This window comes from Boleophthalmus pectinirostris, unplaced genomic scaffold, assembly GCF_026225935.1.
Source record: "Boleophthalmus pectinirostris isolate CB_2022bp ecotype Guang Dong unplaced genomic scaffold, ASM2622593v1 HiC_scaffold_17, whole genome shotgun sequence".
Taxonomy (NCBI): domain Eukaryota; kingdom Metazoa; phylum Chordata; class Actinopteri; order Gobiiformes; family Gobiidae; genus Boleophthalmus; species Boleophthalmus pectinirostris.
In genome coordinates, this window is record NW_026571115.1 from 8,632,658 (window position 1) to 8,776,836 (window position 144,179).

General features: G+C 38.4%; 5 protein-coding genes and 1 pseudogene across 5 annotated transcripts; 2 read left to right on the top strand and 4 right to left on the bottom strand.

Moving 5' to 3' along the window:
* The first annotated feature begins 28,835 nt into the window (after positions 1–28,835).
* mylk5 (myosin, light chain kinase 5) lies at positions 28,836–86,271 on the top strand. The gene is made up of 18 exons (XM_020933180.2): positions 28,836–29,057; positions 51,220–51,360; positions 52,973–53,125; positions 57,650–57,826; positions 61,603–61,638; positions 69,120–69,247; positions 70,790–70,943; positions 72,392–72,513; positions 75,562–75,742; positions 76,708–76,813; positions 78,231–78,434; positions 79,156–79,373; positions 79,865–79,988; positions 80,743–80,895; positions 81,766–81,895; positions 82,620–82,704; positions 83,828–83,968; positions 85,217–86,271. Exons 1-18 carry the CDS (start codon positions 28,919–28,921, stop codon positions 85,423–85,425), a joined length of 2,601 nt encoding a protein of 866 aa, XP_020788839.1. The 5' UTR covers positions 28,836–28,918; the 3' UTR covers positions 85,426–86,271.
* Positions 86,272–88,112: 1,841 nt separating this feature from the next.
* On the bottom strand, positions 88,113–90,785 carry LOC129408685 (complement C1q-like protein 2). Its single transcript, XM_055152914.1, has 3 exons — positions 90,429–90,785; positions 90,121–90,255; positions 88,113–89,471 (listed from the first exon to the last, which is right to left on the bottom strand). The coding sequence occupies exons 1-3, from the start codon at positions 90,652–90,654 to the stop codon at positions 89,185–89,187; spliced, it is 648 nt and encodes a 215-aa protein (XP_055008889.1). The 5' UTR covers positions 90,655–90,785; the 3' UTR covers positions 88,113–89,184.
* Positions 90,786–92,288: 1,503 nt separating this feature from the next.
* On the bottom strand, positions 92,289–94,406 carry LOC129408684 (complement C1q-like protein 2; annotated as a pseudogene).
* An 8,998-nt stretch (positions 94,407–103,404) lies between these two features.
* Positions 103,405–104,568, top strand: LOC110159502 (complement C1q-like protein 2). The gene is made up of 3 exons (XM_020924060.2): positions 103,405–103,693; positions 103,770–103,904; positions 104,078–104,568. The coding sequence occupies exons 1-3, from the start codon at positions 103,468–103,470 to the stop codon at positions 104,365–104,367; spliced, it is 651 nt and encodes a 216-aa protein (XP_020779719.1). The 5' UTR covers positions 103,405–103,467; the 3' UTR covers positions 104,368–104,568.
* A 539-nt stretch (positions 104,569–105,107) lies between these two features.
* On the bottom strand, positions 105,108–114,201 carry LOC110159503 (coenzyme Q-binding protein COQ10 homolog, mitochondrial-like). Its single transcript, XM_020924061.2, has 5 exons — positions 113,981–114,201; positions 110,906–111,058; positions 109,416–109,608; positions 107,865–107,960; positions 105,108–105,517 (listed from the first exon to the last, which is right to left on the bottom strand). Exons 1-5 carry the CDS (start codon positions 114,082–114,084, stop codon positions 105,368–105,370), a joined length of 696 nt encoding a protein of 231 aa, XP_020779720.1. The 5' UTR covers positions 114,085–114,201; the 3' UTR covers positions 105,108–105,367.
* A 10,297-nt stretch (positions 114,202–124,498) lies between these two features.
* Positions 124,499–130,520, bottom strand: hsd17b1 (hydroxysteroid (17-beta) dehydrogenase 1). The gene is made up of 6 exons (XM_020924045.2): positions 130,418–130,520; positions 129,125–129,286; positions 127,471–127,650; positions 125,968–126,061; positions 124,807–124,990; positions 124,499–124,675 (listed from the first exon to the last, which is right to left on the bottom strand). The coding sequence occupies exons 1-6, from the start codon at positions 130,518–130,520 to the stop codon at positions 124,499–124,501; spliced, it is 900 nt and encodes a 299-aa protein (XP_020779704.2).
* Between the last annotated feature and the right edge of the window lie 13,659 nt (positions 130,521–144,179).

Consider the following 144,179-nt stretch of genomic DNA (forward strand, 5'->3'; position numbering starts at 1 on the left):
AATCTTCCACAGTCTGGCTTTAAACATATCCATCTTGTTGCTAAGAAGTACCTCAAAAAACATGCTTTCTTACTGTGATTGGTGTTGCCTTTCCATAGATCTGACCTGTAATTCAGCCTTGTGGCTCTGCTTGCTTGTCGACTATTGTCAAAGCAATAACATCTCCATGGAGACAAGACTCTACCAGAAAAGTTACTTGGTGCAGTCCTGGTTTAAGTTTGACTTTGTTTAGTCATCATTTAGTCCTGGTTAAAGATGTACTGTGTAGCCACCTTTTGCCACCTGCTAGTTTCCATGGGGATGTAATTACCTGGAATGTTCCAAACTCTGGCATTAAAGTATAAATCCTGCATATATTAAATTACTAGTGTTTAACTGCTAACAAATTCCTGGAAAAACATGCTTTCTTGCTGTGAATGGCGTCACCTTTCCACAGATCTGACCTATAAACCGACTTTGTGGCTTTACCTTCTCTTGGGCTATTGTTAAAGCAATAACATCTCCATGGAGACAATGCTCTCCTCCAGAAAAATTACATAATACACTTTGAAGTCAGGGGTTGGAGTGGAGTTGTTTTTTGTTTCGTTCACATGTTTAACACATAAACCCTGCATATTTAGGCTAGGTTAGGAGTATTTCTCTCGAACACTCTGTTCCACCTTGTGATGTCATGTCTCTGCTGTGTTTTTAAAGGTTTAAAGCATCTTCACTAGAATCATTTGGAAGATTTCAGACCTGGAATCGCCAGTCTCTACTGAACTAAAGGTAAAAGGAGCTGTAAACTTGCTGGTGAGGTACACATGGATTAAAGGTGTACTAGGTTGTGTACTCTATTTTTTTTGGTTGGGGGTCCTTCACCTGCTTGTTTTTATGTTTCTATATGTCATTGCTCTGCCTGGAATGTTCCAAAGTATGACATTAAGCAGCTGTACTTTACATTTATGCAATTACAGGTGGTTTTATAGCTCAAAAATACCTAGAAAAACAGGCACTCTGACTGTGAGCGGGGTTGCCTCTCCACAGATCTCACCTGTAGCTTGGTCTGGTTTGGTTCCCATAATGATAGAAAGTTACACAATGCACCTTTAAAGCTTACAGGATTCAGTTTTGTTTAATATAGGACCTTTAATCAAGTAACCAGTGGAGTAGAGTGGAGTTTTTACTTTATGGACTAGTCGGGAAAGGCCCGTTTGTGCATATAACTAAAACATAAACATCAACCTGTATTTGTGTCTATATTTTGCCTTCGTTAAGATGACAATTTAAGCCCCTGTGCCGCTGTAAATGGATCTAAACGTGTAGTGTGCTCTCTTTGTGTGTGAGACAAGTCTGAGTTTGTCTTTGAGGATCTGTATCTGGGGTTAAATAAAGAAGACGTAATAACAGACAACTCACTGTGATTAAAGGTGGAACCACATCCTCCCAGGCAAAAAACACATAAATCTGCTATAGCCCCATGCTCTCCGCCTTAACTGCAGAGCTGGAGGGACACTGGATACTTTTACTTGTACTGTAAGTAGTAGAAGTAGCATAGAAGTAGTGATAGTAGTAGTAGTACCTTTAAAGTTGTGATAGTAAAATTAGCAGAAGTGGTAATATGGTATTAAAGGGCCCATATTACACTATTTTATGATATATGTTATAATGTTTGTACCTGGAGTTGTGTTTTGTTTTACTCACACATGTTTAACACACAAACCCCGCATATTTAGGCTGTTCTTTTCACAGACAGAAAACTCTCAGTTCCACCTTGTGATGTCATGTGGTAATACAGGAAGTTATCCGCTGTGTTTTTAAACTCCATACGCTTAACCTAAAATCATTTGGATAATTTCAGGCCTGAAACTGCCAATCTCTACTGAACAAAAGCTAAAAGGTCGCTGTTAAATGACATCACAAGGTGGAACAGAGCATTCTGAGCTTTGGAGATGCAGACAAACTAATAATAAAGAGTTACTCAAACATGTGTAAATGAAACAACTTCAGTTTTTTGTGGAGGTAACAACATTATAACATGGATTAAAGCTCAGTTTTGCATAACATAGGACCTTTAAGTTTAAAAGTAGCTGCCTGTAGTCAAATATTGTCAAATACTTGCCGTCTGTAGTAGTGTCATAGTAATAGAGTAGTGTAATGTAAGTAGTATGAGCATATTACTTACACTATCACACACTTGTCTCCATGGAAATTTTATTGCCATTCCTGTAGCATTCTATCCTGATTCATCAGCCGGTTTCACTTTGTGAAAACCGTCTGACCTCACAGCATTAGGATTCATTCACTCGACGGTAGGCAGGTACTTTTTTTATTTAACCAGTCTCTGTTATTTGGTTGTGATGTATGTAATGCACCAAATCCTGTAGGAAGAAGGGCAATAATGTCTTTCCCCTTGATAAAATTCAACGAACATTCTCTTTGTTCTGGCTTCCTCGATCTCAGGAATTGTTGCAACACAGAATGCCTGTCTTCGTCTACATCCATCTCGACCGCTTTGTTTACTGTTGTGTTGTACCAGAAAAGGGACACAGACAGGCGCTTGAGTTTGACGTCATGGCTTCACAGCTCTTGTCTGATTGGCCGGTGCACGGTCTACAACTTCCGATGTTATTGCAAACCGTCTAGTGTATTCTGATTCCTGACCTAGTCACTGGAGTGAAATGAAATTGAGTGGAGGCACTAGGTGGAGCCAGCCTGGCTAGTAGGGTGCCACAGTATGGCATTAAAAGTATCTTTCTTGCATTCATTTAGTTACATGTGTTTTTTAGTGCATTATTTACTTACATTTAACATTTAATTCCATAATGTGGAATATTCTTGGCACAACATTTACATCTCCCTTTAGACGAGCAGGTGACAGACCCTCCATTAGAAAAGTTGCACCTTTAAGCTTGCGTTTTTTTCTGTATTTTGAAACAATAGATTATGTAGTTTTTGTTGAGCTATTTGTTTATGTTTTGGAGAAGTTTTCTGGCTAGAATGTGCATGTTTATTGTTTTGGTTTGAGAATATATTTGCGTTCAAGTTTAGTCAGTTTTAATTTTGTCTGAAGTATCGAAAATCAAATACTAATCAATGCTAAAACTCATAATCGATTCTAACAAAGTCGTGTTCACAGGACTGAAATGAACCTCAAAATTAACTTTATTTTGAAGTGAAGTGGTCCCTGAGTCTTGTTCAGTGAACAGGAGCATGAGTACACAGGAGCGTGAGTACACAGAGAGTACACAGGAGAGTACACAGGAGAGTACACAGGAGAGTACACAGGAGAGTACACAGTGACAGTCAGTCAGTCTACACTCTTCAAAGAGACCCCCCCCCCCTCCATGTAAACAGTCCCGCCCCAGGCCCTAAGCGCTGCTTCCTGCTCTCATGCTCCTCTTAAACTAAGGCCTGTTTAACTCTGCACCGGAGCAGACAGGAGAAAGAGGGAGGAGAGGGAGAGGAGAAGAGGCATAGGAGGGGAGAGAAAGAGTTTGGGGAGGAGGGGAGAGACGCAGAGAAGAGAGAGAGAGTAGGGGGAGATAGAAGGGAAGGAGGAGAGAAGAGAGAGAGGAGGGGGAGCAGAAAGGAGAGAGAGGAAAGAGGGAGATAGAAGTGAAGGAGGAGAGAGGGAGAGAAGCGACAGAAGGACAGAGAGGAAGAGAAGAGAGAGGAATGGTAGAAAAAAGGGAAGCAGGAGAGAGGGAGAGAAGCGAGAGGGGAGGGAGAGCAGAGAGAAGAGAGAGATATAGAAGGGAAGGAAGCGAGAGTTAGAGAGGAGAGAGGGAGAGAAGAGAAAGAGGAGGGGGAGATAGAAGGAAAGGAGAAGAGAAAGATGAGCGGGAGCAGAGAGAGCAAGCGAGAGAGAGAAGAAGGGGCGGTAGAAGGAGGTAGTAAGGGGAGAGACGAGGCAGAGGAGGGACAGAAGAGAAGGAGGAGAGAGAGACGAGGGTGAGAGAAAGAGAGAGAGAAGGGGAGAGCGGAGGGGGTAGAGTAGGAGGTATTAAGGAGAGAGAGAAGAGAGGTGGAGAAAGAAGAGATTGAAAGGAGTGGGGGGAGAAGGAGAAGAAGAGGGAGAGGAGGGGATAAGCTGGGTGGGGTCCACACTGGTGCAGGCTTCAAAGAGGAGGGATCTGGAGGGTCTTATGGAGCAGTCAGGTTTATTTGAATCCTTTGTCTGTGAAATCGGAGAGAATCCAAACAGGAAAGAACTCGACAAAGAAAAGCTGTTAATTGGATGACAGCTAATGGCTGGCTAAATAAATAAATACTACTACTACTACTACTACTACTACTACTACTACTACTACTACTACTACTACTACTACTACTACTACTACTACTACTACTACTACTACTACTACTACTACTACTACTACTACTACTACTACTACTACTACTACTACTACTACTACTACTACTACTACTACTACTACTACTACTACTACTACTACTACTACTACTACTACTACTACTACTACCACTACGACTACTATTACTACTACTATGACTGCTACTATTGCTATTACTGCTACTACTATTACTACTACTACTACTATTTCCACTACTACTATTATTACTACTACTACTACTATTACCACCACTACTACTACCACTACTACTACTATTACCAATACTACTACTACTATTACTACTACTCTTACTACCACCACCACTACTACCACTACTACTACTTCTACTACTTCAACTACTACCACTACTACCACGTCTACAACTTTTACTACTTCTATTACTTCTATTACTACTTCAACTACTACTGCTACCACAACCACTACTACCTCTACTACTACTATTACCACTACTACTACTACTACTACTACTGCTACTATTACTAATACTACTACCACTACTACTACTACTACTACTACTACTACTACTACTACTACTACTACTTGAACTACTACTACTATTACTAACACTACTACCACTACTACTACTACTACTACTACTACTTCAACTACTACTACTATTACCACTACCACTACTACTACTACTACTACTACTACTACTACTACTACTACTACTACTACTACTACTACTACTACTACTACTACTACCACTACTACTACTACTACTACTACTACTACTACTACTACTACTACTACTACTACTACTACTACTACTACTACTACTACCACTACGACTACTATTACTACTACTATGACTGCTACTATTGCTATTACTGCTACTACTACTATTTCCACTACTATTACCACTACTACTACTACTATTACCACCACTACTACTACCACTACTACTACTATTACCAATACTACTACTACTACTTACTACCACCACCACTACTACCACTACTACTACTTCTACTACTTCTACTACTACTTCTATTACTTCAACTACTACTTCTACTACTTCAACTACTTCAACTACTACCACTACTACCAGGACTACAACTTTTACTACTTCTATTACTTCTATTACTACTTCAACTACTACTGCTACCACAACCACTACTACCTCTACTACTACTATTACCACTACTACTACTACTACTACTACTGCTACTATTACTACCACTACTACCACTACTACTACTACTACTACTACTTCAACTACTACTACTATTACTAACACTACTACCACTACTACTACTACTACTACTACTACTACTTCAACTACTACTACTATTACCACCACCACCACTACTACTACTATTACAGATACAACTGCATTTAAGTAAAGTTGTTCTCGTTTTCTCTTAAAGTACAAATAGTAAAGTACTGTACTTAAATGTTACGCAAAGTGATGTTAAAACATTGTTACCTCATCAAAAACATAACTGGAGTTGTGTTTTGTTTCATTCAAACATGTTTGAGCAACTCTGCGTTATCAGTCTGTCTACATCTCCAAAACACAAAATGCCATGCCGTGTTCCACCTTGTGATGTCATGAAGTGTTTTTTTGTGTGTTTTTTTTTTTCAAGTGAACAGCTCCTTTTACCTCTTGTTTAATAGAGATCGATAACTCCAGGGCTGAAATTATCCAAATGATTCTAGTGAAAGTGTATGGAGTTATAAACACAGTGGAGCACTTCCTGTATTACCATGTGACATCACAAGGTGGAACAGAGTGTTTTCTTTTTGAGAAAAGAACTCAGTCTAAATACGCACGGTTTGTGTTCAACATGTGTGAATGAAACAAAACACAACTCCAGGTCTGTTTGTGATGAGTAAACAACATTATAACATAGATCAGGCCTTTTAAGTATCTGTACTTTACTTAAGTACTTTTTACAGTGGGTCGTTTTTTGTTTTACTTCACTACATTTGAGACCAAGCGTCTTTACTTTCCACTCCACTACATTTTAGTTGTTTACATGGACTGAAAAGTAAAAGCATTTTTTATTATAGTTTGAAACATGCTGAAAAGGCTGGGGGCTTATTTTTCGCATATTCATAATTTGAGCAAACAAAAATACAAAGACACAAAGAAAATTCAATTCAGTTGTTTCTGTTAAACAAATTCAGCTCAAATCTTTATCAAAATTACAACATTTTAGTCTTCATTAGATCTCAAACTCCACACAATACTTTTACTTTTGACTCTTTATGTACATATTTAAACAGGGACTTTAATACTTTTACTTCAGCAGATTTTTTCATGTGATACTTTTAATGTTACTTGAGTATTTTTTGTACTTCTTCCACCAACTTTACTGACATACGAATACAAGATTTAATACCTGTAGCTTTCTTTTTTCAACCAAAACTATCTGAATGTTTAATAGAATGTGATTTTCAACATTAACTCATAGTACTTTCTTTGATATTCGCATGTACTCTTATCCTTGTACTGATACAGCTCAAGATCATTCTAAAGTTATTCAGGAAAGGTTCATTTATATCTGAGTATCTAGTTTCAGGTCTAGTTTTAGTATGGATTAGTGTCTGAATATGAAAAGAAATATTAATTGTTAAGTAAATAAATAAATCAATCAGTTAAGTACATTTAAATCTTTGCTTTTGTCCCGTTAAAACACAGAGCTGTTGGATCGTCTGATGTTAAACCTGGTACATCTGTTTGTGGCTCGTATCTCACTGCTCTTAAATGTTGATGTTGTCATTTTCTGTTGGCCAAGGGGCAAGAACAGACAAGCTCAGGGCCGAAGCCGGACTGAACCAGATCTGAACCAGGATTAAACCAGATCTGAAACAGGATTGAATCTTGACTGAACTCGGACTGAACTTGGACTGAACTTGGACTGAACCAGGACTGAACCTGGACTAAATGTAGAATGAACCATAAAAGAGATGCAGTAGAAAAAAAACAAACAACAAACAAACAAAAAAACTTTATATTTCTGTGTGTGACTCAAACTAGGTCTAAATAATAATGCTTGGTCTCTATTGTCTGGTCCAGGACCGAACCAGGACTAAAACAGACAAAAACTCGGACTGAACTATGACTAAACGAAGACTAGATCAAGACTAAACCAAGACTAGATCAGGACTAAATCAGGACTAAAACAGAACTGAACCAGAACTGAACCAGAACTGAACCAGGGCTAGACCAAGACTAGACCAAGACTAAAACAGAACTAAACCAGGATTTAAATGGGACTACACCAAGACTAGACCAGAAATAAAACTAGGACTAAATCCAGGCTGAACCAAGATTAAACCAGGACTAAATCAGGACTGAACCAGTACTGAACCAGGACTGAACCGGGACTAGACTAGGACTAGACCATAACTAAACTGGGAGTAGACCAGGAGTAGACCAGGACTAAACAGGACTAGACTAGGATTAAAACTAACTAGACTAAAACAGGACTAAACCAGGATTTAAACAGAACTAAACCAAGACTAAACCAGAAGTAAAACAGGACTAGACCAAGACTAAAACAGGACTAAATCCAGACTAAACCAGGACTAAACAAGGACTAAACAAGGACTAAACCAGGACTAAACCAGGACTAAAACAGGACTGAACCAGGACTGAACCAGGACTAGACTGTAACAAGATGGGATTAGACCAGAAGTAGACCAGGACTAAACAAGACTAGACCAGGTCTAAAACAAGACTAAAACAAGACTGAAAAGAGCCAGGACTAAAACAAGACTAAACCAGAAGTTTACCAGGCCTAGACCAAGACTAAAATAGAACTAAACCAGGATTTAAACAGGATTAAACCAACTCTAAACCAAAACTAGAACAGGATTAAAACAGAACTAAAACCAGGATTTAAACATGACTAGACTAAGACTAAACCAAAACTAGACCAGGACTAAAACAGAACTAACCTAAGTCTTAAACAGGACTAAACCAGGATTCAAACCGGACTAAAGCAGGTCTTATAAACAGAAGTAAACCCGGCCTTAAACAGGACTAAACCAGGACAAGAAGGGACTAGCCCTGGGGCAGAGACAGCAGGAATGTCTGATATTATGATGCACATACAAAGACGACTGCGGTCTCTCTTACTAATGCTGTTTCTGGAAAGTGTTTAAAGCTACATGATGTAACATTTCAGGAATTTAAACAGCACATTTAGACACAGTGTTATTAGTGGTGAATGCTTTTAAATAAACTACTTTACTAATAATACACAAAGCCTACTAATGAGTTTTCAGTCAGATTTAAAGGGCCCATGTGACACTATTTTCTGTTGTTTCCTCAGCTTTGTTTTGTTTCATTCACACAGGATTAACACACAAACCAAAATTTAGGCTGAGTTCTTCTCTCAAACTGAAAACTCTCTTCCACCTTGTGATGTCATATTTAATACAGGAAGTGCTCCACTATGTTTTCAAACTCGATACACCTACACTAGAATCTTTTGGAAGATTTCAGCCCTGGAATCGCCGATCTTTACTGAACTAAAGGTAAAAGGGGAGCTGTTAACTTGAAAATGACCACTTCATGACATCACAAGGTGGAACAGAGCATTTTGAGCTTTGGAGATGTAGACAGTGTAAGAGTATTTAAGTAATTTCTCTTCCACATACATCTCAGTTTAACATTGATTCACAAAATCTATATTTACACCATGATCTTCCCTTGGCATACCATTGGCATATCATCATCGAAATTGTGACATATTGTTGTCTAACCGGTGTCTCCTGGCTTTAAGAGTCTCACTAAATGCTGACTAACTGGTGCAAACCATTGTGCTAAAATGTTATGTGAAGTTGCAGATTTCCCTGCATGTGAAGGTCCGTGAGCTACATGAACCAACACATGGAGGAATGAACGAGACAGACGAGCCGGCTGTTCAGATGGAGCCACAAGCCTGACTCTTGATCAGTTTTACAACCACTCCATATCCAAATCCTTTTCTCCTTTTTATCAGCGTGGTTTTGTAAATTTGTGACATCATTAATGGAAGGCAAAGCAATTAGTTGGGGGAAGAAGAAATGGCTGCTTGTTTATCTGCATTGTCAGCTAGTGCATTTCCACGTGCAACAGACAGACAAGAATAAAGAAGTATTCAAACATGTGAGAAAGAAACAAAACACAACTCACCTATGTTTTTGATGAGGAAACGGCATTAGAACATGATTAAATGCTCCCAAATCATTTTGTTTAATAAAGGACCTTTAAAATTGGTCCTTGTCGGATTGGTTTTTCAATATCAGCTCCAATCAGAGCATTCTTCTATTGTATTCACTCACTCACACTATTTAACTTTTCTGAAGGCTCTAGAACAAACCTGGGCTCCTGGTCCACATTCAGCCCTTTGGTTGACTCAGATCGGCCTGTTTTGCTAATTTGGAATTCCAAAATAAACATATTTTACCTTTTTTTTCATGCATGGACTAAAGCTGCATTGCTTTTATTTTAAAGGTGTTTTTTAAATATATTTTTTGTATGGCAACCTCACTTTTTCATTGCTTAGGCATAAACTCTTCTCAGTCTTACCAGCTTGTCAAAACAATGATATTTAATGCTTTTTATAAAGCAATACAATTCATATTATATAGAATTTAGTTAATTTTGGCCCTCCACAATTTTGTCTGTTTCTCATGTGGCCCCATGCAAAAAAAAAAGCCCACTCCTGATCTTGAATGTTCCACAGTATGGCATTAAACATATTTACCTTGCACGTGGATAAATGTGCATTCTCACTGTGAGCGGGGCCGCCTCTCCACAGATCTGACTTGTTATACGCAGCCTAGTGGCATCAGCTGCTTGTCGACACGAAAATAGATACGTTTCATCTCATACTGTGGGACATTTAAGCAAAGCAATAACATCTCCATGGAAACGAGCACTGATGCTAACTGTGGGCACTGCTCTGTCTGAACCCCTGTTACTCAGTTAGACTTAATCATAACGAATGCAGACTCCAGAAAATGTGCTCTTTAAACCCATTTTGTATTTTTTCTTGAGTTTTCTTACTTGGATCTTAAAACCTTTTGGCTGTGTTTGCGAATATGTACATTGTGTCGCCATGGTAACTGCTAATCAAGGATGGCAATATTTTCTAATTAGTTGTATAGAAGTTTTCAGTCTTGTGTAACTTAAACAGGGCTTTGAGTGTTTTTGGAGGTTTTCGTTTTCCTTTTTTTTTTTATGTGAAACATGAGCCAAGATTTGATCAGGAACAGCCGCTCTGCTTCTCTCCACTTTAACTACATCCAACCTTCATTTCCTTTGTCTCCAGCTGTTTACAGACCTGCATTCTTTTGTACACTGCAACAACAAAAAAGTTTCAGCTTCGTAGTATTTGTAAAACATTAGAAAAAAGAGAATTATCCAGATCAAATGGATAATAAATCCAGTATCAAAACTCGGGAGCCTGCTAATTTGAAGTGAATTTGAGTATTGATACGTACTGAAGAAACATCAGAGAAACGGCTAAGGGGCAAGAAGAGGACTAAAGCAGGACTAAATTAAGACTAAACCAAGACTAAACCAGGACTCAACCAAGACTAAAACAGGTCTTAAACAGGATTTAAGCACGACTAAGTCCAGACTGATCCAGGACTAAACCAAGACTAAATCACGACTAAACAAGAACTAAATCAGGACTGAACCAGGACTAAAACAGGACTAAATTAATCTTGAACTAGGACTTAAACAAGACTAAACCAAGACTGAACCAGGCTTAACCCAAGACTAGAACAGGATTTAAACAAGAGTAAACCAGGACTAAATCCAGATTGAACCAGGACCAAACCAAGACAAAATCCAGACTGAACCAGGACTAAATCCAGATTGAACCAGGACTAAACCAGGACCAAACCAAGACTAAGTCTTAAACAGGATTTAAGCACGACTAAACCATGACTTAAGTCCAGACTGATCCAGAGCTAAACCAAAACTAAATCAAGACTAAACAAGGACTAAATCCAGACTGAACCAGGACTAAAACAGGACTAAATTCATCTTGAACCAGGACTTAAACCAAACTAAACCAGACTGAACCAGGTCTAAACCAAGACTAAACCAAGACTAGAACAGGACTAAACCAAGACTAAATCCAGACTGAACCAAAACTAAACCAGGACTAAATTAAGACTAAACCAAGACTAAACCAGGACTTAAACAAGACTTGAACATATTTTAAACTGTCTGGACTAAACTGTCAGTCTGGACTAAATCCAGACTGATCCAGGACTAAAACAGGAATAAATTCATCTTGAACCAGGACTTAAACCAAACTAAACCAGACTGAACCAGGTCTAAACAAAGACTAAACCAAGACTAAAGCAAGACTAAACCAGGACTAAACCATGACTAAACCAGGACTAAACCATGACTAAACCAAGACTAAACCAGGACTAAACCAAGACTAAGTCCAGACTGACTTAAATAGCATGAATACATAATTAAAAAGTGCATTTGACCAGCATTTAAAGCCTCTAGTTCTTTAGACTCATTTTAAACCAAGGTCTTGGTCTGGGGTTGCACCTGCGGCCTAATGTGCATGTTTTTGCTGTCTTTACTAGCCTTGACCTTTGAGTTTTGACCCTCTTGGGCTCCTGTTCATGTTTCAGGGTTTTCATGTTGCTATGGTTTCAATGTTGATCCCTTAGGCTGAGGCAGGTTCAATTCTGACCTCACACAATATGATGATTTTTAACTGTAGCATGTTGGGAAAATGGTTCAGACCTACTCGAATGTTCCACAGTATGGCATTCAAAGCTCTATGGAAACAAGAAGGTGACGCCATGAGGCCAAGTTACGGGTCAGATCTCTGGAGAGGCAGCACTGCGCACAGTAAAAATGCATACATGTTTTTAGACACTTTATAAAGCAAACATTTAAAGAACATTTACCCAATTTCTGCCTTTGAAAATGCACCATGACAGAGAATCAAGTGTCTGGGATAGTGTTGTGCAGTTGTTTTCCCATAATTCATAGTAACACAGATTGGCTGATTGGACGAAAAAATGTGACCCTGTAAACTTGAGGAGCGTCTGTATTAGTTATTACCTGAAAAAGTGCTATGTAAAATGAAAGAACGACATTTTTAGTTTTTCTTTTACTACATAATCCATGTTGTAAAGAGCAGAATACATTAAAACCAGGTGAGACCCTTTAATGCTGTACTATTGAACATTCTAGGCAAACGAATACTTCTGGAGACAAGTAGGTGGTGGACTTCCTGTGTAGAAAAGTTACGTAGTGCACCTTTAAATTAACAGGACCTACATTATGTTATTTTGTGATCTATGTTATAATGTTGTTTCCTTGTCACAAACAGACCTGGAGTTGTGTTTTGTTCCATTCACACATTTTTAACACACAGGCCCTGCATATTTAGGTTGAGTTTTTCCCTCCAGCTGAAAACACTGTGCTCCACCTTGTGATGTCATGGGGTAATACAGGAAGTGCTCTACTGTGTTTTTGAACTCCACACATGTTCACTAGAATCATTTGGGTAATTTCAGCTCTAGAAGTGCCAATCACTGAACAAAAAGGTAAAAGGTAGCTGTTAACTTGAAAACTACTGCTTCATGACATCACAAGGTGGATTTTGAGTTTTGGAGATGTAGACAGACTAATAATAAATAACTCAAGCATGTATGAATAAAACAAAACACAACTCCAGGTATATTTCTGAGGAGGTAACAGTTAGGGGTGTGCAAAAATATTGCAATATTGATATATCGTATCGTTTAATGTGGTGATACAGTATCAATATCATGGACTGCTGTATCGATATATATCGCCAAGAGAATTTTTTTGGTATATTTTACAAAATTATTTAGTTACAGTGCTACCGTTTTGTAGCCTAATTCATCAACCAGTTTCACTTTAACCATCTGACCTCGTAGTATTAGAATTCGTTCGCTCGATGGTAGACGGGCATTTTTTAAATGTAACCAATCGCTGCTATTTGGTCGTGACGTATGTAATGCGTCGCTAACGGGGCTAACTGATATATTAAGCTTTCCCCAAGTCCCGTAGGAAGAAAGGCAATAACATCTTCCCCCTTGATAAAATTCACCAGACATTCTCTTTGTTCCAACTTTAAATCCTTGATATCGGGAATTGTTGCCAACACAGAACTATATGTCTTCGTCTACATCCATCTCGTAGCTCTTTGCTGATTGGCTGGTCCACAGTCTACAACTTCCAGGGTTCTTGCAAACCATCTAGTGTATTCCGATTCCTGATTTAGTCGCTGGAGAGAAATGAAATTAAGCGGAGGCACTAGGTTGCACCAGCCTGGCTAACAGTTTTGCTCAGAGAAAGGAAACTTGTTTATGTCACACGTTAAACATTTTCACTGTTTTGATGATTAAAATTGTCATGTTTCACATTCACTTTGCACAAGAAGTGGTTTAACAAAGACTTTTAGAATCACAGCCATGATTTAGCCTTTATTTTTTATTGAACTGTATTGAATTGATTTGAAATATATTGTATCGAACTGAAAGTGCACTGTATCGAGATATGTATCGTGGCCTATGTATGAGGTACGTGTCATACTGGCAACGTCTTAATGATACCCAGCTCTAGTAACAGCATTATAACATGGCTAGAAGCTCACAAGAGTAGATTTTGCACAATATAAGACCTTTAATTTGTGAAGTTATGGTCGGAATATTTAGGTTTCCTTGACACCAGTTGGATACTTGTTGCTACGGACTTGGGCATCGCTATCTCCTTACATACCTACAGTGATGTCTTTCTTTCAGACATGGTAGTGACAGAAGTTGTATTGTGAACGTAACCCAAGCTTAGTTTCAATGGTCTTGGCTCTTTTGTGTGTTCCGTAGACTTACACGGTGGATACAAGGATAGCCCTGAGCAGCGCCGTGTCCCCTTTCAGCTCGCGCCTGTCTCCAGAGAGGAATCCGAACTATGCCGTGTGCTACAAAAGAGGACATCGCGTTTGTCTGGTAAAATATACAGTGTGCCTTTAAGTGAAAGAGTCTCGCTTCTATTTGATACTGTTTATAAAATGATATGTGATAGGCTAACAGTGCACTGGGGTTTTTTATATGGGTACTTTTCAAATTCTAGGATGTGTTGATGTCATAGGCCTCCTCTCACATAGACTCAGACTTAGACTAACTGTATTGATCCACAAGGGAAATTATTTGGTCACAGAAGCTCACACATCACAATAAACTGTTGTAGGGAGTATTATTTGTTACATAAAGGTGAGTTGTACTATTGTAGGGTGAGTACCTGTTACATAAGGGTGAGTTGTTGTACAGTTGTAGGGAGTATTATCTGTTACATAAGGGTGAGTTCTTGTACAGTTGTAGGGAGTATTATCTGTTACATAAGGGTGAGTTGTTGTACAGTTGTAGGGAGTATTATCTGTTACATAAGGGTGAGTTGCTGTACAGTTGTAGGGAGTATTATCTGTTACATAAGGGTGAGTTGTTGTACAGTTGTAGGGAGTATTATCTGTTACATAAGGTGAGTTGTTGTACAGTTGTAGGGAGTATTATCTGTTACATAAGGGTGAGTTGTTGTACAGTTGTAGGGAGTATTATCTGTTACATAAGGGTGAGTTGCTTGTACAGTTGTAGGGAGTATTATCTGTTACATAAGGGTGAGTTGCTGTACAGTTGTAGGGAGTATTATCTGTTACATAAGGGTGAGTTGCTGTACAGTTGTAGGGAGTATTATCTGTTACATAAGGGTGAGTTGCTGTACAGTTGTAGGGAGTATTATCTGTTACATAAGGGTGAGTTGTTGTACAGTTGTAGGGAGTATTATCTGTTACATAAGGGTGAGTTGCTTGTACAGTTGTAGGGAGTATTATCTGTTACATAAGGGTGAGTTGCTTGTACAGTTGTAGGGAGTATTATCTGTTACATAAGGGTGAGTTGCTGTACAGTTGTAGGGAGTATTATCTGTTACAGAAGGGTGAGTTGCTGTACAGTTGTAGGGAGTATTATCTGTTACAGAAGGGTGAGTTGCTGTACAGTTGTAGGGAGTATTATCTGTTACAGAAGGGTGAGTTGCTGTACAGTTGTAGGGAGTATTATCTGTTACATAAGGGTGAGTTGCTGTACAGTTGTAGGGAGTATTATCTGTTACATAAGGGTGAGTTGCTGTACAGTTGTAGGGAGTATGGTATGACTGTATCTGTATCCTATATCTCTCACTGTATGAGTGGAGCAACTTGCATGCTAATAGTGCTCTTCCTGATTAGTCTCTGCTCCTGTCTCTGCTCCTCTCCCCGCTCCTGTCTGCTCCAGTCTCTGCTAGCATACTAACAGTAGACTTCCTGATAATCAGGCATTAAAACACTTCATAATCATATGCAAACAGTACACAACTGATTTATTTTTACTTCTAAAGCTGCTTATATAATATTTATATATGTACTGGGGCAATACACATTTGTAATGTGAAAAATCTGGCACAGTTGTATTCCCGTTTATTGTTATACACAACTGAATTTTCTTCACCAAAATGGAGTTTCCATTCATGGTTTTTATTAGTTCTGATGCGAGTGACTCTTGTAAAATTGCATATTACAATACCCCAGTGTAGTGAATAGTCCAGTGTCCATTTCTTTTGTGTTTAAACTTATTCCAAGGAAAATTTTGTGTATGAACTATTCTTCGAGGTAACTGAGGCTGTAAGAAAATATACTCTACCAGATATTCAGATAGTTTAGTGGTTAAAATACATATTAGGATTATATATAAAAACAAGCTTGCAGAAGTAAGTGTCCAGACATGAGCGAGCAGGTTACACACAATGTGAGTCAGTACTGCTACATGTGTCTCTGTTGCCACCAGAGGGCGCAGACACTGATCGAGGTGCACATTTGAATCCACATATTAAAGAACAGTGATCTTTCTATTGTACTTTTCATGATCTTGTAGAAAAGTCAATGCGAAGATCCACATGAGCATTATAAAGAAAAGGATATGACCTTTCAGAGTTTGGCTGAATCCCTCCTCAATGCAGGGAGGCCCCTTCACATGGAAATAATTACACATACATACTCGCACACACACACACGCACATACATGCACACACATACACGCATGCTGGGTTTCCATGCATTTGGGGAATTTACATTGACTTGCATTCATTTCCTGGAGCCTGATCCTAACCTTAACCACTGTCACTGCTCCCCTAACCTTAACCCAAACTTTAACCTGTTTTAATTCATATCTTCATTTTAAATCACAGGAACTTGATTTCTGAAGTCATAAAAGAGGCAAATCGCCAAAACGTACAGATTTGAGTCCCCACGCTGTGATGTAAACGCGTCTACACACGCATATACGTCTCACAGGGGGAAATTACAGAGCAGGGCGCAGTCTGGAGCCGCTCTAACCGCTCTGTCATTCACTCGACCTGTGCACGCTGCGCCGTTTGGACCATCGTCAGACAGTCTCTGCTCCTGTCTGCTCCTGAGTCTGCTTCTGTCTGCTCCTGTCTGCTCCTGAGTCTGCTTCTGTCTGCTTCTGTCTGCTTCTGTCTACTCTTGTCTCTGCTCCTGTCTTGTCCTCTGTCTTGTCCTGAGTCTGCTCCTCTCTCTGCCCCTGTCTCTGCTCCTGTCTTTGCTTCAGTCTCTGCTCCTGTCTCTGCTCCTGTCTTTGCTTCAGTCTCTGCTCCTGTCTCTGCTTCACTCTCTGCTCCTGTTCCTGTCTCTGCCGTTCTCCCTGCTCCTGTCTCTTATCCTGTCTCTGCTCCAGTCTCTGCCCCTCTCCCTGCTCCTGTCTATGCTCCTGTTTGCTCTCACTCTCTCTGCTCGTGTTTCTGCTCATGTCTCTGCTCGTGTCTCTACTCCTGTCTTTGCTCTTGTCTCTGCTCTTGTCTCTGATCCTGTCTCTATATCCTGTCTCAGCTCCTGTTTGCTCTCACTGTCTCTGCCCTGTCTCTTATCCTGTCTCTGCTCCTGTCTCTGCTCCTGTTTCTGCTTCACTCTCTGCCCCTCTCCCTGCTCCTGTCTCTGCTCCTGTTTGCTCTCACTGTCTCTGCCCCTGTCTCTTATCCTGTCTCTGCCCCGTCTCTGCTCCTGTCTCTGATCCTGTTTCTGCTTCAGTCTCTGCTGATGTCTCTGCTGATGTCTCTGCTCGTCTCTACTCCTGTCTTTGCTCCTGTCTCTGCTCTTGTCTCTGATCCTCTCTCCCTGCTCCTCTTCTCTATTCCTCTCTCCCTGCTCATGTCTCTGCTCTACAGGTATAGAGACAGGAGCAGAGACAGGAGCAGAGACAGGAGCAGAGACAGGAACATACTGTCAGATTCTGCTCCTGTCTCTGCTCCTGTCTCTGCTCCTGTCCTGTCTCTGCTTTACAGGTTTATACTTATATCATATCATGTCATATTCAGTTTCTTTGCTGTTTTTTGTAGCTCACATTTGTTGTAATTTCCTTCACTGAAGTTGGAGTTTATGGGACGTCCAGTAAAAGGAGGGAGGGGCTGGACACAGAGGAGCCAGTAGACAGTCACTCTGCACCCCGAGGCTTACAACGTAAACAAGGAGAGGATTTATGGGGGAAAAAAACATAAAACATAGTATTAATAGTTCTGTATAAAATCTATTGAATACAGGGAAGATACTGCATTAACCACATAAGACCACCAGATGGAGCCATTGGAACATCTGTCCTTAGATGCACACCTTGACTTAAAAAAGCTTTATTTTTATTTACTGTCCAAAATTTGGTGCAGGGACGACCTTGCAGGAATAGACTTTTGTGCATATTAAAGGAAGAAGGTCCATGTAGATACTATTGCTTGGCCTTGAATGTTCCACAAAATGGCATTAAACAGCTCTATCACCATGGAGACAAGAAGACACGGCTCACTGTAATAATGCATGCTTTTCCAAGGTATTTTAGAGCAATAAAACGGTATAAATGCTGTAAATGGATCACTGCAATTAGTACAAAAACATCTCCGTAGAGACAAGCAGATAATGGACTCTACACCAAGAAGTTCCACAGTGCACCTTTAAGTACAGATGTACTTTTACTTGAGTTTGTAATTGCTGTGCTATGTTGAATCATACTGTATGTGCAGGAATTCAGTTTGTTTTTGGTTGTAGTAGGTGACTCAGTCCATTAGGGGGAAGCAACGTACAATTCAAACATCGCTCCATATAACACAGGTATTCTCAAACTTTTCAGGCTCAGACCCCAAAGTTTGCAACCAACCCATGCAAAATGAAAATTCCATATAATTTAAAGTGGCATGAGATAAAAACTGTGGTTTAATTATATATATTTCAATAGTTAATTGTGCCGTGTGACCTAATTTCACCATAATATTCTGTTTTCTATATAAATGCAGATTAAATACAGTATTGATACTTTGCAGTGACATCATGCTGGGGGGTGTTAAGAAAAAAATACAAAACAGATTTAAACTGCACATTTTCAGGAGCTTGTGATCCAGACGAGCATTTATGGTCCTGTTAAGTTGTCAACAAAAAGGTGAGCGTGACAAAAGAGAGACAAATTAGGGATGTCACAATATATTCAGTTACAAGGTCCTTTGCTTAAACCTATGAAAAAATCCCTGGATCCCTTGCTTCATTTCAACACAGACTACATGATAACATAGCTGTTATGCTCTTTAACATTTTTTTTGATAGTGAGTCTTTTCAATGGCATTTTAAAAGAGAAAACTATTGTGTTTTTTGGAGTATAAGTTGCACTTTTTTCATGGTTTGGGTGGTCCTGTGACTTATACTCCGCTGTGACTTATTAAAATGTTCACACTGACAGCCATGAGAGGGCGCTCAAGGCTTGTGTGCCAGTATCTGCTACTCCTATTACTCCTGTACCACTGTCACTTGGCTCTACTGCGCATGTCTCTTGCAGAAAGAGCTGCTGCTCAGTCTGGTATCATGTCAGTCGATCGCACCATTACTTCTGTATCAATATCAACAAACTTATAAAGACAACTGAGAAGACTGAACACAAATGCCCCCAAAAAGAAAATCATATTTTGGAGATTACAAGCTGCAAGTAGCAAAATATGCAGCCGAAACCAGTACTCAAGCAGTAGAAAGAACGTTTAACGACCGAAAGGATGTGCCATGTAACTTTCCTGGAAGTCATTGGATGAATCGACAAAGCCTGGACTGCAATGACAACCAAACCCATCCTGTCAGGATTCAGAAAGGCTGGAACTGATGCTGAGTCTGACGACAGCTACACAGAAGAGGAAGCGTTTACCGTTTACCTCTAGAGGTCACAGAGTTGCTCAGAAGTGACACCAAGGATGAAGAATTCAGTGGATTTAGTGATTTGGAGTGAGATGGAGAGTTTGGTAAACTTGTTCTGTTCTGTTGTTTATGTTATAGTTTATCTGAAGAACTGTTCATATGTGACGTTAACAACCTGTTGTTCTCTGTTCTATTGTTATATACTATAACTTGACTTTCAACATGAAGAGTCGGTTCTTGGTCTCTGATTTTATAAAATCAATTTCCCACAAAAAGTATGACTTATATATGTTTTTTTCTTCTTCATTACGCATTTTTTGGCTGTTGCGACTTATATTCGGGAGTGCCTTATAGTCTGGAAAATACGGTATTCACAATTCTGTTAGCTTCTCCAAAATACTGCAGTAAATATGGTACTGTGAGATTTGGATATCGTTACATCCCTATTACAAATATTGTGTTGATTTTTTTCACATAAAAAAAGAGGTTATTTTAATTCAAGGTAGTGGAGAAGCCAACATGTCTGCTTCCTCCGAGTCTCTTTGTGTTTGGTCCTTGAGACTTTTCACGTTTCACTGCTTCTTAGTTGAATCATGGGAACTTGTTAAAGGTTAAATATTGATGTACTGATATTACATTTTATTTTCTGATCTATGTTATAATGTTGTTTCCTCATCACAGACATAGTTTCACAGTTTCATTCACACAAGTTTAACAAAGTAATAAAGGATTACTGAATGAAAGAAAACACAAATCTGGACATGTTTTTGAGGAGGTAACATGGCTTAAAGCTCACAAGAGTCCATTTTTTGTGAAGAACAGTTTGAATGTTTTTGAAATGCAACATTTCCTGTTGACATATATGACCTCATTATGATCTCTTAAACCCAACACTTCACCTGTGGCAAAGTGGCACCAGAAGAAAAGACAGCCTTAAGAACAAGAAACCTGATCTATGTACAAAACTCTGCCTGTTTGTATCAGGTTTTGTTTACTCATGTTTACAGCCTGAAGACTATGTCCTACTGACTGCGGGCTGCTTCACCCAGATCTGTCCTTCTTCTACTGTGAAAAAGTCATCAACTCTTTGCCCTGTGTAAACAAATAAATGAACAAATCAAGAATAAATAAACAGAATTCAAGCCTAATGAAAAAGGTGCAATATAGGTCTGTCATAATTACTATACTGACTTCTCATACAGTATATAAAAGCTGGAACTGTATATTTTGATGCTCAGTATTTATCGTGTGTATAATTTCTTTTGTAAAAGTGGAGATATGAAGTATTTTTTTTTGTAGTACTATAACATTTGAGCACTTTCACTTTTGTTGTCCTTGTATGAAACCTATCTAGTTCTTTGTTTTTGGTCCAGATGAGCTCAGATTTGGCAGGCCACATGTTGAGACATAGATTTACAAAGGTTATCAGTTTTTCTGGGATACTCTGTACAGTTTCCATGTTGCACGTCAATGAAATACACTTTCATTTCCTGTTTCTTTGAGCCGCAGGCACTGGTATTAGAGAGCTCAAATTTGAATCCCTAAAGTGTGATGTCAGACTGAATATAATGGACTATGGAACATATAAAAAGTGAACACTATAGCGCCCCCTACCATAGAAATGAAAAATCAACATGATTCAATTCGTACAAAACTTTGGGATTCTAATCTATGCATGAGAAGACGCAAAAAAATATATTACGGATATGGGGCATTTTTCACAGTTGGGAAGCAGAGTGCAATGGCTCTTAAAGAAAACATTTTAAAAGTCTTATTATTCTGAAACCCATGCATAAAATGAATCCAATGCAGTCAAAAGTTTTAGAACACTCAAATTTTTCTAGTTATTTATTGCAATTCAAGTCGTACAAGTGCAATGAAGAGCTTAAAATGGACAGAAGAGTGAAAACCAAGAAACCTACAAGTGCCACACATTTATGGGAACTTCTGCAACAGACTTGAGAAGAACTTTCTGAAGAATATTTGATTTCTGTTGTAAAAAGAACGAGCCACGAGTGTGTTCAGCTGTTATATCTGCCAAAGGTGGACACTTTCTAGAATCTAAAGTTTAGAATATGTTTTGGTCAACAGTAAACAGTAAAAAAAACAGGAAAAAGTGTGGTGTCCTAAAATGTCTGACCAGTAGTGTATATCAACTCCAGTTCACTTAAAATGTTTGTATTAACCCGCTCTACATGAACCTGGTGTTTTTATTTTACTATTTTGTATGTAAATAAATTCCTGTTCCTAATATGGAAATTGCAACAGCATCAGTGAGCTTCATTTGACTGGAGCTGAACTATGGATGAGATCCACTTCTTTCTTCTTGAACAACATGTGCAGAGAGCCCTCTCTGTTTGTGGATATCCAAAATGGGCCTTCAACAAAACCAAGAGAACTAAAAAACAGGACAACAGAGAATCAGAACCCAGGAAAAGGGGGCAACTATTCTGTACATGGCTGGTGTTTCTGAAAAACTACAGAGGATTTTCAAACAACATGAGATCCCGGTCTGTTTCAAACCTACGAACACTTTAAGACAGAAACTGGTCCACCCAAAAGGACAAAATACCGAGCCACAAACAAAGCAATGTGGTCTACTCCATTCAGTGCAGTGAAGACTGCAGTGAACGCTACACTGGAGAAACTAAACAGCCACTTCACAAGAGGCTGAACCAACACAGACGAGAGAGCAGCAGTGGACTTCAGTCTGCCGTACATCTCCACTTGAAAGCCACGGGCCACTCATTTGAGGACAGCGAGGTACAGATTTTAGCCAGAGAAAAGAACTGGTTTGAGAGGGGAGTGAATGGAGGCCTTAGACACCATCTATCTCCTATTTACAACTCCATCCTCAAACCTAAATCAAAACAAACAAGAGAACAATAGGTGTAGCCAGGTCAGGTCCAAACGTGTGGAAGCTCCATTATGGACATGAATTGTTCTGCTAATCAGACCCCACATCCTGTACAGGTCAATAGGCCGAACTAACAAACAGAAACTGTAAACATGTGTGTGTTAGTTTCAGTTAGTTAGCTTCTCCCTGCAGACTGATATAAGGAAGTGTTCACCAGCGTCTGACCAGAACTGAAGAAGCAGCTTAAATGAGCTGCGAAACGTCTTCAACCAAACTAACTTTTGTCCAGTAGACAAACTGTATCTCTCTTCGCCATCCACTTCTTTAATCACATATATGGCTAAATTGACTATCAGACAGATATGTGACCCAAACAACAAAAATTACAAATGTGGAATTTGTTTTTGGAATTTCTTTGATTTGTTTTACTGTGTACAAAAGAAAATTTGTTGAAGAGAAACACAATATTTCTGAGCTCACAGACGCACAACAGAACAAACTGTGCGTCCCGTTTGTGCAGCTTTGGCTCTAAGTTTGACGAGTTAATTTGGTTAAAACAAGACCCCAGATCTGTTCCACAGAGGAGAGAGACAGAGGAGAGAGGGAGAGGAGGATGAGGATAAACAGAGAAGGAAAGAGAGGAGAGGAGGAGAGAACATGAAGCAGAATGAGGCAGAGGAAGGAGAGAGGTGAGGAAGAAGACAGTCAGAGAGAGACGGGAAGGAAAGATACAGAGAACGGGACAGGAAGAAATGGGAGAGGTAGAGGAGGAAGAGAGCAAATGAGGAGGTTTGGAGGGAGTGGGGGACAAAGGTAGGAGAGGTAGAGGTGGGAAGAGAGGATCGGAGAAAGGAAGGGAAGAGAGAGAGAGGGGACAGGGAGATGAGGGAGGAGTGGAGGGAGTGAGAGAGAAAGAAGTGAAGGAGAGGGGGGAGGCCAAAAAGCAGAGATGCAGAGGGAATGGGAGAATGGAAGAGAAATGAGAGAGAAAGAGAGAAAGGCCAAAGGAGGGGAGAGAGAGAAGGGAGAGAAGGGGGAGAGTGGAGTGGAGAGAGAGAGAGGAGGGAGGATGAGGAGAGTGTGCTGACGTCAGTGTCTTTGTGTCTCATTGGTTTCTACATGACTGCCTCGAGCTGGATTCCTGACGTCCACTACAGTGTGAGACTGATGAGCATTTGGGCTCAGTCAATAGAAAGTCTCTGCATTCAGAGTCTGGTTCAGTGGGTGCAGAGCTGGAATAGCGGGAAAGTGTCTGAATGACCAAAAATATTCTCATAACAAAATTCTACCAAAAAACTAATAAACTACCAAAGTAACAAAAAAATAAAAAATCTCAAAATATTCTGGTTGAGTTCAAAGCTGAAATACTGGGAAAGGGTCTGAATTTACCAAAAATATTCTCATTAAAAATTTAACCAAAAAATATATCAAAACTGGGGATGTAACGGTACATGTATTTGTGCTGAACTGTTTTGCTACAGGATGTATGTTTCGGTGCAGGGTTGTGCACGAGTGATTTCACACAATTTGTGTGTGTTTCCATTCCACCACTACATGTGCAGTATCATGGAAGTCTTGGCTAATATTCATGAGGGAACTCGTCCGTGATTGGGGTGCCTGTGTTTCCTGCAGCGCTTTATAGTTAGGGCGGGCGCCTTGACTACATCCCTCCAAACCATGTGAATCCTCGCAAAAGTATGGTTGTCGCAACCTAGTCCTCACTTTCCCCAGCACGGAATCTCCGCTTCCACCATGACCTCTGCCCCTAGTGAAAGTGTATTTTCAACCGCTGGGCACATTGTAACTGCCAGCAGATCTGCACTTACTGCAGACAATGTGGACAAGTTTTTCTGGCCAAAAATATGAAGAGTGAGTAAAACTTTGTGCTGGAACTGTTAGTGCTGCGCTTCACTTTTTGAAAAACCTTTGTTTACCATTTACAAGGAATTTATTTTTTATAATCTTTCATACATTTGTTGCTTATTTGAGAATATTTTATTTAACTCATTAGTAAATAAAATAGCACTTTGCATTTATTTTATTTTCCCGTTTATATAATGTTAAAACTAATTGTTGGTTTAATAAACACACAAATGAACAACAAGCAAATGGTTTTGTATTTTGTTCCCATACTGTACCGAAAAATGAACTGAACCGTGACCTCAAAACCGAGGTACGTACAGAACCGTGATTTTTGTGTACTATTACACCCCTAACCAAAACTACAAAAAAATTACAAAAAATATTCTCATAAATTCGCCCTATAACTGCCTCTGTGAGCTTCATTTGACTGGAGCTGAACGCTGTGGCTGACGTCACACTCAGTCCACTTCTTTATACAGTCTTTGCATCCTTCCGATACTGGTATATTTTGCGGGATCAAATATCAGCTCCCAAATGTCAATTCTGCTGACACATGTAAATCAGTGTAACAAGACTATTTACTGTTGGTAGTTTGCCAAGAACTTTTATTTATACTCTGCTTATCTCTCAGATCAGTAATGTATAAATGTGTAATCTGCAGTGTGTTTACAGTCACACCTTTATAAAACTTTGCCTTGATTTAGTAGTTGGCTCCTCTGGTAGAAACTGTCATCGTGTCCTTAAGCAAGACACTTCAGACCACATTGCCTGGTATGAATGTGGTGAGTGTGCCCCAGGGCAGCTGTGGCTCAGATGGTTAGTGTGGAGTGAATGAATAATGCATTGTAAAGCTTTTTGTATGTCCAGTGTATTATCAGTATCACTGTTTGCTCTCTTAAGGACGACCTACTGTGCTTGTTTCTGCTGTATATCTACTGTGCTGTATAATCTATGACACCCATGGATCTTTATGTTGTAATTAACAGATTTCTAAATTGCAATATTTACCGAAAACAACTTAATAAAAAATAAATAAATAAAGTCAGCTGACGTCGATGTAAACGTCATAACAACAAAGAGTGAGCACCTCGGATGGACAGTTACACATCACGCTACGTGACGCTGCTGAATCCTACATGTATCAACAAAAATAAAAATGGAGAACGAAGTATGTATAGAGCAGTGGCAGTGAAAACAGTGAAAACGTGGGTTGATCGACAAAATGGCGTCTTGAAAATAAGCGATTAAAGATTGCTCAAACATGCACCAATCACATCATACAACTTCGAGAGGGTCAATGAGAAGAGAAGCAACTATAACATGGTGAAAAACTCTGAAAACTCTATTCTGCATAACAGTTCTGCTTTAATTTAGCTATAAACTTTTTGTGTGTGTGTAGATACAAGGATATAGCCAGGCTGACGCCACTTACTGTCTCCGCCCAATTTCATTTCTCTTCAGCGACTAGGTCAGGAATCAGAATACACTAGACGGTTTGGAAGAACCGCGCGCCGGCCAATCAGCGAAGAGCTGTGAAGCCGGGACGTCAAACTCAAGCGACTGTCTGGGTCCCTTTTGTGGAACAGCACAACAGTAAACAAAGCATTGAGATGGATGTTGACAAAGACATACATTCTGTGTTGGCAACAATTCCTGAGATGGAGGATTTAAAGCTGGAACAAAGAGAATGTTTGGTGAATTTTATCAAGAGGAAAGATGTTATTGTCCCTCTTCCCACAGGATTTGGTGCATTACATACGTTATATAGCAGCGATTGGTTAAATAAAAAAAGTACCTGCCTAGTGAAGGAATCGTAATTCTGTGAGATCAGACCAGCTGATGAATCAGGCTAACAAAGATAATCATCCATTTGAAATAGTCTTGAATTATAAACCATTTGTCCAGGAATAAATCTGTCTTCATTTGTAACCTTGCACTTATTTGCTCCATATGATACATATCCTTTATTTAACTTTTCCACTGGGTAATTGTGGGGGGCAGCGTCCTGAGCCAGGAGGTCATTATAATTTCTTTGGCAATTTAAAGTAAAATTTTCAACAAGTGAAAATTACTATTTAATGTAATGTCATTTGGAAAAATTCCCAACAGCACAAAGGATGGCTCTAATACAATTTTGATACATAAACAGTTTTCAGTTTCACATTGCACATCTTTCCAAAATGTTGCCAGTTTAGGGCAGTCCCAGAATATTTGGGAATGACACCCTTCCAACATTTACCTGAGGTCCTGCCAAATTTACATGTAATAAAAGGAGCTTTAAATAATCTAATATTAGTTTTCTGTTGAAACTCTCTCAGTACTGGGCTGTTTGTAATAATTTGGCTATAAACTGTCGAGTTTATGAGCTTATGAATTGAAATAATGAGTTAAAGCTTAAATAAATATTGGGACAGACGTGTACTGTAGAACTCAGTCTGCTGAATCGTGCCTAAAGTTCAAGTGTAGCATTGATAAGAAGTGAGTAAACACAGTGATCGATACAGCTGCTGTCCGACCTTTGCCTGGAGCCACAGATAACAGCCCCTTCACTCCTCTGTGGGCTGTTTCTCTTTCTTTATGTTCTTTATGGGAGTTTATGGTGGTCTCTGTGGGAGGACTGGTGCAATAAAAGCTTGTGTGGTTTGTGCAGTGGGCGAGGTCAGGCACGAGTATGAGTGAGATAAGAAGAGGTTTGCTCTGTCCCAAATTGTCTGAGTTTTGAGTAAACCAGGATTGTAGCTTGAATCTCATTAACTTAAAGGTGCATTGTGTAACTTTTCTGGTGGAGGGTCCTTCACCTGCTTGTTTCTATGGATATGTCGTTGCTTTGCCTGGAATGTTTGCCTGAATGTGAAATGTATATTAAATAGCTCTACCTATACTTTTATTAAGTTACAGAAAAAAACAGGCTTTTTTTTTTTTTTTTTTTTTTTTTTTTTTAAGAACAGCAGTAGAAATAAACATTTAGAACATCCCTTGACAAAGGGTTATTATTTATACTAGTTATTATTCAGGTACATAGTCACCAGAGTCCATCGTTCTGCGAATAAGCTTTCATCTGAAGTTTGGCTGTCAGCTGTTCCATGATATACACTTATGTTTTAGTCTCTGTGTCCATTCTGTCCTTGTCGGAGGGGAGGGTTTTCTCCATTTAACAGTTATAATTTTTTGTGCAATCATCAAAAGAATAAGAAGACCATCCTGTTTTTCTTTTACACATACATTATCTGACAATGCTCCTAATACATACTGTATATCATTGGATCCATAGACAGTATATTTTCTATATCTATTTTTATTTTATTTTATTTATTTATTTAATAGGGACAGTGCATATTAATGAACATCTACGACATTGCAGTGTAAATATGCCAGATTATAGCAAGACTGCTCATTTCCATCTGTAGTCCCTTGGCAGGTAACACCACAAATTTAAACAAAGCAAAAACAAGTAACAAATCTATACTAAAAGTGTCCACAAGTCTGGTTTTTCTTTAGCCACTCTTTTAAGGAGGACTTGAAGGTGGCAAGAGTTGAAGTTTCTCTTACTGATAGTGGCAGACTGTTCCAAAGTTTTGTGCCTCTGACTGTGACACACCTTGTCCGAATGTTGTGCGTCTGTGTGGGACGTCACAGTTCCCCCGGGCTGTGGCCCTAGTTCCCATCCCACTCACAGTCTTTACTTTAATAAAATCCTGTAATGGAGGAGGGGCAAGTCCATGCAAAACTTTATAGACCATATTTAAAACCAATAAAATTATTAAAATTAAGCAAATTATACTTGTCTAAAATAGTGCAGTGGTGAAATGAGAATGGTTTCTTGTCCAATATTTTTATGGCTTTTTAAAAAAGTGATTCGATGGGTTTGAGTGTTGTGCCAGCATTTTAATGTCCTGCCAATAATGACAAAGGACTGGGCAATCCCAGATGTGTGAGTGATCCGCCACCATGCCACAAATTCTCCAACAAAATGGGGACATGTTTTTGTAGAAACATGAGATGATTAAAGGGGTTCTAAAAGATCACATTTTTGTTTTCCAATCAAATAAAAAATAGGCATTTTGACTGTGAGTGGGGTAACCTCTCCACAGATCTTACCTGTAAATTGGTCTGGTTTGGTCTCCTTGGTTTATTTCCATACTGTGAAACATTCTAGATGAAGCACTAACATCTCCATTGACCTTGTGATGTCACGTAATAGATTCTATATGAGAGAAGAACTCTTAAATATACAGGGTTTGTGTGTTAAATATTTGTGAGTGAAACAAAAGTCTGTTTTTGACCAGTAAACAACATTATAACAGATCAGAAAATAGCGTAATATTGTGCCAAATCTGTTTGTTCATATATACTGTGAATCTCAGATCTAATCTCTATTGTAATGCTTGTCAGTGAAATCGCAATTACATACTTTCCACGAATAGTGCAGCCCTATTGTGACGTGGGCGGGGCTTGGTGGTTCAGACAGGGGAGGGGAGGGGTGAGAAACGAGAGGCTGAGAAGTGTGAGAGCCATGCACTATTTCAGCTGTGCACAGATCAGAAGAGGAAGTCCGATACACAGGCTGCATGTGAAATGTCTCCTTAACTTTTCAATAGAGCTGGACGACTGCAAGGTCTCCTGTAGAAATGAATGGGGACATGACCAGCCAAGCCAGATATGTGTCAACCTACAAGATGCACTTTAAGACACCGGGTGCAACTCCTGGAAAAAACTACAAAAGTGGGATTAAAACAACTGTGAAGTCCAGCAATGCCACAAATTCAGGTTGGTGAATTTTATGAATAAATAAATAAAAATAGCTAAAATATTTGTGCAACGTTTAAAAGCTATTTTCTGATTTATGTTATAATGTTTCCTCATCAAAAACAAACTTGGAGTTGTGTTTTGTTTCATTCACACATCTCAAATCATCTGAAAAACACTCCACCTTGTGATGTCATGTGGTAATACAGGAAGTGCTCCATTGTGTTTTTAAACTACATCTTCACTAAAATAATGTGGTTAATTTCTGATGTCTGATTTAAAATTTTTGATCTCTGCTGAACTAAAGGTAAAAGCAGCTGTTAACTTGAAAATTACCACTTTGTGACATCATAGGATTTTCTGTTTTAGAGATGTAGACAGGCTAATAATGCAGGATTACCCAAACATGTCTGAATGAAACAAAACAAAACACAACTCCAGGTATGTTTTTGATGCGATAACAACATTATAACATGGCTTAAAGCTCACAAGAGTCAACTTTGCGTATTATAGGACCTTTAATAAACACATGCAAAAGAAGTAGTAGAGGAAATTACTTTAGTGCATGGCTGAATCAGTATACCTCAATCAAATATTGACGTGAACTAGATGTCTATTTCGAGCTATGTCCAAGGAAACAGAAAATGGTAAAGAGGAATGCAGTCTGTACAGTTAAAGTCTAAGTTTGTCTCATATGCAAACTGATGCTATAAATGTAGAGAAGGAAGAGGTATTTTAATCACTCCAATAAAATAACTGACAACACTTTAATCACTACAGGTTTAACAGCCTCAAAGGTGCACGGTGCAACTTTTTTGTTTCTACGGATATGCCATTGCTGTGCCTGGAATCTTCCACAGTATGACATTAAACAGCTCTACCTTACGTTTACTCAATTACATGTGGTTTAAGAGCTCAAAAATACCTAGAAAAACAGACATTCTGACTGTGAGCGGGGTCGCCTCTCCACAGATCTGACCTGAGAAAAGCATTTGAAGGACTCTCCACCAGAAAAGCTACACAATGCACCTTTAAGAATGATTCAGGCTTAGTTGATCTTAATTAATACTGTAATCCTCACTCACTTAGGTGTACTTAAGGTGTACTATAAGTGTGTACCAAATCGTTTTATGTCACTTTTAAAAGTACTTATTGGATATACTTTCGGTTAACAAAATGTTCAGATGGGAAAAGAGTCAATAATAGGCCACAGTGATTTAAACTTAACATTTTAGCAGTTTTTGTTTTACTGTTTAAAGGTCCTATATTACACAAAATTGATTGGTGTGAGCTTTAAACAAAAGAAACACGAAACGCACACCAAAATTCTCGAGGTGCAAATGCAAGAAGCAGCAAGACAAAAGTGAAAAAATGCATAGCACACTCAGATGGAGCGATGTCCAAAAGCTTTTTTTTTATTTTTAAATAACGCTTCAGTAAAAAAAAAAAAGCTTTCGTCAGATATTTTTCTTGCTTAGGACCACAGTACCTACAGTAGTATGTGGTCCAAAGCAAGAAAAATGTCTGACGAACGCTTTTGTTGCTGAAACGTTATTTAAAAATTTTAAAAAAGCTTTTGGACATCGGCCATATGAGTGTGCTATGCATTTTTTCACTTTTGTCTTGTGAGCTTTAAACCATGTTAGAATTTAGTGCTGTCGTCATAAACAGACCTGGAGTTGTCTTTTGTTTCATTCACACATGTTTGAGTAGCTCTTTATTATTAGTTTGTCTATGTGTCCAGCTGTCCAAACGCTCTGTTCCAACTTGTGATGTAACGTAAGGGTAGTTTACAAGTTAACACCTACCTTTTACCTTTAGTTCGGTAAAGATTAGCAATTCCAGAGCTGAAATCCTCCAAATGATTCTCTTGAAGGTGTATGGAGTTTGAAAACACAGTAGAGCACTTTCTGTATTATCACTTGACATCACAAGGTGGAACAAAGTGTTTTCTATTTGGTAGAAAAACTCTAAAGTCTAAATATGCAAGGTTTGTTTGTGATGAGGAAACAATTTTATCACAAAGATCATAAAATAGCGTCATATGAGCCCTTTAAGGTTTAGATACCATTGAGTAGCACCAAAGTTTATTCAAAGCCCAATTTTGTTACAAATGTTTGTCCTAAAATCGTTAAAGTATCATTCGGGTGAAGTTTTTCCAGCACCCCTCCCCTTTGTTTGCAGTTAGCCCTTTCACCTCTGTGTGTGTCGTCCAGCATTGAATAGGGCCTGTAACAACAAAGGTGAGAGGTGAGAATTCTTGCCTTGTTCTGAACCCTTTACTTAACATTAGAAAACTGTGAAAGCTTCAATTTTCTGTGTTTAGCTTAAAGGGCTCATATTACGCTATTTTCCGATCTGTGTTATAATGTTTACTCGTCAAAAACAGACCTGGACTTGCTTTTTTTTTTCCATTCACGGATCTTTAACACACAAACCCTGCATATTTAGGCTTAGTTTTTCTCTCAAACTGAAAACACTCTGTTCCACCTTGCGATGTCATATGGTAATGTGTGAAAAGCTCCACTGCATTTTTAAACTCCACACACCTTCACTAGAATAATTTTCCAGACAACACAATGGGTCATGGCCTGCACACCCTATGCCCATAATGACACACAAGTGATTAGTAAAGCAGTTCATTCGTCAGTCTGCTTCTAGTGTTTAATGAACAGAACTGAAAACATATATTTTTCTCAAATCGCTAATGGCTGCTGTATGTAAGTGGATGTGTGAAGCTTGTTGTACATCAGGGGTCATCAATCTAAGGCTGGCAGGCTGACCCTGGACCTCCATGCCCTTTTGACCTGACCCCAGCCCCTCTGCCCCTCACCACTTGAACTGGCCCTATGAGGCATTTCTCAAAAGTTGTCACGGCCTGTCTTTTTTAAATACTTTGTGGCAAATAATAACACCACGTCTGCATCTTGTGTTTTGTTTGTTTTTCAATTAAAACGCTGTATTATATGAAGTATTTATATTTAATATTTAAATTATGATATGATATATTTACATTTTCCGCTGAAATTTTCGTCACCTGACAAGCTCGAGATCAAACAGTGACAGTCAACGCACGTGCAGAGTTCTGTAGTGCAGTTAAGGACAGCAACATGGTGAGTGTTAAAGTACGAAAAGTTAAAAGAGCGTGCCGAGTTTTCAAAGAACAGTGGACAACTGATTATTGTTTTGTTCAGTGCAAGGAGCATGCAGTTTGTCTGATATGTAAAGAAAGTGTGGCGGTTTTCAAAGAATATAATCTGCGTTGTCAGGGTTACCGTATTTTCCGGGCTATTAGACGCGCTCTTATGTCTCCAACCACATCAGAAAAAGAGTGCCCTATACACGAATCCACTCAGGTGTCCCAGCGCGACTTCAGTAAACCATAAAGCCGCACCACCCGCAGAACACACAAACACACATGGAGCAGACAGCGACCGACCAGCGAAAAACACCCACAGACACACTCATCACTCCATGCCGATGAGGAACGGAGGAACTAACCGAAAAAGCGAGTGCAATGTGCCTTTCTGAGCCACAACCGAACAAAGCCCAGAGTCACCAAACAAAGTCCCACTGAGCCATCGAGCTGTTGTGTTTCGTTTACAGTCCGGTGTGGTTTATTTGTGAAAAAATTTCGAAAATAGACCATTTAATCACAGTGCATCTTATAATCCAGAATGCTTAATACTCCTTAAAATACGGTATTCTGTTCTGTTATACCGCTGACCCGACCCCGGCCCCCATCACAGTCAGGAGGGATAATGTGGACCCCAGACAACAAAGATCCCTGTTGTACATATTACTGGTCCTATATGATGCAAAATTGACTCTTGTGAGCTTTAAGTCATGTTATAATGTTGTTTCCTCCTCAAAAACATACCTCAAGTTGTGTTTTGTTTTATTTTGTTTTATTATTTTGTTTAAATCTCCAAAGCTCAAAATGCTCTGTTCCACCTTGTGATGTCATGAAGCGGTAGTTTTCAAGTGAACAGCTACTTTTTACCTTTAGGTCAGTAGAGATCGGCAATTCCAGGTCTGAAATCATCCACATGATTATAGTGAAGATATATGGAGTTTAAAAACATAGTGGAGCGCTTCCTGTAAAAACCACATGGCATCACAGGGTATGTTTGTGATGAGGAAACAACATTAAAACGCGGATCAGAAAATAGTATAATATGCAGAGAAGTCTTCACTGAGATTGTGCCTGGAATGTTTCACAGTATGGCATTAAATCTACCTATCTAACATTTATTCAAATTCAGGTGATTTTCTTGCTACAATAATACCTTGAAAAATTGTGCAGGGTAGCCTCTCCACAGATCTGAACTCTAATTTGGCCTAGGGGTATCTGCTTGTTTTCATAAAGATAGAAGTTTATTGTTAAGCTGTTAAAGACACTCAACAACACAATAACATCTCCATGGAAACAATTACAGATGGTGAACCCTTCACCAGAAAAGTTAGACAGTGCACCTTTAACACAGCTGCTGTGTCTGTAAATACAAGATGAACATGCTCAAATCAAACTAAAGTTTTACCGTTTACAGTTGTAATGCTGATTTATTACTTACTTAATTACAAACACTTTGGATATGACACGTGTTTTGTTTTTAAGCAAATTATCCAGTCAAAAGCAGAATGAGCCTCAAGTGACTATGAGTTGGTTGCCAGGTTCAGTGTTCCAATCCAGTTGGAAGAAACTCTCTGTGATCAGAAAGGTCACTGTCTAAACCTCAGGCAAGGCAAGTCAAGACAAGGTTATTTGTATATTACAATTTGTACACAAAGTATTTGAAAGTGCTTTACAGAATGAGAAAGGCATTTAAAATATGTCAATACAAACAAATCAAAACATTCATAATCATTATAAAAATTTGCATTAAAAGAGAAGCATCCGCAGCCAGTCATTACTCAGTGCTAGTGCAACCTCTGCAGTGAATTCTGGAGCTTCTCTGCTTTGACATGCAAGTCTGCCCTATTTTTCGGACTATAAGTCACTCCGGCGTGTAAGTCACGCCAGCCAAAAAATGTGTAATGAAGAAGAAAAAAACATATACATGTTGCACTGGACTATAAGTCTCACTTTTTGGGGGAAATTTATTGTATAAAATCAGAGCCCAAGAACCGACATTTCATCTTGAAAGGCAAGTTATAGTAATAACAATAGACAACAGAGAACAACAGACTGTTAACGTCACATATGAACAGTTCTTCAGATAACTATAGCATAAACAACAGAACAGAACAAGTTTACCAAACTCTCCATCTCACTCCAAATCACTAAATCCATTGAATTTTTCATTCTCAGTGTCACTTCTGAGCAACTCTGCGACCTTTGGAGGTAAACGGAGCTCCGCTTCCTCTTCTGTGCAGCTGTCGTCAGACGCAGCATCAGTTCCAGTTAGAATTATTCTGGCCTTTTTGAATCCCGACACGATGGTTTCAATTGTCACTGAAGTCACTTAAATTAAAAATTTTTAGTGGTACAGAAGTAATGGTGAGATCAATTGACATGATACAGACAGGACAGCGACTCTTTCTACAGGAGACATGCGCAGTAGAGCGCCCTCTCGCAACTGTCAGTGTGAAAATTTTCATGAATAAGTCACACCAGAGTATAAGTTGCAGGACCAAGCCATGAAAAAAACATAATTTCCCTTGTGGATCCATAAAGTCTGTCTAAGTCTAAGTCCTCTATCTACAGGTTAAGGCATTGGCAGCCCAGGTTCAGTTGCGATTATGATTTAATTTTTAAAACACACTTGTATTCTTGATTACATTTTTGGTTACTTTACCCAACTCAAAAAAGCTGTCTGAAACGATATATACACTATATCTACTTATTGTTCAATACATGACACATGGAACGATAATTTTTGGGTGTCAGTATTTATTATAGTACTTTTTTGTATTAACGAGGAACGTTTTGTTATTTTTCTGTACTACAATGAGAATTATGGACTTCTTCTATGACTCATTACAGACATAAACTAACTACTCAAAGGTGCATTGTGTACCTGTGTACTTTTCTCCGTGGAGATGTTATTGCTTTGTCTGGAATGTTTCACAGTATGGCATTAAACCTTTCTATCTTCACGGAGATCAAAACTGGACCAAGTTACAGGTCAGATCTGTGGAGATGCAGCCCCGCTCACAGTCAGAATGCTTGTTTTTGTAGGTATTTTTGAGCTATAAAACCACCTGTAATTGAAGAAACATAAGGTAGATCTGTTTAATGTCATACTGTGGAACATTCCAGACATATCCATAGAAACAAGCAACTGACAGACCCCGAAAAAAAAAGTCACACAGTGCACATTTAAGTGTTGCATTCTTTATTTTTAAGAATATTGTGGAATTAGAATGCTCTTTTAGGAAAAATTTAGCTTTTCTGGTTTGGTTTCAAGATGATTGTACTTAATAGAGAAATATATCGTACGTAAAAATTTCCTGACTGTTGTATGTTTTGATTTTTTCTCCAAAACCGCCCACACAAAAGCTGTTGTCGCAAACCTAGCCCAGCGTGACTTATAGCTGATGTTTTGCTTGGTGAGTATTGGAGTGATCTTATCAGACAGGCCTGGACACGATGCAGCTGACGTCTGACATATGAATTCATTAGAAACGAGGGGTTAACTAGTGTCATGGATCTATTGCTTTTTCAGTTGTGATTTCCTTTTTCCTGCGGTCTGTTTGTACAAATCTTAATGGAACTTGGAATTTTCTGCGTAACAAAAACGGTGCATTGTGTAACTTTTCGGGCGGAGGGTGGAGGGTCAGTCAAATGTTTTTGTCCCCGGACATGTTATGGCTTCGTCTGGAATGTTTCACAGTGTGCCGTTAAAACTTCTATCATCTTGGACACCAAACCAGACCAAGTTACAGGTCAGATCTGTGGAGAGGCGACCCCGAAAATGCCTTTTTTCTAGGTATTTTGAGCTATAAAACCACCTGTAATTGGAGTAAATGTAAGTTAGATCTGTTTAAAGGTGCATTGTGTAACTTTTCTGGTGGAGGTGGAGGGTCATTCAACTGCTTGTTTCTATGGATATGTCATTGCTCTGTCTGGAATGTTCCACAGTATGACATTAAACAGCTCTACCTTACATTTATTCAATTACAGGTGGTTTTATAGCTCAAAAATACCTATAAAAACAGGCATTCTGACTGTGAGCGGGGTCGCCTCTCCACAGATCTGACTTGTAACTTCGTCTGGTTTGGCCTCCATGACGATAGAAATGTTTAATACCATATTGTGAAACATCTCAGACCAAGCAATAACATCTCCATAGAGAAAAGCATTTGACGGACCTTGACTGAAATTTGCTCAATGCACCTTTAATGTCATACTGTGGAACATTTCCAGAAGAGCAATGACATACAGTATCCATAGAAACAAGGTGACAGATCCCGAACCGAAAAGTTACATAGTGCACCTTTTAAGACACAAAGTTTTATGGATGTTGTAGAGAAAATAAAACATTTACCCTTGGCGTGGGCAGGTTGCATGTGTCTATGGGGTTCAGCAGTTCAGCAGTTACCATGGTGACACTATGCACACATTAGTAAACAATGCCACGCATTTGTTTTTAGATTAGCTGAAAACTCAAGAAAAAAAATTTAAATCGATATAAAAAAGATATTTTCAGGAGACTGTGATGAATCTGTCCTGTTTAGGTGTTTGATTTTCAGCAAGAAAGTTGAGAGTGAAAATAATTGAAAAACAGTAACTGGCTTATACTACCAACATGACGGTAATGCTGTTTGAGAGTGACTTCTCAAATTCTAACAAAAATTTATGGCCAAAATGTGTTAAAACAAAGCTCAGATTAAATATTACTCTATTTCTGATCTATGTTATAATGTAGTTTCCTCATCACAAACAGACCTGGAGTTGTGTTTTGTTTCATTCACACATGTTTAACACACACACTTTGCATATTTAGGCTGTGTTCTTCTCTCAAACAGAAAATACCCCCACCCTGTTCCACCCTGTGATGTAGTGTAAGTAGTGTAATGGTAAACGGTAAACAAAAATCACAGTTCGGTATCTACATCGGTTTTGAGGTCACAGTTCAATTCATTTTTGGTACAATATGGGAACAAAATGCAAAACCGTTTTCTTGTTGTTTATTTGTGTGTTTATTAAACCAACAATTTGGTTTAACATTATACAAACGGGAAAATAAAATAAAGTGCATGTTGCTACTTAGTAATACTAATACGTTAAATAAAATATTCTTAAATAAGCAACAAATGTATGAAATATTATAAAAATGTAATTCCTTGGAAACAGTAAATGAAACTTTCACAGGTCACAGGAAACACTGCCACCCCAATCATGGATGAGTTCCCTTGTGAATATTAAAGAGCAGAGTTTTTTTTTTTTATCTACTTTTTACATTTATATTGATTTTATGTGTGGGGGGAAAAAAGAAATATGGCATGTATACTGTGACTTATGTGGACGGAAAAAAAAGCACTGAATAAATTGTAAATAAAAAAAATAAAAAAATAGAGCAGAGTCTTCCGTGTAGCTGCACATGTAGTGGCGGAATGTAAACACACACAAATTCACTCGAATCCACTCCTGCACAGTTGCGCACTGAACCGAACATCCCGTACCGAAATGGTTCAGCACGAATACATGCACCGTTACATCCCTAACAAGTGCTCCACTGTGTTTTTAAACCCCACACACATTCAGCAGAATCATTTGGATCATTTCAGCCCTGGAATTTCCAATCTCTATCAAACAAAAGGTAAAATGCAGCTGTTAACTTGAAAACTACAGAGCGTTTATGAACTTTGGAGATGTAGACAGACTAATAATAAAGGAATACTCATACATGCGTGAATGAAACAAAACACAACTCTTTTTGATGAGATAACAACATTATAACATGGCTTTAAGCTCACAAGAGTCAATTTTGCGTTATATGGGTTCTTTAAATTCTAACTTGCGTAACAGAGCTTCAGACAGAGCAGTGCTTCCAGTTAGATTCACCCACCCAGGGAATGTTGGTGATCAGCTGCAGAAGAGCACACTCCCATTTGAACATGTCAAGTATCATTAAGCACAGTGTCAGCATGTTGTTTTGAATTGTTTGGTTGCATGAGCTGAACTGAAGTTGCGTGAAATGTTGTGACAAAATGAAACAGCTTCACATCGTATGCTGCATTCCTGCTTTGGGCATGTCTCTTTTGGCTTGTGTGTTTATTTACCACAACTTCTGCTTTATTTGATATTATAAGGTCACATGTTACACAAGTTGGCATCTATCTAGGAATATGATTTGATCCCCACCAACAGTCATGATTGGAATATATTGTCATTTGTTTAGCTAAAATACAGAAAACTGAGCTTGAAAATGACCATAAGAGAAAATAAAAGCACCGTCAGAAGTCCCTCAGCTCAAGATTGACCCAAAGAGTAAGTTAAGAATGGACAATGTTGCACGTTCTTTTCACAATTTTACTTACACCAACTTTCCCAACCCGGGTGTGTCCCAGTTTTGAATTTTGAAAATCTGGTCACCCTAAGCAAACACCATCAGAAAAGTGTTAAGCTGGTCTGAAATCTCAAGAAAAAATACAAAATGGATTTAAACAGGGTATTTTCAGGAGCTTGTGTTCAATACGAGCATTTATGGTTCCGTTTAGGGGTTGGATTTTCAACAAAAAGGTAACTGAAAACTTGTTATTTTAAAAGTGCTGTACCTCATTTTTACTATCTTCAAAATGTGAAAAACTGAACTTTCCAATTCTTCTTGTCCAAAGTTATTCCTCATTTACCTTATGCTAGGGTGACCAGATTTTCAAAATAAAAAACTGGGACATCCCTGGTTTGGGGTGGTCAATAATAATAAAATTGTGAAATGAGTGCGTAATTAAAGAAAATTGTTATGCACTTGGCACTATTTGAGTCAGTATAGTCACATTTTCTTTATGTTTTTGTCACGTTTTTGAATTTTACCTAAACAAATGACAATGTATGCCTGTCTTTCCTGTTGGGAGGTACCAGAGTAGTCAAAAATGGGGAGACCTTTGACATTTCTTGTAGCCTGATTCTTCAGCGAGTTTCACTTTGTGGAAACCGTCTGACCTCGCAGCATTAGGATTCATTTGCGCAACGGCAGGCGGGTACTTTTTTTTATTTAACCAGCCGTTGCTGTTTGGTCGTGACATATGTAATGCGCCAAATCGCGTAGGAAGAAGGGCAATATCGTCTTTCCTCTTGATAAAATTCACCAAACATTCTCTTTGTTCCGGCTTTAAATCCTCGATGTGAAATGGATGATTATCTTTTAGCCTGATTCATCAGCCGGTCTGATCTCACAGAATTAGGATTCCTTCACTAGACGGTAGGCAGGTACTTTTTTTATTTAACCAATCGCTGCTATATAACGTATGTAATGCACTAAATCCTGTAGGAAGAGGGACAATAACGTCTTTCCTCTTGATAAAATTCACTAAACATTCTCTTTGTTCCGGCTTTAAATCTTCGATCTCAGGAATCATTGCCAGTACAGAATATATGTCTTCGTCTACATCCATCTCGACCGCTTTGTTTACTGTTGTGCTGTATCACAAAAGGGACCCAGACAGGCGCTTGAGTTTGACTTCATGGATTCACAGCTCTTCGCTGATTGGCCGGTGCGCAGTTTACAACTTCCGGGGTTCTTGCAAACCGTCTAGTGTATTCTGATTCCTGACCTAGTCGCTGGAGAGAAATTAAATTGAGCTGAGGCACTGGGTGGCATGAGCCTGGCTACATTTCTTGTATAAAACTGGGACAAATCAGCGGTTTTGGATAAATCTGCTGGGACAGAGGACACAAAAGTCAAAACTGGGGCTGTCCTGTGTAAATAGGAACATCTGGTCACTCTAGTTTATGCATTCCAAACATCCTAATGATTCACCACAATGAGTTTATAAGCCCTTTTCACAGCCCTCAGAGACCAATCGGAGTTGACAGCAACTAGTCAGTTAAAGCATACTTCCTGATTCTCTGACAATGAAATCCTAGAGGCAGACAGCACACCAAAAGACTTCATTTGACCTCAGGAGCTGCATATATAGGCTAATATATACATATGCGAGACCCATTTTGCTCAAATACATGGAAAAATCAGTTACAGAGCCTTTCACATTGTATAGTCTGCACTTATAAATGCCTCTTTGACCAATTTAATTTGAAATATCACATATGAGGAAGTACAGTACCTAAGTCACTTAACCTCGTTTCCTGATTGCAACATGTTTTATTGCTTTATTTATAATTCATTTATTTTTTCCTGTCAGTGGTGGAAGTAGTACTCGATGTTGATACTTGAATGTGCATGATGTAACTTTTCTTTTCTTTTGGAGGGCCTATCAAATGTTTTTCTCTGTTGAGATGTTCTTGCTTGGTCTGAAATGTTTCACAGTATGGCATTAAACCTTCCTATCATCACGGAAACCAAACCAGACCAAGTTGCAGGTTAGATCTGCGGAAAGGCGACCCCGTTCTCAGTCAGAATGCCTGTTGTTGTTTTTTTTGTTTGTTTGTTTGTTTGTTTTACATTTTTTTGGAGTTATAAAACCACTTGTAATTGAATAAATGTAAAGTAGAGCTGTTTAAAGTCATACTGTGGAACATTCAGGTGATGGACCCCCAAACAAAAAGTTACATAGTGCACCTTTAAGTAAAAATACAGATACTGGCGCGCAAAAAAAATATTTAAGTAAACGTATTACATAAAAATATCTACCAGTACTTAAGTAAAACTATTAAAGTACCTGATTAAAAATATACTGAAAGAGTAAAAAATAAAAGTATTCATTCAGATTCTGAGATCTTTTTACAGCTTCATGATGTAGTGGTGATTTTGATACTGATTTTTGTGGTAAATTTTGTTCAGTATAAACAATTTTATAGATTTTTTTGGTAGATGTTTTTCCCTTTATATTTTAGTTTGCTCAAAGTATGACCAGCCTTTTCAGCAGGTCTCACACAATAATAATAAAAAATAACAATAATTGTATTTTTCACTGTAGTTCAAAAAAGTAGTAGAGTAGAAAGTACAGATACCTGCTCTCAGATGTAGTGAAGTAAAAGTAAAAAGTATCCACTGTAAAAGTTAAGATACCTTTTTACAGATACCTTTTTTTTTCTTTAAAGGTGCATTGTGTAATTTTTCTGTTACTTCACCTGCTTGTTTCTATGTTTCTATGGAGATGTCATTGCCCTGCCTGGAATGTTCCACAGTATAACATTAAACAGTACTACCTTAAATTTATTAACACTTAGAAAAACAGGTAATCTGACTGTGAGTGGGGTCGCCTCTCCGCAGATCTGACCTGTAACTTGGTCTGGTTGGTCTCTATGAGGATAGAAAGGTTTAATGCCATACTGTGAAACATTCCAGACAAAGCAATAACATCTCTATAGAGAGTAGAGAAAGTATTTGACAAATGCTTAAGTTAAACAATACCTTTAAATGCAGTACTTTACCACTTTCACTTCTTTACATTCTACTACTTTTTCCCATGGAGGTGTGCGATATTTAGACACAAGATAGTTCTGCAATAAAAACTGTAAAAATGGTCAATAATTATAATAATACTCCTAATTACAGGCATATTTGTGTATTTTCATATGTTACTTTTGCTGTAGTTTTAGTTGTGAAGTGTATACGGTAGATTCTGATTCTGCTGTGCGTTTGAAAACAGAAGTGCGATGTTGTGAAAGAAGTGTGAAGTCGCCTATGGGAGGTACAACCCGTTGCTATGCTTTAATGTCAACTCAAAGTGTGTGTGTGTGTGTGTGTGTGTCATAAACGTAGAGGCAAAGGTTAAATGTGGGCAGAACTAAACTTTGCAACTGCCGATTTTTCTTGCAATGAAATTCTGAATGGTAAAGCCACATTATGTAACGTTTAGCCAAAAAATAAACTAACTAAACTTTTTTTTTTTTTTTTTTTTTTTAATCTCAGATTGGCTGTTGATACTTTGCAGCTGATGTCATCAACATTCGCTGGGGCTGTGATGCTAACTTTGGGCACTGCTCTGTCTGAGGCTTTATTAGACTTTAATCTGAACTTTATTATTATTTTTAATTTATAATTTTTGCAATTTTGAGGCAGTGAATACCCAGCACATTAATAACAAAATAGACATAAAACATAACAAAATATAAGACTAACACACATACAAAAAAAAACAACAATAAACAAACAACAAAAGAAAAATAAATAAAGAAAAAGGCGTTGTGTGTAGTACAGAGTTTCTCAATATATGTTTGCAGGTGAATTTACAATTAGGGCTGTCAAAACAAATTTGCATTTACATATTTTCTGAGCTTTATTTTAACACAATCTGACCAGAAAGAAGTGATTTAGTTGGAATTACAACAGGTGAGCAGATTTGTGCTGTAAAACGCAAATTCCACAGTAACTGTTAGTTCAGAAACAGGGGTCCTTGGGAGACGCTGTTACATGTGGTGTAGCCTCAGATCTTTATCTTTAACTTATCTAAGTCTGCATCTATGACAGAGATACCAGACGAAAGGATAGTTAGATAGATAGAAATCAAACATACAACTAGAGAGATTGATGATATGACATTAAAGCCCCAAAATACATTAATGCGTACTCTCTACTGTCTGACAGGAGTATTGTTTGGATGAAGTGGCCCAGTACATTTATACAGTCCTCCTAGAAATCTCCTATAATAGACAACAGGTTTTTACTTAGTCACTCTCACCGTTTTATTGAAAATCAAACACTTAAACAGGACCCTGAATGTTCGTATTGATCACAGGCTCCCAAAAATGTGCTGTTTAAATCAATTTTGTGTTTATTTCTTCAGTTTTCAGACAATCTTAAAACTTTTTTGACAGTGTTTGCTGTTTGCCCTGTTCTCATCTAGTCTCTAGTCTTCCTGGGGTCCATTAAAAAACATAAAATTACACTATAATATTAACAACAACACTTAACGCTAATGTGTGCATTGTATCGCTCTGTTAGCTCCGAAACATTCCATCATTAGAAATACATGTTAAAACACCCCCATGTTACTGCAAAGTATCAATAGTATTTCACAGTATGGCATAAAATGTTAGTGAGGCTGGTGCCACTTAGTGCCTCCTCTCAATTTCATTTCTCTCCCGCGACTAGGTCAGGAATCAGAATACACTAGACAGTTCACAAAAACCTCGGAAGTGCAAGTTCAGGCACCAGCCAATCAGCAAAGAGACATACATTCTGTGTTGGCAACGATTCCCGAGATTGAGGATTTAAAGCCGGAACAAAAAGAATGTTTGATGAATTTTATCAAGAGGAAAGATGTTATTGCCCTTCTTCCTATGGGATATTGGGAAAAGCTTAATATACCAGTTAGCCCTGTTAGCGGCGCATTACATACATCACAACCAAATAGCAGCGACTGATTAAAGAAAAAAGTATCCGCCTACCATCGAACAAACAAATCCTAATGCTGCAAGGTCAGATGGTTTCTACGAAGTGAAACCGACTGTTGCATCAGGCTAATAAAATGTATCTTTCTTCATAGAAAATGTTCCAGAGTATTGTTTTAACTTTCTTTCATCTCCAGAAAACTGCAAACTGCTGTACCTTTCAGAAGTAACATTTCAAATAACATATGTTTGGACTAAAACAGTGACATATAATGCATGTGTTTACAGTTATTATTAGACGCGTAAGTGTGGATAGAAGCGGAAATACACACTTGACTGAATTTGACAAAATGCGATTCTGAAACTTCTGGATAAGAGCATCTCCAAAACTGTAACCCACCGAGTGCTGGCATACATTTAGTCCTAGATTAGTCCTGGTTTTGTTCTGATTTAGTCCTGGTTTAGTCCATGGTTAGACTATTTTTAGTCGTGGTCAGTCCTGATTTAGTCTTGGTTTAGTCCATGGTTAGACTATTTTTAGCCCTTGGTCAGCCCTGGTTTAGTCCTGGTTAAGTCCATGGTTAGACTATTTTTAGTCTTGGTCAGCCCTGGTTTAGTCCTGGTTAAGTCCATGGTTAGACTATTTTTAGTCTTGGTCAGCCCTGGTTTAGTCCTGGTTAAGTCCATGGTTAGACTATTTTTAGTCTTGGTCAGCCCTGGTTTAGTCCCGGTTTAGTCCAGGTTTAGTCCTTGATTAGACTATTTTTTGCCCTTGGTTAGCCCTGGTTTAGTCCTGGTATAGTCCTGGTTTAGTCCTCATTTAGTCCTGGTTTAGTCGTGGTTTAGTCCTCATTTAGTCCATGGTTAGATTATTTTTAGCCCTAGGTCAGTGTTGGTTTGTGACGTGTGAATGAGGACTCTGGTGTGTGTGGTCTAATCAGACAAAGAGTTTATTAGTTTGACATTTGATAAGTAGTCATTATAGTGTCACCGTACAACCATGATGTAATACAGGAATGTTGTTTTGAAAAAAGCTGCAGGCGTTTCCTGAGAATTTCCATGTCCTCATTTGATATACCTCAAGTTAAACAAAAGTGCAGTTATTCCGTGTTATTTAAAGGTGCACTATGTAACTTTCCTGACTCACCATCCTTTTGTTTCCATGGAGGTACCGTTGCTTTGCCTGCAATGTTTCACAGTGTGGCATTAAACTCATCTGTCTCCACGAACGCAAGCAGGTGACGTTACATTCATGCCACCAAGGTAAAGGTCAGATTAGTGATCGTGCATAACCGTGAACAGCGAGATGGATTCCCACGATATTTGTCAGTTCGCAAACTCACGAGAATCCATCTTGGCGTCCACTGTTGCCATAGAGCCCGACAGGTGGTGGGCGACCAATCACAGAGCATGACTGAGGATGTAAAGAATCCAAAGACGAAGCGCCCAGACAAACCAAAACAAACATGGAGACGCCCACAGACGTACTTTAGCCTATTTTAGCATTAATACAGACTATTTTGTTTGTGAAAACGTGTAGGTGAGGTGAGCGCTTTGTGCATTTGTGGACAGGGGAGATGTCTGTGCTTTTCTCTCATCTGGATGTAACAAATTCACTTTCAGAGACTTATCTCAGACTGATAATGTGTAACTCAATTCACAGTGACTGCTGCTCCAAGGAATACTTAAGCTATAAAAACATCTGCAATTAGTAGCATTTCCATGGAAAGGAAAGGAGGCAGGACCCCACTTCCAGAAAGTTACATAGTTCCTTCTCCCTAGACAGTTCTTTCATATGCCTCTTTATGTTGGTTTTCCCTCATATATGTTACAAGAAGCAGTGGCTTAAAAGAGTAGACTTGATAGAAATGTAAGCCTATCCATGGTTGCAACATTAGCCCTGTTCTCATAGCATTTAACAATTCAAAATTAAATACTGTATGTTTTGAGTGGTGCCATGTTCTCAGAAACAATATGCTGAAACCCATGATTAGTCACTGAATTTTACCTGTCAATGGGCTACCACAAAGCAGTGCCTTCAAACTAGGCAATGTTCCCCAGTAACTGTTAGTTCAGTAACATTTATAGTTCTGTTTATTTAGATCAGGCATTCATATTCAGCTCAGGGGTCCTTGGGAGGCGTTGTTGCTTGTGACCTAACTGCTGTAGCTTCAGATCTTTACCTTTAACCTTAGTCTGTGTCTATGACAGAGATACCAGATGAAAGGATAGTTCAGACGAAATCAAACAAACAGCTAAAAGATTGAAGACAGGACATTTAAGCTCCAAAATACATTCCTGCGTCTGTTTTACTCTCTGACTGGAGTATTGTTTGGATGAAGTGTTCCAATACACATATGTAGTCTATCTCCAATACATGCATCACGAATTTTGGACCTTTTGCAGTTATGGAGTTTGCAAACTTCCGAAGCCCGTTTCTCGAGCTGTTTTCCGCTGTTAGGATCCAACAACCACACAATTACGATGTCCGAATCCCAAAACTAAAATATGACAATATCAGAGCCAGAAACAAAAGCGATATGGTTCAAAAGACTTGAAAAGACTGGCTTTGTCAATAGACGCGTCCCACTGGGAAATCAAACATGGAGGTTTGATGCTCACTTTTTGGGAAAATCCTTCCCAGTATGCATTACGTGATGACCGGAAGTTCGAAATTCATGATGCATGTATAGTGGGTGATGTCCCTTAGACTGTATATCTATAAATGGACATAGCTAACCAGCTCGCCACTAATAGGAAGTGAGTATGGGAGCACTTCCAGCTCCAGTTCACTTTATATTGAAAAAACGTCCCCTCTCTCTGTAACGGCTTCTGTCATGCTTGTTAACCCGCTCTATTTGATCCTGGTGTTTATATTTCGGTATTTTGTGTGTTAACCAGTTCCTATTCCTAATTTGCCCCTATAACTGTCTAACTCAGTGAGCTTCATTTGACTGGAGCCAACTGCTATGTGTGACGTGACATTCCCTTAGTCCACTTCTTTATACAGTCTATGCTAAGAACACAAGAACAGTTTTTCCAGATAATCCCAGCGGTCTCCCATCAAAGCACTAACCAGGCCCAGCCCTGCTTAGCTTCAGAGATCTGATGAGATTAGGCTTTGACAAGGAGGTTGGGCCTCTAATCTTGAAGCAACATCTTGATTATCTAGGTGGAAAATTAACCTATGTCAAGCTGAGGTAAACCAGTGTGCCCTGAGGAGACCCATCCAGACACAGCGAGAACATGCAAAATGTAAAAAGAAACCAATGCGTCACAGAATTAAACAGCATTCCTGTGGTGAAGCATGCCATCCACCCTCTTTGCAATAGATTTGTCCATCTATTGTACTCTGCATAATTCACATATTTCTGTAATAGACTTTAAAGGGCCTATGACCTATGTTGTAATGTAGTTTCCTCATCACAAACATACTCGGCACTGTGTTTTCTTTTATTCACACACGTTTAACACACAGACCCTGCATATTTAGGCTGAGTTCTTCTCTCAAACAGAAAATGCATTGTTACACCTTGTGATGTCATATACAGGAAGGGAAATGCTCCAGTTTGTTTTTAAACTCTATGCAGCTTCATTACAATCATTTGGATAATTTCAGCCCTGGAATTGCCAATCTCTGCTGAACTTAAGCTAAAACGAGCTGTTAACTTGAAAACTACCACTACATGACATCACAAGTTGGAACAGAGCATTGAGCTTTGGAGATGTAGACAGACATTCAATAAATGATTAGTCAAACATGTGAGAATGAAACAAAACACAACTCCGGGTCTATGTTTTTGAGGAGGTAACGAGTTATAAAAGTAACAAATTACTGTAATGCATTGCTTTTTGCAGTAAAGCAGTAATGTAAGGCATTACAGGGGAACTTTTTTTTTTTTATATTTTACTTGGTACAAATGTCAGTAACCTGTGTTACAATGCATTTTTAACCTGAGTGAAGTGGTGGGTTTTTCGTTTTTCTTCATACAAATTTGCAAAAATCACCGCAATACCAGCAGTGGTGAAACGCCATCATTACAGTTCCGAATGTCGGGACGGGTCCAGAGGTGTGCCCGCGAACACCATTGGCTAACCGCGGGTGAAAGGACCAGTGCAGAGCTCCACGGCCCACAGTGCTGATCGCAGCTGACGCCCGATCGCACTTTGAGGACACCCTGCTAAGGGATGGTACTAGATTCCAAATCCTAGTCCAAGATTAGTCCTGGTTTGGTCCTGGTTTAGTCCTGGTTTAGACCCAGTTCAGTCCTCCTGGTTCAGTCCTCGGTTTAGACATGCTTTAGTCCTGGTTTAGTCCTGGTTTAATCCTGGTTCAGTCCTCGGTTTAGACATGCTTTAGTCCTGGTTTAGTCCTGGTTTAATCCTGGTTTAGTCCTGGTTTAGTCCTGGTTCAGTCCATATACAGCGCAAAAGTTCAGCATCTCCACACAGTTATTTTTGTGAGAGTAACTTAAAAGTAATGCAATAGTAACGTAATCCCTTACATTTTAAATACAGTCAAATTGTAATGTAACAAATTACTTACGCATTACAGTTTTGAAGTAACTTGCCCAACAGTGAATTTAGGATTCAACTACCTCAACATAAACAGACCAAAGAGAGTCTGAAACCTTCTTCTCTCCAGGAAGATGTTATTGCTTTGCCTTGAATCTTCCACATTATGACATTAAACTCACCTACCTCCATTGAGACAAGCCCACATGGTCAAGTTACAGCTCAGATCTGTTCACAGTAAGAATACGTATTTGCCAAGGCATTTTTTCAACATCAAAAACCCCGCAATGTAATCAGTGACAGATAAGTTTAATGCCATGCTGTGGAATATTCTAGGGAAAGCAATAACATTTGCATGAATAGAGACAGTTGGCCTTTAATCCGTAGTATTTTCTTATGATTTAGTGTGGGCTTGCGGAACCATTGTGCAATACGTTCTGTACAACTCCCTTTGTGCTTTTATAATCTGATCCACCCACACTGTACTTGATAGATGTTGGTTGTTTTGGCTGCACTCATCATCAAAACTGGAACTAAACTTGGACTAAACCAGGACTAAACCAGGGTCCCACAGCTCTGCTCAAACAGTGAGAGATACAGGACTACATTCATACCAACAGCTCACCTTTATGTGACCGATAATACTCCCTACAACTGTACAACAACTCAGCAAAGTAACTTCCCTTGTGGATCAACAAAGTTTTTCTAAGTGTACATCAGATCAAAACATTACCTGGCTTGTCAAAACCACATGCTAGGACAGAACTTTTCAAAGATGAGTGGATCTGGAGCTGTATCCTGTCAATTTCAAAGGGCGTGATTGGCAGGTGGATTAACCAATCAGAAAGAAGCCATGCTCCGCTCGCGTCAAAAACAAACATGGCTGCTTAGATGTAAAAAAGAAACGCCTTGGAATTTCTCAGAATCAACAATCAAAGCACCAACTGTTACTTATCTCAGGTAAAATAAGTGATATATTTTGTTCTGAATGTTACGAGAATTTTGGTGATACAAATTATGTGTGGTTGGATCATTTCAAGTTTGGATGGAGGATTTTCACGCTCTATTGTCAGGTGGCAGTCTCTTCTGGATTCAAACAGAATGTAGAAGGGACCTGGAAGTACAAAAGTAAAAGTACAATACTAGTAGTAGTATTAGGGGTGTCAAATTATCGCGTTAATTGCGATTAATTAATTACAGTCATATTTAGCGCGTTATGTTTTTTAATCGCGTTAATCTCATTTTTAATCTCTAACTTTAGTGTTTCTGTATGTGAGTTTTTTATTTATAAAACCTGTTTTTATGTGTTGTTGGGACAACAACACACACACACACACACACAAAACACATTTATACATTTTTTTATTTCGGTAATTCCACTCATTGCCGGAAACCCACACAAAAACACGCGCAGTAAGAGCGATGTAAACGTCATGTTCACGTTGGCGGCGTCAGTCACACAGTGGACGAGGTCGAAGAGCCAGTAGAACAGAGGCAGCAGTGCACAGGTAAAAACACATTCGTGTCTTGGAAATTATTCTCCCGACGTGAAATATAAAAGAAAATAACAAATATAATATCGCCTGAAAACAACCTGCATAGGCTCATGATGTCTGCACTACTGTCCTATAGTGACCTGCCACATGAGGGGACACGCACACAAACACACACAAACACACACCTTCATCATCGTCATTAACCTGAGAACGCGCGGACCACGTTTCCTTCCGTAGTTACTGCGCGGACACCGACGTGCTCCCGTGAGCCGCGTGTGGATCGTGTTTTCTCGCGTACGCGGCGTAAACCGCGCTTCCTCCTGTGCGCCTCTAAACCAGAACTAACACCAAGACTAAAACCAGGACTAAACCAGGTCTAAACCAGAACTAAAACCAGGTCTAAACCCAGGTCTAAACCAGGTCTAAACCAGGACTAAACCAGAAACTAAAACCAGAACTAAACCAGGTCTAAACCAGGTCTAAACCAGGACTAAACCAGGACTAAACCAGGACTAAACCAGGACTAAACCAGGTCTAAACCAGTAAACCAGGACTAAAACCAGGACTAAACCAGGACTAAAACCAGTGATCTCATATATAAAGCATTTCTCTATCAATAATATTTTTAATATGGTTAAGGAAAGACTGGACTTTTTATTGTCTTTAAGTAGACAAAAGTTATTATGTTCAGATTTCCTCGTCTTTGCTACTTTACAGCAAACAGTTTCTTATTCATGGAGACTTGGGCTCAACAGCCAATTTGGAGAGATTTGTTAAACAATAAATGACTTTATAAAGTCACTTTTTAAATCTATATTAGTCTTTTGATCTGCCACAATAATGTAATAATGAATTTAAATGAAAATACCTCTAATTGAAGGCTTTTCTCAGCAATTTTTAGGTGAGATTAAAATGAGATTAATTAGATTAATTAATTACAGATCATAATTAATTAATCTCTCAATTTTTTTAATCGCATGACAGCACTAAGTAGTATGTTTAGATATCTGTACTTTCCTTTTTACTTTTACTTCACCGCAGTTGAGAGCATGTATCTGTACTTTCTACTCCACTACATTTTAGATCTGGACTGAAAAGTAGAAAGTACTTTTTACTTATTTTAACACATTTAATATGAGTTAATGTCCCAGCTTTGAGCAAACCAAACACACATGTGCACAAAAACAGCTAGAAAAATAAATAAATCAATTTAATGACTTAAAATCTGTAAAATTCTTTATCAAAATCACAGATACATACATGTGACACTTTAACTGTTCTAAAACTCTTTGCAAAATACTTTTACTTTTTACTTTTAAAGTACATTTTTAATCAGGTACTTTGATAGGTTTACTTAAAGGAGCATTTTCTAACTTTTCTGGTCCGTCAAATACTTTTCTTAATGGAGATGCTATTGCTTTGTCTGGAATGTTTCACAGTATTAAAGCTTTCTAACTTCATGGAGACCAAACCAGACTAAGTTACAGGTCAGATCTGTGGAGATGCGACCCCACTCTTGAACTTTCCAGGCAGAGCAATAACATATCCATATTAAAACAACAAACAGATGACGAACCCCCAACAAGAAAATGACATAGTACACCATTACGTAGATTTTTTCATGTGATACTTTTACTTTTACTTGAGTAAACTTTTGCTCCTGTATCTGTACTTTTACTTAAGTAACAACATTGAGTACTTCCGGTCAGGCAAGACTAAACCAGGACCAAACCGGGGTACATGAGTGAATGACCTATTTCTGTGTTTTCAGGGAGCTCTGGTGTGGGATGTCCAGAGGCTCCGGTGTTTGTGCGCCCCCTACAGGACGTATGTGTGGACGAGGGCACAGACTTCACCCTGAGGGGGACCATCCGAGGGAGCCAGCCAGTCACAGTGTCATGGATGCACAACGGTGAGGGGGGAAAAAGCTTAGCAATAGGCTCTATTCACACTTATGTTCACAAACCCGGAAGACGTTTGGAAACATGTGATGACAACTTCCGACGGGCTCTGTTTGTGGTAGAAAGAAAAATGAAAAAATGCCCCAGTTTTCGTCATCTACGTGTCGTTGTATTGTTTCATTATATTCGGCTAATCAACAATTACAACCATACCTAAGTTTTCATCATTTCCCCAAAGATGCACAACTCTGAGCACATTAGGTACATGCGATTAGAAGAGATAAGGAGCCAAATTCCAGATGATTCCAAACAGCACAAACATATGCAGTCTTCATTTTACCGCTGATCACATTTACTTCAGTGGGTTTTATCACAGTTGGTCAGTGAGCCCAATGTCAGGAACTACACTGAAAGTTGTCATTGCATGTTTCCAAACGTCTTCCTGGTTTGTGACCTAAGGGTGAATAGAGCCTGTATTAGCACTGTGTAACTTTTTGGTTGGGGCCATAGACTGTATAAAAGAAGTGGACTAAGCGTGACATCACCCATAGCGTTCAGCGCCACTCAAATGAGGCTCACGTTGCTAACAGTTACAGGAGCGAATCTGGAGCCAGGCTCTATGTTATGAGCAGAATTTTTTGGACGGACAAAATAGCAGAAAAAAAATTCAGGATCATGTGTTGCGAGTTAACACGAACATTTTAAGATAAAAATGATGACACTCACTGCAGCAGTTACAGAGAGAGGGGTGACAAGATTCTAATGTAAATCAATTGGACCAGAGTCAGAAGGAGCCGAAAGAGCCTCCTGGAGAACTTCCTATTTGGCAGACTAGCACGTTAGCTGTGTCCACTCATATATACAGTCTATGGTTGGGGCTCCATCACCTGCTTGTTTCTTTGGATATGTCATTGCTCTGCCTGGAATGTTCCACAGTATGACATTAAACGGCTCTACTCTAAATGTATTCAATTACAGGTGGTTTTCTAGAAAAACAGGCATTCTCACTGTGAGCGGGGTCGCCTCTCCACAGATCTGACCTGTAACTTGGTCTGGTTTGGTCTCTATGAAGACAGAAAAGTTTAATACCGTTCTGTGAAACATTCCAGACAAATCAATCAATCAATCAAACTTTTTTTGTATAGCACAAATGAATGACATCTCAATGGAGAAAAGCATCTGATGGACCTTGCACCGGAAAAGTTACACAATGCATCTTTAGAGGTTACACTGTTGATCCATGTTACAGTGTAGTTTCCTCATTACAAACAGATCCGGTGTTGTGTTTTATTTCATTCACACATGATTAACACCCAAATCCTGCATATTTACACTGAGTTCTTAAACTGAAAACACTCTCTTCCACCTTATGATACTATGAGGTAATACAGAAAGTGCTCCACTGTGTTTTTAAACTCTACACACCTTCATTAGAATCATTTGGATCATTTCAGTCCAGGAAAAAGGTAAAAAAAAACAGCTGAAAACTACCATGTGTGTTTTGTGTACATTCCACCATTGCAGATACATGTAGAACACCCCCAGCATGATGTCACTGGAAAGTATCAATACACTGTAGTTATAATTGTCTATAAAAATGTGTCTTTGGTTTGCTGTGTCCAGGGAACGTGGCTCGGTTCGGTCAGTCTTCGGTGGAGGGAGGGGAGGTGATGTTCGTGGTGAGGGAGAGTTTACCTGAAGATGCCGGAGCCTACACCTGTTTAGTGGAGAACAGCTCGGGGAAGACCTCCTCGTCCGCCGCTGTGTTCATCAGAGGTACAACATTTGCTTCATTCACACATGTTTATCACACAAACCCTGCATATTTAGGCAGAGTTCTTCTCTCAAACTGAAAACGCCCTGTTCCACCGCGTGATGTCATGTGGTGATACAGGAAGTTAGGCTCCACTGTGTTTTTAAACTCCACACATCTTCACTAGAATCATCTGGATCATTTCACTTCAGGAATTTACAGTCTATACTAAGCTAAAGATAAAAGCTGTTAACTTGAAAACTACCGCGACATGACATTACACGGTTGGACGGCACATTTTGAGCTTTGGAGATGTCGACAGAGTAATAATAAAAGATTACTCAAACATGTGTGAAAGAAAGACAGCAATTCAAGGTATGTTTTTGATGAGGTGACAACACTGTGCCACAGGGCAAATGTGGGCATGGACAATTAAATAATTAAAAGTAAAACCATTCTTAGAACCTAGATTTTTATTCTTAGTCACACTTGCTCATTCGCCACATCAAACCTGGCACTAAACCAGAACTAAACCGAAAACTAAGCCTGGACTAGATCAGGACTTAAAGGCGCTGTACCTGATTTTACTGCCTTAAAAATGTGTAAAAACTGGTGCATATTAAAGGGCCCATCTCATGCTAAATCAACTTTTCACAGCTTTCTCCTTCTAAGAGTGATGTGTGAGCCTTGTATATGTAGCCAAAGTGTTTTTTAGATTGATTCCATCCATTTTTTAAACAAATTGCAGCATATTTCTGCCACCTTCACACGTGACACGAACTAAAGCTGCTACAACGATGACACGGCAGCTACACCTATGATGCGTTTGACGTAGCAGAAGATGCTTCACACCCGTACCCCTGCCCCGCTCCACCGCCTCCACCCCGCATCCACTGCCTCCGCCCCACCTCCACCCCGCATTGGCTGACAATTCCCACATGAACACTTAAACAAAAGCGACAGCATAAGCTTTTTGTTCTACACTGCAGTGTACACGATATAATATGTTTATCTACTAGCGTTTATTAATACTTTAACAATCAGTAATGTTCAGCTGTAGTCGACGTGGTGCTTGAGCTTTGTGCACCTCCAAGTCCTCATCCCACTCCGGGTCCAACACATGTGGCTGAACGCGCTGTATCACCATGATGAATAAGTTTATTCCTACCACTATCAGACCGCTAAACGCCTGTCTCCCCCTCCCTCCCTGAGATGGGCGGAGGAAGGACGGCTCACTCAGAGCCTACGGCTCACTCAGAGCCTACGTCCCTTTTGGAGGGCGGAGCCTGTGCTTTCTCAGGATGGGCGGGGGGATGAGCAATAGTTGGCCTTTCATAGTTCCTGGTCTGTAACTGCCTTCAAGAAATCAGTAATATTTCATAACTATTGTGTAATGGATGTTCCAAAATCCAAATTGTGCTTGTTTATGTGCAGAAGATACAATGTGAAAAGAGTTATTTTGCATGAGATGGGCCCTTTAAAAGGGTTTCCAGTGGCCCAAAGTTATTCCTCACTTACGTTATGCATTCTGACTTTACAAGCATTTGTCGCCACACTCAGAAGCCAGAGCTGAGTTTTGCTATCACTCCTGATTCTTTGACTTAACAAAATGTATTGATCCACAAGGGAAATTACTTGAACACAGTAGCTGACGTATCACAATACACTGTAATAACAAAGACAAAAATATAAATGGTAATAATAAATTCTAAATAAGTAACAAGAAAGATAGCAAGAGACAGGTGTCAATAAGCCCAATTCGCACGGGATAAGTACAACCTGAGGAGGTCTGGTAATTTGAAAACTACTAACTGACACTGACTGAGATGGAAAGAGAGAAGAACATGGAAAGAACACAAAAAATTCCCCGGTAATTATTATTTTATCCCATGTCACCCCATAAAAAAAGAATCCTGTGTGAATAGGGCTATAGAGCAAGAAAAGCTCAATTACACCAACAAACACTGAGATGCAGATTCGCACGGAATAGTATTCTCACCGGACGCCTGTGTTTGTTGAAATATAGTAGGTAATTTGCTGCAGAATTTTTACTTTACAAATTGCAGACACGGCGCATTCACACGGTATTAAATTTTCAGGCATCCTCCGCAATTATTACAAGTCACCTAAGGTCCACAGGTAATACTAATCCTGTGTGAATAAGGTTTATGGCATAATTATATAAATGTACATGCACAAGTCCAAATAAAGTAGAAAATAAGTAATAAAAATATCTCAGCTATATACAAGAGGGCATAGGAAAAACAATGCAAAGATGATATGATGATTGACAGGACGTAGGGTCATCTTTTACATAAGGGTGAGTTGTTATACAGTTGTAGGGAGTATTATCAGTTACATAAGGGTGAGTTATTGTACAGTTGTAGGGAGTATTATCTGTTACATAAGGTTGAGTTGTTGCACAATTTTAGGGAGTAGTATCTGTGACATAAGGGTGAGTTGTTGTATAGTTGTAGGGAGTATTATATTACATAAAGGGTGAGTTGTTGTACAGTTGTAGGGAGTATTATCTGTTATATAAGGGTGAGTTGTTGTAGTTGTAGGGAGTATTATCTGTTACATAAGGGTGAGTTGTTGTACAGTTGTAGGGGAGTATTATCTGTTACATAAGGGTGAGTTGTTGTACAGTTGTAGGGAGTATTATCTGTTACATAAGGGTGAGTTGTTGTACAGTTGTAGGGAGTATTATCTGTTACATAAGGGTGAGTTGTTGTACAGTTGTAGGGAGTATTATCTGTTACATAAGGGTGAGTTGTTGTACAGTTGTAGGGAGTATTATCTGTTACATAAGGGTGAGTTGTTGTACAGTTGTAGGGAGTATTATCTGTTACATAAGGGTGAGTTGTTGTACAGTTGTAGGGAGTATTATCTGTTACATAAGGGTGAGTTGTTGTACAGTTGTAGGGAGTATTATCTGTTACATAAGGTGAGTTGTTGTACAGTTGTAGGGAGTATTATCTGTTACATAAGGGTGAGTTTGTTGTACAGTTGTAGGGAGTATTATCTGTTACATAAGGGTGAGTTGTTGTACAGTTGTAGGGAGTATTATCTGTTACATAAGGGTGAGTTGTTGTACAGTTGTAGGGAGTATTATCTGTTACATAAGGGTGAGTTGTTGTACAGTTGTAGGGAGTATTATCTGTTACATAAGGGTGAGTTGTTGTACAGTTGTAGGGAGTATTATCTGTTACATAAGGGTGAGTTGTTGTACAGTTGTAGGGAGTATTATCTGTTACATAAGGGTGAGTTGTTGTACAGTTGTAGGGAGTATTATCTGTTACATAAGGGTGAGTTGTTGTACAGTTGTAGGGAGTATTATCTGATTTACATAAGGGTGAGTTGTATAGTTGTAGGGAGTATTATCTGTTACATAAGGGTGAGTTGTTGTACAGTTGTAGGGAGTATTATCTGTTACATAAGGGTGAGTTGTTGTACAGTTGTAGGGAGTATTATCTGTTACATAAGGGTGAGTTGTATAGTTTGTAGGGAGTATTTATCTGTTACATAAGGGTGAGTTGTACAGTTGTAGGGAGTATTATCTGTTACATAAGGGTGAGTTGTTGTACAGTTGTAGGGAGTATTATCTGTTAGATAAGGGTGAGTTGTATAGTTGTAGGGAGTATTATCTTTTACATAAGGGTGAGTTGTTGATTCTCGGACTATAACACAGTGGATTTATTTGGACTTCTAGGGCTTATTATACAATATATCTGTACTGGGGCAAGACATTTTTTGCTCCAATACAAATACTGTTACAAATAGTCAAATACTTTTCCGGGCCATTTAGCAACGGTCCGGATCAGGATTGAAACAAGTTGGGGCTAAACTGGGTTCAAGTGTGAACAGATCCATAATTATGGATACATAATACATTTTAATTTCCTTAAAGAGGTAACTAGAGACCTAATTTCATGGACAAAACACGGACTTATCTGTATATATCTGGAAAATATTTGGATAAGAAAACTGGTATTTATTAGAGAATACAGCCAAACTTACAGTAGAGGTAGTACTTTCTCTCCAAGATCTAAGTGACTGAATTTTTAAAAGCATATTGTGTAGCTTTTCTAGTAGATGGTAGTCTGCTGTTTTCCCATTGGAGATGCTTTGCCTGTAATGTTCCACAGCATAGCATTACATTTATCTATCTCCATGGAGACAAACGGGTGGAACTACCAGGATAGGGATAGGATTACAAGCCAGATCTATGGATATAGGAAGACCATGCACTCACAGAAAGAATCCAAGTTTTTTATTTTTATTTTCTGAGATAGTAAAACATCTGCAGTAATGGAGACAACCAGAAAAGTTACACAGTGCACCTTTAAAATAATTCTGTAGCGCCGACTTGGAGACATCAGGGCCTCCATCCAATCACCGGAAAAGTTACACAGTGTACCTTTAATAGAACATATAACCAGAACTAACTCAGACTCAAAAAGTGATGTGAATATTTTGACATAACAATGAATTCTTTCTCTCTTCTTCTTTTTTCTTCTCTTTTCCGTTGTTGACGCCAAACCCAGACTTTGAAACCATCTGCAGCATCAAAAAACAAGCCTCGATCTCTCTCACTTCTCCGACCAATTGCATCATGGGAAATGGAGTCTCCCCGTTTTCTCCTACAGATGAGGTCTTTAAGTCGAGTTCCTCCGTCTCTTCCAGCGGGTCTCACACACCAAGTCCAGTCACATCTCCGAGAGGTAAGACAACTGATACTGGAGTTCACAATATTAATCCATTTTCTGGTCTATGTTATAATTGTGGATAATTGTTCATATTTTGTATTTTTCATCACAAACATACCTGGAGTTGTGTTTTGTTTTATTCACATGTTTTACACACAAATCCTGCGTATTTAGGCTGAGTTCTTCTCTTAAACAGAAAACAAACAAAACAAAACAAAAAACTGACAGCACGCCCATGTTACTTCCTGGTTTTCTGATGATAAAATGTTTTATAATTAGATGCACACCATATATTGTATATATAAAGGGACATATCTAACCCACTGGCCACCACATTCTGAATAGGAAGTGAGTATGTATGCACTATGATACTCACTGTCGGAATTCCAAATAAGGAACTCTGCTCCAAATTTGCCTCAGTGACAGCAGGCTTTAATGAGCTTCATTTGACTGGGGCTGAACGCGGTGGGTGACGTGACACTCCCTTAGCCCACTTCTTTGTACAGACTATGATGCAGACAGAATACAGTGATCTCACCTTGACCTTAAAAGTGCACTATGGTCCTGTTTACACGAGAACGCTTGTGGGTAAAAAAGACAAAATATTTGATCTAAAGTGCCTTTTTTTTTAGACAGTGACAGCTGTCTGTTTTTTGCTTAAAAACGCAAAAATCTGAAACCATCGTCCAGACTGGAAAAGTTGAATACGCTCCGCTGTAGCGTTTCCGTCTACACTGCCCAAGACTCAAGCAAAACTCTGGTCAGATCTGCTCACGTCGCATACATGTTTACGTCACACACATACTTTACACAGAAACAAACATGTCAGATCATTCCCATGCGTCGGACCTTCAAGCAGCTCTGACAGTTCTAATAAACTTACAGGAGGCTCTCAACAAATGTACAGAATATGCAGAGATACTGTTAGTGAACAGAAAAGGATCTGCAGTTACCTCTGTTAAATTCTGGATGCACTAGTTCGTCGCAGGCGAGCCAGATGACTATGGACGAGACCTAGAAGAAGAAGTCGATGGGACAACTTTGTGGAAGGAGTAGCTGATGAAAATGTGTGTCGTAAAAACTTCCATATGTCCAAAGATGCCCTTGTTGCTTTAAGTACAAGCATATGCAATCGACACACGGTATGCACGCAGATTTCCTCCCGAAAACGCTTGTCTAAACATGGAATAAAAAGTGAAAACACAACACCACTTTTGCATCTTCTGCTCAGACTGTCATCATATAAACGTAGCCTATGAGACTTTTTGTTTAGGGGGTCCATCACCTGCTTGTTTCTGTAGATATGTCATTGCTCTGTCTGGACTGTTCCACAGTATGACATTAAACAGCTCTACCTTAAATGAAATAAATTACAGGTGGTTTTATAGCTCAAAGATACCTAGAAAAACAAGCATTCTCACTGTGAGCGGGGTCGCCTCTCCACAGATCTGACCTGTAACTCGGTCTGGTTTGGTTTCCATGAACATAGAAAGGTTTAATATGACATTGTGAAACATTCCAGACAAAGCAATAACATCTGCACAGAGAAAATAATTTGACTGACCCTCCAACAGAAAAGTTACACAATGCACCTTTAAGAGCTGATTCATTAATGTAAAAAAGCAAAACTTACTTTTTCAACAAAACTTCTAAACAGCACTTTGTGTAATATCCCCATGGGCAGTAACACAAGCAGCATGACGATTATTCTCAAAGGCACTGGAATCTTTGTGTAACTTTTCTAGTGGAGGGTCCATCAAATGCTTTTCTCCATGGAGATGTTATTGCTTTGTCTGGAATGTTTCACAGTGTGGTATTAAACCTTTATAAACCAAGTTACAGGTCAGATCTGTGGAGAGGCGACAGTCAGACTGTCTGTTTTTCTAGGTATTTTTGAGCTATAAAACCACCTGTAATTGAATAAATATAAGAAGAGCTGTTTGATGTCCAGCCAGAAAGTTACATAGTGCACCTTCGTCGGTATTTCTGGAATATCCAGCCACTTAACCATACATTGTTGTCCTTCCTGTAAATGTTTCTGAACACAAGGAAACGCATCACTTCCAGTTTGTTCGGATTGGCCTCTTTAAAACTGCACTGTAATATAAGACTTTACAGCTCAGTTTGTTCTCAGGTCCCAGGCGACTTGAAAAAACTATAGTGATAGCAGGACTAAACAAGGACTGAACCAGGACTGAACCAGGACCAAAGCAGGACTGAACCAGGACCAAAGCAGGACTGAACCAGTACCAAACCAGGATTGAACCAGGACTGAACCAAGACTAAACCAGGATTGAATCAGGACTACACCAGGACTGAGCCAGGACCAGACCAGGTCTACACCAGCTAAGAAGGTAGGGTTGAACATTTAAACCAGGACCAAGGACAAGAACCAAACCAGGACTATCTTAAAACCAAAAGGGAGTAAACCTGGTACAAACACCATCAATTACCAAAAGATAAACCAGGACTAAAGAAAGACCAAATAGGTACCAGAATTATAACAGGACTACACCATAACTAAACCAGGACTTAGGAACAGGAATTCCATATAGGGAAGCAGGACTAAACCAGCACTAAAACGGAACTACACCAGGGCTCAGCTATGACTACACGAGGACTAGACAAGGACTAGACCAGAACAAAACCAGAGCTAAACCATGACTAAACTAGGACTAAACCAGGACTTCCATGTAAGGAAATAACAGTTTGTATGTGATATCTTCATGAGTGCACACCGGGACTATAACTGGACTAAACAGGAGTAGACCATAGAACTAAACCAGGACTAAACTGGTACTAAATTGGGATTAAGCCGAGACTAAACCAGGACTAAACCAGGACTTTTTGGAAGACAACAGTTTGTGTTATTGCTATGAATCTTTCTATGAATGTGCACCATACCTAAGACAGGACTAAACCAGGACTAAACTAAGACTAAACCAGGACTAGGACTACACCAAGACCAAAACTGGACTAAACCAGGACTAAACAGGGGTAGACCATATAATTAAACCAGGACTAAACCAGGACCAAACCAGGAATAAACAATGATTTCCATTTAGGGAGACAGCAGTTTGTATGTGTTCCTGTGCGTGTACACTAGGAACTGGACTAAAGCAGGACTAGACCAGGACTAAACCAGGACTAGGACTAAACCAAGGCCAAACCAGGACTAGACCAGGACTAAACCAAGACCGAACCAGGACTAAACAAGGATTTCCATCTAGTGAGACAGCAGTTTATATGTGTTTCTGTGTGTGTACACTAGGAACTGGACTAAAGTAGGACTAAAGCCGGACTAAACCAGGACTAGGATTAAACCAAGGCCAAGACCAAACCAGGACTAAACCAGGACTAAACCAGGACTAAACCAGGACTAAACCAGGACTAAACCAGGACTAAACCAGGACTAAACCAGAACTTCCATGTAGTGAGACAGCAGTTTATATGTGTTTCTGTGCGTGTACATTAGGAACTGGACTAAAGTAGGAATAAACCAGGACTAGGACTAAACCAAGGCCAAACCAGGACTAGACCAGGACCAATCCAGGACTAAACCAGGATTAAACTAGGACCAAACCAGGACCAAACCAGGACTAAACCAGGACTTCCATGTAGGGAGACATCATATTGTGTTATTTTTATGATGGCACAGTAGGGTTGTCACAGGACTAAACCAGAACTAAACCAGGACTTCCATGTAGGGAGACATGAGTTTGTGTTATGTTTATGAGTGCACAATGCCACACCTCTGCAGACTTTCACCTGCCTTTTATCTCTGTCCACAGGAGTCATCCCAAAGAAGAGAGCCAACTCCGGCACAGGTAGGAACCACAAATACTTTACATTTAAACATTTTAGATACAATTTTATGCATTAAAACATATTGACATTATAGGGCAGAGGTAGGAAATAATACTTGACTACAGTTATATTATTATGTTTCAAAGTTCATTTTAAACTGTGCAATAACAGAAGTAGTACTAGTAGTAAAAGTAGTAGTAGCAGCAGAAGCATTAAAGGGCCCATATTACGCAATTTTCTGACCTGTTACAAGTTTGTTTGCTCATCACAAACTTACCTGGTGTTGTCTTTTGTTTCATTCACACATGTTTAACACAAAAACTCTGCATATTTAGACTTTGTTATTCTCTTAAACAGAAAACACTCTGGTCCACTTTGTGATGTCATGTGGTAATACAGGGTTTTAAACTCCATACACCTTCAGTAGAATCATGTGGATAATTTCAGCTCTGGAATTGCCAATATCTACTGAACAAAAGGTAAAAGGAGCTGTTAACTTGAAAACTACCACCACATGACATCACAAGGTGGAACAGAGCATTTTGAGCTTTGGAGATGTAAACAAACTAATAATGCAGGATTAGTCAAACATGTGTAAATGAAACAAAACACAACTCCAGATATGTTTTTACATTATAACATGACTTAAAGCTCACAAGAGTCAATTTTGTGTAATATAGGACCTTTAATGTAACAATATACAGCCCTGTCTGGGATTAATTTCATTTAAAAGTATTACAAGTAACCTAGATTAGATATTTTACTGAATGATACTGAATCGTAAACATGCAAACTAGTGTATAAAAAGAAATATATAAATATATCTTAAGATGCAAAGATTTGACATACTTTTTTTTTTTTTTTAATAAAAGTAGTACTAGTCATGAAGTGCACAAAGATCACATCAAAATTAAGACTACCTTCAGAACTGAACGATGACTACACAATGACTAGATCAAGACTAAACCAGAAATAGACCTGGACTAGACCTGGACTAGACCTGGACTAGACCTGGACTAGACCTGGACTAGACCAGGACTAGACCTGGACTAGACCAGGACTAGACCAGGACTAGACCAGGGGTTGATCAGGATGAGACTGAGACTAAACCAGGACTGAATCAGAACTAGACCAGGACTATACCAGGAGATGACGTGCACTAAACGAGGACTAAACGAGGACTGGACCAGGAGTAGACCGGGAGTAGACCAGGACTAGATCAGGACTAAACCAGAACTAGATCAGGACTAAACCAGAACTAGACCTGGACTAGACCTGGACTAGACCAGGACTAGACCTGTATTAGATCAGGGGTAGTTCAAGACCAGATCAGGACTAAATCAGGACAATACCGGAGTTTACTCAGCCTAGTCTAGGAGTTGACCGGGACTAGAACAGAACTAGATCAGGACTAGACCAGTGGTAGATCAGGACTAGACCAGGACAAGACCAGAACTAGACCAAGACTATACCAGGAGATGACCTGCACTAAACCAGGACCAGACCAGGACTAAACCAGGACTAAACCAGGACTAGACTGGGACTAGACTTGGACTAGACCAGGAGATGACATGCACTAAACCAGGACCAGACCAGGACTAAACCAGGACTAGACAGGACTAGACCGGGACTACACCAGGACTAAACCGGGACTAGACCGGGACTAGACCAGGACTACACCAGGATTAAATCTGCACTACCATCAGGACTAGACTAGGACCAAACCAAGTCTACCCTTTGGACTACAACAGGACCAAATCAGGACTCAACAGAGACAACTGTGAACGCACCCATAGCTGCAGCAATGTAGAAAAAAAAAAAAAAAACACATATTATTTTTGGTTACGACAAGGTTTTATTTTTACCACATCTTTTCTTCTACCTGCCATGATCTAAGAGTTTGAATGGATTGTGTACTTAAAGCTGAGCAACATTTTGCTTGATGTGGTTGACTGCACCTATTTTTATCATGAAAGGCCAAGTCTATTGACGATAGTGTCACAAAGAAAACAGCAGTCTTTGATATGAAATTCAACTTGTATGTTAAATTTATGTCTTCTGCATATATTACTTATATGCTTTAAAGGTCCTATATTACGCAAAAATGAATATTGTGAGCGTTTATTCATGTTATAAAGCTGTTCCCTGCTCAAAAACATACCCGGAGATGTGTTTTGTTTCATTCACGCATGTTTGTTATGTTAATCCTGCATTATTAGTCTGTCTACATCTCTAAAAATCTAATGCTCTGAAGCAGTAGTTTTCATGTTAGCAGCTTACTCCATTAAATATCATTCCAGGCCTGAAATGATACCGTTTCGCAATATATGGCCGCTTTAATACACGGCGACAAGTTAAAATCTAAAACGAAATGAACTGATTAACATTTATAGCTGCACCGTGAATCATGTTTAGTTGTGGTTGTGGTTTCACTTTGTAGTTAAAGGTCTGGCTCAGATCTAAAGATATATTTCTATTACAAAGAAATGAGGTCAGTCATATTAGTCACAACCATGCAGGTAGAGTTACACATGGGCTGCTGATTTATTTTCAATTGAAACGGAGGGTGGTAAAAGGTCAAACATTGCGCAAAAGTGACTCTTGTGAGCTTTAAGTCATGTTATAATGTTGTTACCTCATCAAAAACCTACCTGAAGTTGTGTTTTGTTTCAGTCATTCATTGTGTTTTGTTTGAGTAAGCCTCCGTTATTAGTCTGTCTGCATCTTCAAAGCTTATAAAGCGCCGTTCCACCTTGTGATGTCATGAAGCAGTAGTTTTCAAGTTAACAGCTACCTTTTTACCTTTTGTTCAGTCGAGATTGGCAATTCCAGGGTTGAAATTATCCTAATGATTCTTATGCAGGTGTATAGAGTTTATAAACAGAATGGAGCACTTCCTGTATTACAACATGACATCATAAGGTGGAACAAAGTGTTTTCTGTTTGGGATAAAAACTCAGCCTAAATATGCAGAGTTTGTGTGTTAAACATGAATGAAACAAAGCACAACTCCAGGTATGTTTGCGATGAGGAAACAACATTGAAACATAAATTAAAAATGTGCGTAATATGGGACCTTTAATCGGAATGTTTTATAATGGCCCATTTGGTGATGAACAAGCCAAACAGTCATCTCTACCTTTCAACCAAATGAGAGTTTTATCAGACTTACTCAGGCAAATTCAACTCACCTTTTACAGTAATGAGATACAGTTTATGTTATTCCTGATTACTGCAATAAAAAAGACATAGATGGAGCCTTTAGCTATAGGTGTGAGCTTCCTAATTATTTACGGGTTTCAGAATGACGAGCAATTTGGACGATTACCATAGTGATTCAATAAAATATTATATCTTTTGAATGGTGTAAAAAGTCCTCAAAATGTCTGCCCATTGATATATTAACACAATTTTGAGCACTTTTAACTATAGGGGTTTAAGAAAAATATAAACATATCGATATATCGTGATACTAAATTTGGTCATAGGACTGTTGCCATAGCGATTAAAGAAAATATTATATCTTTTGAATGGGTAAATAGTCCTCAGAATGTCTGCCTGTTGATATACTAACATAATTTTTAGCACTTTTAATTACAGAGGTGTGGAAAAAAATATGAAAATATTGATATATCATGTTACAAAATTTGGTGATAGGACTGTTGCTGTAGCGATTAAAGAAAGTGTTATATCTTTTAAATGGGTAAAAATTCCTCAAAATTCATTCATATACTAACAGGTGTAAAAAAAAAAATCTAAATATGGATTTATCGTGATACTAAATTTGGTGATAGGGCCATTGCCATAGCGATTAAAGAAAGTATTATATCTTTTGAATGGTGTAAAAAGTCCTCAAAATGTCAACCTATTGATATACTAACACAATTTTGAGCACTTTTAACTACAGAAGTGTGAAAAAATATCAAAAATATCAATATATCTTGATATTTGGTGATAGGACCATTGCCATAGTGGTTAAAGAAAATATGTCTCTTGAATGGGTAAAAAGCTTATTTGATTTACTAACACAATTTTTAGCACTTTTAACTATAGCGGTTTAAGAAAAATATAAAAATATTGATATATTGTGATAGTAAATTTGGTGATAGAACCGTTGCCATAGCGATTAAGGAATGGGTAAAAATGGGTTTTAAATAGGTAAAAAGTCCTCAAAATATCCACCGATTGATATACTAACACAAGTTTTATATTTTAGCATTATATTTTTAGCAGTATATATATATATATGTATTTTTATATTTTTTGTGACCTCAATACAATTTTGTTGCTTATTTAGTAGAAACAAACTTTCACTGTTTTGATGATTAAAATAGAAAAATGAATATAGTTTCTGAAGTATAATGTGATAATGAATCGCCATATTTTGAGAATATTGTATCGTGAGTCATGTATTGAGAATCGTATCGAATCCTGAGAGGCCCTGTGATTCCCAATTCAACTTTGAACTATTCAGACTATATAATATTTGGGTTTGATGGTAACGGATAGAATTTTTTCTGAATCTGAAATTGCTTTATTGCCACAGTCGACTGAACAAAACTGACAAATTAGGCCACCTGCTTCACAAAAGGATGCACAAAACAATAAAAAATTATTGTAAAATTGTATTGTATGGTCAAATAACATCCATGCATACAATGAGGCATTCAAACAAGTGGAGTAATATTTGCTGAACTACTTTTGAAAAATAGTAGAAAGTAAGAAAATGTCATGTGTAGATTTTGTCTGTGTGGTTGATTACATAAGGACTGGTTGTACTGGTCTCTTTGCCATTTACATTTGTTTCCACTTAAGACAGTTGTGTGTGAATTATCAACAAGAGTCTGCACCATTTTCCATAGGTTTTGGCTTCCTGTTATATGCAACATTTCCAGAACTTTTTCTCATTCAGAAGATAAAATATTTAGATTTTAATGCAGAATTAAGCAATATTTTTACTTCATTAAAGGTCCTGTACTATGCAACACTTACTCTTGTGAGCTTAAATCTTGTTAAAATGTTGTGACCTCATCGAAAACATACCTGGAGTTGTGTTTTATTTCATTCACACATTACTCTGCATCTGCAAAGCTCAAAATATTCTGTTCCACATTGTGATGTGGGCTGAAATCATCTAAATGTTTCTAATGAAGATGGAGTTTAAAAACACAGTGGAGCACTTCCTGTATTACCACATGACATCACGAGGTGGAACAGAGTGTTTTCTATTTGAGAGAAGAACTCAACAACATGTGTGAATGAAATGAAACACAAGTCCAGCCATATTTTTGATGAGGAAACATTATAACATAGATCCGAAAATGCTTTTAATATGGGCCCGTTAAAAATTTTTGTGACTTCCTCTGATAGTAAAATGTATTTTCGTTGTTTTTAGAAGCGTCTGGTTTCTCTCTCTCTGTTGTCTGCGTGTGGAAAATCAGCCTTGAAATATGGGTGACTTGACCCGAATAGAACAAAACAAAATATTTGGCAACAGGAGACATTTTTTCCTGTGATTATGTTTTATTGTTCCCTTCTCTGACACTGTACGGTATTCTCATGAGATGGTTTTTCATTTTTAATCATAGACTGTATATAGAAATGGACATAGCTAACCTGCTAGCTGCCGTATTCCAAACAGGACGTGACCATGGGCACACTTCTGGATCCATCAACTCTGGCTCCAGATCACTTTGTATTGAAAAACTGTCATCTCTTTTCTCTTTCTCTTTCTGTAACTGCTGCTGTCAGGCTTCTCATTTTGGTCTTAAAATGTTCGTAATTACCCTTTGTACATGATCTGCTGTTTTTATTTTGCTATTTTGCTCGTAAGTAAATTCCTATTGCTAACATGGAACTCAGACTCTTTAACCCCTAGTCTCTGTGAGCTTCATTTGACTGGAACTGAACTCTATGGGTGATGTCACGCTACCTTAGTCCACTTCTTTATACAGGCCCCGTCTACACTAGTATATATTCGAATCATTTTCATTGCAGATGCAGTGTTCGTCCCCACTAATCCGATTGAAAACAGCTCCAGAGACTGAACAATCTGGTGCCTCCAGCTCCCACGAATTCATCTGAGTACAGATCTGATCCGACACTGTGTGGACACCAGAATACACTGATACACTGATACGCTGATGTAGTTCTATGCACCGTGAAGTAGCTAATTCACCGCCAAAACGCTAAGAGGGTAGCATATATTCATATATACGGTCTGTGCGTATGACCTGCAGATGAATAATCTCTGAAAAGATTCACATGAACCATCTCCAATGCGATAGAAGCACAGAACAGACTCACCATCAGCAGAACACCCCTCTGTCACACAAAGAACACATAAAATCCACTGAATTGTGTCCTTTAGTCCGACAGAAGCTGAACCGCATCAGCGCAAAATAGTGAGCTGTTTTTTTGAGCGCTCAGTTTATGCAAATTAGCCATGCGGTTTTTGTTTCTGTAAAACGTAAACAAATATGCTCAAAGCTGTGAGGATAAGGAAGGCTTGCAGACGCAGAGAAGACGTGTTTGAACACAGATCGTTTCCGATACGGTGATACACGGATTTGCTGTGTCACAGTCTGTTTTTTTCTTTTTTTTTACATATGTCCCATCTACAAGACGTTGTTTGGTCTTTTTATTGTCCTAGTTTAGTCTTGGTTTAGTCCTGGTCTAGTCCAGGTTTTAGTCACAAGTTTGATGTATTGTGTGTAGCCTTGAACGCAGCCCTAGCCACAGCAAAACTTCACAGATAAGCCTTTATCTGACAGGACTGCCTTCCTTCCTGCCCCACTCTGTTTTGTTTGTAACACAATTGCAATTGTAACACAAAAAAACATGCTTAGTTTTGTATAGTTTTGTAATTTTGGCAAAGTTTAACATTTTATGTCCTGGTTAAATACAGACATTTTTATTAATCTAATCATAACTAGTGTGTAATTTAGGTTAGGCCCTTTTTACACTATGGTTGTAAAATTATTAACTTAAAACTAGACAAAATACAATCAGGTTAAATATCTTTTAGTGAAATGAGTATAACTTGCCATATGCACTTCACGTAACTTTTTTGCTTAGGGGTCTCTCACCTGCTTGTGTTTCAGGAAATGTCATTGCTCTTCCTGGAATGTTCCACAGTATGACATTAAACAGCTCTACCTTACATTATCTCAATCCCAGATGGTTTTAGAGCTCAAAAACACCTCGAAAAACAAGCATTCTGACTGTGACCGGGCTTGCCTCTCCGCAGATCTGACCTGTAACTTTAACGGTTTGGTCTCCATGATGATAGAAAGGTTTAATGCCATACTGTGAAACATTCCAGACAAAGTAATAACATATCCGTGGAGAAAAGCATTTGACGGACCCTCCACCAGAAACGTAACGCAATGCACCTTTAAATATTTTATTAAGGCTAATTAATTAAGTTATTGTTATTATAAAGTGCTATTATTATTATTATTAAAAAGTTGTTGCCTCTTTGTGTGTGTTTGGTGTCTAGTGGTGCTGCTGCGATTTGAAAATCCTCCACAGCATCTGGAGGTGAAGGCTGGAGAACAGGCCCGGCTCACGTGCTCCTTCGTGGGGACACCACCCGTCGTATCGGCCTGGATCAGGAATAAAAAGCAGGTGGGAACCAAGCTACTCTATTGTCCATAAAAACAAAACAAAACTATAAACTACAGTATGTTAAAGGTGCATTATGTTAACTTTTTAGTTGGGGGTCCATCACGTGCTTGTTTCTATGGAAATGTCATTGCTCTGCTCTGAATGTTCCACAGTATGACATTAAACAGATTTACCTTACTTTTTTTTTTTTTTATTGCAGGTGGTTTTATAGCTCAAAAATACCTAGAAAAACTGTTGCCTCTACCCAGATCTGACCTGTAAATTGGTCTGGTTTGGTCTCCATGAAGATAGAAAGGTTTAATGTCATACTGTGAAACATTCTAGACAAAACAATAACACCCCCATGAAGGAAAAGCATCTGACAGATCCTCCACTAGAAAAGTTACACAATGCACATTCTCTGTTTTTGACAGAAGGCTCAAAACTAAATCCAAAAATGTTAGATATTTTTATGCATGGTATTTTTTATCACAACTTTATTACATGAAATTGACTCTTGTGAGCTATAAGACATGTTCTAACGTTGTTACCTCATCAAAAACAGACCTGGAGTTGTGTTTTGTTTTATTCACACATGTTTGAGTAACTCTTTATTATTAGCCTGTCTACATCTTCAAAGCTCAAAGTGCTCTGTTCCACCTTGTGATGTCATGAAGTGGTAGTTAAGTTAACAGCTACATTTTACATTTTGTTTGTTGTTGAGGGCTGAAATTATCCAAATGATTCTAGTGAAGGTGTGTGGAATTTAAAAACACAGTGGAGCACTTCCTGTAAGAGGTGGGGACTTGGACTCGAGTCAAACTTGAGTCACTATTTTTAGGACTTGAGACTTGACTTGATAAACTGGGCTAAGACTTGGACTTGAGGTCTCTGACTTGAGAAGGCTCGAGAAGCACTTTTAAATCTGAATTATTTTTGTTCTCGCTAATGATTCACATTCACATTGATCTTGTCAAGACATTTAAAAAGAAAAAAAAAAATCATTTCTACAACTCTTATATACTCTCTAAATAGTCAAATATAAATATACTATGATTTTTTAAAATTACTATTTATCTTAAATTTCATATAAATTGCAAAAATCGAATCTATATTTGGTACTTTGGTTTAAAGACTTGAAATGACTTGAAGCTCAAAGCAAACGACTTGGACTTGACTTGGACTTCTGGGTCAGTGACTCGAGACTGGACTTGGACTTGCCTGTATTTGACTTGACTTGACTTAGACTTGAGGTCAAAGACTTGAGACTTACTTGAAACTTGCAAAACAACGACTTGGTCCCACCTCTGCTTCTTGTACTACCACATGACATCACTAGGTGGAACAGAGCATTTTTTTGTTTGTCTGCGAGAAGAACTTAGCCTAAATACGCAGGGTTTGTGTGTTAAACATGTGTGAATGAAACAAAACACAACTCCAGGTCTGTTGGTGATGAGAAAACAAAATGATAACATACTGTAGATCAGAAAAGAAGAAAATGATAAGAATATTTTAGGAAGAAATGTGTGTAATTGTGCTCTATTTGTGTGTGTTTGCGTTCAGATCGTGGAGGACTCAGAGCAGTGGCTGGAAAACTCTGAGAGGAGCAGTACCTTGGTGATTGCAAAGGTCCAGACCCACCACAGCGGAAGATACACAGTCATAGTGAAAGACAGACACAGCTCAGCACAGCACACACTCACTCTGTCTGTCATAGGTGAGGCCGCACACTCACACTCACACTCACACTCACACTCACACTCACACTCACTGTGTCTCAAATATAACAGTCACTTTTATTATTAAAATCATAAAATATTAAATAAACAACCTATTAAAATCTAATGAATGAAAGTAAAGACTAACCCTAACATGGTGCTGGTGCAACCTGAGACGTAACTGAGCCTACCTGCGCTTACATAATATAATGTTATTATGAGAGCAAATCCAACAATTAAGAGCTAAACACGACATGATATGTTATTCTAAAGGGTGTCAGCAAAAGTACACAAACCACGCAAAAGTCTACAACAGCCAGCTGACTAGAAAACCGGTTTTAATCAGACACTGTACAGAGCTCCAATAGGACCTGTAATGTTAACCACTCTGCCGCTTAGCATCTCTTGCTCCCCGACTGCATGCACATCTCCGTATGTTTGGAAACAGGAAACCCATCTATGCACACGTTAAAAAACACTGCCAAAAAAGTTTTAAGATTGTCTGAAAACTCAAGAAAAAAATACAAAATGTATTTAAACATTTTCTGGAGCCTGTGATCAATACGAGCGATCATGTTTAGGAGAAAGGAGAAAAAAAGGAGAAAAAAAAGGCAAAGGTGAAAAACTAACTACACAGCAAAAACTGGAGGGTTCAAATTTCAGGGTAAAATATTTCAGAGTTGTTTTTAACACAAAAAGTGTTATTTTAACTATTTGAAAGTTAAATGGGGGTTCGAGCTGGGGTTATTTGCCAGAGATGATATGGTTGAAGTTAATATGGTTGGAAGTTACTTCCACTAGTTTTCATTCAGCTTCACTTAGTGTTAACATGGCACCTCCCACTTCAAAGCCCTGCGAAAGAAGACCAGTTTGAACCACTTTTATACATAATTTCATCCTAAAATAAAAGGGTAAAAATAAAACACCTCTGTGTTTAGCTACATCAGGATAACCCTACAAAGTGTTATCCGTTTACTCTCAAAATGTTAATATAACTCTTGATTTCAGGGTTAAACAGAAACTTTGGTCCACTGTTACTTTATTAACATTTGTTAATAAAAACAAAAATGTTAAATTAACTCTAGAACAGATTGGACTCATATAAACTCTGAGAAAATGTTAAAATTAATTTTGTGAGAGTCAGTGTCAATACTCCACTTTTTGCTGTGTAGTGTGATTGTAATTTTATTTGAGAGAGACTTGTGTTACAGCAGAAATCAGCTCTTCTGTTGTAGCTCAGTTCATTTAGTTCTTTATGATCAGATTTTTACAATAAAGCTCAGATTAAAGTCTAACAAAGCCTCAGACCGAACAGTGCCTTCAGTTAGCATCACACCCCGAGGTAATGTTGACGCCATCAGCTGCAAAGTATCAATAAAACTTACCACTACTAATAAAACTACAGTAAAAGAACTCCCCGTAAGTCTTTTCCCCATGTGTCCTTCAGAAAGACCCCAGCCCCCCGCCTCTTGCCCTCTGGTCTCTCTGGTCTCGGGTCGTATTCCGGTCTTGTCCTGGTCCGGACCCTGTTACGACGGAGGCAGCGTTGTCCTGGGATACGTGGTCGAGGTGAGGGAACATTTAGTAAGCATTAAAGAGTGTGACACGTTTGGATGATTCTCTCATTTTTACTTTTTTTTTTGGGTGGGATAATACCTGTGGTAAACATAAATTATAGTTTTACAGCAATCAAGAAGCAAATTGTGAAGAAAAGTTGAAAGTATGTTGAAAATTACAAGAAGAGGAGAGACCCATATTGACATCACACTTAGCCACACTTTACACACAATAAAACACATTTCTTTGGTACTTTAAACATCATTCCAACAAAATTAGAGAGTATTATAAGAGTTTTGTTATAATTTTACCTCAATAAATAATCATTTCTGTGTGTTTTCGAGCAACTTTGGCCCACTGTACATCATGGTTACAAGTTGTTTTTTGTTTTGTTTTTTACATAGATAAATAACTACAAATTATACAAAGAAAAACAAACAATAAAATAGATAGAGGTAATGCCAGGGGAGGGGTAGGGTATAAATGTATACAAATGTATAAATTAAATTGCTTCAGAATTTCCAGGGTTTTAACAGCTTTGGAATTGGAGGACAAGTGAATGATTTGTGACTTGGACTCGAGTCAGACTTGAGTCACTATTTTTAGGACTTGAGACTTGACTTGATAAAACAAACTAAGACTTGGGACTCGACTTGGACTTGAAGATCAATGACTTGGGACTTGAATCAAACTTGAGGCCTGTGACTTGAGAAGACTCGATGCTTCTCCTAAAAATATATATGTTTTTAGAAAATACTTTTCTCGTTACAGTTGATAAACGCGGTGATTAATTTTACAGGAACAAACTGGAACACGTCCCTCCCACTTCTCTATTTGTTACTTTGGATGGAACTGTGAAAAGTACTGTGATGTGGTATCCTCAAATGTACTACAGTAATATACAGTACAATACAATAAAACAGACGGAACTACAGAGAACTACTTGACAAAATAACTGTTATTTAGCAGTTTTAAATCTTAATTTGGTCTATATTCTGACCGTAATGATTCGCACTAAGATCTTGTCAAAACATTTAAAAAGAAAAAAATGGCATTTCTACAGCTCTTATATAAATACTCATATATAAATATACCACCACTTTTTAAAGTACAATTTAGTTTAAAAATCATAGAAGCTGCAAAATCTAAGCTAAATTTGGTACTTTGGTTTAGGTCTTGAAATGACTTGAAGCTCAAAGCAGACGACTTGGACTTGACTTTGGACTTATGGATCAGTGACTCGAGACTCGACTTGGACTTGCCTGTATTTGACTTGGGACTTGACTCGGACTTGAGGTCAAAGACTTGAGACTTACTTGAGACTTGCAAAACAAAGACTTGGTCCCACCTCAGTTTTTCTTAAAGGCATATATATGGATTTTGGAAAGGAAAATTGGAAAGTAGGGTTTAGGAAGTAACAATTGACACCTAAAGATAAACCAGGGAAAAATGCTTTCCTTTTTAGCTAAATCTTAAATATAATGATTTGAAGTGTGTTTTAGTAACATGAGTTGTCCAACCTGACATTGCTTTGTAAAGGGTGGAATTCAGTAAAAATGTGAGTTGTTGAGACTAATATTTATTGTGTTATTTTATTTAGATCTAGATAAATTGGGTTATTATATAGACTAATTAAAGAAATGCATGTTATTTTAATTTCCATAACATGTCCTACCTATGTCCCTAGATGTGAGATAAACCTTTTCAAATCAAACTAGTTTTTACTTGTAACAGTTGTAATGCTGATGTATTCTTAATTGCAAAAACATTGGAACTATGCCCCATTTGTTTGGTGTTTTGTTTCTCAAGTCGATTATCAGAAAGCAGATTGAGCACTCGTTTGGGTTGCCAGGTTCAGTGCTAAAATGAGGTTGGTTTAAAATATCTCTCTAATCTGAATCCTCTCTACCTGCAGGTTTAGACACTGGTAACTAAGGTTCAGTTGTGATTATAATACCTTTTTTCAAGTGTAAGAGCGAAGCCTACACACAGATCCTTTTAATCTCTAAGCCTATGGCCGCGTCTCATTTCTCTTTCCATTTTCAGCTGTCAATCAAATGTGCCATATTAAGTGGTGTCCCAAAGAAAACCATGGAGGGAAGGAGTGAACATGAGGGAGGCTTCAGGAGGGAGACATCAGATAAAACTTAAACTTTAAACAAATAAAACTTTATTGGTCTCAGTGAGGAGTTTATATCATCTCTCCTCGCTGTGTCTCCTCTGTGGGAGGGACTTCTTCATCCATTTCCTGCAGAATCGAGGAGAGGAATCAAGGAGAAGGAGGCGAGGAAAAGCTTTATTCTTAAACTTTATTCTCTAAAACTCTGGTCCACCTTGTGATGCCATGTGACAATACAGGAAGTGCTCTACTGTGTTTTTATACTCAGCTAGATGCACCTTCACTAGAGACATTTGGATCATTTCAAACTTGCCCATCTCTACTGAACTAAAGGTAAAAGGTAGCTCTTAACTTCATGACATCAAAAGGTGGAACAGATCATTTTGAGCTTTCGAGATGTAGACAGACTAATAAACCAGGTTTACTGAAACATGTCTGAATGAAACAAAACACAACTCCAGGTCTGTTTTTGAGGAGGTAGCAGCATTATAACATGATTTAAAACTCACACACTGGATAAAAACAATATCTAGGTAAGTGAAAATGACTTAAATTAAGAACATTTTACTTTATTTTAGTCGATTCAACTTGCCAAGTAAAATAAACTACCAATCGAATAAGTGTTTTTCTTAATTCAAACAGCATTCAGTTGTGTTTCTTATTTTAAGTGCAAGGAGTGTTTGTTTGTTTTTTTGTTTTTTTAAGTGTACCTAGGTGTATTTTCATATTTTAAGTGCAAAAAGTCTTATTCCACTGTCAGATCATTTTACTTGTCAAGTGAAATTTACTCAAATCATGAAAAAATATTCTTAATTCAAGTCATCTTAACTTGATTTTGCAGTGCAAGAATCAATTTTGTGTAAAATAGGGCCTTTAAACATACCTTGACTTTTTCACGAGATGTGAATGTGACGTGATGTGAATCTTGACTCCCCCTGCAGGTGAAGGAGAGAAACAGCGACAACTGGACTGCGATCAGCCATAACTGCACCAGCACATCGTACAGGGTGTCCTCAGGGTTAGAGCCCCAGAAGGAGTACTGTTTTCGGGTAAAGGCCTTCAACACAGTGGGAGTGAGTGAACCAGGACCAGAGTCCACACCTCTAAAGATGGAAAAGAAAGGTGAACTTTTCAAATGGTCTTCCTATGAGTGTGAAATGAATGGGATTTAAAAGTGCATTGTGTGACTTTTCTGGTGGAGGGTCCATCATATGCTTTTCTTCATGGTTATTGCTTTGTCTGGAATACTTCACAATATGGTATAAAACCTTTCTATCTTCATAGAGAGGCAACCCTGCTCACAGTCAGAATGCCTATTTTCTAATGCTATTGTTCTTCATTGAATCACTTATGTCTGATCATGGCCTGATTATAATATACTATAAAGTATATGAAACATGACCACTATAGCGCCCCCTACCATAGACATGAACATCAGCATTACCGGACTTCTACCAAATTCAGAGATTAAATTCTATCTATGATCACAAGCAAAAAATATATATTACAGACATGTGTCATTTTTCATAGTTGGCCAGCAGGGGCACAAAGAATCCCCCAAATAATAGGTCAAAATATCTTACACGCACAGGCTTAGTCCGATCGTGATGAAATGTGTTTCACTAATGAGTGATTTTGGCCTGATTATAAGACACTATAAATGCCCCCTACCATAGATATGAAACATCAACATTATCAGATTTGAACCAAAATCAGTCATTAAATTCTATGCATAACTACAAGCTAAACTATATATTATGGACATGGGGCATTTTTCATGGTTGGCCAGCAGGGGCGCAATGACTCCTAAAAATACATTTGCATTATTTGCATTAGCAAACAGGTACATTATGTAATTTGTCTGGTGGACGAGCTGTCAGTCTGGGCAGGAAGTGAGGGTGACATGTCGCAATGATCACGAGTGCCCGGCGGTTGTGTGGGAGGGGCTTGTGCACCAAGGCAAGGGCCATCATCTCTGCAAGCGGCTTTAGTTTATAAATTTGCAGCTATGGTTGGATCATCTCACGTTTAGATGGAGGCTTTGGATGGAGTTTAGACCATCTTTAAATCTTTTGTGATTTTTCCAGGCTGCAGATCTCAGACAGAGGAGGTCCCAGCAGCGTACACCCACGTCACCATTGACTCCACTCACAAAGTCACAGATCACTACATCCTCCAGGAGAAACTGGGAGTGTGAGTATGTAGGACTGCATTCAACGAAGACTGCAAAAAGTAAAGACAGAAAGAAATAAAAAAGTATTTTTAAGCTGTTATTAAATTTATATATATCAGGGGCCATTCCACGTCAAATCTCCTAACACCATATTTTCAAAAATTCATCACACCATCACAAATATGTTAAAAACAGACATCTAGTCTTTCTAAAACGGTCCATTTTATGTTGGTGGGTGCTGTCATTTTTTTGGTATAACAGGGTAAAGATGGCACCAAATAATTGTTTTTTTCCATTTTTAACACTTATTATCTTCTAGAGGGTCAGTTTTAAAATACAAAGTACACACCATGTGTGGGAACATCTGTCTTTAAAATTGCACTTTCCACAGTCCTTCAAAAATGCTCTCATATTTGAAGAGTAGAATTTTCGAACAAATTCAAACCCCCAGAAATCTGTGATAAATCAAAAGCACATGTGTAAAAGTCCATATTCTATAAGTATATTTGACAAATTTTAACCCTTGAAAATTTTAAAGGACATATCTTAAATAGTTTTTTAGATACAGCAATCTGAAAGTGGCTCCTAGTTGACCTTTTTTTTTTTTAATTACACAAGTATAAGGAGTTGGGAGGTAAAATTTGAGACTTTTCCTAATGGAAGGCATATGAACCTCCTAGAATTTTTTCAGTCAAATCTGAGATGGGCGAGCGGGGGCATTCAGAGATTTGGTGTGGAATGACCCTAAGGTTAATGCTATACTGCGTGATATTCCACATAAAGTCATAACTCTTCAAAGAGACCAGCAGGTATCGGACACTCCACCAAAAAAGTTACATTGTGCATCTTTAATGGAGATGGCATGTTGTTTTTAGTATGTAGCTGGTTAGCCTCTGTGATGTTTTTGAATTCTTAATATTTGAATTTTTCTAAATGTCTAAGGGAAAAATTAATGGAAATTTTACTTAAAGAACTTGTCTATGTTATAGTGTTATTTCCTCATCACAAACAGACCTGGAGTTGTGTTTTGTTTCATTCACACATGTTTAACACATAAAACCTGTATATTTAGGTTAAGTTCTCAAACAGACTCAACTCTGTTCCATCTTGTGATGTCATGTAGTAGTACAGGAAGTGCTCCACTGTGTTTTTAACTCCTTACACCTTCACTAAAACAATCTGGATAATTTCTGACCTGGAACTGCCAGTCTGTACTGAATAAAGAGTAAAAGGTAACTGTTAACTTGAAAACTATCACTACATGATATCACAAGGTGGAACAGAGCATTTTGAGCTTTGAAAATGTAGACAGACTAATAATAAAGGAATATTGAAACAAAACACAACTCCAGATCTGTTTTTGAGCTAACAACATTATAACACGGTTTAAAACTCACAAGAAACAATTTTGCGTAATATAGGACCTTTGTTTTCCAGCGGTAAGTTTGGACATGTGTACAAGTTGACGCACAAAGAAAACGGTCGGGTCTGCGCTGGGAAGTTCTACAAAGGTCGGAGGTCAAAGGAGAGAGAGGCCGCACGGAGGGAGATCGAGCTGATGAACTTCCTGCATCATCCCAAACTGGTGCAGTGTCTTGGGGCGTACGACCACCACCCCGAGATGGTCATGGTCATGGAGTTGTGAGTAGTACTTTTACATCTTTTATCTTATTCATACTTTGCAGCAGATGTCATCTACATACCTCTGGGGTGTGATGGTAACTGAGGGCACTGCTCTGTCTGAAGCTGTGTAACTCGAGTTCGTATTTCTCCTTTCCAGAGATACCTTGGTTTTTGATATCGGACCCGTAGTTGCTGAGTAAATACAATTTGAAATTCAGCGAAAAAAGTGGAAAAATGAAATTACGATGTCTCCACAACTGATACTAAAATTTGAGATTTGGGCTTTCTTAAGTATGACTTACCCATACACCAATGTTCTTTGCAACTGAGCAATGTGAGGGTTCAATTTGCAATTTGTTTTGGGTGAACTGAGGTGGAATGACCCCATTGTGTAACCTTTCTGGTGATATTAATTCTTTTTATCTTCATGGAGACCAAACCAGACCAAGTTACAGGTCAGATCTGAATAAAAATGATCAGAATGCCAAGGTATTTCAAGGTATTTTTGAGCTATAAAAACACTTGTAACTGAATAAATGTAAGGTAGCTGTTTAAAGTCATACTGTGCAATGTTAGAAATGACATATCCATAGAAACAAGCAGGTGACAGACACAATGCACCTTTAAATAATATAAATAAACTGTCCTATAGAACCCAGCAATATTAGTACATACATGTAGAACACCCCCAGCGCAATGTCAGTGCAGAGTCTCAGTTCTTCCCTCCTCTGCTTCACAGTATCGCGGGGGGAGAGCTGTTTGAGCGAATCGTGGATGACAGTTTCGAGCACACGGAGATGACGAGCGCTCGCTACATGAGGCAGATCCTGGAGGGCATGGCCTTCATGCACCAGCAAAACATCCTGCACCTGGACCTGAAGCCCGAGAACATCGTGTGTGTGGACCCCAGTGGGACCGAAATCAAGATAATCGACTTTGGGTTAGCTTGTCGCCTGGGTAAGAGATATACACTTTTATTTTATTTATTCATTCATTGTTTTCTTTTTTTTTTTTTTTAAAGAAAAATTCATCAAATGCTTGTCTCCATGGAGATGTTATTACTTACTGTCTGGAAAGTTTCACTTTTTATCATCATGGAGCCCAAACCAGACCAAGTTACAGGTCATATCTGTGGAGAGGCGACCCCGCTCACAGTCTGAATGCCTGTTTTTCTAGGTGTTTTTGAGCTATAAAACCATCTATAATTGAATAAATGTAAGGTAGAGCTGTTTAATGTCATACTGTGGAACATTCCAGGCAGAGCAATGACATATCTGTAAAAACAAACAGGTGACAGACCCTCCACCAGAAAAGTTACACAATGCACCTTTAAGTTAATAATACTAGGAATTATTTTGTATGCGTTTATTTTGCATGACACAATATAATGTGAAATAATGTCAAGTAAACAAAATTAAAATAAATTTAAAAATGTGTGTTCGTGGCAGATGACAGTGGCTCTCTCAAAGTGATGCAGGGGACCCCAGAGTTTGTCGCTCCTGAAGTCATCAACTATGAACCAGTGAGTCCAGCCACTGATCTGTGGAGCATCGGAGTCATCTGCTACATACTGTGAGTGACCAGGACTAGACCAGGACTAGACCAGGACTAGATCAGAACAAGACCAGGATGAGACCAAGACAAGACCAGGACTAGACCAACTATGAACCAGCAAGTCCAGCCATTGATCTCTGGAGCATCGGCTACATACTGTGAGTGACCAGGACTAAACCTGGACGAGACCAGGATGAGACCAGGACGAGACCAGGACTAGACCAGGACAAGGCCAGGACTAGACCAGGACGAGACCAGGATGACACCAGGACGAGACCAGGACAAGACCAGGACATAAGGAGGACTAGACCAGAAATAAGGAAGGACTAGACCAGTACTAGACCAGGACTAAAACAAGACCAAGACCAGGAATAAACCAGGACTAAAACAGTACTAAAGATGGCCTAAAGTGTATGGAGCACTAAACCAGGACTAGACCGGACTAAACCGTGACTAGACCAGAAATAAACCAGAACTAAAGTACTAAAGATGGACTAAAGTGCATGGAGAATTAAAGTTATCTGCTACATAGGACTAGACCAGGATGAGACCAGGGCAAGATCAGGCCTAAACCAGCAAAAAAACTGAAGGTGGACTAAACCAAGATTAGACCAGGGCTAAATTGGGACTAAACCAGTATTAAACATTACTAAAGCTGGACTAGACCAAGATTAGACCAGGACTAGACCAAGACTAGACCAGGACTAAAGCAGGACCAAAAAGACAATACAAATAAATACATACTCTAAATAGTGGTGTGTTTTTGTCCCAGTCTGAGTGGAGAGTCCCCGTTCCAGGGAAACAGTGACGCAGAGACACTGGCTCTGGTCACAGCCGCTCACTACGAGTTTGATGAAGAGAGTTTTGAAGACATCTCAGAAGAAGCAAAGAACTTCATCAGCTCCCTGCTCAACAAGGACCCCAGGTAAAGTACCACTAGGATTAGTAATAGTAGTAGTAGGTATATTAGTTGAAATAGTAGTAGCAGTAGTAGTAGTAGTAGTAGTAGTAGTACTAGTAGTACTAGTAGTGCTAGGCATATTAGTTAAAGTAGTAGTAGTAGTAGGTATATTAATTAAAGTAGTAGTAGTAGTAGTAGTAGTAGTAGTAGTAGTAGGTATATTAGTTAAAGTAGTAGTAGTCGTAGTAGTAGGTGTATTAGTTAAAGTAGTAGTAGTAGTGGTAGTAGTAGTAGTAGGTATATCAGTTGAAATAGTAGAAATAATAGTGGTGGTAGAAGTAATAATAGTAGTTGTTGTAGTACTGATAATTTGCAGTGGCATCATGCTGGGGGTGTTCTACATGTAGTTACCATGGTGATACAATGCACACATTAGCAAACACTGCCACAAACGTTTTAAGATAGTCTAAAAACTCTATTCAAGACATTTCAAGAGCTGAAATTATCCAATTTCAATTTCATCCAAATGATTCTAGTGAAGGTGTATGGAGTTTAAAAAACAGTGGAGCACTTTCTGTGTTACTACATGACATCACAAGGTGGAACAAAGTATTTTCTGTTTGAGAGAAGAACCTAAATATGCAGGGTTTGTGTGTTAAACATGTGTGAATGAAACAAAACACAACTCCAGGTCTGTTTGTGATGAGGAAACAACATTATAACAGATAAAAAAACAAAACAAAACGTAATATGGGTCCTTTAACAATAGTAGAAGTAATAGGGAATAATAATTTTAAGTAATTGTAGTAGAAATAGCAGTAATAACAGTAATAGAAATACTTGTTTAAAATAAACATTTAGTACATTTTGGACTGATAGTATTTGTTCCTTTAGGCGCAGGCTGACATGTGCAGAGGCGCTTGCTCACCACTGGATGGCAGCATTTGACTCTGAAGACTCAGCGTCCGTCAAGAGTCTGTCCAAAGAGAAGATGAAGAAGTTCTTAGCCCGACAGAAATGGAAGGTACATCAGTGTAGTACAGTATCCATGTAGTACAGTATTCATCCAAGTAAAATATTAGTAGTACTGACATCACATTCTGTTGTCTAAATAAAGAGTGTTTTTATTATCTTCACGGTATCAGAATCAGTATTGCGTATCAAATCTATTCCTTAGTATTGAAATTGATTTAGAAATTTTAGCATCATGACCATTTAGACTTACTCAGTGTCAAGGAAAAATTACTATATGTTACCCAAAACCAGGTCTAAAGTGGGACTAAAACAGGACTAGCCCAAGACAAGACTATGACTAAAGGAGGACTAGACCCTGGTGAGACCAGGATTAAAACAAGACTATACCGGGACTAGACCAGGACTAAAACATGACTAGAACAAGATTAGAGCAGAACTAGACCAGGACTAAAGTGTGTGGAGTCATCAGCTACATACTATGACTAAAGGAGGACTAGACCCGGACTATGCCAGGACTATACTAGAAATATACCAGGACTAGACCAGAACTAGACCAGGACTAGACCAGGATGAGAGCAGAACTAGACCAGGATTAGACCAGGACTAGATCAGAACTAGACCAGGATTAGACCAGGACTAGATCAGAACTAGACCAGGATTAGACCAGGATTAGACCAGGACTAGACCAGGACTAGACCAGGACTAGTTAGGCTTACTCAGTGTCAAGTAAAAATGACTGTTACCCTGATATGTGAATCTGTTTGTGTGAACAGAAAGCTGGTAAAGCCATGCTGGCCCTGAAGAGGATGGCTCTGCTTTCAAGAGGGGACAGTACAGTGTCCAGCAGCTCCGCAGACGGTCAGTGATTCTTTTAGTACAATATTGAACAAAAAACATTGCATTTTTAAAGGGCCCATATTATGCTATTTTCTTAGACGTAGACTTTAGACAACCTCACAGGACATAGGGTTATCTGTTACATAAGGGTACAGATTGTAGGGAGTATTACCTGTTACATGAAGGTGAGTTGTTGCACAGTTGTAGGGAGTATTATCTGTTACATGAAGGTGAGTTGTTGCATAGTTGTAGGGAGTATTATCTGTTACATGAAGGTGAGTTGTTGCATAGTTGTAGGGAGTATTATCTGTTACATGAAGGTGAGTTGTTGCATAGTTGTAGGGAGTATTATCTGTTACATGAAGGTGAGTTGTTGTACAGTTGTAGGGAGTATTATCTGTTACATAAGTTTGAGCTGTAGTACAGGTGTAGGGAGTATTATCTGTTACATAAGGGTGAGCTGTTGTACAGTTGTAGGGAGTATTATCTCTTACATAAGGGCAAATTGTTGTACAGTTGTGGGGAGTATTATCTGTTACATAAAGGTGAGTTCTTGTACAGTTGTAGGGAGTATTATCTGCCTTACAAGGGTGAGTTGTTGCACAGTTGTAGGGAGTATTATCTGTTACATAAAGGTGAGTTGTACAGTTGTAGGGAGTATTATATTACTAAATAGTGAGTTGTTGTACAGTTATAGGGAGTATTACTTGTTACTTAAGGATGTGCTCTTGTACCATTGTAGGGAGTATTATCTTTTACATAAAGATGAGTTGTACAGTTGTAGGGAGTATTATTTTACTAAATCGTGAGTTGTTGTACAGTTGTAGGGAGTATAATATTACTAAATGGTGAGTTGTTGTACAGTTGTAGGGAGTATTATAGTATGAATGTAGTCCTGTGTCTCTCACGGTTTGAGTGGAGCTGTAGGAGCCTGTTGGAGAATGAGCTCCTCTGTCCCTTTATAGTCTGATGCAGTGGGTGAGTTGTTGTACAGTTGTAGGGAGTATTATCTGTCCCTCTACAGTCTGGTGCAGTGGGTGAGCAGGAGTGTCCATTATGGAGGCAGTTTGTCCAGTGTCCGCCTGATCTATGTTATAATGTTGTTTCGTTCTTCTTAACCCTGTTTGTCTGTGACTCTGGCCAGGCCCTCCCCTCTCCCCTGAGGCGGAGCATGCCCTGCAGTCGCTGGAGAAGAAGATGCAGGGCCCCCCTCGATTCACAGTGCTGCCCCAGGATCAGACCTCCTCCCTGGGCTCCAGTGCTCGCCTGTCCTGCCACCTCACAGGTCAGCTCTGGATCCACCTGTTTATGATGATAGTCTTGAGATTTTCTAAAGGGGTACTAGCTTTTAAATTTCTGCGTATCTTGTCAAAACTTGCTACTGTTGTGTTTTTGTTTAATTCACACATGTTTAACACACAAACTCTGCATATTTAGGCTGGCTTCTAAAACTAAAAGGTAGTGGGTAACTTGAAAACTACCACTTCATGACATCACAAAGTGGAAGAGAGCATTTAAGCTATGGAGATGTAGACAGACTAATAAGAAAGGGTTACTCAAACATGTGTGAATGAAACAAAACTCCAGGTATGTTTTTGAGGAGGTAATAATATTGTTTATGATTTAAGGCTCACAAGAATCCTTTGTGCAATATAGGACTTGAACTCTCATATGAAAACTGCAATTCCCTTTTTGCAGAACCAAAACACAACACTCAGCAATTTTGAACACACTGTGTATCTAAATACTGCACACTCTTACCAAAGGTCACAGACCAGAGGCATAAAGGACATACAGGAATCACAATGTTGTAGTAGCAGTAGTAATAGTAGTAGTAGTAGTAGTTGTAGTAGTTGTAGTAGTTGTAGTTTTTGTGGTAATTATTATAGTAGTTCTAGTATTAGTAGTAGTAGTTGAAGTAGTTGTAGGTAGTAATAGTAGCAGTAGTACTAGTAAAATAAACCAGTAAAATATTTGTAGTTGTATTCGTAGTTGTTTTTGTTGTTTTTGTAGTAGTTGTTGTTTTGTAGTAGTAGTAGTAGTAGTAGTAGTAGTAGTAATAGCAGCACTAGTAAAATAAACCAATAATTTTATTTGTAGTAGTAGTAGTAGTAGTAGTAGTAGTAGTAGTAGTAGTAGAAGTAGAAGTAGTAGTAGTTATTGTTGTTGTAGATAGAGGTAGTACTCGTAGTATCATAAACCAATAAACTACTACTAGTAGTAATATTACTAGTAGTAGTAGTTGAGTTGTTAACATTACCATCTTTAAAGTGCCTATAACAGGTTAAATTCAGTTAAACACAGTTAAAATCATTATATTTAAGATTTTAAATATCCACAGATCTGACCTGTAACTTGGTCTGGTTTGGTCTCCATGAAGATAGGAACATTTAACACCACCCTGTGAAACATTCCAGACAGGGCAATAACATCTCCGTGGAGGAAAGCATCTGATGGACCCTCCACCAGAAAAGTTACACAATGCACCTTTAATTAAGAGAGTTTAAAGTGATAGTCTCCCTGGTATTTGCAGGTTACCCAGACCCAGAGGTGGTCTGGCTGCGAGGGGACGATCCTGTTGTTGAATCTTCGTCCGTGGAGATCGAGTACGAAGAAGATGGCCGCTGTACCCTCGTTCTGTCTAATGTCTCCTCTGAAGACGCCAACGTGTACACCTGCAAAGCCACCAATGACCACGGGGAGGCAGTGTGCTCCGCCAGACTCTTTGTTAAGAAGCAATGAAAGAAAAGATGTTTACATGTCGAGAAATGTTAAAGGGCCCGTATCACGCTATTTTCTGATCTATGTTATAATGTTGTTTCCTCATCACAAACATACCCGAACATGTGTTTTGTGTTTTACTTAACACATAAAGAGTTCTTCTCATAAACTGAAAACACTCTGTTCCACCTTGTGATGTCATGTGCTAATATGGGAAGTGCTCCAGTGTGTTTTTAAACTCCATGCATTTTCACTAGAATCGTTTGGATAATATCAGCTCTGGAATTTCCAATCTCTATTGAACTAAAGTTAAAAGGTAGCTGTTTATATGAAAACTACCACTACATGACATCGCAAGGTGTAACAGGGCATTTTGAGCTTTGGAGATGTAGACAGACTAATAATACAGAGTTACTCAAACATGTGAATGAAACAAAACACAACTCCAGGTCTGTTTTGATGAGGTAACAACAAATTAACATGGCTTTAAACTCACAAGAGTCAATTTTGCATAATATAGGATTTTTAAATACATATTTGTAGAGATATTTAATTGAATGAATTAAAACTAAATATTTAGTAATATTTTAAAAGCTGTATAAAAGTGAATATTGTTACAGAAACTCAAATGGTAATAATAATATTAAAGCACTAGCCAAGAGTTTGTTTTCATAGCTGACAGTTTCGACTGCTCACTAGCGCTCTTCGTCAGAGCGGTAGCGTGTTGCTGCTGTGACGTGTCCGGTCAGCTGATTTATACAGGTTTTGGCACTGTCTTCCTACCGGTGGAAGCAGGACGACAGCGCCATCTGCAGTCCACCTTACTCAGAATGGTATTCCAGGTATGTCAGAGTAAAAAAGCCCCCTTGTCCCCGGTTCATAGACCACTCTGAGGAAGAGCTCTAGTGAGCAGTCGAAACTGTCAGCTATGAAAACAAACTCTTGGTCTGAAAAAAAGAATCTAATAACATAAATTATCAGAAGAGCAAATGAACCTCACTGGACCAATAATGCTCTGGTTTATACAGGTCTTTCATGACCCCCAAAGTGCTTTACATTGCATTGTTCATTCAGTCCACACTTGGTGGTGGTTACAAAGAGTAATTACTTCTGCTTCTAGTAATTAGTTCCCTGACCAGCCAGAACTACACGCTTTGAAAAAAACTTTACAAATACGAGTGGATCTGGAGCTGTATCCTGTCTCCCTGATTTCAGAGGTCGAGATTGACAGGTGGATTAACCAATCAGAGCGAAGCATGGTCTGTTTGCATTAAAAACAAGCGGTTTACACATAAAAAGGGAGAAAAACCAACATATAGTAAAGGACCGAGAAACAATGCAGATTTTTACAGTGTCAACAATCAAAGCACCAAACTGTTAAATATCTCAGGTATAAGAAGTTATACATTTTGTCCTGAATGTTACGAGACTTTTGGTGCCACAAATTAGCAGCTGTGGTTGGATCGTCTCAAGTTTGGACCAAGGTTTTTCACGGTCTATGGTCCTGTTCTAGTCCCTTCTGGATTCAAACAGACTGTAGAAGGGATTGGCTGGGTCAGGCAAAGTACGTGGTAATTACTACTATTACGACTACGTTGGTGGTTAATAAGTTATTATTGTAGCCACAGCTGCCTTGGGTTAAACTAGAATTGAGTCTACCAATCTGCTCCATGGGTCCCTCTGGCCATCACTAACATCAACATTCATACTAGGCATTGTGGATGAACTGTTTTTCTTAAGGACACAGCAACAGTTTTCATTGCTGCCCGTAGACTGTACAAATGAATAGACGTAGTTAACTCACTAGCTGCCATGTTCCAAATATTATGTAAGAATGGGCGCACTTCTGGTTCCATCAACTTTGTCTCCAGTTCACTTTCTATTGAAAAAATGTCGCTCCTCTCTCTGTAACTGCTGCTGTGAGCCTCATCATTTTGGGCTTAAAATGCTCATATTAAACCAGTTTTCCTGATGCTGTTATTTTAATTTTGTAATATAACTAAGTGTGTATCTCAGAGTATCCTTAAGTCATTTTGATGGTATAAAATAATTAAACATATTTCATAACAGATAAAATTGTGTTTCTATTGCACACTTTATTTAACACCTATCCATGGGCCTCGGAATGATGAAATTTAGGGCAGTTGCCTATGGAGGACCAAAAATGGCATAATTAGAAATAAATGAATAAAAGAATAAAAGTTGGAAAGTATTAAATTAAATGGTAAATAAAAATCTAAATGTGTACATAAATAAATAAATGCTGTTATACATATGTGCATACATTCTTGGGATTAAAAAACTAAAATAGGCTTGTTTATATATTTTTGTATGAATTTATAAATTTCATTTTTTTACTCATTTATTAATTTGCACATGTATTTATTTCATTTTTTATTTTATTTTTACTTTTATTTATTTACATGTAAAAACAATTTTTATATTTTGTCTTTAATCATTTATTTATGTCCACCTTTATTTGCCACATTTATTTGTAATTATGTTGTTTTTAGTCCTCCATAGTTGCTATACAAATGAATAATTATATAAAAATAAAATATAATTTGAGTAGTAAAATGTCCCTGAAAATGTTGGACAGGCTCATAATGATGGGGGATATAACATATAATTATTTCTAATATAGTAACATATTTGTTGCTATTTGTAGTTACAGATCAATGGCGTCTTTACAAATAAAGATACATAAATTTACAAATAAATTTTATTAATAATTATGAAAATAATCAGCAATTCAACATGGACATTTATTCAATTTCATGGGTTTCAGTTTCCTGTTTGTAAATGCCATTTTGAGGACTTGCTATGGATTGCTATGACAACAGTGCTATTTTGTTATTCTGAAACTCACTGATAAGTGCAGGTTAAAGAGGGAATATTGTATTTGAAGATATACGATACAGTAAAATAGAAGAAGCAACAATTATTCCTCTCTCCTCCCACCAACAAAAGACATCGGCCATGAACTTCTTTAAAATGATTCTTTAATTGATACTTATAATATATATAATGCATGTCTATTGGAATTTTCAGCAGTTTCTGTGGCGACGCAATGCACACGTTAGCAAACACTGCCCAAAAACAGTTATAAGATCATCTGAATACTCAAGAACAGATTCAAAATGGATTTAAAAAGCATTTTGAGAAGACTGTGATCAAAACGAGCATCCATGGTTCTGTGTAGGTCACCTGCTTGTTTCTATGGAGGTGTCACTGTTCTGCCTGGAGTGTTCCACAGTGTGACATTAAACAGATCTACTTTACATTTACTCAGCTACAGATGGTTTTATAGGTCAAAAATACCTAGAAAAACAGGCATTCTGATTGAGAGCAGATTTGCCCGTCCATAGATCTGACCTGTAACTTGGTCTGGTTTGTTCTCCATGTAGATAAAAAGGTTATTAATTTCATACTGTGAAACATTCCAGGTGAAGCAATAATGTCTCCATGGGGAAAAGCGTGTAGTGGACCCTCCATCAGAAAAGTTACACAATGCACCTTTAAGAGCACAAATCATCTCAGCTGTTGTAGTTCTAAACAAATGAGCTTTCTTTGGACATACTTTATTGTGTTATAATAAAAATCTGATGAAGTCTAATTCGTGTAACAGAGCTTCTAACGGAGCAGTGCTTTCAGTTAGCATCACACCCCAGGGAAGGTTGCAAAGTATCAAAAGCCAGCAACAAATATTAGTAGGTTTAGTTCTGTTATGTACTGTAGTCAGCTGCTTAATTGCAGATAATAAACAAATGCTAAGTAAAGCTAAATAGTGAACAGCAGAAACCCAGTGAAGGTGTTGTAGTGAGCAGTGTCATCATACACTTGTCTGTTGGCTTGAAGTTCCACGTACACAGTATCTCCGGCCTCTAGGGGGAGCACTGCTGCATTACTGCCCGTGTCATTGGCGTCAGTCCCTGAAATGTCCCACAGAGAGACTATCTGTTCACCATTCTTCCTCAGGACCAGGACAGAGTTTGGAGTTGAATTGACGTTGTTGTACATTGTGAAGCGGAAGAAGTAGACCCCCTTCACTGTTGCTGTGAAGATGCCTGTGAATAAAGATGTAATCAATGCTTACAATTTAGACCTATTGTTCTTATGTATAATCTATGACACCCATTTATCATTATGTTATAATTTGGACATGTTAAATCACAACATTCATCTAAAATGACTTCATAAAAAGAAACAACAACAAACTAGAAAAGCACTCAGAGAGCGCAGACCTCCGCCAAGGACTACCCCCCATTTTTTATATAAATTGCGATAAAATCAGTCTTCTGGATCAGATCCGGATCAGCCTTTGGAATATGAAAGAGGATCCCATTGTCCATCCCTGAGTCAGATTTCATGGGGTTTGGTCAATAATTAACCGAGATATTGAGAAACTAAATTTTTGGCCCCATTTACCACAATGTTAACTAAAATTTCAAAGTGATCCAGAATCCAGGATTTCTTCCCGATCACCCCCAAAATGAACACAGTTCTTCCTTTTCACATTTCCAACAAATCCTGAAAATTTCATCAAAATCGGTCCATAACTTTTTGAGTTATGTTGCTAACAGACAAACAAACAAACAAACAAACAAAAACGCCGGCAAAAACATAACCTCCTTGGCAGAGGTAATGATAATGTTTATACTGTATGACGGAAGGTGACTATATGAAGTTGAAACTGAGCCAATCACAGTTCTTTACCTGTAGCAGGATTGTAGTTGTTGCCAAAGTTGGCGTAGATTTTCTTGTACTTCAGAGGAGTTTGGGTGTTGAATGGCCCCGTGTCTCCAGAGCCAGTTTCATAGAGAGATGCAGAAAAGGCAATTTTAGGAGTACCTGAAATAACACAATTCATAAATGGGCAAGCTGCATTACACACAAAAAGTTTTAGTTTAATTTCATGTCTTAAAAACATGAAACTAAACTATTCAATTATGAAGGTGCATTGTATCACCATGAAAATTGCTGAACATTCTGCCAGTAGAAATGAGTTGTAATACAATACTTACCGTGAGTGATGCTCTTCAGTTCAGTGAGCTCTCTCTCAGTGTTGTCCAGTTTAGTTTCCACTTGAGTCATTTTGTCCATGAGATTTGCCACTTTCTCTGTCAGAGCTCCCACAGTCATAAACATGGAACCATCACAGCACTGAACAGGTTTGGCCCCATTCGGATTGTCCTGGGCCCCACTCACTGCACAACTGATCAGCAACAACAGGACTACAGTCTCCATCATGTCTGTGCTCTAAATTCTCTCATCTGTGAAATGCTGACTCCATTTATACTTGTGCCTATTACAACTGTAACCGGGTGATTAGACTATGTTGTCCTGCTGTGTTGCGTCTGTGAGTGCGTCCACCTGTGCGTCGCTGCGCGTGGCTCCTGGCGTCACTGATTGCGCGATTAGAAAAGGCTGCGCACGCTGTGGTGTGGCGTCGGGGCTTTCGGTGGCTTTTGGAGGCAGCGCGTGTTGTCTGGAGTAGGCGGTGGTGCCGGCGGCCGCTCGTAGCGCGCTCGGAGCCCCATGTAGAGTGCCCCCCTCCCCCTTCTAAATTTGCGATTGCTACTGCTGCATTATTCTTGCTTTTTATTCTTTATCTTAGTGTTGGTTTTAGTTGAATATTGATTAACAGTAGCCGAGGTCTTGGAGGGAAGTGCAATATTTGGTCAGGGGGTCAGTGCAATGCAAGGTCAGGTCTCAGGGTTGGCACAAGTCACTTTCGCCCAGGTAGGCCTCCTTAGCACGAGCACTTTCACCAGCTTTAATTTTATGCCCTTTATTGTAACAAAGTCTACCTCAGATACCTTGGCATACGCACTTTAAATAATATTACATAATTCAGGTTTACAGCGCACCCGCACTTTAACTTATTGTAAATGTAGGGTTCAACTAGTGTTTGTTTTTTTTGGTATTAACGTTTGGTTTGGCTTATTAATTTGATTTGTTGTGTTTTAGTTTGGGGTGTTGTTGAGTCCTACATTTATGATATTTGAGGGGTGTATCAAGAAGGGAACCAGGAAAATGAAATGTTTCTTTTAAATGTTTAGAAGATTAAATAAAGATGTGTAACTTCTATACCACATTGCCCTTGTCCTTTTTTATGCCAGAACGGATTCTTTGAGTAAATAAGGGTTCTCGGTCGCAACATTACACAACAACAGGAAATTCCCACTTAGGTAAACTATGTGCATTCACTTGTTTATTATTTGAATGGGGTTTTAGTGGGACTTTCCATTATATTTTGCAATAATGTGATCTGGTGACTGCTTTTAAACTTGAACCTTATTAGAACAAGGAGATTCCTGCTTTGGTAAACTATATACTTTAATGATTACTTACATTTATGGGCTTTTATTGCATCCATTGTGCTGCTGAGTAATAAAGACGTCTGAGCAGTGGATACTTGGGCAATAATAATATGTAAGATTTAAAATGGTATATAGATCTCCTGCATCCACATAACTAAAACTGGTAGGGACGCCATATTAGCAGAGGTGAATTAGCAGTAATGAATGGCACCGTGTCTGCTTTTGGAGTTTTGGCATTAAATAAAATAGACAATGATTTATCTTAACTAAGCTGATTAAGCATGAGAGACCCTTACCTGGTTTAGCAGTATAGTATAGACTCTATACTATCGAGTATACAGTAGATCACATAGATTTCACCTTAACTAGGCAATATCTGCACATCTGGATTTACTTTTCACCTTCTTATATCATCAAAAGAGATCCCTGGAGATGTCTGAGATGTTCTGCACCTGTAATGTTTACTGATATTTTGACAGTTTGATATGATCTTGATAAAATAGCAAAACACAATGTGCTCTAACTTATGTACAGATGTTACATACTCAGCAGGCTAATTCATGTCAGTGTAATGAACACCTGAAGAACATTGGTTTATTTATTTTTAGTTTGTGATTTATTTTTCCACCACTGACATTTCTAAGCAGTCAGTTATGCAAACTAACAGAGTTGAGCAAAACGCTTTTGCATCATTTCTCTTCAAACCTCTTAATTAATAGACTAACACTAAACAACAATTCACAAACATACAGTTTTTCAATTGTTATGACAATGGTTAAATCATTCAAATAAAACTAGACAAGGATGTCCACTTTCCCCATTTCTCTTTACTATCTGCACTGAACCCCTGGCTGCAGCTATCTGTCAGGATCACTCTATTACAGGTAAACAAACAAGTGTAAAATCATCCTCTATGCTGACGATATATTACTCTACCTACAAAAGCCACTTTCCTCACTACAAGAAACTATAAATGTCATACCTCTTTCTCCATGGCCTTGTTTAGATGTTGGATTTTCAACTAAAATGAGAGTGACTAACTGAAAAACTGTTGGCTGACTTGTGACTGTAATTTTATGTGTGAAAGACTTGTTTGAAGGTGCACTATGTAACTTTTAGTTTGGAGGTCTGTCACCTGCTTGTTTATATGGATATGTCATTGCTCTGCCTGAAATGTTCCACAGTATGACAGCTTTACCTTACATTTATTCAATTACAGGTGGTTTTATAGCTCAAAAATACCTAGAAAAACAGGCATTCTGACTGTAAGGAGGTTTGCTTCTCCACAGATCTGACCTGTAACGTGGTCTGGTTTGGTCTTCATGTAGATAGAAAGGTTTAATATCATACTGTGAAACATTCCAGATGACGCAATCATGTCTCCATGGAGAAAAGTTACACAATGCACCTTTAAGAGTACAAATCATCTCACCTGTTGTACTTCCAACCAAATCAGCTCTTTCTGTTGCCTGGAAAAATCCAGATTCATTGAGGATATGGAGCTGTATAACAAATACAGAGAGATATCCTTCTGGATTCCCATGCAGCTCTTTCTGGACAGACTGTGTAAAAATAAAGCTCAATTTAAGTCTAATTCGAGTAATAGAGCTTCTAACAGAGCAGTGCTTTCAGTTAACATCACACAAAGCTAAATAGTGAACAGCAGAAACCCAGTGAAGGTGTTGTAGTGAGCAGTGTCATCATATACACTTGTCTGTTGTTGGCTTGAAGTTCCACGTACACAGTATCTCCAGCCTCTAGGGGGAGCACTGCTGCATTACTGCCCGTGTCATTGGCGTCAGTCCCTGAAACGTCATGCAGAGTGACTATCTGTTCACCATTCTTCCTCAGGACCAGGACGGAGTTTGGAGTTGAATTGAGGTTGTTGAACATTGTGAAACGGAAGAAGTAGACCCCCTTCACTGTTGCTGTGAAGATGCCTGTGAATAAAGATGTAATCAATGCTTACAATTTAGATCTATTGTTCTTATGTATAATCTATGACACCCATTTATCATTACATGTTAAATCACAACATTCATCTAAAATGACTTCATAAAAGAAACAACAACAAATGATAATGTTATACTGTATGACGGCAGGTGACTATATGAAGTTGAAACTGAGCCAATCACAGTTCTTTACCTGTAGCAGGATTGTAGTTGTTGCCAAAGTTGGCGTAGATTTTCTTGTACTTCAGAGGAGTTTGGGTGTTGAATGGCCCCGTGTCTCCAGAGCCAGTTTCATAGAGAGATGCAGAAAAGGCAATTTTAGGAGTACCTGAAATAACACAATTCATAAATGGGCAAGCTGCATTACACACAAAAAGTTTTAGTTTAATTTCATGTCTTAAAAACATGAAACTAAACTATTCAATCTGAAGGTGCATTGTGTCACCATGAAAATTGCTGAACATTCTGCCAGTAGAAATGAGTTGTAATACAATACTTACCGTGAGTGATGCTCTTCAGTTCAGTGAGCTCTCTCTCAGTGTTGTCCAGTTTAGTTTCCACTTGTGTCATTTTGTCCATGAGATTTGCCACTTTCTCTGTCAGAGCTCCCACAGTCATAAACATGGAACCATCACAGCACTGAGCAGGTTTGGCCCCATTCGGATTGTCCTGGGCCCCACTCACTGCACAACTGATCAGCAACAACAGGACTACAGTCTCCATCATGTCTGTGGTTGAGATTCTTTTCTGCTTTTGCAATATGAGGGTGTCCAGTGTGTGTATTGAGTGCGTTTTACCCTCCCAGAAATGTTCCTATTCCTCCCACTCCCATGTGTTCATATCAAATCAAGTTTGCTAGCACTATCTTAGTAAATATCCCTCCTAATATTTAAATGGAATTGTCTTTTACATTTCATCTGTTCACAAATAGATGGATATAGAGTTAAGTTGCTCAATAAATGGTATGTTTCATATTTAATACCATTTGTTTGTTTTTTGGTGGATACTTCAGATTCTCTTTTTGTTTCATACGTAGACAGTTTCCTCAAAAGTGTCACATGAGGTTCACACTTTTGAAGACGGAGACAGAGTGCAGCCAAAACTATTAAATTATGGAACAAACAGAGGTCTGTACATCAGAATCGGAAGTATAATCAATACAAAAAATATAATGGGACAACGTTAAAAAGGATGCTGCTTCAGTGAAGAAAACTTAATGGTGCACCGTGTAACTTTTTGGTTGGTGGTCCATCATCTGCTTTTCTTCTATGGATATGTCATTTCTCTGCCTGGAATCTTCCACAGTATGACATTAAACCGCTCTTACATTTATTCAATTACAGGTGTTTTTATAGCTCAAAAGTACCTAGAAAAACAGGCATTCTGAAAGACTGGTTTGATCTCCATGAAGATAGAAAGGTTTAATGCCATAATGTAAAACACTGCAGACAAAACAATTATGTCTCCATGGAGAAAAGCATTTGAAGGACCTTCCACCAGAAAAGTAAATAAATAAACAACAACAACTACAACTACTACTAGTACTATTATTATTATTATTATTATTATTATTATTATTATTATCTGTCTGTCTGTCTATCTAACTACAGATTTGATTTTAAATAGTTCGGGCCCTAATACTGGCCCATGAAGTTTACCGTCATGAATTTGAAAAGCTCCTAAATTAAAAAAAGCAATGGTGATAAAAATGTGGCTTGCGGAAAACTTGTGTCCAAGTCAGCCTCCACTGACATACCAGAACCAGTCCCTGACTCATTTGATAATCCATCAACACTAAGGTCCATGAGCCTGTTCAGGTTAACATGAGGAATTTAACATGAAATGAATGCAAAGGAAACAAATACCAAGGTTATTGGTAAGAATGAAGAACAATTAAAATAGAATGCAAAGATTGAAAGAGCAGAAATAGAAGAAATTGCACATTTTATATATTTCTCACTGCACTGCTGATCAGCAACAACAGGACTACAGTCTGCACCATGTTTGTGCTCTAAATCCTCTCATCTGTGAAATGGCGACTCCTTTTATACTTGTGCCTTACTATTACAACACAAGGAAATTCCCATTAGAACAAGGAAATAACTGCTTTGGTAAACTATATACTTTAATAATTACTTACATTTATGGGCTTTTATTGAGCCATTATCCCAAGTAATAATGTAATTAGTATGAATAAGTAATGTAATAAGTAGGGAGCGAGTAGAATGGCTGCGTGATTTTGAGCTCTGACACCACCGTTCTTTATTTAGATTTTGTTGGTCATTATCCTGTATGTAAAGCTTTGACAATGTCCTGAAGCAGCTGTCAGAGACAAACAGAGCCGTCTCTGCATTTGAAGAGAAAATGACGGACTTGCTGTCGCGAGTAAACAGTGCTGAGTCCCGCCTGGACTCGCTGGAGGAGGCTGAATGGCAGCGCTGTGATTCTCCGTCGGCCACGGTGGAAGATGTTACGATTCTGCGGGTAAAACTCGCCGAATTAGAAGACAGAGAAAGGCGATTAAACCTGCGCATTTATGGTTTTCCAGAGAAAAGATGCGATATCCTTCTTACAAAAAGTGATTCCAGAGATTCTGGAGTGTGATTTTGAAGGGGGCCTGAACTTAACGGAGTAAGACATTTATACTACATTTATAAGATGGTATTTCTTTGTAATATTTTCGTTTTTCATTTAGCACTGTATGGTTACTAAGAGGACAGTGAGCTGAGGCTTTGGTTTACTTGGATTATAACACTAATTGCCATGTTCAATGTTACGGTGGTGGGGTTAGATATTAGCCATAGTTCTCTTTTTTTTCTTTTTTTTTTTTTTTTTGTTGGTTTGTTTGTTTGTTTGTTTGTTTTTTGTGTTTTTTTTGTTTTGTTTGCTTGTTAGCTTTTTTTTTCTTTCTTTTTGTATTTGAAAAAACAAATAATTGGATTGCTGTATATCTGACTATGTATGTATATAAGCAAGCTGTACTCATTTTAGAACTCATGAATGTACAGTCAATGTGATTATGCAGCGTTTCAATAAAAAAAAAAGTTGATCACAAAAAAAAAAAAAAGTAATGTAATAAGTAATAAATAATTACTTTTGAGCATTGGATACTTGGGCAATAATAATATTTATAGCTCCTGCACCCACATTTGGTATGGACGCCATATTAGCAGGGGTGAATGAGCGGTAATGAATGGCACCGAGTCTGCTTTTGAAGTTTTGTCATTAAATAAAATCCTAGACAATGATTTATCTTAACTAAGCTGATTAAGCATGAGAGACCCTCACCTGGTTTAGTAGTATAGTAGAGTATACAGTAGATCAAAAACATTTCACCTTAACTATGCAATATCTGCACCTTTGTATTTACTGTTCACCTTCTTATATCATCAAAAGAGATCCTTGGAGATGTTAGACAATAATCTTACTGAAGATGACAAATGTGATGAAGAAATCAAGAGATGGATATTCATAATTACATTCTTCTCCATGCCTAACGTTCCTGTAAGGCTTGTAAGAGTGTGAGTGTGACTTTTACACTATTATGTATGGTCTAGTGTATGGATGAAAGTCACTGAGTATTTCCACTAACTAATCATAGATAGTTTGAGAGCATTTCATATTTGGACTTAAGGGCAAATGGTACAAAAGTTATTCAGACTAATAAAAAGATGTGACAACACCTTAATTTTGTTAATTGAAGGATTTAACAGCCAGGATGAAAATGCCTTATTTGCTTGTAAATTGTCCCTGTATTATGGAAGAATTTTCTGTGTTGATGACAGAGGTGCATGTAATCTGTTTTAGAACTCACAGATTCTTACTTTTATTCTTATTTATTTAAGAAAATGGGGAACAATGCATATTAATTAACATTTAGACAAATAACATTTCTCAGTAACATGTTAAACAAGCTGGAGAGAAACACACATTTAGAAATCCTATTATACTGTATTACACATACCCCTGTTGTTCCTCATTCATACCCACTGATTTATATTCATGCACATCGCAGTTCTATTGCATGTACCCCTCTACACTGTATTTTTGCACTTTTCTAATCAACTTTGTTGGCCCTGACATTTTAGCAAAAAAAAAAAAATATATATATTATTAAGATAAGATAAGATAATCCTTTATTGTCTCCCATGGGAAAAATTTGTCTTGGGACAGGGGGTAACATGCTTTATTAAAAAACAGGACAACACAACACAAGCACCACATAAACAAACACCATAGAACAGAATAAATATGAGACCAACTATGACCACGAGTGATGCACCAACAGGACCTTTAAATTATTCTTAACAGGCAAGCCCTTTGCATTATTGTATTCTATTAATAATTGCACATTCCATAAGCCTATGTGCAGTTTTAATTGCTATTATATCAATTAAATCACAATGTGGTCTTTTTTAGATCTAAAATTCTGTCAGACATAACATAATTGTGAGTATCCTATCAGGTTTGGAGTTACTTTGGGGGTTACACCTTTCCTTGGGTCTTCTGTCTCCACGCTGCTGGTTCCTGCATAAAGACTGCTCCTCAGCCGCAGTTAGTTGTAATGAAGACTATCAACAAAAAAGCTGATAAACTGTCATATACCCTTTAAAATTGCATGGAGTGTGTATACATGCACATAGTATCCTGGTTATTAGCCATATCCCGGTTATGGCAGTATTCGGGATAATGCGTATACATGCACGCTGTGAAACCAGGATACTCATATCAGGGCATCCTACTGTATCGTATCGGAGCACAATGATAATGATGACTAAAAAAACACAGTCCTTATGTATTTTCAAGAGATATAATTTCCTGGTGTTGTAATAATAAGGCACAAGTCCTGTTGTCATTAAAGGTAGACAAATAGAGCAGGTTGCGTCTTTTAAATATTTGGGTATGTACACTGACAATTTGTTTAAATAGAAGCTGTGTGTTGATTTTCCAAGCTTTCCTAGAGGCTCCACTCTTTAAGGAGACTGAGGCTGTTTGGTGTGAACACAAAAATCATGTCCAGTTTTTATAATACTGTTTTGGAGAGTCTGATACACTACAGTATGGTCGCCTGGTTTGGCTCTTTACCTGCTCAGTGTAAAACTAAACTTGAAAAACTGCGGTGCAATGGTGAAATAACTGTTTGCGCAATATGGCTGGTGCAATAGTTATTTGTGCAATCGGGCTAGTGCGATAACTTGGACAATTTATGGTTCTGCATTGCACAAAAGGACAATGGACATTAACAATGGACACATGTATCTTGTGCCTTTTGTTTGACTGTACTGTATTTGTCAGTGTAATTTCCCTTTGGGACAATAAAGTTTAACTTATCTTTAAGTATAAAAGGAGTCACCATTTCAGACTGAGAGCATATTCACCACAAACATGATGCAGACTGTAGTCCTGTTGTTGTTGATCAGTTGTGCAGTGAGTTGGGTCCAGGGCAATCCAAATGGAACCAAACCCACTCAATGCTGTGATGGCTCTTTGTTTATGACTGTTTGAGCTCTGACAGAGAAAGTGGCAAATCTCATGGACAAAATGGAGAGAGAGCTCACTGAACTGAAGAGCATCATTCACGGTAAGTATTATAACAGCATGCAGTATCTACTGTTTTGAAGAGTCTTTGGGCAAGACACTGCATTCACCTTGTTCATGTAAATGGTAGCCACACACTCATCAGCCTTTCTACAAAAGAAGTAAATCAGCACTACATTGCCATAGGAGTCATTATTATTATTATTATTATGAGTTGTGTTAAAATAAGTCATGTTTTGTTGTTTCAGGTACTCCCAAAGTGGCCTTTTCAGCATCTCTATATGAAACTGGTACTGGAAACACTGGGCCATATAACATCGCCACTCCTCTGAAGTACAAGAAAGTATTTTCCAACTTCGGCAACAGCTACAGTCCAGCTACAGGTACATGGGAGCAGCAAAAAATGAACAGTTAAACACACTCTTGTTACTGGTACTGATACAGACATGTCGTAGTGCAGCAGAAGTAGGCTGTGGGCAAACTTTGAAGTGTGATATGCTCCAGGAGCTATCATTTCAATTCAATTTTAACTTCTTTTTTAGAAAATGTATTTTGGCTTCTTCTAACAATACAAATCATCGAAAGCTAAATAGCTTATTTACTTGACATGTTTCAGTGGTAGCACTGCTGCCTTCATCAGAGGTGTCACTTCTGTAATGTATCTGATCAGCTGGTGCTCAGTTTGACAGATTGGTCAGATTTATTAGACTGACCACACCTATCATCACCTGGTGGTCTCTGGACACGTGAGTCCCATGTGTGAGCCAAAATAAGCAGTACCTCGTCTCTCTTGATGGTCCGTGTGCCCAGCTTCCTGATATTCACAGGAAAAGTTAAAGTCTGTAATATCTGACCACTGTAAAAGGGAAAACCATGTCATGGATTGGGACAGGGCTAAAATTGTAGGAACAGAGGAGCACAAATAAGATGGTTAGAGAGGCTATTGAAATTGGGAAGCAGGGCGCACAGTTCATCAACAGAGATGAGGAGACATTTGCCTTGACTCACACATGAGACCACCAGGCGACTGTAGATGTGGCCAGTCTGATAGATCCATCAAACTGAGCATACCTGGGAACACCAGCTGATCAGAGACACATCACAGCAGTCAGTTGATACTTCTGATGAAGGCGGAAGTGCTGCTACTGAAATAAATCAGGTAAATAAGCTATTTCACTTTTTACAATTGTTCTTGTTAGAAGAAAATGTTTCTCAATTTTCACTTTTTTTTTTTTTTTAGGAATTTTCACTGCACAAACATATTAGTAAAATTAGAACATGCTGAAAACACACACAGTACATAGATTAAAGACAACAGACAAAAACCACAATCACAAAACAAGACAGAGACATTTGCTATGTGATGTTAAAACACATCCAGATTTGTCAATGTTATGTTCTCATGTTTGATTGGATCAAAGCTACAGATAGAGGTCAGGTTCTGGGGACCAGATTGTGTGGTGCACAACAAAGGCACACTTAAGTCACTTCATTCAGTGGTACAATAACTGTTTGTGCACCAGGGCTGGTGCAGTAAGTTGGACACTTTATGGTTGTGCAGTGCACAAATGGATAATGGACATGAACAATGGACACATGTTCAACATGTGCAACAAGACAAATTTCCCTTTGGAACAATAATGATTATCTTATCTTAACTTAAGTATAAAAGGAGTCACCATTTCACACTGAGAGCATATTCACCACAAACATGATACAGATTGTAGTCCCGTTGTTGTTAATCAGTTGTGCAGTGAGTGGGGCCCAGGACAATCCAAATGGAACCAGACATGCTCAGTTTTGTGATGGCTCCATGTTTATGACTGTGGGAGCTCTGATAGAGAAAGTGGCAAATCTCATGGACAAAATGACACAAGTGACACAAATGACACAAAAAGACACAAAATGAACGGAATTGAATTACCACTCTGATATGGTCTGAACATTTTTGAAAAGAGATTATGAATCAACGGATGCTGAGATGATGCTGCCAGAAAGAATTTCAAAGTTATTTGGTGTTAGTAAATAAGAAGTGTAGAGCATTGGTTTTATATATAGGCAGGTGAGTATGTGGAATATAAAAATAGACACCCCTCATATTTTATTTTATTTGAGTATTTTATTGTTATTTCATTGCTAACAATTTGGTTCTGCAATCCCTTTTGAGTTAAAGTGCAATTCCTTCACTCACCTTTAGATGGCGCATGTCGCAACGTTGGTAGAGAGTAAACTGAGCGCTGCAGAGGAAGAAACAATCGTCTGTTGTGAAGAAAAGGTCAAAACATGTTTTTTTTTTTTTTATTATTATTATTATTAACAGGCTTTCTTCCCAAGGCATGTGCCCTCTGAAACGCTTATCAGAGAAGCAACAAGACTGTAGCAAGAATGTTTTTTATAGACTTAGACTTTGACAAACTTTATTGAACCACAAGAGACTTGCTGCTAGTGATGGGACTTTCAGCTCTTTTCTGGGATCTGAATCTTCTGGTTGCGTTCATTTCATTTCAAAGAGCTGTTCAAAAAACTCAAATATGACAGAAGTCAATGTGAGAACTCATTTTTATCTCCACACTAATCACAGAGGAAAGAAATGGCTAATTTGTATTTATTCAGAAAAAAACAGAACTTAAAATGAAGCAAAGGAAAATCATTTTATTTAAGAAACAAAATGGATAAGACACAACATTTTGCTGGGGTACAGGTTAGCTCCAGTGTAAAAAATACTCCACAACTGCAGTTAGTTGTAATGAAGACTATTAATAAAATAAAAAAAAAACATGAAAACCTGTCATATGCCTTTTAAGATTACATAGATGAATAAAGTTATAAAAGGATAAAATAAAGGAAATCAAAAGACAAATTGGACTTGAAGATGATCTCTTCAAGAATATTCAGAAAAGAAAAATGGGGTGTTTGACCACATTGCCTGTCACAATGAGTTCTTTTAGAGTGGAGGATAGCAGCAAACAGAAACACGATCACTGTGGACAGATATAATGCAAATATAAAAATGAGATGATGGACTCAGATGATAAAATCAGAGAAACTGTGAACCAAGACGATTGGTGAGCTGTGGCATCCTACTGTACTGTATCAGGCACAATGTTAATGATGACAAAAAACACACAATCCTTGTGTATTTTCAAGAGATATAATGTCCTGGTGTTGTAATAATAAGGCACAAGTATAAAAGAAGTCGCCATCTTACACTGAGAGCGTATTCTCCACAAACATGATGCAGACTGTAGTCCTGTTGTTGCTGATCATCAGTGCGGTGAGCATATCAGTGACCATTATAGGTGCAGAGCTTTATAGTAAAGTATATTTTTCTCAGACATCTCCAGGGACCTGTTTTGATGATATAAGAAGATGAAAGTAAACCAGATGTCCAGATATTGTATAGTTAAAGTGAAATCTACACAATCTGTAATCTTTAAAATAAGACTTGTGCCAGGTTTGGGTCTCTCATGTTTAATCTGATGAGTTTCGAGATAAATTATTGTCTAGAATATTATTTAATAACAAAAAACTAAAACTCCAAATGTGGACATGGTGCCATTCATTACCACTAACTCACCCTGTCCAATCCCTATCAAATGTATACATAATTTTAAGTCTTAAAAAATAAAACTGCCCAAGTGTCCACTCTCCAAAAGTCATAATGTTAAGAATCACTGGTCGGACCCAAATATGCAGTAACAAAAGTATTTATTAACAAAAGAGTCGTGGACAGGGGGATAGATTCCAGGGGAGGTAGGATGGGTCCAGGTTGGCTGAAGTGCAATGGTGAAGAGGTTGACCAGAGGCTTGCGGAACAGGTGGTAACGGGATGAGGCTGGCTCCAAAACGGTTGAACTGGGGAACGGACAAAAGTAAACAGGTAAGAGTCAAAAACATTCAAAATGCTCAAAAATACAAAAAGCCTGAGTAGTTCACCACTTGGTTGACAGAACGATCTGGCACTGGAGAGCAGGTCAGCAGGTCTTTTATTGCCGGAGATGATTACTGGAGGATCAGGAGTGGAGCTCAGCAGGTGAGTGATTGGGGTCCGCCCAGGAAAAACCAAATAAGTAAGGAGAGAAGGAGCAGGGAAGGGAGAGGTAGGAGGGGCAGGATGAAACCCTCACACATAATTACACAATACAAGGGAAAGTCCCACTAAAAAGAAGAAGTGTACATTTCTTGTTTGTAATAAGGCTCAAGTGTAAAAGGAGTCACCATTTCACACTGAGAGCATATTCACCACAGACATGATACAGACTGTAGTCCTGTTGTTGCTGATCAGTTGTGCAGTGAGTGGGGCCCAGGACAATCCGAATGGGGCCAAACCTGCTCAGTGCTGTGATGGCTCCATGTTTATGACTGTGGGAGCTCTGACAGAGAAAGTGGCAAATCTCATGGACAAAATGACACAAGTGGAAACTAAACTGGACAACACTGAGAGAGAGCTCACTGAACTGAAGAGCATCATTCATGGTAAGTATTCTAACAATACAGACTGATTCGTTAATCATGCTCATGTGGTGTAATAAGTCATGTTTTGTTGTTTCAGGTACTCCCAAAGTGGCCTTTTCAGCAACTCTATATGAAACTGGTTCTGGAGACACTGGACCGTTTACCATTGCCGCTCCTCTGAAGTACAAGAAAGTATTTTCCAACTTTGGCAACAACTACAATCCAGCTACAGGTACATAAGAGCAATAGAAAATGATGCTGCTGCTATTGATATAGGTGTTCTGTAAAAGTAGCCAGGTCACAATACTTTAAAAATTGGATAAAGTTAAATAATTTATCTTTAATTAAGTGTCACCAAATAGCCTTGCTGTAAATTTTCTAACTTTTTTTTTTTTTAATTCTTAGGCATTTTCACTGCAACCATCAAAGGCATGTACTTCTTTCGCTTCTCAATGTTCAACAACCTAAAGTCTCCTCCTAGTTCAGTTGTGAGCCTGATGAAAAATGGAGAGCGTGTGGTGTCTGTGTGGGACACTGCCGGATCAGATATTAATGACATGGGCAGTAATGCAGCAGTTCTCCCACTAGAGGCTGGAGACACTGTGTATGTGGAGCTGGCAGCTAACAGAGTTGTCTATGATGACGGAATGAACTACAACACCTTCACTGGGTTCCTTCTGTTCACTAATGTTTAACTATTTAAGTTTCTTTCATTCATATTTTATCATGACATAATAGCTCAATCTGTACGTTTTCCATGAATATCAGTTTTTTCATGTGACAACCAACTAAATGACACTGAATTTGTTTACAAACATGACCAAATATTAATAGACCCCATGGCATGGAAACTACTGTCTGTATCTTGTATCTTTCAATAAAGCATCCTAAAAGACTTGGTTATGTCTCTGTGTATGGGTGGATTTGCTATTACTTTCACATCTGTCATTCTTTTTATTAGCTATTTACTAAAATTTGACCATTCACCTGATTATAACAGCACCAGGGACGTCACTAGACCCTTTTTGATGGGGTTTGTGCCAGTCTGGACACAATTAATAGATTAATTCTAATTGTGTTAATTAGGCAGAGAGAGAAAGTCATTTGAAGAGAAATGATTCCAAAGTGTTTTGCTCAACTGTTAGTTTGCTGCTTAAAATTGTCAATGGTGGGAAATTAAATCACAAACTAAAAATAAATAATATTGAGTTGATTGATCCCCAATACTCTAGCAAGAATGTATTTTATAGACTTAGACAAACTTAACTGGTCCACAAGGGACTTTCGGCTCTTTTATGTGATCTGAATCTTCTGGGTGTGTTAACATCAAAGAGCCATTTAAAAGACTCAAATATGACAGACGCTAATGTGAAAACTCATTTTTATCTACACATTATCTACATCTTATTTATTCAGAAAAAAACAGAACTTAAAATGAAGCAGAGAAAAAAACTAATTTTATTTAAGAAACAAAACGGATAAGTCACAATATTTTGCTGAGGTACAGGCCAGGTCTGAGGTATTTGTGTGTAAAAATGTGACCTGGAAATCCTGGGGGGAAAAAAATTATAATAAAATGACTATTTACAAGTAATAAAATAAATTAATCTGTGATCCATAAATAAATGTGATACCAAACGTGTAGGTCAACATATGTGCACTAGGGAAAAGCAGCCTCTTGTGCAGGTATTATTGTCAAGATGGTTTCTTTAAAGATTTTGTTGGATTGTTTCTGTAAAGTGCAGCAGCTCTGGACTCGAAAGCAGTGATCATCTCTTTGGCAACTTCTTCCAAAAATGCTCCGGCCAGACGAGAGTGGAGCAGAGATTTGAACTCAAAGGAGACCTGACAAATGAAAAATACAAATGTTAGAATAGCACATTATAGTAAACAACTGCTTAAAAGTTCATATATTCAGTGTTGGGAAGGTGACTTTTAAAATGTATTCCCCTACAGATTACAGATTACACACCCCAGAATGTAGTTAGTAACAGAATCCATTAAATTACTGAAGGTGAGTAATGTAATCTAAATACTCTGGATTACTTGATTTGCTGTAGAGAAGCAAAGATGAGGATATCGTAATATAAGATGTTTTATCTGCTAAAAGAAAATGAAAAGCCCAGACTTTACTTAACAGTATTAAAAAATATTATTGATAGACCTGGTTTAGACCTGGTTTAGACCTGGTTTAGACCTGGTTTAGATTTAGTTTAGAACTGGTTTAGATCTAGTTTAGAACTGGTTTAGATCTAGTTTAGAACTGGTTTAGATCTAGTTTAGACCTAGTTTAGTTTAAGGCAATGCGTGAAATTAAAGAGAAAAAAAAAACAAAAACGGAGGATATAGCCCAAAATGTGAAAACAGGAAAATATCGCCGTGTAATCGATTTATTTCAACAAAGTAACTGTAATCCAATTACCACTCATTGAAACAGTAACTGTAACCGAATACAGTTACTCATAATTTGTACTCTGATTACGTAACTCCAGTACAAGTAATCTGTTACTCTCCAACACTGCCCATATTACACTATTTTACACTATGTTTTATATTATTGTTGTCATGTCATCACAAGGTGGAACAGAGCCTTTTGAGCAGTGGAGATGTAAACAGACTAATAATAAAAGGGCTACTCAAACATGTGTGAATGAAACAAAACACAACTCTAGGCACGTTTTTGATGAGATAACAACATTACAACATGTCTTAAAGCTCAGAAGAGTCAGTTTTGTTAATATAGAACCTTTAATGAGATTGTGATTGTGATCTTATTGCCCTAATTTAATTTAGTCCAGGTTTAGTCCCATTATTGATCTGGTAAGTGTATGCAAGAATTAACAGGCTAAAAAAGGACTATATAACATTTTAATTTAAACATTCAGAAATATAAAAGCACCAAGTTTGTAAGTAGAACAGTAGCCTTTCAGATTTTGCTCAGGGAAAACTTTTATCTACAATATTTAAAAAGACATTCCTGGGACGCTCAACACGTCTAGATGTCTGGCTGCATTTAAGAGTGAGAAATTCCTGTTGCATTTACACTCTTTGACCAGTAGGTGTCACCATTTTACATTACTCAAGGCTTAAAGGTGCACTGTGTAACTTTTTAGTTGGGGGTCTGTCATTTGCTTGTTTTTGCTATGGCTATGTTATTGCTCTTCCTGGAATGTTCCACAGTATGACATTAAACAGCTCTACCTTACATTTATTCAATTACAGGTGGTTTTATATAACTAGAAAAACAGGCATTCTGATGGTGAGCAGGGCTGCCTCTCCACAGATCTGACCTGTAACTTAGCCTGGTTTGGTCTCCATGAAGATAGAAAAGTTTAACACCATACTGTGAAACATTCCAGATAAAGCACTAATAGAATTTGATGGACCTTGCACCAGAAAACTTACACAATGCACTTTTAAATCATGCACTTTATTTAATAAGGTTGATTCTTTGTAAACTCAAAAGTTAACTACTTAAAATTTGGGATGCACCAATCAAGTTTTTTCAGTTCTTAGGCAGATTCTGATACTATAACTTTACAGATAACAGATATAAATGAAGAGACTGAAAATAAAATACAATTAATTAACAGCAATTATTTCCTTAAAACTTTATAACATGGTAGAAAGCTTTAAAAATCTTGCATTAATATCCCATCTTTAATCCTCTGAGATACTGCCGGGAGCTGTCTAAACTTAAAATTGCATACATTTTTAGTTTCTACTCAGATATTTTCTCTGTCTCGTTAACTCGCAAGAAACAAAGGATTCAAGGTGTATTGTGTAACTTTTTTGATGGAGGGTCTGTGAAGTGCTTTTTTTCGGGGGAGATGTTATTAGATTGTCTGGAATGCTTCACAGTATGGTATTAAATCTTTTAACCATCATGGAGACCAAACCAGACCAAGTTACAGGTTAGATCTGCGGAGAGGCGACCCTGTTACACAGTCAGAATGCCTGATTTCAAGGTATTTCTGAGCTATAAAATCCCCTATAATTGAATAAATCTGACCTGTAACCAGTGTCACGTGCCTGTCTCCATGGAGCTGGATTACGCTTAATGCCATACTGTGAGGCATATTCCAGCAGAAAAGTTACCCAGTACGGCTTTAAGTGTAATTGTCTTCAGTTTCCAGTAATTTACATATTTCAAATGCAAGTTAATTTTTTTTGTATTTTAAATATTACTTACAAAGAACTCAACGTTGCAGGAGTTTGGGGTAGGACCAGGGGAAAAACTCCAGAGAGTCTCCAGATGGCGGAAGAGTGACCCGTCTCTGCACACAGCCTGTTTGGAGAATAAACAAAAAAGTCCATTCAAGGCCACCAAGAGGAAAGGTAAACATTGCCCATCAAAAGCTCCAATCTTTGCCACAAGAGCAAGTCGTGTTAAGAACGAGATTAGTTGTGTGATACAAGTTTTAAAAGTAGGACTCAAAGTGCACATTTCAAACAAGGAGCAATAAAAGGTGCACTGTGTAACTTTCCGGGGGGAGGGTCTGCCACGTGCTTGTCTCTGTGATGATGTTAGTGCTTTGTCTGGAATTTTCCAAAGTACAGCATTAAATGAACCTAGCTTGCATTCATTCAATTAATTATTATTTTCTGTTTTTAATGCTCAAAAATCCCTTGAAACACATGCACTCTTACTATGAGTGGGGTCACCTCTCCATAGATCTGCCCTGTAACTTTGCTTGGTAACGTTACGTCATTTTGGGGCGTTACGTCATTTTGGGGCATTAAAGGTTGTATGGAGGATTTTTTGTTTGTTTCAAATTGTCAATGAAAGTTTAAAATACCATTACAGAGACACAGCAGCCTTGTAATTATGATGACCAAAAAAAAAAAAAGAATGAAAATCTATCAACTGTGGACGTGTTGAGGCCAGATAAACATCAGCCAATAGAAAACGAGGCTGCCTCATTTTCTATTGGCTGTTAGGTTGTCAATCAAACTCCCTACGTTTCTAAGGTAACTATGCAGCGGTTCTTAGAGGCTTTTTCTAATTGTGGCTCTCTCGCAGTTCGCATAAAGTTTGTTGCGACGTCGGACGAGAATCCATGACCAGTTCGCCGTAAAAGAAAGTCGGTTTTTGAGGTCGCTGAAAGAAGAAGAGAAGGAGAAAAGGAGCGAAGACAAACTGAGGTGATTCTTGGAGATTCCTTTCAGTGATTGTGCGACTGAAGCAGACGAAGGGTCTAAAAACTGAGGTGTCGGTCTCCAAATTATTTCTAGAGGGAACTGTGGAGGAGGAAGGTGGTGTCACGCATGCACTACATTTGAAAAAGGACTGTCGCTGGATTTCTCTTTCCTTAAAAAAATCCTCTATACAACCTTTAACTTCGCTTGGTGGCATTGCGTGGTTTTGTGAGTTAACTTTGCTCGGTGGCGTTACGATGTTTGGGGGGCGTTACGATGTTTGGGGGGGGTGGCCAAGTCTAATACCATACCACATTATTGAGCGAACCCTTTACCAGAAAAGTTACACAATGCACCTTTATCATAACAACATTTGAGAGAAGACTGAAATATGAACTCATAAACTGATAATACAAGAACCCCATGTATTTAAGAACATGTTTGTATAAGTCTAAACTACAGGTAGAAGTTGTTGCATTAAATATTTTCTTTTGTAAATTTTCTTTTCCACAACACGCTTACCAAAATTATTTACTATTAATTTCTCTGTCGTATTTTTGAATTTTGAAAAAAAAACTGATTATTTTGGAAGAGGAGTTCTTACCCGGACTTGGTGGTTTGGGATGTAGGTGAGCTCGGAGATGTAGCGTTCAAGGACTGGTGGGAATCCGACCATCAGCTCCGCAAGGACCTGTCCGTTTCTGGTCTTTGCAGTCCGGGACTTCTTACACCAGGGGACGAAATGGCTGTACTCATCAACGTTGGCCACGATGTTGTAAATCTGCTCCGGAGTGTACCTGGAAAAAAAGAAGAAATTTTAAGTTGTTGTTAGTAAACCCATAGACATAGAACTGGGCCACTCAGCAACATGGCTAGTCCCAGAACATTTGGGAACACTGGAGCTAGTCCCTTGTACTTTTTTCAACAGCCATTAGCCACATTAGCCTGTAAAAATCACAAATTATGAATGATGAAGAGAGTGTCGGCTAAAACTAACCATAGACTGTATAAAGAAGTGGACAAAGAGAATGTGACACCGTCCATAGCATCTGACTCCAGTCAAATGAAGCTCATCGAGGCTCGCAGTTATAGGGGCAAACAATAGGACTTTATTTACGGACAAAAATACTGAAAGAAAAACACCGGGATCATGTAGAGTGGGTTAATACGAACATTTTAAGACCAAAACGACGAGGCTCACAGCAGCAGTTACAGATAGAACGGTGCCTATTTTTCATTGAAGTAAATTGTAACCGAAGTCGATGGAGCCGGAAGCACCCCCATGAACACTTTCTATTTGGAACGAGGTGACTAGAGGGTCAGCTATGTCCATTTATATATACAGTCTATGGTACTAACCCACTGACCACATTTAGGTGAGGACAGAGGCTTGTTTAAAGTCATTGCTGAGTGTGTTAACATTTTACTTTAGACAGCAATTAGTGTGTAAATGTGGTTAACCAACTTTCAGATGAGATGTGTACACTTGTGTTCCTCTAGGAAACACCCAGTGACCTCAAATGCCTCTCTTCAAAGTTTACATTTTAAACTTGTTCAGAAAAAAAATACAAAAAAGACTGAAATGTTAACTGACAATGTAATACCAAAATCACTTGTTTGTACAGATAAACTACAGTGTTAGCACTTTTTAACCACAAAAACACAAGATATTTTGTTGCTTGCAAAGAAAATTATGGTTGCAATTTTGATTTGATTGTGATGAATCATGTTTGGGGTAACTCAACCCAAAAAGATGCACCACGCAACTTTTCTGCTCCTATTTACCATGGAAATGTTGCTTTGTCTAAAATGTTCCACACTATAGACTGAACCCATCTATTACAAGGGAGACATGCAGGTTACAGCACTACGCGATATTACAATTCAGATCTGTGGAGAGTCGCCCCTATTCACAGAAGGTATTGTCGTATTTTTTAGCAATAGAAACATCCATAATGAAGTGAATAATAAATAAACCATAGATAGATATGTTAATGTCATACCATGGACCCACCAGAAAAGTTACACAGTGTACCTTTAACTGGACCTAAACCAAGAATATTGTGTTTCTCTGGTTATAATGGAGGAACTTACCCAAATGTCCTGCACTCAGAGTACTCCATCCTTCGTGGACAGATGGCTGCGGCCAGGTTAATAAAGCTCCGTCTGGATCTGACTGTGGAAGTGAGAGGGACCAGAGCTTGAGCCGTCCTCCTGTCCATCAACGCACAACAAGAACCAATGGGTCTGTAAACAAAAAACAATATATCATCAATACATGCTCATAAAGTATAGGTTGCCCACTGTTGAAGATCGTTTGTTTCATCAGATTTTGAGTTTTAAAAGCTTTTGAATTTCTCACTTTGAGTTATTCGCACTCTGAATCTCACATTATAATTTTCAGCGCATATACTTTCAAGCAAAGTAAAGACTTTTTAATGCAATTTTAACATACAAAATACCAAATTCTTTATGTTATCATACCAGATTAAGCTCAAAATGACACTAAAACTGATCAAGAATGTTGTCTTGTTAATGAGATTGTTTGCAGTATTGATAGTTGCTCAAATAATTATCTAGCTTCGATAGTGATTTTAGTGTTGAGTAATATATACATTTCTATATTTTTGACATGAGATGATGCAACCCGCACGCGTCCATGGAGATGTTGCCTGGAATATTCCACAGCATGACATTAAACTGATCTATTTCCATGGAGACAAGCCAGTGTCCATATTGACAAGAAATCTTAGTCTTTTGATGATGATTTATTCAAATAATTATTCTTTTTTGTCTTTTTAATTTTTGTCATTTTAGCAGAGAAAGTTAAACCCAAGAGAAGCAGAAGGGGTCAAGTTACAAGTCAGATCTGTGGAGAGGGATGAAAGTATAATAATAAAGATTGGTAATACTCACACACAACACATCTGTATACTTGTAGGTGTTGTGTCTTGTCAAAGCAAGTAAAAGCAGGATTTTTGACCCCCACCCTCCAGTAAAAATGTGGTCACTCTATCCCCTAAACCACTGGTTTAAAGATTATAGTGATTGAATAGGGACTTTATTGTTTCCACAGGGACCCTTCCCCAAATCTAGAGCCAGGATCTGAGTCAGGACTGGCTGAAGGATCTGCTGACTGGTTGGGTTTCAGGCTGATGGGTGTAACCAAGGAAACAATGATAAACACAAACACAGATTTCCTTAGTTGACATAAGAGGAGCTGGCAAAATCTTCCATTTTTCAGGTCTGCAGTGTTTATTTCCTCAAGGATATGCATTTGTTTTACTTAGTATGTTCCCAAGTGTGGCTTTAAAAGTCCTATGTTACACAAAATTAACTCATGTGAGCTTTAATCCATGTTAGAAAGTGGTTACCTCATCAAAAACATACCTGGAGTTGTGTTTTGTTTCATTCACACGTGTTTAAGTAACCCAAAACTCAAAATGCTCTCTTCCACCTTCTGATAGTTTTCAAGTTAACAGCTACCTTTTACCGTTTGTTCAGAAATGGGCAATTCCAGGGCTGAAATGATCCCAATAATTCTAGTGAAGAGGGATGGCTTTTTAAAACACAGTGGAGCACTTCCTGTATTACCACATGACATCACAAGAACGAAGAAGAACTCAGTCTAAATATGCAGGATTTGCACCTTAAACATGTGTGAATGAAATAAAACACAACTCCTGGTATGTTCATGATGAGGAAACAACATTATAACAGATCAGAAAATGCTGTAATATGGGACCTTTAACTGCACAAAAATATATTTAAAAACCTGCATGGAGTCACCTCTCGACAGATCTGACCTGTTACTTTGCACCGTAGCTTCATTTAAGTTAATTGTCTCTATGGAGATAAAGTAGATATGCTTTAATGGCCGATTTTAGTAGCCAGGCTGGCGCCACCTAGTGTATTCGCTCAATTTGATTTCTCTCCAGTGACTACTAGGTCAAGAATCAGAATACACTAGATGGTTTGCAAGAACCCCGGAAGTGCGAGTCCGGGCACCAGCCAATCAGCGAAGAGCCGTACATTCTGTGTTGGCAACGATTCCCGAGATCGAGGATTTAAAGCTGGAACAAAGAGAATGTTTGGTGAATTTTATCAAGGGGAAAGATGTTATTGTCCTTCTTCCTACGGGATCTGGGAAGAGCTTAATATACCAGTTAGCCTCGCTAGCGGCGCATTACGTCACGACCAAATAGCAGCGATTGGTTAAATAAAAATGTACCCGCCTACCGGTGAGCGAATGAATCTTAATGCTGAGAGGTCAGGCAGTTTCCACGAAGTGAAACCAGCTGATGAATCAGATTATGACTTTAGTACTTTCGAGGCAAATCTAAAAAATCTCCATGGCGACAAACTGACCCTGGTTGACTCTATACAAGAACAGTTACGTTGTGCATCTTTGCATCAAGTATTAGGGTAATTAAGTGATCTGATTATCGATGTAGAGAGACACTGAAGACCCCTGCATTGTTGCTTGGGTAAATAGAATTAGCAGGCCATTCATCCCGCTGTGAATCCCTGTACACATGTTAATTTCGCTTAGTTTCTGTGAAAAATGACGCTCAGCTGTCTCCGGCCTATAGTCCTGCTTCAACCGGTTATACTAGTATGCGCTCCGCTCCCAGGACGCAACAAGTCCTCCAGAAGTCCCCGAGAAGTTGAAAGTAAAAAAAGACAAAAAGAAAGAAAGAAATATTCCTTCAGAAGTCCCCAAGAAGTTGAAAGTAAGGGGGAAAACGGACCTAATCAGGAAATAAGGGCTATACTTCTGCCAGGAACGTTTTGAAGGTCTTTTTTGGTTCAGTTGTGGTCCATCCTTCCTCAAGTGAAGTTTCAATGATTCATTAATAATTTGATTTATTGTAGCGTATTTCTCAAGTGAAAATCTAGCCTCCTATTACAAGCAAAATTACGATATAGAGTAAACTACTATCCAACTGAGTATGCGTAATGAAAAGGGTCTACACAGGAGAATTATCTAAAGTTATATAGGTCTGTTTTCAGTTTTAACATTCAGTCCAGTTTTAACAAAGTACTACAGATATTTTTACACCACTGAGATCTTAAAAAGTTACATTTTTAACTAGCCACTGTTTTAATGTCACAGTAATGCGCCTAGACACTGCGCGTTTCCGAGAATGGACAGAAAAAGTAACTAACCGTAATAGCGTTCTCCTCGGATGTCCGTGCGCCAGTTTGGATAGATAAGTTTCCGGACATTTCAGCAGTCTCTTCAAAAGTCTCGGGTTTGCTCTCATGGTCATAGCGGAGAGAAAGAAGCACCTTTTTTGCGTTTTTTCCCGCAGAGAAAGTCGATCGTATTCGTCTTAAATGCGCCGTTGTCGGCTGCGTAAAACTACTCTTCGGAGAAAGACACGAGTTTAAAAGAAAACGAGGAATCTTTCGGTGAGCCAATCAGGAAGCAGTGATGTAAAAGGGAGGCGTCGCTGACCAATCAGAGCATAGATAGCAGAGAGGGTGGTAGTAGTAGTAGTAGAGGTAATAGTAGTAGAAATTTCCACTTTAGGCTATTCACACGGACTTGCGTCATGATTTCCCACAGTGACGGAAATGTTTGGTGTCTAGACTCATTTTCACAATGTCCTCTTATTTTGAAACTTGAAATTGCCAGTCTACCAAATAGAACTGGCAATGAGAAATGAGGATAAGATATAATAAAAAAAAGAATAATAATTTAAAGGTGCACTGTGTAACTTTTCAGATGCAAGGTCTGCCACATGGTCTCTATGGAGATATTGTTCCATAGCATGGCATAAAAACATTAAACGTATATTGTATTAGAGCACGACCGATATATGGGCACCTGGAGACATATCGGCTATCGGCCGATATGCTTGCTGATATGGGCCGATATTTCACGTGGGCATGTTATACCTCGTTATAAAGCTTAGACTCTCTACATTATGTTCATTTAATCCAATTTACAGACAGATAAATGTCCTAATATGTGGCTCCGCATCAGTATTTATCTGCTGTGTAATTTGTCTGTATCCGTACTGTCCCTAAACACACCACCAGAGTGACGTCACTTCACTCGCGTGTGTTTGTTTACACCCGCAGACGTGCGCAACATTGAGAAAAAAAAAGGACATTTATTAGTGCAGACTTGTGATGTGAGGAGGAGCCTGTGTGAGCGACTTTGAAGCTAGTTTAGGTTTTGTTAGCGGTTAGCTGCTGTAGCTCCCGCACATAAACAGGCTGTTTTCTATTGGTCTATTGTAAAGTGACTACATTGGCCGTATATTTCTTACTGGACCTGCATTGATATGTAAATGAGCTGTGAATAGACGTGTGAATGATCCACATTTATGCATATAATTAACTACCGCGGTGCGCAGCATTTATGGTTAAAGGCTAATAGCGATAGTTTACTAGCTAGGAGTTATGGGTCGGTCGCGATCGAAGCAACGGGAGCCTGCTTCTTATTGGGAGCCGTGTTTTCTCTTTTTCTCACTTTTTCTCTTCATGCCGCATGTAGACCCATAGTTTGACAGCAGCAGCGTCTGAAAATGAAACTTTCAGAAATCTGCGTGTGCATAGGATACAAAAAAAGTGCATATTTGGCTGCAGTTCAGCATAAAATGAATAAACCAGGACTAATCTTGGGCTCGAGTGCAGGAGAGAGATAGAAATCGAGTCCCGACACTCAGTCCTGGTTCAGTTCTGGTTTAGTCCTGCTTGCAACAAAACAATCTCAAGAGTCGCTTGGGAGCCGAAAGAGCCAGCTGCTTTAGTGAGCCGAGCCAAAAGAGCCAGTTCTCCAAAAAAAAAAAACCTGAAATACCCATCACTAGTAGCTAGAATGTGATGCAAAAATGCCATTAGTCCAATCTACTGTAGGTAAATATGATGTAAAGTAAGAATGTAAAGTCAAAATAACAATAAATGTTGCCTAAATAAACCCAATTTAAAATCCACTAGAGCCAAACCTAAGTTTTTTAATCAATTCAAGATTTACAGTGAATTTTTACATCACTAAATATATCTGTGATTATATCGGCTATCGGCAGCTCCAACTCCCATTATATCGGTTTTATATCGGCCACAACAAAATCCATATCGGTCAGGCTCTATATTGTATATCTTTTACATTCATCAAGTGTTTTTTTTTTTTTTTTTTTTTTTTTGTGCTAAAAATGTGCATTCTTTCTGTGGGCTGGCTCTCTTCCACAGATCCATCTTGTAAATTGGCCTGGTGGTGTCAGTTGTCGTGAAGATAGATACGTTCAGCGCCATTTGTGGAACATTCTAGGCACAGCGATAGCAGCTCAGTGGAGACAGGGTGGTGTGCTACCCTCCCCCCCAAAAAATAGTGAACCTAGAGTCACAAAAACGCCTCTGTGTGTTTACTCTCTCTCACTTCTATGCTGTCTTAGCTGTAGTCTGTTGGACTAATCAGTAATTCTATTCTATTTTATTTCTACATGTACCTATACATTTATACTATATGACTTATTTGACAGTAGTTTCTTGATATTTTTGCTACATATTTTGAATTTATTATATTTTTGCTCTTTCTTATTATAATATATTGTGATGTGTGAGCTACTGTGTCCAAATAATTTCTGTGGGTCAATAAAGTCTAAGTAAGTCGAATAATAAAGTACTGTACTTAGGTTTAAAAAATGTAGGTATCTGTACTTTACTTAAGTACATTTTACAACTTTTTGCTTTATTTCACTACATCTGAGAGCAGGTATTTGCACTTTTGACTGCGCTACATTTTCGAAAAGGACTGTAAACAAATAAAACCACCAAGAAAAAAATATGAATTCAAATATTTCGGTTTATTCAAAATTCTTTATCAAAGTCAGTAAATTTGAAGGCTTATAAGATCACAAAAACTGTGCAAAATACTTCTACTTTTTACTCCTTAATGGTGCATTGTGTAACTTTTCAGGTGGAGGGTTCATCAAATGCTTTTCTCCATGGAGATGTTATTGCTTTGTCTGGAATGTTTCACAATATGGCATTACACCTTCCTGTAGTTAACCACCTATAATTGAATAAAAGTAAGGTAGAGCTGTTTAATGTCATATTATGGAACATTCCAGGCAGATCAATGACGTAGCCATAGAAACAAGAAGGTGACAGACCCCCAACCTCAAAGTTACTTAGTGTACCTTTAAGTACATTTTTTAAACAGGCCTAATACCCCCGCTCCTGCTCAGGCCCTGACTTGAACCAGGAAGTATGAGCACATAAGTCCTGGTTTCAGGTGTGTCTCTTTAAACTTTAAACTTTTTAGACTTTAAAGCAGTTCTGTTCGTGCACAAGTCTCTCCACTCTCACACTCTCCAATGTTCCAGAGTATGACATTTAACAGCTCTACCTCACATTTATTCAATTACAGGTAGTTTTATAGCTCAAAAGTGACTAGAATAAGGCATTTTGACTGTGCATGGGGTCACCTCTCCACAGATCTGACTTGTAACTTGCTCTGGTTTGGTATCCACGAACATAGAAAGGTTTAATGCCATACTGTGAAACATTTCAGACAAAGCAATGATGTCACCATGGAGGAAAGCATTTGACGGACCCTCCACCATAAAAGTTACACAATGCACTGTTAATGTCTTTCTTATTCTGTAAAGCATATTGAATTATTTTCTGTACAGATTGTGCTTTACAAACTTGCCTTGCCTAATACTATTTTAACATATAATATTGATGTACTTGTTTCAAAAATATGTCCTAATCTTATCTGATCAATAGTGTGATCCTTTAAGACCTGTAGCACCTGATTGTTTATTGAAGTTTCAAACCACATGTGACCACAGAAGGCGCCGCTTATTATCACTGAATTCATTAAACTGTTCTCACCTTCTTGTGTCATAAGCAAAAACTGACCCAATTTCCAGTATAATCTCTGATTTTGTTAGTTTTGCTCATGCCAACAACACCACCTTGAAAATTAACATAGCGTCCTTCTGTCCTCTCATCATTTGTGGTGATGCAACTTTAAAAACCTTTAAAGGGCCCATGTCACGCTATTTTCTGAAATATGTTATCATGTTGTTTCCTCATCACAAACAGTGTTTTATTTCACTCACACATGTTCAACACACAAACCCTGCATGTTTAGGCTGTTTTCTTCTTTCAAACGGAAAACACTCTGTTCCACCTTGTGATGTCATGTGGTAATACAAGAAGTGCTCCACTGTGTTTTTAAACTCCACTTCACTTGAATCATTTGGATGATTTTAGCTCTGGAATTGCTAACCTCTTCTAAACTAAAGATAAAAGGAACTGTTAACTTGAAAACTACCACTTCATGACATCACAAGGTGGAGCATTTTGAGCTTTGGAGATGCTTAAAAATAAAGGATTACTCAAACATGTGTGAGTGAAATGAAACACAACTCCGGGTCTGTTTTTCAGGAGGTAACAGTATTATAACAAGGTTTAAACGTGCATTGTGCAAATTTTCTGGTGGTGGGTCCGTCATTTTAGTCTGATTCATCAGTTGGTTTCACTTCATAGAAACCGACTGACCTCGCAGTGTTAGGATTAGTTTGCTCGACGGTAGGCGGGTGCTTTTTGCATTTAATCAGTTGCTGTTATTTGGCTGTGACTTATGTAATGTGCCGCTAACGCGGCTACCTGGCTTTTTAAGCTTTTCCCAAATCTCTTAGGAAGGACAATAATGTCTTTCCATGTCTTGATAAAATTCACCAAACATTCTCTTTGTTCCGGCTTTAAATCTTCAATCTCGGAATCGTTGACAACACAGAATGTATGACTCTTCTCTCATTGGCTGGTGCCCCTACTTGCACTTCCAGGGTTCTTGCAAACCATCTAGTGTATTCTGATTCCTGACCTAGTTACTGGAGAGAAATGAAATTGAGCGGAGGCACTAGGTGGTGCCAGTCTGACTATCATTATCTGCTTGCTTCTATGTATATGTCATTACTCTGCCTGGAATGTTCCACAGTACGACATTGGAGTAGGTACAAGAGCCTCCTTTCCGCACCACCATACTCACAGCTTTATCCACCAGGCTGTTAGGATGCTGAACATTCTCCTCTCTCTAACCAGCAGGCGGCCAGGAAGCTAGAAATCTGTGTCTCACTAAAGAAGAACTTTGGACTTTTCCTTTATTTAATTTAGAATTAACTGATTGAGAGTGAGACCATAATTTCATATTTAAATCTGACAATAAACATTTGAACTGAATAAATAAATCTACCTTATATTTTTTTCAATTACAGGTGGTTTTATAGTTAAAAAATACCAGGACAAACAGGCATTCTGACTGTGAGTGGGGGTCGCCTCTCCAAAGAACTGACCTGTAACTTGCTTTGCTTTGTAGATGCAGACACACTAATAATGCAGGCCTAGTCAAACATGTGTGAATGAAACAAAACACAACTCCAGGTGTGTTTTTGAGAAAGTAACAACATTCTACACAATAACAATGTTTTTTTTAAACACACATTATAGAGTTGGTCTCTTGTATTGTGTTAGCAGCTGCCTTTTTCACAAAGAAACTCAGATCATATTTCTTGGTGGATTTTATTCATTCTTGAAAAACTGTCATCTGAACCTTGCTTCAAAGATGTCCACAAGAAACGCAAGAACTGAATGAGCCTCTTGTTTTTACATTCTCCCATTACGTCCTCCATTATATTTTTTTATAAAGGTCCTTTATTACACAAAATAAACTCTTCTCTTCACTTCAAGTCATGTTATAATGTTGTTACCTCCTCAAAAACAGACCTGGAGTTGTGTTTTGTTTCATTCACACAAGTCTGAGTAACATCTCCAAAGCTCAAAATGCTCTGTCCCACCTTGTAGTGATAGTTTTGAAATGAACCTTTTACCTTTAGTTCAGTAGAGATTGTCAAAATTCCACTAGAATCCACTAGAAACGATTCTAGTGAAGGTGTACAAAGGTTTAAAAACACTGTGGTGTTGAACACTCTTATTAATGGGTGTGACCTTTGGGGCAGCTTTGTTGCTCTGGAAACATTTACAACTCAACTTCTTTTTGTGTTTTTTTCCAGACACATTGTTTAATTTTTAATCAGTCCCTTTGCTTATTGCTTCAGTAGTTCCTTTCATAATTTACCCAGTGTGAACATGAGTCATACAGCCCCTTTCAGTAATATTTTATTTAAAGACGAAACTTGATGCAACATTTTTCAAGTTAACAGTTCCTTTTACCTTTAGTTTAACAAAGATTTGCAATTCAAAGATCCAAAAATCCAAATGATTCTAGTGGAGGCGTATGGAGTTTAGAAACACAATGGAACACTTCCTCAAATACCACATGACGTCACAAGGTGGAAAAGAGTGTTTTCAGTTTGAGAGAAGAACCTAAATGTGCAGGATTTGTGTGTTAAATGTGGGAATGAAATAAAACACAACTCCAGGTCTGTTTTTGATGAGCAAACAACATTAGAACATTGATGGGAAAACAGTCATGTGGGCTCTTTAAATCTCGCTCTTATCTGGAGTGGTGTGGATTTTGGTCACTTACTATTATTAGCATCTTAAAGTCCAGATAAAGGGCTGAGACTAAAAAAGAATTGACGAGTGATTGATCAACTCCTGTGTAGAGTGAAGGGAGTCAATACTTAAGCCGTGATTACCTTAAAGTATTAACAGTCCAATCAATGTCAAAGTACCACTTCACAGTCTCGCAAAGACAACAGGGATTGAGTGGGGTCATGTGTTGTAGAAAAGGCTACAGTTCATTTCAGTTATATTTACTGCATAAGCATTTTTGATTAAAGCATGTTTTGACGTTTCCCGTTTCATAACCTGTTGTATGTGTTAAATATTCTACAACAATGTACTTTAATGTGCCCATATTACACTATTTTCATATCTATGTTATAATGTATCATCAAAAATAGGGAGTTGTGTTTTGTTTCATTTAACGCACAAACCCTGCTTCTTTTCTCATACTGAAAATACTCTGTTCCACCTTGTGATGTCATGTGGTAATACAGGAAGTACAGTACTCCACTGTGTTTTTAAACTCCATACACCTTCAGATTCAGTTGAAGAATTTCAACCCTGGAATTTCTGGCCTCTACTGAACAAAACGTAAAATGTCGCTGTTAGCTTGAAAACTACCAGTAAGTGTGTAAGAGTGTTTTGAGCTTTGGAGATGTAGACAGACTAATAATAAAGGAATACTCAACTTACTCATGAAATGAATGAAATAAAACACAACTCCATGCATGTTTGTAAATGCTCCCCAGTATGACATTAAACAGCTCTACCTTACATTTATTCAATTACAGGTGGTTTTACAGCTCAAAAATACAGAGAAAAATAGGCATTCTGACTGTGAGTGGGGTCGCCTCTCCACAGGTTTGGCTTTGGTTTAGTACCATACTGTGAAACATTCCAGACAAAACAATAACATTTTCATGATGAAAAGTATTTTGATGGAGCCTCCACAGAAAAGAAGAAAGGCTGGTGCCACCTAGTGCCTCCACTTAATTCCATTTCTCTCCAGTGACTAAATCAGGGATCAGAATACACTAGACGGTTTGTAAGAACCCCGGAAGTTGTCGACCGTGCACCGGCCAATCAGCGAAGAGCTGTGAAGCCATGACATCAAACTCAAGAGCCTGTCTGGGTCCTTTTGTGGTACAACACAACAGTAAACAAAGTGGTTGAGATGGATGTAGACGAAGCCATATATTCTGTGTTGGCAACGATTCCCAAGATTGAGGATTTAAAGCCGGAACAAAGAGATTGTTTAGTGAATTTTTTCAAGGGGAAAGACCTTATTGTCCTTCTTCCTATGGGATTTGGAGCATTACATACGTCACCACCAAATAGCAGAGATTAGTTAAATTAAAAAAAGTACCCACCTACCATCAGTACCTAACGCTGCAAGGTCAGACTGTTTCCGCGAAATGAAACCGACTGATGAATCAGGCTACCAGAAAAGTTACATAATGCAACTTTTTTCATGTGATACTTTTATTTGAGTAACTTTTTGCCTCTGTTTCTGTTTTATTTAAATAACAACATTGATTACTTCATCCACCACTGATTATTATTGTAGCCACAGCCGTCCCGAGGTAGACATATATTTAATATAACTAATCACTCAAATGAAAGTAAGAAGTTAGAAAGTTATTGATTTTAGTTACACGAGTTACACGATTATTACCTCTGCATGTGACTGAAAACTCAAAAGTGAGGAGATGTGGGGCAGATAACGTCATAAGCAAAGTTCAATGATCGATCAGTGTTAATGATTAATACATGAAGTCAAAACACAGACTATGTGACGTCAATAACAGTAGAATATGATTTCTGATGCACTGGATCCAATGGGAAGGATTATTGTCCCTATATGTGTGAACTGATTTGTCCATGGTTTCAAAACAATAAAAAATGAGGACCGTTGCCATAGTGATTTATAATTTAAAGGTCTTATGTAACGTAAATACACTATAAAGCCATATTATAATGTTGTTGCCTCATCAAAAACATAACCCTAGTTGTGTTTTGTTTTGTTTGCATTCACACATGTTTCAGTAATCCATAATTATTAATGTCTCAAAAGCTCAAAATGTTCTCTTCCACCTTGTGATGTCATGCAGTGGTTCAGTAGAGACCTTCTTAAAAAGGTGAGGGTGACTAATTTAAAAACTGTTGTCTAATGTGTGAGAAAATCTGCTCACTTGTAGTTCCAGCTGAGTCTGTTCTTTCAGATTGTGTTAAAACAAAGCTCAGATTAAACTCTAATTTGTGTAACAAAGCTTCCGACTGAGCAGTGCCTTTAGTTAGCATCACACCCTCAGGGAATGTTAATGACATTAGCTGCAAAGTATCAAAAACATGACTTCAGAATTAAAAAAAATAAATAAATGTAACAACTGACCTATTGCCCAATACACCAATGTAGTTTTTATTCATTTAAATATACCTTAAATATATTTTCAATTCAATCTTTATTAAGAACGCATAATATCTGGTTTATATTAAGTAAGTATATACAAATAAAAATAAGAATAAGAGGAATAATGCATGTTATAATGTATACAGACAAGATCGCCAGTGTCTGCACTTACAGGTGAATCTGACAGAGCTTCTCACAACATATGCATTATTTTGTGTTTTTTTATCTACTTTTTTAATTTACTATTTACTTTTTGGAACTTGAAAATGCTGGTTCTCTCCCACTATGGTAAAGCTATAGCACTTACTCCAGAAGTAATGTGTTTGTGTCTATGTTAAACATAGATCTGTGTGTCATCTGCATAGTTGTGGTAGGACACATTATTGCTGTGTATTAACTGGCCTGTAGGGGGCAGCATGTAGAGATTGAACAAATGGGGGCCCAGGATCGACCCCTGGGGCACCCCACAGGTCAGGGCTATGTGATCTGAGACACAGTTTCCAATTTCAACAAAATACATTGTGTCTTCTAGATAGGACTTTTAGTTTCAGTTTAGTGTAGTAGTTGTAGTCACGTAGTTGGTCTCTTCACTGGCCCCTGTGCAATCTGAGACATTCTTTGACGAGATAAAGACAGAGGGAGACCTGCCTCAGACCTGGTCCAGTCTGAAAATCTCTTTTAACGGCCGTCTCCAGACATTCCACACCGCCCTGTAACCACAGCAGCAGTAACCAGGATGTGGTGCTGTGGAAATAACTTCCAGAAGTTTGCAGTTTTCATTAGAGTCCTTAAAGTGCCCGTGACAGACTGAACTTCACTCATTTCACTCAAATTGAAAGCCACAGTATTAAGTTACAAGTTTATAATAATACAAGTTATTCCTTTTAGTCAAAATATAGGGTCTTGCAAATTGGTATTGCACTTTATATTAAAACTACACAGTGTTTAGTGCTCTAAATGTATTTTTTAAAAATTTTTTTCTATGACAGTAACAAAATCTTGAATCTTGAAAAACTATCATATACAAGAGACTACGAAATTAAAATCATGTTGGGTTTTCTTTGTTGTTGTTGTGTTTTTTGCCTTTGAAAACGCACGAAGACACACGTCCTTCCTGTAAGCCTTCTTGCATCTCCACAAACCTGACTCTTGTTTCCAGTGTTATTCCTTTGGTTGTATGGCATAAAACTTACATATCTCTATGGAGAATGTGTGTACAATCCCTCAGTTGTCCAGGTAGAAAATAGAAATTTGGCGTGTCACCTCCAGAAAGTTACAGACTGTGCCTTTAAGTTTTTACTAAAACCTTTTACAAGATGGATTTATCAATTTTTTGTGGTTTATCATTTAATTTTACTTTCTGATTGTAAATGGCAACATCACACTAGGTAATCTCCTGTTCCCACTGTACACTTGAAACTTGAAATTATGCATTTAATATTAAACAAATCAAAACATATGAAAACTACTTTCTTTTTTTAAATTAAGGTTTGAAAATGGGCTTAAATAGTGCTTGTCTTTTGAATAGTCTTTCTACTGTAATCGATATGTTTTAAAACTCTTTTTTCCTTCACCAAATGCCACTTAACTGATGTAACATTATGATAAGTATTTAGCACAGCTACTATCCCACTAATGAAAACAATAATAAGAAAAACACTTTCATCTGCACTTGAAATGTGTTTTATTCATTCACTCCCTGTAATGTTGAGTAGGCTTAGACTTATTTTGTCAGTGCAGCTTATTTCATTACAGACTATAGAAAACACACACATAGGCCCACACTAGACGAGATCATGGTCTTCTTCTTCTTGGTCTTGTGGAAAAATGAGTTTCCCCATTTCCCTGATGTACTCCAGTCCGTCAGGCTGTGAAGTCTTCAGTTTGACCAGAGGAGGCGCTGTTCCATTGGTGTAGTATCTGAAAGCTGGTTCAGGAGACCGGATTGCATCCAGAAAAACCTGCAACAATGCATTTGAACAGACATACAATGACATATGCATAAAAAACAAACAGGTGACAGACCCCCCCCATCAGAAAAGTTACACAGTACACTTTTAAGGACCCAATCCTGATTCCCACCAATCCCCACCTTGACAATATCTTCAGTGTCTTGGGCAGCGTTTTGGAAAACCTTCCCACAATGCATCAGGAAGCTCTCGTAGAGGCTCATTGTGAGAGGGTCCAGTGCATTTAAGGAGGAGTCGCCAGGCTCGGTTTTCTGAAGATTTACCAAGAAATCTGTGTTCACTGGACCACATTCAATCAGGCTCACACTGGACAAAGACACAAGAAGATCACTGAAAACCCAACCTGTATTATTTCTGCATAATTATTACTAGCCTTACTTCCTGGTTCACGAATTATATAAATGATTGTATTTGGATGCCCACAGCACATAGCTTATTTTGACCTTAATATGGTGTCAAAATAGTCTCATAATACACACGCACTATAAAACATGCATTCAGGTGTATTGTATTATTTCACACACATAGAGATTAACAATGATTGAGCAAATTATCTCAGCACACGAGGAGAAATCTGTGACCTGCGCACAAAACAACCACTGGAGGGCAGACGCACCCTCGAAAAGACTCTTGAGAAGTTGATTTCTGCTCACGCAAGATTCATTTCTGCTCTCTCAAAGTTGTTTTCTAAACCAGGTCTAAACCAGGTCTAAGCCAGAATTAAACCGATCTTAGTCTTGGTCTCAGTCCTGGTCTCAGTCCTGGTCTCAGTCCTGGTCTCAGTCCTGGTCTGGTCCCGGTCTCAGTCCCGGTCTGGTCCTGGTCTCAGTCCCGGTCTGGTCCTGGTCTCAGTCCCGGTCTGGTCCTGGTCTCAGTCCCAGTCTCAGTCCCAGTCTGGTCCCAGTCTGGTCCCGGTCTCATTCCTGATCACCCGATAGTCGGGTGCACCTCCGGGCCCATCCCAACACTCAGTCCTGCTTTAGTCCTGGTTTAGTCCTGGTTCAGACCTGTTTCAGTCCTCGTTTAGCCTTGTTTTAGACCTGTTTTAGTCCTGGGTCAGAAAACAACTTCGAGAGAGCTTGGTGTCTTTTCGAGGGTGCATCTTCCCCCCAGTGGTTGTTTTGTGTGCAGGTCACATATTTGTCATGTATGTTTTATCGTGCGTGTGTATGATAGGACTATTTTGACACTATATCTTAAGACCTGATTTTACAAAATATATGACTTTTTAACTTTATTATATTTGACTTTAGACATGAAAAGATGTGGTACGTGGGACTTACTGCATGTTGAAGTGCTGCAGGAGGATGGCCAGGCTCTCGCACACTCCCTCTATGGCAAACTTACTGGCACAGTACACTTCATTAAAGGGGAGGCCTTCAAAAATTACACAAAACATGTATTGTTAAAAAAAAAAAAAAAAAAAAAAAAAGAACATAAATACATGGGGGGAAAAAAGGTGAACTATGAGATTTTTCTGGTGGAGGGTCTGCCACCTGCTTGTCTCCATGGAGAAGTTATTGCTGGAATGTTCTCCAGTGCGGCAAAACATGGAGTATTCAAACTCTCATTTAAAAACATCTGACTTATAACATGGCCTGGTGGTGCCACCTGCTGTCTCCATGGAGATAAATGTTTTACTGTTTTACTCCAAACAACTGATTTTAAACTAAATAAACTGTGATGAAGATAAATTTGATTCTATTCTATTGTTTAATTTGAAGGGCCCATCTCCTCCTGAGACACAGCCCATTCATTTGTGTCTTTTATAGTGGACAATGAGTGTTAACCAGTCGATCTTTTAAATGTTTAGGTTCCTCTGCCTAAATAGGGCTGAGGGATTATAGGGTACTATCATGTCAAGGATAAAAAATGATCTCAAAAGGAGATAGTATGATAAATAATAATAATAATAATAATAATAATAATAATAATAATAATAATAATAATAATAATAATAATAATAATAATAATAATAATAAATAAATAAATAAACAAGAGATTAAAAGAGAGTCTAAAAACTTTTTGAAGCAACTGTAGAAGCTCAGAGATGTTGGTCATCGTTGTCAACTTCACATGGATTTAACACCGAAATGTCCCCAGCGTCCATTACAGAGGACAAGTTATAATATTATAAATAAAAATAAAATGAACAAAATGGCAATGCTAAGGTTCATTTACCTCCAAATAGAGAGAAAATCACAATCTTTATATATATTGCAATACACTTTTTTTCTTCAGGTCCCAGGAGCATATTAGGCTGTTTTCTGATCTATCTATATAATACTGTTTCCTCATCACAAACATACCTGGAGTTGTGTTTTGTTTCATTCATAACACACAAACTCTGCATATTTAGGCTGAATTCTTCTCTCAAACAGAAAACAGTTTGTTCCACTTTGTGATGTCATGTGGTAATACAGGAAGTGCTCCAGTGTGTTTTTAAACTCCATACACCTTCACTAGAATCGTTTGGATGATTTCAGCCCTGGAATTGCCAATCTCTATTGAACTAAAGGTAAAAGGAGATGTTTACTTGAAAACTACCACTGCATGACATCACAAGGTGGAACAGCATTTTGAGCTTTGGGAATGCAGACAGACGAATAATAAAAGGTTACTCAAACATGTGTGAATGAAACAAAACGCAATTCTAAGTATGTTTTTGAGGAGGTAACATTCTAACATGACTTAAAGCTCACAAGAGTCAATTTTGTGTAATATGGGACGTTTAACTCTAGTATATCTTGTATTTGTATTTGCAGTGAGAGTACACATAGCCTCACCGTGCAGCCCTCCGGTGCTGCCTGTGACCAGGATTCGTCCCTCTCCTCTGGACTTCATATCAGGGAGGAAGGTTTGGAGGGTCTGGAGGGTTCCAAACAGGTTCACCTCCATCACCCTCCTTATCTCCTCTGGGCCCTGCACCTCCAGAGGACCCATCAGACCCACGCCGGCGTTACACACTGCACGAGGAGAGCAATGAATATGACATTTCAGTTTTAAAAAGTGTTGAAATTGAATGAACTAATTAACTATAGGGGATCAAAAGTTTCAGAAAATGTACAACAACTTACCCTTATGTAACAGATAATACTCCCTACAACTCTGCAACAACTCACCCTTATGTAACAGATAATACTCCCTACAACTGTACAACAACTCACCCTTATGTAACAGATAATACTCCCTACAACTGTACAACAACTCACCCTTATGTAACAGATAATACTCCCTACAACTGTACAACAACTCACCTTATGTAACAGATAATACTCCCTACAACTGTACAACAACTCACCCTTACATAACAGATAATACTCCCTACAACTGTACAACAACTCACCCTTATGTAACAGATAATACTCCCTACAACTGTACAACAACTCACCCTTACATAACAGATAATACTCCCTACAACTGTACAGCAACACACCCTTATGTAACAGATAATACTCCCTACAACTGTACAACAACTCACCCTTATGTAACAGATAATACTCCCTACAACTGTACAACAACTCACCCTTATGTAACAGATAATACTCCCTACAACTGTACAGCAACACACCCTTATGTAACAGATAATACTCCCTACAACTGTACAGCAACTCACCCTTAAGTAACAGATAATACTCCCTACAACTGTGCAGCAACACACCTTTATGTAACAGATGAGTTGTGACTATATATGTGACTATATTTCAATTTTTATTTAAAATTTACTTGTACATATACATTTATATAATTATGCCTTATTTGACACCAGTCCCTTGCTATTTTTACTACTTGTTTAGAATTTATTATTTATTATTTTTAGGCCTGAGCACCAGAAGCCGGCAAAGGACCTATTAGTATCGAAACATGAAGCTGCTAGTGGCCTGGAACTGAACTGAAGCAAAGTGGCCTAGTGACCTAGTCTAATTCATCAGCCGGTTTTTGTGAAAACCATCTGACATCGCAGTATTAGGATAAGTTCACTCGACGATAGGACTTATGGATCCTTTTATTGCTAGTTTAATTACTGTTTTTCATTGTTTAAAACTTGAGTAATACTTATTGTTCAGAGAGACACAATCACTCAGTTAACAATAAAATATCGTCAATATTGTTCAATAATGGTCAAATCTACCCTTATTTACTGATTTCCGAATGATTCTAGTGAAGGTGTATGGAGTTTTAAAACACAGTGGAGCACTTCCTGTATTACTGCATGACATCACAAGGGGGAACAGAGAGTTTTCTTTGTGTGAAGTGAACTCCGATTGAATACGCAGGATTACTTTGGTAAACGTGTGAATGAAATAAAACACAAAATTATACATTTGTGATGAAGAAACAACGTTATAACACGGATCACAAAATAGCGTGATATGGGCTCTTTTAGACACAACAGTAACTCCATAATATCAAATACACTTGTTGAAATGTGAACAGTACCTAAAATGTCCACACGGCGCTCCTGTATTCTGTCCTTAGCTCTTTGGATGGACACCGGGTCGGTCACGTCCATCTGCAATATGTCCAAAGTATCCTGGTGCAGTCCTCTCACACTCTCCATCAAACGCTGCTTCTTCTCAAGGTTCCTCATGGTAGCGTAAACTAAAACAAGACATATCTTTCTTTTATCAGGCAGCATTCTTTCTTTTATCATGCAAAACAGACTCTTGTGAGCTTTAAGCTGTGTAATAATGTTGCACTTCATCAAAAACATACCTGGAGTTGTGTTTTAATCCTGATTTATTAGTCTGTCTATGTCTTTAAAGTCATGAAGCGGTATGTTTAGTATAGTTTCGAAATTATTGGGCATTAGAACACCCTAATTTTTCCAGTTATTTCTTGCAATTCAAGTCGTGCAAGTCCAATGAAGAACTTGAAATGGTACAAATGTAAGACCTGAACAGCCAGAGGTTAAAAAAACAATAAAAGATACAAAGCACAAGTCCAAGCTCTGCCAAAACTACCTAAGGAAAAAAGAACAAGATGGTAAAGCTTGAAAACGTGGAGTGTCCAGCAGAGTCTCTAGACTTAAACCCCATCGAGCTGGTTTGGGATGAACGGGACAGAAGAGTGAAAAACAAGAAACCTACAAGTGCCACACATTTATGGGAACTTCTGCAACAGACTTGGGAAGAACTTTCTGAAGAATAATTGATTTTTGTTGTAAAAAGAACGAGCTACGAGTGTGTTCAGCTGTTATATCTGCCAAAGGTGGACACTTTCATCAGTCAAAAGCTGTTTTAAAACTTTTGACTGGTATAAAAAATGTTTTGTGTGTGTTTTTGCCTTTAAGTAGATGGTAAATTAAGTTGAGATGATTAATTTGATTATAGCAAAAACAAAAATATTACAGAAGTTTGGGTACGTTGCAAATTTGCGACAACGTCCTGCATGTGCACCAAACAGGATTGGGGAAAGCAGCTGCTTATAACTTGATCCAAATGGTTTGTTGCATATTTTTGGCATTCTGCATTAAGGGGTTAAAAACACAGTGGAGCACTTCCTGTATTATCACATGACATCGCAAGGTGGAACAGAGTGTTTGCCATTTTAGATAATAACTCTTCTTATGCAGGATTTGTGTGAATGAAATGAAACACAACTCCAGATATCTTTGTAATAAGGAAACAACTTTATAACACAGATCAGAAAATAGCATAAAACAATCCCTCTGAAGAAATACACATGGCTGGTTAACAGAAATCCTAATTAAATTCACAAAATTAGCATTACCTTTGTAGTTTTTCCCCGGATCAGAGGCCAGTCCAACGGCCAGACTGAGTCCAATCCCAGAGGAGCACCCAGTGATCAGGACCACTTTCTTAATACTGCCCATTTAGAAAACCGCCGCCAAATTTCTTCGGACAAAGCAAAGAACTCCTCACTGAACTGTCTTTCATAGCAGTATGGAAAACAAGGCCAGCTAACCCCAAACATCTTTATCTAACACCTGGACTACACCCCCAGTCTCTCATCTCCCCTCCCTCTTCCCATCGTTTTCTTTCTCATGTCCTTGAGAACCCTCTCATGTGACCACACCTAACCTAAGCATAGTGTCGTTATTCTCTCTTTTGTCTGGGTTCATAGACTGTATAAAGAAGTGGGCCAAAAGGGACTGTGACGGTTATAGGGACAAATTTGGAGTCAGTTCCATGTTAGGCACAGGAATTTATTTACGGAAAACAAAATAATGAAATAAAAACAGCAGGAGCAGAGGAACAGGGAACAGAGTGGGTTAATTGAAATGTTTTAAAGGTGCATTATGTAACTTTTTGGTTGTGGGCTGTCACCTGCTTGTTTCTATGTACTCCCTGGAATGTTCTAGCCAGGTTGTGCCATGTAGTGCCTAGTTCATTTCTCTCCAGCGACTAGGTCAGGGATCAGAATACACTAGACGGTTTGCAAGAACCCTGGAAGTTGTAGACCGTGCACCGGCCAATCAGTGAAGAGCTGTGAAGGCATGACGTCAAACTCAAGTGCCTGTCTGGGTCCCTTTTGTGAAACAGCACAACAGTAAACAAAGCGGTCGAGATGGATGTAGACGAAGACAGACATTCTGTGTTGCAATGATTCCCGAGATCGAGGATTTAAAGCTGGAACAAAGAGAATGTTTGGTGAATTTTATCAAGGGTAAAGACGTTATTGCCCTTCTTCCTACGGGATTTGGTGCATTACATACGTCATGACCAAATAGCAGCGATTGGTTAAATAAAAAAGTACTCGCCTACTGTCGAGTGAACGAATCCTAATGCTGCGAGGTCGACGGTTTCCACGAAGGGAAACCAGCTGAAGAATCAGGCTAGGAAGTTCAGCAGTATGATTAAACAGATCTATCTGACAATTATTCAATTACAGGTGGATTTATAGCGCAAGAATACCTACAAAAACAGGCATTCTGACTGAGCGGGGTCGCCTCTCCACAGATCTGACCTGTAACTTGGTTTGGTTTGGTCTCCATGAAGATAGAAAGGTTTAATCCCATACTGTGAAACATTCCAGACAAAGCAAGAAAAGCATTTGACGAACCCTCAACCAGAAAAGTTACACAATGCACCTTTAAGACCAAAACTTTTTCAATGTACAGTCCAGTGGAGCCAGAGTCAATGGAGCTGGAAGCACCCCCATGAACACTTCCTGTTTGGAATATGGCGACTTGCAGGTTAACTATGTCCATTTATATATACAGTCTGTGGTTTAGATAAAGTTTAAATAAAATGTTATAGTGATGATGGTATTTTTGAAAGTGAACACTAGAGGGCACCAGATCACTACTATTCTCCATGCAGCAATTATACTGTTCACTTGTGGTACAGTTACAGTAAAACTAAATTTAAGAAGTTGCAGGTTGCGTATAATGTGACTATTTGTCAAAGAAAAATAACAAACAAAAACGGTGAGCAAATTCAGAACCAAACATAACTCAAATAATCACTTTTGGGCACCATGGGTTTGTGGTTTACGGAGTGAAAGAAAAAACAAATCCCGGACCAAAGCTGTATTTTCCAAGATTTATTCCAGCTTTTAGGCAAACAACAAGGATACATGATTAAGGCCTACTCTTGCTGCCTCTCCTGACATCTGATAAAAAAAAAAAAACAAAAAAACATAGGCCCACCCAGGTGCACTCTGGTCTACGTGTGCCACCCTCTTTTATCCCCTAGGTGACCCATAGATTCAGGTGCTAACCAAATAAGACGAAACTAATTATCAAACATTATATTAACATAGCAAAAACACAGTATGCAAATTAACAAAACTAAATTCACAATCAAAAATAATAAACTAATTTTAGAATAGACAAAATACCGTTATCAAATAGCTCCAACAATGCACTTTATATCTTGCTGAAAGTTCCTTGATGGACAAGTGCCATTGAATGCTGTTATCAGAAACTTTGTATACATGTTTTTGAAGTGACTCACGGAATTAAATGATAAATGTTTGAACAAGGCCTGAGCAGAGCAGAGTCGGGTTCACTTCTAAACAGCTAGAGGAGTAGCTTATATGGACTATAGAGGCACCATCACGTGTCATGTGTCCCCCCTGGCAATGGTACCTACGCCGCCATGACATCGGGCACGCTATGCCATTGACTTCAGAAGCATCGGAGAAACATGGGCAGGTTTTGTTGTGTATTTGGTTGTTCTAGACGCTCTGAAAGGGATAAAACAAATCGTTTCTTCACTGTTCCTCTGGAAATTACTCATCAGAGAGCTCAAACAATGGAATTATTGAAAAAAAGACGCGGATTATAGCTAGAGAACATAAACCGTGAAGAGATTTCCAGTGGTACCATCAAGACACACTCACGTCACTTTCATCAAGGTATTTGCTATTTTAATTGTTTCATAGCTTATTTAATGAGAGAAGCACATTTACTGAACTAAAATGTAAAAAGAAAACATTTGCAGTGTGAGTAGCAGTAGAAACTGTATCTTCCAACGCACATATAAACATGTCACTCGTCGTAAGACCCATGTTTTCTTTATTGTCTTGCTTATCCACAACTATGTCTTCTAGAATTAATCGCTTTTTGTGAGCGGATCTTTTCATGGTCGATTCTTTCGAGGTTTGGCTCACAGACTCTTTGACTCGTGCTCCATGTTGATCATCGGAGCCCAGTGTGGGTTCGTTGAATCGTAAACTAGTGCAGGTTTTCCTGGATAAATTTAATGAAATTTTAGTTCAGCAAATGTGCTTCTTTCATTAAATAAGCTATGAAACAATTTAAATAGCAAATACCTTGATGAAACTTCGGGTGTCTTGATGGTACCATAGGAAATCTCTTTGTGGTTTATTTTTGCTAGCTTTAATCCTCGTCTTTTTTTCAATAATTTCCTTGTTTGAGCTCCTGATGAGTAATTTCCAGAGGAACAGTGAAGAAACGATTCGTTTTATCCCTTTCAGAGCGTCTAGAACAACCAAATACACAACAAAACCTGCCCATGTTTCTCTGATGCTACTGAAGTCAATGACCCGGTGTCATGGCAGCGTAGGTACCGTTGCTATAGGGGTCACGTGACGGTGCAAAGCCTCTATAGAATGGGGGCAACAGTAGCTCAGTTGGAGTGGCGTTTGTCCACTGACCCACAGGTCGGCGGTGCGATTCCAGCTCCCACAGATGAACGCTGTCGTTGCGTCCTTGGGCGAGACACTTAACCCACCTTGCCCCCAGTGACTGCGTACACTGGTGTATAAATGTGTGTGTGAATAGGTGAGTGGTTTCTTGATGTTTGGTTTGGTCTTCATGAGATAGAAAGGTTTAGTACCATATTGACAAAACAATAACATATTCATGAAGAAAAGCATCCACCAGAAAAGCTACACAATACACCTTTAATGCACCTTTTTTTGCACACTAAACCTGTGCTGCTTCTGTGCTGATTCTTTTGTTGATTTAGCGTTAATCAGTACAAAAATACACACAAATAAGAAAAAAAAAAGTTTTGATTCTTTTCAAAAATGAGATCCGGAAAACTACAAAACACCTTTAACAAAAAAATTGGATTGGACACTTTTGACTTCTTGAATTATAATACAATTTTAGCTTTAGACGTCTCTTCCAGAACATCTTGTACCTCATCCCTCTATCTCTACAAAAAAAATCCCACAATTTATAAGTTCACAAAACATTTCTTGAAACCGTTATTTGAGCCAAAGTAAAGAGCTTCTTATGTTTGCGTTTTGATATTATCTCTCCTCTGATTCGTCAAAGTCCAACCAGTGGTCCTCAATGTAAACATGTTTATACAGCTGTTATGTAAGCCAGTTTGACACACAGACATATTGAATTTAAAGGGACTGTATATAGGCCGCGTCTCATTTCTCTTTCCTTGCTTCCTTCTCCTTGATTCCTCGCTTCGAGCCACCATTTTTCAGCTGTCGATCAAATGTGTCATATTAAGTGCTGTCCCAAAGAAAATCATGGAAGGAAGGAGAGAAAAGAATCAGTGAGGAGTTTATATCATCACCTCACTCTGTCTTCTCTGTGGGTGGGACTTCCTCACCCATTTCCTGCTGAATCGAGGAGAGGAATCAAGGAGAAAGAAGCGAGAGAAGAAAAATGAAATGTGGCCTATGCAGGGACCTACAGTTTAAAAAAGGTACTATAGCCACAACTGAGGGCCTGTTTACAGGAGAACGCTTGTGGGTAAAAAAGACAAAATATTTTATCGGAAGTGCCTTTCGTTTAGACGGTTGACGGCGTTTTGGGGCTTAAAAACGCAAAAATCTGAAACCACCCTCCAGAGTGGAAACGTTGAATACAATCCGCCATAGCGTTTCCTTCTACACTGCCCAAGACACAAAACTCTAGTCAGATCTGCTCACTTCACGTACACGTTTACGTCACATACATACAGTACACAGAAACAAACATGTCAGATCATTTCCATGCATCAGACCGAAAAGCTCTAATAAACTTACAGGAGGCTCCCAACAAATGTACAGAAAATACAGAGATAATATGAGTGAACAGAGAAGGATCTGCAATCACCTCTGTCAAATTCTGAATGCACCAGTTTGTCGCAGGCGAGACAGACGACTCTGAACGAGACCTGGAGAACCAGTCGATGGTGGGACAACTTTATGGAAGGAGTAGTTGATGAAAATGCGTGGCATGAAAACTTCCATATGTCCAAAGATGCCCTTGTTGCTTGAAGTACAAGCATACCCAATCGAATTTCACACACTTTTGGTTCACAGTACACACACAGATTTCCTCCCAAAAACGCTTGTCAAAACACGGAATAAAAAGTGAAGACGCAGCGCCACGCTACTTTTGTGTCTTCTGTTTTGACCGTCATCATATAAACAGCCTGAATCAGGGTTGCCAGTGGAGTACCTTAACCTGCACAAAGCTTGGCTGCAGGAGCTGGGGTCTGACATTTAGATCAGAGCGAGGCATTTGAGGTGCAAACCAGCTGGATATCAGCAATAAAACTAGCAACCAAAATGAGAGAGTCATGTGAGGCTCATTCTACTTTTTACTGGATAATTGTCTTGAGAATGAGATTATAAACAATAAAGTGCTGTGCCTTCTTCATCATTATTATTAGTTTGTACAACCATAGTATGAAATTTATTTTACTCTAAATCACAACATTTTTGAAACTGTCATGAAAATGGGTGAGTTAATAAAGTTTTTTTCTTCTTCTCACTCCTTTTCAAGAAATGTGCTTTTCTGTTGTTTACAATGTATATGTAGTATGTGTATGACTGTTTCTTTCTCTCTTGGTACATACTTGAAATAAAAATCAATCAATCAATCAATCAGAACAAAACATCTAAGTGTGACATGAATAATGTCTTTGTTATTAAGAGTAAATCAACATTAAAATGATTATCAGTAAAAGCTATGATTTAAACATGTCTATGTCATGTCTGGATACCACAGACTGTGTACATAGTTGCCATGTTCCAAATAGGAAGTGTTCATGGGGGCGATTCTGGCTCCATCGATTCACTTTCTATTGAAAAACTGTCACCCCTCTGTCTGTAACAGCTGCTGTGAGCCTCATCATTTTGGTCTTAAAATGTTTGTATTAACCCACTCTACATGGTCCCAGTGTTTTTATTTCGTACCTTTGAATGTAAATAATCAAAAATAGAGCTCCAAATTCACTCCTATAACTGCTAGTCTCAGTGAGCTTCATTTGACTAGAGCCAAAATCTAAAAGTCAAACTCCGTTAGTCCACTTCTTACTCTTTATACAGTCTATGCTGGGTGGTTACACAGGTCAAATGAATAAAATTTAAATCTGAATCTTACATACAGTTCCTTTAATAGAATAACATTAATGCCATCCATAGTTCCCATCTAGAATGATCTCCACTGCAGAGAACACGCAGTACTTTAGTTTTACTGTCCTTTTATACTCTTGGCTCCATAAATACTTTGATAACCTGAACTCTGCCCTGAATCAAACTGACACTTTGGCAGAGCTTTGGCAGAGCTGGAAGGAAAGGAAATTTCCCATAAGAAATCAATGGGTTTTTCCACTCTGCCTCCAGCCCAGAGTGACACAGACCCGTGCTGCTTCTGTGAGGAAAACACCTAATATTTAATTACAAATGGGGAAGTCAAGTATTTTCTACGGTTTAATGCTTGATCAGTAGTCTTTGTGAAACTTTTATGATGAAGGTTCTGCCCCCTGCTGCTCTGTGTGTATTTTATTTAATAAAGTGCGTTATTGTGCGTCTTCCATGGGGAAAATTAAGAAATAGACTAAACTCAGACACTCAATAATAAACAACAGATAGAAAGTTAACATAATAATTTAAAGGAATGAAAAACATAAGATTTAGATTTTAAACTCTACACTGTAAACCAGAACTTTCAATGTAATTAGATTAAGTTGTGTTGCTCAAAGTTTTAGAAATAGTACTATTAACTTAATTATGTGAAGTTGCTGTATCATGTTCTTCTTTTTGAGTAATTTTAACCAATATTTTTTGATTAAAGGGTTATCAAAAGGTACTAATTGCAAGCCATCCAACCTTTTAAGTTCTGGAAGATTGAAGAACTTAAAATAATTGAGGTGATCGATTGCCTAAATTTTTTTTTTTAATGCTGATTTATCCTTAATTACAAAAACAATGGACACGATGGTCAAGTTGTGTGTTCTAATTATGTGTTTCTGTTCACATTCACATGTTTGAGTAACTCTTTATTGTTAGTCTGTCTACATCTCCAAAGCTCAAAATGCTCTGTTCCACCTTGTGATGTCATGAAGCTGTAGTTTTCGAGTTAAGTGCTTCCCTTTTGTATTTAATTCAGTAGATTTTGGCAATTCTAGGTCTGAAATTATCCAAATTATTTTAGCTTGAGAGAAGAACTCAACCTAAATATGCAGGGTGTTTGTGTTAAACATGCATGAATGAAGCAAAACACAACTCCAGATTTGTTTTTGATGAGGAAAGTTTAACATCAGAAAATAACACGGCCCCTTTGACAGTGGCTGGGGTTTCTGTGACAATACATTAGTCCCCTTTCGCATTGTTAAAGTAACTTCTTAACCTCTTAAACTGTCTCGGAGCTGTGTTACATATTTTCTGAGTCAGAGGTGAAACTATGTCCCGCGTTGAGAAGGAATTTCCGCTCATTTTGGCTGCGTTCCTGAAGAGGAGATGGAGGAGATGGCATCGGGCTGGAGATCTGGGACATGTGGGTCAGATATGGGCCTGTTTCAAACACACAACAATAATGAACCAAGTGACCTCCAATGCACTGGCAAAAACAAGCGAAGCTACCTCAGAAAACTTCACTTCTGTACCAGATTTTATTTAATTTTTTTCCCATGTATTTGGGGAAAAGTGCAGATATATTGTATAAGCAGCTCTTGAAGTCAAAATAGGAAGTGCTTTGTTTTGTTTGCTTTCAGAATACTTTTACTAAATTCAAAGGAATGCATTAGATTAAAGGTGCACTGTGTCACTTTTCTGGAAAGGGTCCGCAACCTTTGTCTCCATGGAGATGTTAATGCTTTGGTTTAAATTGTCCGCAGTATCGCATGAAATTAATTGCATTTATTCAATTCATTGCTCAAAATATCTTAAGAAAAAAAACATCCATTCTTTCTGTGACAGGTAAGTGACGTCACCTCTCAGCAAATCTAACCTGTAATTTGGTTTGTAAGTCTCCATTGAGATTCTTAAAGGTGCACTGTGTAACTTTTCTGGTGGAGGGTCTGTCACCTGCTTGTCTCCATGGAGATGTTATTACTTTGCCTGGAATGTTCCAAACACATCTATTCATCATTTATTCATTTCAGGTGTTTCTATTGCTCAAAAATACAATAATTCTCGCTGTGAACAGATCTGACATGTAATGTAGCCGACTGTTGTCTCCCTTGATATAAATAGGTTTAATCTCTACTGTGGAACCAGAGAACATGCTCAATACCCCTTGAAGTTTATTTATTAAGTTAAGCTCCAAAGTGCGAGCCAGGCTGGCGCTACCTAGTGCCTCCGCTCAATTTCATTTCTCTCCAGCGACTAGGTCAGGAATCAAAATACACTAGACGGAAGTGCGAGTTCGGGCACCAGTCAATCAGCGAAAAGCCATATATTCTGTGTTGTCAACGATTCCTGAGATCAAGGATTTAAGGCTGGAACAAAGAGAATGTTTGGTGAATTTTATCAAGGGGAAAGATGTTATTGTCCTTCTTCCTACAAGATTTGGGAAAAGCTTAATATACCAGTTAGCCCTGTTAGCGGCGCATTACATACGTCACGACCAAAATGAAAAAAAGTAGCCGCCCACCGTCAAGCAAATGAATTCTAACACTGCGAGGTCAGACGGTTTCTACAAAGTGAAACCGTCTGATGAATCAGGCGACCAAAATGCATGGTATAAGTTAGATGATGATTGATGTTTCCTTCTCTAATCAGTAATAGATAGATACATGCATTATAAATAGTGCAATAAGCCTTAGAACGAGAAGCCGTAAAAACTGTACAATGCACGGCTCCAACTTGTTTAATGCACTTTTACCACAGCTACAAACTGAAATGTGAATCTGAAATTCTTGTCCACTGTCTATGTATGTATCTATGTATGTAAATGTCTCAGTTATTTCAATGTTTTAAATGAAGCTAGTTACTACATACTACCCACAGCAGTTGAGCATCTGTTTACTCGTTGCTATGGAGATGTCACGGCGATGGCAGCAGAGCAGTGATACATAACGGTGATACGGCTGTTGCTGGACTACTTGTGCGTACACAGTATTAATGGTGCATTCGATTATCCATCCGTTTCCCACTCAGATCTCGGATATCACATTACGTCCACACTTCAAGCGCTTTATTATGTTTCGCACATAGACCGTATACATGAATGGACATAGCTAACACGCTAGCCGCTCCGTTCCTGTTTTTTTCCAGAGTCCGACCTGAAGAAAAACGTGGATTTCAACCAGAAAGCTGTTATTTTTGTCATTTAGGTTGGGCCAGGTTGCTTTATCCGTACCCATAGGTAAATTTGTTTTGCTGGTCTCACATTTCACATTTCATTCATCCACATTATGTACAATAAACACATATAAAAACACAATTACAAAATAAAAATAAAGCTTATCTTCTGTTAATGTAAAGTCAAGTTAGCTCTTATATGCATTAACATACAGTCCATGGCATTTAATAGTAAGGTTACGCTTTTATTTTGGTGACTTCCTGAGTGAGGGAAAGTGAAGGTAAAAACGTACGCAAAGTAAACACAGCAATGTTAACAGTAAAAAACTAAAACAACGGTGAAAAGTTATATAAAAAAAAACCCTAAAGGTAGCAAGAGTCAACAGGGGAACAAGGTTTGTTTTATTTGTGAATGTATATTTGAGCTTCTTGTAATTTGTATTGAATTAATGTTAAACTATGGATAACGGTTTAACTGTGTAATGAGCTAGTGATACGGTGAGCGTATGGTAATTTCTGTTATTTTGTTCTTGTCTAGCTCTTCGTAGTAGTTCTATGACATGGCAAGGAAAAGATTAAAAGTCATTTAACCATCAGTTCTGGCCTTCTCAATTCAACTGGATGTTACAGTTAACAACCCTAGGGACATTCAGCAACACCCATTTTTGTTCAATATTGGCCTCACCACCACCTGATCACCATACCTAGATGCACGGATGCAGTAAGGTATTGCTGTAATACAAGTGACTGAAATTGTCATTTAAACCACCAGCGCGTCCAAACACAATAAAAACAGTTCAAACTTAAAAGTGACACTGGGAGCAGCCGTCTTAGACAATGTTTACACTGAAACGAATCCACCTATCACCGTATCGGAAACGATCTGCGTCCAGACACGTCGTTTCTGTGTCCGCAAGCCTTCCCTATCTAAACAGATTTGAGCATATTTGTTTATGTTTTTCAGTAACAAAACTTAAAACTGCCTGACTAATTTGCATAAACTACGTGCTCAAAAAACAGCTCGCTATTGTGCAGTTCAGCTTTTGTTGGACTAAAGGACACGATCAGTGGATTATATGTGTTCTTTCTATGACAGAGGGGTGTTTTGCAAATGGTGAGTCTGTTCTGTGCTTCTGTCATGTTGGAAATGGTTCATGTTAAACGTTTCAGAGATTATACATCTGCAGGTCATACACATAGACCGTATATATGAATGGACATATATTCTAACCTCTTAGCGTTTTGGGGGTGAATTACTGGGAGATGCATAGACCTACGTCAGCGTATCAGCGTTTTCAGGTATCCACATAGCGCCGGATCAGACCCATATTCAAATTAATTTGTGGGAGCTGGCGGCACCAGATCGTTCTGTCTCTGGAGCTGTTTTCAATCGGATTAGTGTGGACAAACACTGCATCTGCAACGAAAATGACTCGAATACATACTAGTGTGGATGGGGCCTTAGATTCTCGGAGTCCTCATTCGGTCTCCTGTGAATTCTTCCACGTTCAGCCGTCTAAGGAAAAGGGGCGTGTCAGTGGGGGTCTCTCGGCAACACCCAATTGGACCTCTGATTCAGATGGATAATCGAACGCACCATAAAGCCCAGCAGTTGGCCATTGGAGTTCTCACTGACCATGGTATAAGGAGTTTGTTACCTTTTTGTTACCTTTTTACACCATAAGGCAACTCAACTTGAAAGTACTCAGTATACTTATTCAGTATTGTACCATGAAATACACTACAAAATACATTTTCAAAGTCTTCACAACATTTCCTATACACTCAAAACAGACTGCACCATATTTTCAGTAACTATGTATTATTTGTTTGGTTTGACTGGCTCTCCCTTTGTGTTGGTTTCCTCTGCGCGCTCCAGCTTCCTCTTGCTCAGTCCCACTTGACTTCCCCGAGTATTCATGATGGTCTGAAGTGCACTGAGGTCCACCAATGTTAGTTTTGATAAGAAGTTTTAATCTCGTTTTTTGTTTTAGTCTTGTATTTTAGTATTATTCTACAAAAATGCCATTCTAATTTAAAGGGGTCATATTACACTATTGTCTGATCTATGTTATAATGTTGTTTCCTCATCACAAACATCCCTGGAGTTGTGTTTTGTTGAACACACAAACCCTACATATTTAGTCTGAGCTCCTCTCTTAATTACTCTTTTTAGATTTGGAGATGTAGACAGACTAATAATAAAGAGTAAGAGTCCAGGTATGTTTTTGAGGAGGCAACAACATTATAACATGGCTTTAAGTCAATTTTTTATAATCCAGGATCTTTAATCAACTAAATAATAGGCATAGTGAGCTAGTTATTATGATTCATTTCTGTTATCATGATGTATCATTTGTTATCATTTGTACTAGTTATTTTTAGTTGACAAAAATATATGTAATTTAATTAAATTTTATTTATTATGATTAGCCTATCAGTAAAAGCAGCTTTATCAGCAAAAATATAACACTGATCGAAACACCATTCATCACAATCAAACAAAATCATTCTAAAACTATGACAAAATGTTTTATTGGACAAAATTATAATTGAAATTAAAGGTGCATTGTGTGACTTTTCTGGTAGAGGGCCCACCAGTTACTTGTCTGCATGGAGATGTTATTGCTTTACCTCCAGTATACCAAAATATGGCATTAAACTGTTCAATCTCCTTAGAAACAAGCAGGAGACACCATCAGGCCAATTTACAGGCGAGATCCGTGCAGAGGCGACCCCACTCACAGTCAGAATGCGTGCTTTTAAAGGGATTTTTGAGTTAATAAAAACACCCATAATTTAATAAACGTGTCTTACCATATTGTGAAGCATTACAGGTAAAGCAATAGCATCTTCATGGTAGCGTAACCCCAGTCTGAAAAGTTATACAGTGCACCTTTAACTGTATATGTAAAAGCCTATAGCCTTACATTACAGCTCCAGTCTGCTTTTGCACATGGAGCTTTAGATTTCACATGAACCATACATGACAGGCAGTAGCCATGTCTAAGGTCAAAGGTCGATCTTCAAAGTGGGAATTGTCTGGTTTTCGTCTTGTCAGATTTGTTCCTGGAAGTGACTTGATTTGAGAAACATCCGTCTGCACCTGGACCCCATCTCTCAAGATTAATACGCTTCTTTCCTTAAATAGAAAGCTTCATTAGTCCCAGTTTGTAGAGTCGTGCCAGTGCGGGACTTTTTTACCATAACAAATTAATGGTACTGTAACTGATTTTTACTGTTTAAAAACAAAAAAACAAAACCAAAAAAAAAACAGAGATAGTTCATTTTAAAAGTCTTACATTATGCAAAATTTATTCTTGCGAGCCTGTGTGTTGTTGTGTTACTTTCGCAAAAACATACCTGGAGTTGTGTTTTGTTTCATTCACACATTTGATTAGTAGTTATTATTAGTCAGTCTACATCTCCAAAGCTCAAGGCTACGTTTACACTGAAACTAATGACCGTATCACCGTATCGGAAATGATTTGCGTCCAGACATGTCAATTTCTGTGTCCACAAGACTTCCCTGTCTACACAGGTTTGAGCATATTTGTTTAAAATTGCATGGCTAATTTGCATAAACTGAGCGCTCAAAAAACAGCTCGCTATTGTGCGCTGATGCAGTTCAGCTTCTGTCGGACTAAAGGACTCAGTGGAATATATCTTTCTATGACAGAGGGGTGTTCTGCTGATGGTGAGCCTGTTCTGTGCTTCTATCGCGTTGGAGTTGGTTCATGTGAAACATTTCAGAGATTATATGTCTGCAGGTTGTACGCATAGACCGTATATATGAATGGACATATATTCTAACCTCTCAGCATTTTGGTGGTGAATTACTTTGTGGCGCATAGACCTACGTTAGCATATCAGCGTTTTCAGGCGTCCACACAGTGCCGGAGCAGTTTCGTACTCAGATGAATTCTTGGGAGCTGGCGGCACCAGATCATTCCATCTCTGGAACTGTTTTCCATCGGATTAGTGTGGAAGAACACTGCATCTGTAACGAAAATGACTCAAGTATGTACTAGTGTGGATGGGGCCCAAAATGCTCTATTCCACCTTGTGATGTCATGAAGTGGTAGTTTTCAAGTTAACAACTACCTTTTACCTTTAGATCAGTAGAGACTGGGCATTCCAGAAACTGAAATCATCCAAATGATTCTAGTGAAGGTGTATGGAGTTTAAAAACACAGTGTAGCATGGAGATGTAGACACAATAATAATAAATGGTTACTCCAGATATGTTTTTGAGGAGGTAACAACATTATAACATGGCTTAAAACTGACAAGAGTCAATTTTGCGAAATATAGGAACTTATAGGACCCTAAGATATGGCCAGTTTTGTTGTATTTAAAAATAACATGCTTTTTGGTAACTGCATAGCGATGTTCAGTGATTTTATTCCAGCCAGTCAAGGTTGACCAGACGTTCCTATTTACTTGGGACAGTCCCAGTTTTGAGCCCTGTGTCCCCTGTCGCAGCAAATTTATCCAAAACCAGTGATTTGTTCCAGTTTTATACAAGAAATGTCCCAGGTGTCCCTATTTTTGACCAGTCTAATCAGGGGTGTAGTGGGCA

Bases quoted from the DNA above. Each gene is read 5' to 3' on its own strand.
- LOC110159502 (XM_020924060.2), top strand. From the start codon at position 103,468: ATGATACAGACTGTAGTCCTGTTGTTGCTGATCAGTTGTGCAGTGAGT. The intron at 103,694-103,769 runs GTAAGTATTCTA...TTGTTGTTTCAG, and splicing joins ACTGAAGAGCATCATTCATG to GTACTCCCAAAGTGGCCTTT. The intron at 103,905-104,077 runs GTACATAAGAGC...TTTAATTCTTAG, and splicing joins CAACTACAATCCAGCTACAG to GCATTTTCACTGCAACCATC.
- LOC110159503 (XM_020924061.2), bottom strand. From the start codon at position 114,084: ATGACCATGAGAGCAAACCCGAGACTTTTGAAGAGACTGCTGAAATGT. The intron at 107,961-109,415 runs GTAAGAACTCCT...TTCTCCAAACAG, and splicing joins TCCCAAACCACCAAGTCCGG to GCTGTGTGCAGAGACGGGTC. The intron at 105,518-107,864 runs GTAAGTAATATT...TTCATTTGTCAG, and splicing joins CCTGCAACGTTGAGTTCTTT to GTCTCCTTTGAGTTCAAATC.
- hsd17b1 (XM_020924045.2), bottom strand. From the start codon at position 130,520: ATGGGCAGTATTAAGAAAGTGGTCCTGATCACTGGGTGCTCCTCTGGG. The intron at 129,287-130,417 runs GTAATGCTAATT...GTCTTGTTTTAG, and splicing joins TCCGGGGAAAAACTACAAAG to TTTACGCTACCATGAGGAAC. The intron at 124,676-124,806 runs GTGGGGATTGGT...GCATTGTTGCAG, and splicing joins ACACTGAAGATATTGTCAAG to GTTTTTCTGGATGCAATCCG.
- LOC129408685 (XM_055152914.1), bottom strand. From the start codon at position 90,654: ATGATGGAGACTGTAGTCCTGTTGTTGCTGATCAGTTGTGCAGTGAGT. The intron at 90,256-90,428 runs GTAAGTATTGTA...GTGTTATTTCAG, and splicing joins ACTGAAGAGCATCACTCACG to GTACTCCTAAAATTGCCTTT. The intron at 89,472-90,120 runs GTAAAGAACTGT...CTTTATTCACAG, and splicing joins CAACTACAATCCTGCTACAG to GCATCTTCACAGCAACAGTG.
- mylk5 (XM_020933180.2), top strand. From the start codon at position 28,919: ATGAATGGGGACATGACCAGCCAAGCCAGATATGTGTCAACCTACAAG. The intron at 29,058-51,219 runs GTTGGTGAATTT...CTGTGTTTTCAG, and splicing joins CAGCAATGCCACAAATTCAG to GGAGCTCTGGTGTGGGATGT. The intron at 70,944-72,391 runs GTGAGGCCGCAC...TGTGTCCTTCAG, and splicing joins ACTCACTCTGTCTGTCATAG to AAAGACCCCAGCCCCCCGCC.